Here is a 144,179-nt window from a genome sequence, read left to right as displayed (position 1 = left end):
CTAAACACGGGAAACACGTGGCACTTCACAGGCATACTACAGACACCCCGCAGGCACCATATTTAAAGGAATATTTCACTTTTTTTTTTTCACTTTAATCGTCATTAAAATCAGTGCTCCCGCCAAAACGGTAGTTTTTAAAACTTTTTTTTGCAGTGACCCATGTCCCCTGAGGCAGGAGGCAGGTCGCCAAACCCTTTTTAGGACACTATCTTGCATATTAGCCGTTAAAATGAGCACTTTCCAATTCGAACGTTCGAGTCCCATAGACTTCAATGGGGTTCTAACGTTCGTACCGAACGCGGGGGTCGTTCGCAAGTTCTGGTGCGAACCGAACCGGGGGGTGTTCGGCTCATCCCTAATCAGCACTTTAGATTTTGAACGTTTGAGTCCCATAGACTTTAATAGGGTTCTAAAGTCACAGGAAGTATGCTATACACTAGCTCAGTCGAATCTTCTTTATACATTCGACAGACACCATAAGCCTTCAAAGACAGATTCGACCGTAATTCATGTGGATTTTCGAACGAATGCAATTTTTGAACGAAATAAATAAAAACGAATTTCGGGAGTAACTAAATAAATTAATTTTTCGGACAAAAACGAAATTCCGAAACGAAATATTTTACTCTGCACATGTCTAGTAAATTAGCCAAATATTTTTACAGAAGGGAAAACTTTAGAAGACTATTCTAGTAGCTACCAACCCCTCCTCCATCCTCTTTTCTGGATCAATCTTCTATTCAAAAGTCCCTATCCTTGTCATATCCATCTAAATACCAAGAAAGAAAGGACTTCCTCTGTAGCAGAGATACATTGGCTAAACAGGAAATTAGAATTCCTGGCACCTTATCAACAATTATGCGCCTGATAACGATATCTTCCTTTCTAGCAAACCTAACTTGGTGTTTCTAGAGAAGTTTTCCTGTTTATTGAAAGCGTTATTTAAGGTTTTTCCACAATATCTGCCACTCTCCAACTCATGCCAAAGTAGTCTTTCCAAGTAGGCCATTTAAATATGTTTACTAATCCAACTGCTTTCCCAGTGGCAAGAGATCCATAAAAAGAAATCTGTATTTTATACCCGTGTCTAATGACAAATATATAGTATATGTAAATAAAGTTTACATTGTGCTTCTCAATAGGTCCATATTGGACCTCAACAACATTTTGTTGTGAAGATATTTAGGACAGCAAGTAACAGAATCTGAAGGGGCAGGAGCATTTGACTCAAGAATACCTGACGCCAATAAACTTGTTTTGGAAAATGTTACTGCTTAGAGCAGTTATCATTAAATGGTGGACCGCGGTCAGGATACGGACTGAGTCACCGTCCAGTCCGAAACGCTGGAGCTGTAAGAGTTAGCTCTTCCTATTAACAAGTTGGTGATTGGTTGCCCTGCATTCTAGCAGCCAATCACCTGCTGGCTAATTTAGTACACTTGGAAGTACACTGTATGTAGCGCACTACTCCCTTGGGAGCTGCAAAGTGAGTTCATTACATTTGTGTTCCGTTCCTTCCATGCAAAGATCCACAAGCAGCAGACAGTCTTTATCTTTGAAAAGGCTTTATTTCTTGAGCTTGAATGGACGTTACATTAAAGTAGAGGATACGAGTTGCCTCTAATAATCTGGTTCCTGATTCTGTACTTTCCTTTGATGAACCGACCAGCATTACTCTGAATAATGCTGTGGGTTATGGATGTTAAAAGTCCCAGGCCTCACCGCCTACCCTGACTCCTGCAATCCGCCCAGTATCAGTTCTGGAAAGTGTCCCTCACTAGGTCCTTGGACACAAGCGAATTTGATGGATAAGCACCGCTGGGTTGCGCTCCCTTTGCTCTCTCCCATCGACAGTCCATGATTGCCACAGAAGGTCGATCCCAGTTTCCTCCATCCGTTTTTCACCTACTTCCTCCTCCTCATGGTCCGGTACATCCCAGGCTGGGACGCCCGGTTTTCACCTCCAGATTACATAGTGACTGTGTGGGTTCTCCAGCACTGAGGTCTCTGAACCATGAGGCCTTCAAACTCGCTCCTGCTATCCAGCATTGGGGTCTCTGAAGCCTCAGGCCTTCAAGCCTGCTCCACGCTCTCTACCTCTCTCCTGCTTGTCCTCCTCTCGAAACTCTCAGGAAGCATGTGACCCCCCAGCTTATATGTAACTCCTGCCTCTGCCAACACAAATTAATGATTGGTCCAGAGCTCTCCATACAAGCTGCCTACCACTCCAGTCCCAAGTCCTGCCTCCCTTCCAGAATATTTCCACTGAAAGGTAAAGGGGGTCTCTCTGAGCCAAGGTGTAGGTGGCCACACCCCCCCCCCCCCTCTATTCTATCACTCCCACCTCCCAAAATAAACAACCAGGCCTAAAAAGTGTAAAGCCCTGGTCAAATTTACCTATCACTACCTATAAAACCCTATCTAGCACCCACCTAAATGGGGTGGGCGCTACATGTAGATGTTAGGGGATGATCTGAAATGATGGGGAAGCTCTGCTGATTTCTATCATCCAATCATATGCAAGAATATCCCCCTCAGATCTACAGCAACTGTACTTCCAAGTAGTGCACAGTGGATTTGCCTTTAGTAAATAAACCCCTTAGTGTTCTGCATTTAATACATGGTGAGATGTTGTATGCGTTGTGGCAATACCAAAAATGACAGGGGTCAGAGGACATAGCTGTGAAGGGGGAAGGGTAATTTAAAAGGGGGCAAAGGATATGGGTGGGGGAAGGTAATGTAAAGGGGTAGAGGTCATGGCTGTGGGGGAGGATTTGAATGGGGAGAATAGGAGGTGACTGTGGGGGGGGGGGGGGGTTGTGAAGTTGTGAAGGGAGATTAGAAGAGATAGCTGTTGGGGTTGTGAAGAGTGATATAGGAAATGGCAATGGGGGCAATGGTGTAAAGAGGGATAGAGGACATAGCTGTGGAGGGGGGGTGTAAAGGGGGGTAGAGAACATGACTGGGAGGATGTAAAGGGAGATAGGGGACATAGCTTTGGGGGGGTTGTAAAGGGGGGGTAGAGAACATGGCTGTGGAGGGATGTAAAGTGGGATAGAAAATATAGTTTTGGGGGGTTGTAAAGGGGGGTAGAGGACATAGTTGTGAGATGCGTTGTAAACGGGGGTAGAGAATATGACTGGGAGGATGTAAAGGGGGATAGAGGACATAGCTGTGGGGTGGGTTGTAAAGGGGGGGTAGAGAACATGGCTGTGGGGGGGTGTAAAGTGGGATAGAGAACATAGCTTTGGGGGGGTTGTAAAGGGGGGTAGAGAACATGACTGGGGGGATGTAAAGGGGGATAGAGGACATAGCTGTGGGTTGGGTTGTAAAGGGGGGTAGAGAACATGACTGGGAGGATGTAAAGAGGGATAGAGTACATAGCTTTGGGGGGGTTGTAAAGGGGGGTAGAGAACATGGCTGCTGGGATGTAAAGGGGGATAGATGACATAGCTGTGGGGGGGGGTTGTAAAGGGTTGTAGAGTACATGGCTGCGGGGATGTAAAGGGGGATATAGGACATAACTGTGGTGGGGGGTGTGAAGGGGTAGAGGAAATGCCTGTGGGGGTGTTGAGGGGGATGTAAAGGGGGGTGGAGGACATGTCTGTGGTGGGGGGTGTGTGAATGAAGGGGGGTAGATGACATGGCTGTATGGGTGGGGTGTAAAGGGGGGCAGAGAATATGGCTGTGAATGTAGGGGGGGGTGTGATGTGAAGGGGGGTTCAGAACACTCTGGGCTTCGGCAAAATGGCAGGAACAATGCTGGAGGCACAGAATATTTTTGGTAGCATAATGCAGGTGTCCCAATACATTTGACAATATAGTGTATGTGGACATCTGTCTGGTTATCTATCTTACTGAAAGATTAACTGTATTGTAATCTAAAGGGAAGCCAAGTGCCTGGTGGTGGCTGTCCAATACTCTTTAAACACTGTTGGTGATATATTGGGATTATCTTTACTGGCCTATAGAAACTGGAAGAATTGGCTTGGGAGGAGGAAGGTTGCCATTTACTCCATGGGCTGGTACCAATAAGTCATATTGAGCTGCTGGGATCTACAATTATCAACCTCAAATATCCACCTGCTCGCCATTCAGACCGGCAATCGCAGTATTTGGCAAAGAAAACTCTTCCAGCAACGACCTCCTTCGTGGCTCTGATATGCCATGTGACCGGGTGGAAAGAGTCGCAAAGGAAGCTGAGGGTAGAAGCTGTCAAGAGGTGTCACAATAAACCATGTATATAAGAAACACCAACCCTTCACCGTGACCACCAATCAGTGCAATACCATAGCAAACTTTGGTGGTGCGGCTTCTTGAATAGGTTGCTCATGAATGCCCCCTTATGGGCTCTGGCATCTGTTTGAAAGTCTATTTATGTAATAAATTATGGACACACATAGTTTCTTTAGTATGTGTTCTATATGTACTCAAGGTAGTAGTTACTACTACGGTATAACCGTGGCTCAGCCACCTATTTCTTACTACCCCCCCCAGTCGTCCATGCTAATGAGCCCTAAAAACCTTGTGGGCTTGCAGGTTTCTTTGCACTCTGCAGTGTTATCAGCTTTGCCCCGGTTACCTCTGGTGAACTACAAAACACCCCCACTATGTTACCAGCAATAGGATGGGGTAAGATAAGTTGTAATCCTCCCCCAGTTCACTGTCTAATTCCGCTTACACAAGCTCGGACTTTCTGACAGGAAATGTTCGATGTGAGCTTGTTGTCGGAAAGTCCGACCATGTGTACGCTGCATCGAACATTTGCTGTCAGAATTTCTGCACACAAATGTCCGAGAGCAGGTTCTCAAATTTTCCAACAACTAAACTTGTTGTTGGAAAGTCAGATCGCATGTACACAAGTCCGTCGCACAAAAATTCACGCATGCTCTGAATCAAGCAGAAGGAGCCGCACTGACTATTGAACTTCCTTTTTCTCGGCTCGTCGTACGTCTTGTAGGCGTTCTTGACGTTCTGAATTTTTGCCCAACATTTGTGTGACCGCGTGTATGCAAGACACGTTTGAGCCAACATCCTTCGGAAAAAAAAACACGGTTTTGTTGTCGGAAAATCCGATCGTGTGTAGGGGGCATTAGGGTGGCAACACTACCCCTCCAAAGATACAGAACAAGGAGGTAGAGTTGTCAGCCTAGGACAGTGGGTGGGTTTCTAGCAGGAACCCCTACTGAAAAGAAAGTGAAAAATCAGCCACTTCTAAGGACTGGTAAGCTGCAATATATTACATGCGTGTTCTTGGGTTTAGAATTTAATCCATCCCTAATTCCAAGTTACTTATCTACAGTTTGGACACTGGGGGGGGAACAGGAAACACAAAGTTCAGGAGAGGTCAGGAAGAACGCCCCTCACAATTGTTGGCCATTGGGAGGAATGCCCTTTACATTGGTGGTCAGTGGGAAGAATTATCCTTACATTGAGGGTCAGAGTGAAGAACGTCCCTTAAATTGGTGGCCAGTAGGAAAAATGGTCCCTACATTAGTGGTAAGTGGGAGGAATGCCCCTTACATTGGTGATCAGTGGGACGAATGTCCCTTATATTGGTGGTCTGTGAAAAGAATGCTCTTTACATTGGTGATTAGTGGGAAGAATGTTCCTTACGTTGAGGGTCAATGGGAATAATGTCCCTTAAATTGGTGGTCAGTAGGAAAAATGGTCCTTACATTGGTGGTCAGTGGGAAGAATGCTCCTTACGTTCCTTACATTGAGGGTCAGAGGGAAGAATGTCCCTTAAATTGGTGGTTAGTAGGAAAAATGGTCCCTACATTGGTGATAAGTGGAAGGAATGCCCCTTACATTGGTGGTAAGTGGGATGAATGTTCCTTACGTTGAGGGCCAGAGGAAAGAATACCCCTTAAATTGGTAGTCAGTGGAAAAAATGCCCCTTACATTGGTCCTATCAATAAAAGCCTATGTGGCTAAAGCAGCTGGTCAGGAGAACGGAACTAAGGAGCGCAGCTTGAAAACAACAGAAAACATTACAGACAACAAATACAGTGCCTTGAAAAAGTATTTGTACCTGTTTTCCACATTTTGTCATGTTACAACCAAAAAAAGTAAATTTATTTTATTGGGATTTTATGTGATAGACCAGTGATGGTGAACCTTGGCACCCCAGATGTTTTGGAACTCCATTTCCCATGAGGCTTATGCACTCTGCAGTGTAGTTGAGCATCATGGGAAATGTAGTTCCAAAACATCTGGGGTGCCAAGGTTCGCCATCACTGTGATAGACCAACACAAAGTGGCACATAATTGTGAAGTGGAAGGAAAATTATAAATGTTTTTTGAATTTTTTTACAAATAAATATGTGAAAAGTGTGGGGGGTAAATTTGTATGGCGCCCCCTGGAGTCAATACTTTGTAGAACCGCCTTTCTCTGCAATTACAGCTGCAAGTCTTTTTGGGGATGTCTCTACCAGCTTTGCACATCTAGAGAGGCACATTTTTGCCCATTCTTCTTTGCAAAATATCTCAAGCTCTGTCAGATTGGATGGAAAGTGTCTGAACAGCAATTTTCAAGTCTTGCCACAGATTCTCAATAGGATTTAGGTCTGGACTTTGACTGGGCCATTCTAACACATGAATATGCTTTGAGCTAAACCATTCCATTGTAGCTCTGGCTGTATGTTTAAGGCCGTAGTCCTGCTGGAAGGTGAACCTTCCGCCCCGGTCTCAAGTCTTTCTTCTAAGATTGCCCTGTATTTGGCTCCATCCATCTTCCCATCAACTCTGACCAGCTTCCCTGTTCCTGCTGAAGAAAAGCATCCCCACAACATGATGCTGCCACCGCCATGTTTCACAGTGGGGATGGTGTGTTCAGGGCGATGTGCAGTGTTAGCTTTACACCACACATAGCGTTTTGCTTTTAAGACAAAAAGTAAAATTTTGGTCACGCCATAATTTTTGACCAGAGCACCTTCTTCCACATGTTTGCTGTGTCCCCCACATGGCTTCTCGCAAACTGCAAACAGGACTTCTTATGGTTTTCTTTCAACAATGTCTTTCTTCTTGCCACTCTTCCATAAAGGCCAGATTTATGGAGAGCACGACTAATATGTGACCATACTCTTTCCATTTTTGGATGATGAATTGAACAGAGCTCCGTGAGATGTGTCCGTGGTGGACATGTGTCCGCTGATGTCCGACGTTCCATAGAGGAGACTGCAAGGTCTGATCCCGTCCGTCTGCAAAAATGACAGGCAGACCTGATCGGAAAGCCTGTGTGAAAGGACCCTAATGCCGTGTACACACGACCGAATTGTCCAGCGGACTTAGTCCGCCGGACTGCATTACCCCGGATGGTGTGTGGGCTCCAGCGCACTTTTTCATCGTAAAGTCCGGCGGACTTAGAAAGTAGTTTTGACTCAAAATTTGTCTGCCGGACTTGGCTTTCAGCGGACAATCCGTTTGTCAGTGTGCTAGTCCGGCGGACTAAGAATGACACATGCTCAGAAGCAAGCACGAGAAGGAAGCTATTGGCTACTGGCTATTGAACTTCCTTTTTCTAGTCCCGTCCTACGTGCTGTACGTCATCGCATTAGAAATTGCCAGACTTTCGGAGTGTCCATGTGTGGCCAAGTCCGTTCGTTAGAAAGTCTGGCAGATTGTTTGCCGGATTGTTTGTCGGACAATTTAGTCGTGTGTACGCGGCATTAGGTTCTCTAATTCCGCGTACTCACGACCAGACTTTTTGACAGCAAAGGTCCGATGGAACGAGTCCTTCGGACAATTCGATCGTGTGTGGGCTCCATCGGACCTTTGCTTGCTGTTAGAAACAGAACATGTTTTAAATTTTTCCACCGGACCGAGAAATCAGTTCGTGTGTATGCTAGTCTGATGGACAAAAACTGATGCTAGGGCAGCTATTGGCTATGAACTTCCTGATTCTAGTCTGGTTGTATGTCATCACATTTGAATCCGTCAGACTTTTGTGTGATTCATAGTCATAGTTAGTTAGGTTGAATAAAGACACCAGTCCATCCAGTTCAACCTGAGTGAGTGTCTACAATTGTCCCTATCCCTGTACATTGCACACTCACATCTGTCCCTACCCTCAAGGAGCCCACAATCCAAGGTCCCCATTCATATACTAGGGGCCAATTTTTGACAGAAGCCAATTAACCTACCTGCATGTCTTTGGATTGTGGGGGGAAACTGAAGTACCCGGAGGAAACTCATGCAGGCACAGAGAGAACATGCAAACTCCAGGCAGGTGGTGTCGTAGTTGGGATTCGAACCAGCAACCCTTCTTACTGCTAGGTGAGAGTGCTAACTACTACACCACTGTGCTGATTGTGTGTGGCCAAGTCCGTTCATTCGGAAACTTAGTCGGAACTCCGCCGAAAGTCCGTCGGAAAGACCGTCGGACCTAGTCCCTCGAAAAGTCTGGTCGTGTATACGAGGCATAACAAACCTCTGAGGGCTTCACAGAACAGCTGTATTTATACTGAAATTAAATTACACACAAGTGGACTTTATGTATTAATCAGGTGACTTCTGAAGGCGATTGGTTCCACTAGATTTTAGTTAGGGGTATCAGAGTGAAGGGGGCTCAATACAAATACATGCCACACTTTTCAGATATTTATTTGTAAAAAAAAAAAAAATTAAGACCATTTATGATTTCCCTTCCATTTCACAATGATGTGCCACTTTGTGTTGGTCTATCACATAAAATCCCAATAAAATACATTTACATTTTTGGTTGTAACATGACATAATGTGGATAATTTCAAGGGGTATGAATACTTTTGCAAGGCACTGTATAGCTAGGGAATGACTAGGCTGGGGGTTAGGTGGGTATTTTGCTTCCAAGACAGTAAAAAGCTGCATGTTGGGCTGGTGATCCTCTCCCATTCAGACATCACTCTGGAACCTGCAGTCAGGGGCAGCCTCATGGGTGGTGTATTGCTTTCTGCTCCCCGTTCAGACCCCATCAAAGGGCCATTTGGTTGTGTTGGCCTCCCTGGTCAAATGTTTCCAGGTCTCTATTGATTATATCTGCTTAAAAATATTTTACTGCAATGTCGTCTTGATAAATGACGACATTCAGATTACATAGTGACTGTGTGGGTTCTCCAGCACTGAGGTCTCTGAACCATGAGGCCTTCAAACTCGCTCCTGCTATCCAGCATTGGGGTCTCTGAAGCCCCAGGCCTTCAAGCCTGCTCCACGCTCTCTACCTCTCTCCTGCTTGTCCTCCTCTCGAAACTCTCAGGAAGCATGTGACCCCCCAGCTTATATGTAACTCCTGCCTCTGCCAACACAAATTAATGATTGGTCCAGAGCTCTCCATACAAGCTGCCTACCACTCCAGTCCCAAGTCCTGCCTCCCTTCCAGAATATTTCCACTGAAAGGTAAAGGGGGTCTCTCTGAGCCAAGGTGTAGGTGGCCACACCCCCCCCCCCCCTCTATTCTATCACTCCCACCTCCCAAAATAAACAACCAGGCCTAAAAAGTGTAAAGCCCTGGTCAAATTTACCTATCACTACCTATAAAACCCTATCTAGCACCCACCTAAATGGGGTGGGCGCTACATGTAGATGTTAGGGGATGATCTGAAATGATGGGGAAGCTCTGCTGATTTCTATCATCCAATCATATGCAAGAATATCCCCCTCAGATCTACAGCAACTGTACTTCCAAGTAGTGCACAGTGGATTTGCCTTTAGTAAATAAACCCCTTAGTGTTCTGCATTTAATACATGGTGAGATGTTGTATGCGTTGTGGCAATACCAAAAATGACAGGGGTCAGAGGACATAGCTGTGAAGGGGGAAGGGTAATTTAAAAGGGGGCAAAGGATATGGGTGGGGGAAGGTAATGTAAAGGGGTAGAGGTCATGGCTGTGGGGGAGGATTTGAATGGGGAGAATAGGAGGTGACTGTGGGGGGGGGGGGGGGGTTGTGAAGTTGTGAAGGGAGATTAGAAGAGATAGCTGTTGGGGTTGTGAAGAGTGATATAGGAAATGGCAATGGGGGCAATGGTGTAAAGAGGGATAGAGGACATAGCTGTGGAGGGGGGGTGTAAAGGGGGGTAGAGAACATGACTGGGAGGATGCAAAGGGAGATAGGGGACATAGCTTTGGGGGGGTTGTAAAGGGGGGGTAGAGAACATGGCTGTGGAGGGATGTAAAGTGGGATAGAAAATATAGTTTTGGGGGGTTGTAAAGGGGGGTAGAGGACATAGTTGTGAGATGCGTTGTAAACGGGGGTAGAGAATATGACTGGGAGGATGTAAAGGGGGATAGAGGACATAGCTGTGGGGTGGGTTGTAAAGGGGGGGTAGAGAACATGGCTGTGGGGGGGTGTAAAGTGGGATAGAGAACATAGCTTTGGGGGGGTTGTAAAGGGGGGTAGAGAACATGACTGGGGGGATGTAAAGGGGGATAGAGGACATAGCTGTGGGTTGGGTTGTAAAGGGGGGTAGAGAACATGACTGGGAGGATGTAAAGAGGGATAGAGTACATAGCTTTGGGGGGGTTGTAAAGGGGGGTAGAGAACATGGCTGCTGGGATGTAAAGGGGGATAGATGACATAGCTGTGGGGGGGGGTTGTAAAGGGTTGTAGAGTACATGGCTGCGGGGATGTAAAGGGGGATATAGGACATAACTGTGGTGGGGGGTGTGAAGGGGTAGAGGAAATGCCTGTGGGGGTGTTGAGGGGGATGTAAAGGGGGGTGGAGGACATGTCTGTGGTGGGGGGTGTGTGAATGAAGGGGGGTAGATGACATGGCTGTATGGGTGGGGTGTAAAGGGGGGCAGAGAATATGGCTGTGAATGTAGGGGGGGGTGTGATGTGAAGGGGGGTTCAGAACACTCTGGGCTTCGGCAAAATGGCAGGAACAATGCTGGAGGCACAGAATATTTTTGGTAGCATAATGCAGGTGTCCCAATACATTTGACAATATAGTGTATGTGGACATCTGTCTGGTTATCTATCTTACTGAAAGATTAACTGTATTGTAATCTAAAGGGAAGCCAAGTGCCTGGTGGTGGCTGTCCAATACTCTTTAAACACTGTTGGTGATATATTGGGATTATCTTTACTGGCCTATAGAAACTGGAAGAATTGGCTTGGGAGGAGGAAGGTTGCCATTTACTCCATGGGCTGGTACCAATAAGTCATATTGAGCTGCTGGGATCTACAATTATCAACCTCAAATATCCACCTGCTCGCCATTCAGACCGGCAATCGCAGTATTTGGCAAAGAAAACTCTTCCAGCAACGACCTCCTTCGTGGCTCTGATATGCCATGTGACCGGGTGGAAAGAGTCGCAAAGGAAGCTGAGGGTAGAAGCTGTCAAGAGGTGTCACAATAAACCATGTATATAAGAAACACCAACCCTTCACCGTGACCACCAATCAGTGCAATACCATAGCAAACTTTGGTGGTGCGGCTTCTTGAATAGGTTGCTCATGAATGCCCCCTTATGGGCTCTGGCATCTGTTTGAAAGTCTATTTATGTAATAAATTATGGACACACATAGTTTCTTTAGTATGTGTTCTATATGTACTCAAGGTAGTAGTTACTACTACGGTATAACCGTGGCTCAGCCACCTATTTCTTACTACCCCCCCCAGTCGTCCATGCTAATGAGCCCTAAAAACCTTGTGGGCTTGCAGGTTTCTTTGCACTCTGCAGTGTTATCAGCTTTGCCCCGGTTACCTCTGGTGAACTACAAAACACCCCCACTATGTTACCAGCAATAGGATGGGGTAAGATAAGTTGTAATCCTCCCCCAGTTCACTGTCTAATTCCGCTTACACAAGCTCGGACTTTCCGACAGGAAATGTTCGATGTGAGCTTGTTGTCGGAAAGTCCGACCATGTGTACGCTGCATCGAACATTTGCTGTCAGAATTTCTGCACACAAATGTCCGAGAGCAGGTTCTCAAATTTTCCAACAACTAAACTTGTTGTTGGAAAGTCAGATCGCATGTACACAAGTCCGTCGCACAAAAATTCACGCATGCTCTGAATCAAGCAGAAGGAGCCGCACTGACTATTGAACTTCCTTTTTCTCGGCTCGTCGTACGTCTTGTAGGCGTTCTTGACGTTCTGAATTTTTGCCCAACATTTGTGTGACCGCGTGTATGCAAGACACGTTTGAGCCAACATCCTTCGGAAAAAAAAACACGGTTTTGTTGTCGGAAAATCCGATCGTGTGTAGGGGGCATTAGGGTGGCAACACTACCCCTCCAAAGATACAGAACAAGGAGGTAGAGTTGTCAGCCTAGGACAGTGGGTGGGTTTCTAGCAGGAACCCCTACTGAAAAGAAAGTGAAAAATCAGCCACTTCTAAGGACTGGTAAGCTGCAATATATTACATGCGTGTTCTTGGGTTTAGAATTTAATCCATCCCTAATTCCAAGTTACTTATCTACAGTTTGGACACTGGGGGGGGAACAGGAAACACAAAGTTCAGGAGAGGTCAGGAAGAACGCCCCTCACAATTGTTGGCCATTGGGAGGAATGCCCTTTACATTGGTGGTCAGTGGGAAGAATTATCCTTACATTGAGGGTCAGAGTGAAGAACGTCCCTTAAATTGGTGGCCAGTAGGAAAAATGGTCCCTACATTAGTGGTAAGTGGGAGGAATGCCCCTTACATTGGTGATCAGTGGGACGAATGTCCCTTATATTGGTGGTCTGTGAAAAGAATGCTCTTTACATTGGTGATTAGTGGGAAGAATGTTCCTTACGTTGAGGGTCAATGGGAATAATGTCCCTTAAATTGGTGGTCAGTAGGAAAAATGGTCCTTACATTGGTGGTCAGTGGGAAGAATGCTCCTTACGTTCCTTACATTGAGGGTCAGAGGGAAGAATGTCCCTTAAATTGGTGGTTAGTAGGAAAAATGGTCCCTACATTGGTGATAAGTGGAAGGAATGCCCCTTACATTGGTGGTAAGTGGGATGAATGTTCCTTACGTTGAGGGCCAGAGGAAAGAATACCCCTTAAATTGGTAGTCAGTGGAAAAAATGCCCCTTACATTGGTCCTATCAATAAAAGCCTATGTGGCTAAAGCAGCTGGTCAGGAGAACGGAACTAAGGAGCGCAGCTTGAAAACAACAGAAAACATTACAGACAACAAATACAGTGCCTTGAAAAAGTATTTGTACCTGTTTTCCACATTTTGTCATGTTACAACCAAAAAAAGTAAATTTATTTTATTGGGATTTTATGTGATAGACCAGTGATGGTGAACCTTGGCACCTCAGATGTTTTGGAACTCCATTTCCCATGAGGCTTATGCACTCTGCAGTGTAGTTGAGCATCATGGGAAATGTAGTTCCAAAACATCTGGGGTGCCAAGGTTCGCCATCACTGTGATAGACCAACACAAAGTGGCACATAATTGTGAAGTGGAAGGAAAATTATAAATGTTTTTTGAATTTTTTTACAAATAAATATGTGAAAAGTGTGGGGGGTAAATTTGTATGGCGCCCCCTGGAGTCAATACTTTGTAGAACCGCCTTTCTCTGCAATTACAGCTGCAAGTCTTTTTGGGGATGTCTCTACCAGCTTTGCACATCTAGAGAGGCACATTTTTGCCCATTCTTCTTTGCAAAATATCTCAAGCTCTGTCAGATTGGATGGAAAGTGTCTGAACAGCAATTTTCAAGTCTTGCCACAGATTCTCAATAGGATTTAGGTCTGGACTTTGACTGGGCCATTCTAACACATGAATATGCTTTGAGCTAAACCATTCCATTGTAGCTCTGGCTGTATGTTTAAGGCCGTAGTCCTGCTGGAAGGTGAACCTTCCGCCCCGGTCTCAAGTCTTTCTTCTAAGATTGCCCTGTATTTGGCTCCATCCATCTTCCCATCAACTCTGACCAGCTTCCCTGTTCCTGCTGAAGAAAAGCATCCCCACAACATGATGCTGCCACCGCCATGTTTCACAGTGGGGATGGTGTGTTCAGGGCGATGTGCAGTGTTAGCTTTACACCACACATAGCGTTTTGCTTTTAAGACAAAAAGTAAAATTTTGGTCACGCCATAATTTTTGACCAGAGCACCTTCTTCCACATGTTTGCTGTGTCCCCCACATGGCTTCTCGCAAACTGCAAACAGGACTTCTTATGGTTTTCTTTCAACAATGTCTTTCTTCTTGCCACTCTTCCATAAAGGCCAGATTTATGGAGAGCACGACTAATATGTGACCATACTCTTTCCATTTTTGGATGATGAATTGAACAGAGCTCCGTGAGATGTGTCCGTGGTGGACATGTGTCCGCTGATGTCCGACGTTCCATAGAGGAGACTGCAAGGTCTGATCCCGTCCGTCTGCAAAAATGACAGGCAGACCTGATCGGAAAGCCTGTGTGAAAGGACCCTAATGCCGTGTACACACGACCGAATTGTCCAGCGGACTTAGTCCGCCGGACTGCATTACCCCGGATGGTGTGTGGGCTCCAGCGCACTTTTTCATCGTAAAGTCCGGCGGACTTAGAAAGTAGTTTTGACTCAAAATTTGTCTGCCGGACTTGGCTTTCAGCGGACAATCCGTTTGTCAGTGTGCTAGTCCGGCGGACTAAGAATGACACATGCTCAGAAGCAAGCACGAGAAGGAAGCTATTGGCTACTGGCTATTGAACTTCCTTTTTCTAGTCCCGTCCTACGTGCTGTACGTCATCGCATTAGAAATTGCCAGACTTTCGGAGTGTCCATGTGTGGCCAAGTCCGTTCGTTAGAAAGTCTGGCAGATTGTTTGCCGGATTGTTTGTCGGACAATTTAGTCGTGTGTACGCGGCATTAGGTTCTCTAATTCCGCGTACTCACGACCAGACTTTTTGACAGCAAAGGTCCGATGGAACGAGTCCTTCGGACAATTCGATCGTGTGTGGGCTCCATCGGACCTTTGCTTGCTGTTAGAAACAGAACATGTTTTAAATTTTTCCACCGGACCGAGAAATCAGTTCGTGTGTATGCTAGTCTGATGGACAAAAACTGATGCTAGGGCAGCTATTGGCTATGAACTTCCTGATTCTAGTCTGGTTGTATGTCATCACATTTGAATCCGTCAGACTTTTGTGTGATTCATAGTCATAGTTAGTTAGGTTGAATAAAGACACCAGTCCATCCAGTTCAACCTGAGTGAGTGTCTACAATTGTCCCTATCCCTGTACATTGCACACTCACATCTGTCCCTACCCTCAAGGAGCCCACAATCCAAGGTCCCCATTCATATACTAGGGGCCAATTTTTGACAGAAGCCAATTAACCTACCTGCATGTCTTTGGATTGTGGGGGGAAACTGAAGTACCCGGAGGAAACTCATGCAGGCACAGAGAGAACATGCAAACTCCAGGCAGGTGGTGTCGTAGTTGGGATTCGAACCAGCAACCCTTCTTACTGCTAGGTGAGAGTGCTAACTACTACACCACTGTGCTGATTGTGTGTGGCCAAGTCCGTTCATTCGGAAACTTAGTCGGAACTCCGCCGAAAGTCCGTCGGAAAGACCGTCGGACCTAGTCCCTCGAAAAGTCTGGTCGTGTATACGAGGCATAACAAACCTCTGAGGGCTTCACAGAACAGCTGTATTTATACTGAAATTAAATTACACACAAGTGGACTTTATGTATTAATCAGGTGACTTCTGAAGGCGATTGGTTCCACTAGATTTTAGTTAGGGGTATCAGAGTGAAGGGGGCTCAATACAAATACATGCCACACTTTTCAGATATTTATTTGTAAAAAAAAAAAAAATTAAGACCATTTATGATTTCCCTTCCATTTCACAATGATGTGCCACTTTGTGTTGGTCTATCACATAAAATCCCAATAAAATACATTTACATTTTTGGTTGTAACATGACATAATGTGGATAATTTCAAGGGGTATGAATACTTTTGCAAGGCACTGTATAGCTAGGGAATGACTAGGCTGGGGGTTAGGTGGGTATTTTGCTTCCAAGACAGTAAAAAGCTGCATGTTGGGCTGGTGATCCTCTCCCATTCAGACATCACTCTGGAACCTGCAGTCAGGGGCAGCCTCATGGGTGGTGTATTGCTTTCTGCTCCCCGTTCAGACCCCATCAAAGGGCCATTTGGTTGTGTTGGCCTCCCTGGTCAAATGTTTCCAGGTCTCTATTGATTATATCTGCTTAAAAATATTTTACTGCAATGTCGTCTTGATAAATGACCCATCTGATGTGCTGTTTTGTAGGATCTGCAGCAAGGCCTGTGTTGAAATTCACCCCAAACTATGGTACGATCTTCAAAGGAGAGAAAATTAAAATGACCTGTGATTCCCAGCCTAAGGAGACGGAATACGCCTGGTTCTTTAACAATGAGAAGATTGGAGGGAATAAAGGGAATATATACGAAATTCTAAGTGCTAACGTCATGCAGAGCGGAAATTACCAATGTCAGACCCCAGATGGTAGTAAAAGTGAGATGGTCACACTGAATGTGACTGAAGGTGAGCTAATCCAACAAGCCAATGACTTACTGTACTAGTTGTCACTAACATACTGCTATGTCGCAAGGAAAAAATACAGGGGCGGAGGAAACCCTGAGCTCCGCCTGAGCAGAGGGTAACAAGGTGTACCCCCGTTTCTTGTCTCAGGGACAGTTGTGCAAGGCCAACCTTAGCCAAAAGCCATAAAAGCTGGTGAGTTCAGGCAGTGGCAGGAAGCGAGAGAGCACAGTCTGCACCGCTTCTCTCCTCACTGCTCCCTGTACTGGGCTGACAGGAGTAGTGCTGCTGCTGTCACTACTCTTGTCAGCCTTGAAACAGAAGGAAGGCGCCTCCATCCCTACAGTAAACCACTGCACCCAGGACAGCCGCCCCTCCCGTCCACCCCTTGTCCCTTGGCCCTAAGTTTAGGCCATACTGGCTACACCACTCATGATGAAAGTCTGGAGCCACCTGAAAAGTTACTATTTCATATTGCCGGCCAGTACTACAGAAGTGCTACTTGGTGGTTATATATTGTCGCTGATAACTTTAATCTGTCGTTGAGCGATAGAATATGCTGCTGTATGATATTACTTTTTTTTTTTATCAGGTAATTGTTATTACCCAGATATTTAAAAGACAATAGGCAATCAAACAATAAAAAAAAAGTATAAAAGAAAAAATACCTAATAACAAAAAACAAAAAACACTCAAATGAAGCACCTGAAGTACATGTATTAAGAACATATTAAAATAAGTGTGTAGAGGATTTGTACATTACTCAGAGATCGTGCAGTACGCTAAAGAAATTCAATATGCAATGAACAACATAGCTTCACCGCTAACAATACCATAGACAATCCTTTTTTATTAGATGAAGTCACCATTGTGACTTTTACCAACCATTCACCCGGCCACAACACATACCCCAGGCTTCCCTGTGTCTCCTCTCCTCGTGTCTCCACCACCCAGTGGCCAACGTTGCTTTTCCTCTGGCTTTCCTCAGGGCAAGCGGCTTCCCCTGAATCTCCTCGCCTCGCATCCCCTCCCTCCTTCTTCCCAGTGGCCAGCGTAGCCTCTCCTCTGGCCGGCTTCCCCTGAGTCTCCTCTCCTCGTGTCTTCTCCCAGCGGCCAGAGTAGCTTCTCCTCTGGCTTCCCTCCGGGCGACCGGCTTCCCCTGCATCTCCTCCCTCCTCCTCCCAGTGTCCAGCGTAGCTTCTCCTCTGGCTTCCCTCCAGGAGACCTGTTTCCCCTGAGTCTCCTCTCCTCGTGTCTCCTTCCAGTGTCCAGCGTAGCTTCTCCTCTGGCTTCCCTCCAGGAGACCTGTTTCCCCTGAGTCTCCTCTCCTCGTGTCTCCTTCCAGCGGCCAGAGTAGCTTCTCCTCTGGCTTCCCTCCGGGCGACCGGCTTCCCCTCCATCTCCTCCCTCCTCCTCCCAGTGTCCAGCGTAGCTTCTCCTCTGGCTTCCCTCCAGGAGACCTGTTTCCCCTGAGTCTCCTCTCCTCGTGTCTCCTCCCAGCGGCCAGAGTAGCTTCTCCTCTGGCTTCCCTCCAGGCGACCAGCTTCCCCTGCGTCACCCCCCTCAGATAGGCCATCAGTACATCAGGAATGATCATTTTTCAGATACAGTATCTATACCAAATATATGCCGTAGTTTGTGGACTCTATAACTTTTCGACAGACTAAGTATTCAATATTCATTCGCTATTGTTGCACAACTGGGTGGGCTTCGGGCGGAGTGCTCTGTGCCCCAAGCCCACCCTATTTTGAAGCCTATTAAAGCCTGGCTCTAATCACGTGCTGCAAAAAAAAAAAACACCGCCCCCTATTGGAATCCATGCATCCAACACCCTGCATGTAGATTAGGGGCAGGGATGAGGGGGGCGGCGCCTGTTACGCCCCTTATGGACGGGCCACCACTGTTTGAATTCAACCACCAGGATCACATTTTTTAGAAATTTCTCGGGCACCTCCTATGTTTGTAAGTTAACTCTTCTCTCCATAATGTGATGGATGTGATTGGTTATCATATAAAAGTCGACGTATGCATAACACTATGTGTTATGCATACATTGACTTTTTAATGATAATATTCAATAAATCATTTTACCATAAAATAGTTTTTTTGTTCCTATATCTAGTTGCCTTCAAAGTCCCAATCCTCTTCGGGGGACCTCTTTTTACTTTGCAAAAAGGGGTCATTTAGGGGGAATTTGTACTGTTATGGCATTTTCAGGCCTCAAGAAATGAGATAGGCCATCGGTACATCAGGAATGATCCATTTTCAGATACAGTATCTATACCAAATATATACCGTAGTTTGTGGACTCTTTAACTTTTCGAAAAAGACTAAGTAATAAACTGATTTGGGTTATTTTCACCAAAGAAATGTAGCAGAATTCAGTTTGGCTTAAACTTATGAAGATTATTTATTCGCAAAATTTTATAATTATATAATTTTTTTATAGTTTATTTATCAAAAAATAAAACACACAGTGGTGATTAAATACCCCCAAATGAAAGCTCTATTGTGTTAAAAAACCTCATAAGGGTACAATGTTGGATGACCGTGCAATTGTCATTCAAAGTGCGGCGGCGCTGAAAGCAGAATATTGACCTGGGCAGGAAGGGGGGCAGGAAGGGGGTGTAAAAGTTCCCGGTATTGAAGCGGTTAAAATAGCAACTTTTGGTGGATTGATCCTAAGTCACCACATCCTATAATGGCCGATGAGAGAGGAGCGGAACAGTATGGTGAAGATAACCAGCGCTGGGCTTGGGCCGAGTGGGCCTGTCTATCAGGCACTGGTCACTCTTGAGTTACTCTTGCTCTAATACACATCTTATATGATTCTGTATTTCAGGCCCGTTGATCCTGCAGACAGCACCCTATATTCACGAAGGTGATCGCTTGATTCTGAAATGTCACCACAATCCCGGAATTACTGGAAATCGGAGTAAATTTTACAAAAATGAAGCTGAATTAAGAGGTTGGGATAATGATCCTCTGTTTATGGTGTCAGACATTACCATGAATGCATCTGGTGTGTACAGCTGTATAAAAGAGTTATGGGATTCCAGGAGCTTTCAGTCCACAGCGTATGCCACCATAAAAGTCAAAGGTAAGGTCTGAATGCTGAATTTGGGATGAGCGGGTCTTTATCTCTTGCAGTTCTCCTATTTATGTCCAGAGCTCTAATGATTTGGTCTGTATTAAGCTTCGTGTTGGGATAGCGCCACTCACTCAGAAGCTCCGCAGTGATTGGAGAAGCCATCAAGCAGTGGGTGACAGCGTTAGGGATGTGAAAAAAAAAAAAAAAAAAACTGGGAACAATGGAAATTCCAACATCTACATTGTGAGATATACAAACAGTTAAAAGATAAATAGGAGAAAGAAAAAAGAAAACATCCAATAAACATATACATCGAGTGATTGAATAACAGTAATAATCAACATCCAAGGTAGTCTCTTACGATAGTGTCCTATGGTCCTAAAAATCATGTGCTCCACCATCTATGATGCTCTCCATCACCAGGGGAGGGCTGGCAGCCTTAGGCCTGGGGGGGGGGGCAAGTCCAGTCAAGTGGCCCATTGAGCCACCGAATCAGCACACCGTCCATGCCCACCTGTTTTTTCAATGCAGCCTCACTAGTGCCCATTAGCTCAGCCTCATCAGTGCCCATCAATGCTGCCTGATCAGTGCCCATCAATGCAGCCTCACCATTGTCCATAAATGCAGCCTAACTAGTGTCCACCCAATGCAGCCTGATCACTTGGGCAGGGCAAACGCAGCGTATAGGGGGGGAGATGGGATGTGGGGGTCAGCTGGGGGTGTCAGGGTCTCAAACCTGGCATCTCAGCTCAGCAGGTCCTTGCATGCCATGTCCTCCTGGGGGTTGATTCTCCTAGTCCTGGGGTAAAGTTGCTGCCAGCACTGAGCCAGCCACGAGTCTCGACTCCATGGCGGTCCCCACATCCAAGACTACAGCTGTAGTCTCCTCTGTGTTTGGGCGCAGACTACAACTCCCAGAAAGCAAAAGCAGCCGGCCGTGGCAGCCGTACCCCCAGCCCGGCTTCCTAGAGAAGGAAAAAAATGTCAGTGGGCAGCAGCCGCCTTCAACATAAGTTAGGGCGGTCTGGGGGGAAATTGCCCCCCGGCCCAGCCTGCCCCTGTCCATCACTATAGGAAGGACCATCAAATTTAAAGTAATAGTAAAGCCTTGTGTCAACTTTCTGGTTTTCTTGAAGGCACTGATGATGTAGCTCCGACCAAATGAATGCCCCCTGAGAAGGCAACATCACCAGTGCCTTTAGGGAGATCTCCTACCTAATTGGTAAAACCTTGCAGTACTGTTGTATTGAGCGTTACGTGAGCGCATAACCGCATACTGCTCATCTTGTGCCTGTGCCTTATGATGTTACATTCATTTATTTAAAAAAAAAACCCTTCCCACGTGATCTTGCTTTATTTTTTTTTAATACGGACAAATGTAGCATCGTTTTGGACATGTGCGAGATGAGCCGCAGGATGCCATGCGCTCCATACGACCATAACTGTTAACATGGAGGTGTGGAAGCATGGCACGGGCAGTTACAGAGGCACAATAATAAGGATGAAAGGAGGAGAGGTAGACTTTTGGACAATTTCATGCTCCCAACTTTGTGGGAACAGTTTGGGGATGGCCCCTTCCTGTTCCAACATGACTGCGCTCCAATGAACAAAGCAAAGTCCACAAAGACATGGATGAGCGAGTTTGGGGGTGGAGGAACTTCACTGGCCTACACAGAGTCCTGACTTCAACCCGATAGAACACCTTTAAGATGAATTAGAGCGGAAACTATGAGCCAGGCTTTCTTGTCTAACATCAGTGCCGGACCTCACAAATGTTCTTCTGGAAGAATGGTCAAACATTCCCATAGACACACTCCTAAATCTTGTGGACGGCCTTCCCAGAAGAGTTGAAGCTGTTATAGCTGCAAGGGGTGGGTCAATATTGATACCCTACAGACTAAAACGGGGATGCCATTAAAGGTCATGTGTGTAAAGGCAGGTGTCCGAATACTTTGACAATATAGCGTAGATAGATGGATAGATGGATAGATGGATAGATGGATAGATAGATAGATAGATAGATAGATAGATAGATAGATAGATAGATAGACAGACAGATAGATAGATAGATAGATAGATAGATAGATAGATAGATAGATAGATAGATAGATAGATAGATAGATAGATAGATAGACAGGCTGCAGCATTATGAAGAAAGCCTCTGGGTCTATGTTAGCCCCTGTACACACGGTCGGACATTCTGTCAACCAAATCCGTTGGATTTTGTCCGATGGATTTTGTCCGAAACTGTTGCATACACACGGTCGGACGAAGTTGTCGGAAAATCCGATTGTACATAACGTGATGACGTTATTTCGTTACGACGGGACTACGTTCAGGCTAGTAGCCAATAGCTTTGGTCTAGGAATTTGATCTGAGCATGCGTGGCACTTTGTCCGTCGGAGTAGGCTACACATGATCGGAGTATGTCCGATCGGAGCATTTTGTCGGAAAATTTTACAGACAAGTTGGAAAACTTGGTCCGTCGGATACTCCAACGGAAACAGTCCGATGGAGACCACACACAGTCGGAATATCCGACATTGTCCTATGGTCCGATAGGACACATTCCGTCTGAATCTCCGACCGTGTGTACAAGGGCTAACAGTAGAAGGGGTCCCAGAACCCGCCAACACACACATCTAGTGTAAATGGGTCCCCAAGTCCCGAAATGCCCTTGTGAAGCTGCACAGTCTACAAAAAATGTTCCATCTACCCCTTCCTTATAATTAATTGTAATGTTCAATTCTTTCTCTATTCTTGTCTTTGGACATAGTAGGGTAACATATTGCTTGTTCTTTCAAACCTTGACAAGTCATCTGTTGCTTCCATAAAGCTTGAAATTTGCAGCCCTTTTGGGATTCCAGTCCCGTTCCCTGAAATGAGTAGGAAATTGGCCATTAAGGATGAATGACTCACATGATAATTCCTGCAATTTGAGAGCTCCTTGTTTCATAGTTTCATAGTTAGTAAGGTTGAATAAAGACACCAGTCCATCCAGTTCAACCTGAGTGAGTGTCTTCAATTCTCCCTATCCCTGTACATTGCACACTCACATTGGTCCCTACCCTCAAGGAGCCCACAGTTTGTTTCCATGCAAACCATTTTTCCTTCAGCCGCTCCATGACTGATGCCAAAAGTCTTTCTTATGTTTCTGCAATAGGGTGTTAGCAGCTGGCACACAGTGTGGGACACACTCCGACACTTGGCCAATTGAATAGTGGTCATGGTAATACTTGGGAACAGGATAGAACTAATATACAGTAGATGGGAAACATTGGGAGGGTTTGTACATACAAGCTTCACTAAGTGAAAAAGAAATGTGTAACGGAATATTTGCAAAGCTGTCATCAAGCTTCATGTTGGGAAGTTGAACACAGCTCTTAATGGTAGAGCTGACTGTCCTTCAAACAAACTGCTAGCAGACTTCATTAGGCTTTTAACAGGCTTCGAGTGATGCTGAAGTTTACTGATGCATACTGAAGCCTGCTAGCAGTTTGTTGAAAGCAGTGGCAGTTACCACTACCAATGACAGAGCACTATTCCTCCCATTGACACCAGGGCAACACGGGCGGCACAGTGGTGTGGTGGGTAGCGCTCTCGCCTAGCTAGTACGAAGGGTCGCTGGTTCGAATTCCAACCAAAACTCCACCTCTGGTTTCCTCCCACGCTCCAAAGATATGCTGGTAGGTTACTTGGCTTCTGTCCAAAATTATCCCTAGTATAGGAATGGGGACCACCTTGGATTGTGGGCTCCTTGAGGGTAGGGACCGATGTGAGTGTGCATTGTACAGGGATAGGGACAATTGAGACACTCACTCTGGATGGACTGGTGTCTTTGTTCAAACTTACTAACTATCTACCAGCAATGGGGCTCCATTTTAATACCAATGATGGGGCATTATTCCTCCCACTAATACCAATAATGGAACGCTATCCCTCCCACTGACACCAATGATGAGACACTATTTCTCCCATTGACACCACTGATGGGGCACTATTCCTCCCACTGATACCAATAATGGGGCACTATTCCTCACACTGATACTAATGATGGGGCGCTATTTATTCCACTGATACCAATGGTGGGGCACTATTCCTACCATTGACACCAATGATGGAATATTATTCCTCCCACTGACATCAGTAATGGGGAATTATTCCTCGCACTTACACCAATGATGGGGCACTATTCCCTCCTTTTATGCCAACAATGGGGCATTATTTCCCCCATTGACACCAACAGCGGAACACTATCCTTCCCACTGATGCCAATGATGGGGCATGATTCCTCCCACTGATACTAATGATGTAGCTCTATTCATCCCACTGATACCAATAATGGGACACTATTCCCACTACCGATACTAATGACAGGTCACTGGGCACTGATTGGTAGCACTGGTGGGCACTGTTGAGACTGCACTGATAATCCCTGATCACTGATGTCCCTTCAACACAAGGCGGTTGTTGGCTCTTTTTTTCTCTCTCCTCAGCATGAGGAAAGAAAAGCTGACAAACGGCTTGTGTTTGCTTCTGTGATCAGCTGTCATTGGACACGGCTGATTGCGTGGTAAAGGGCTGCTGTGATTGGCCCTTTACCCCGATCTGTGATCAGCTAAGTCCAAAGGATTTAGTGATCACAGAGCACACCGCAGGGTTCAGCGCGATCGACCACAATATACGCCCTACTGGCAAATTAACCCCACACTATAGCTTTCTTTCGGCTAAGGGAAGGGGAGGGGTTACAGGCTACGTTCACCTTTTTCCACAGAACAACCTTATGCAGATATTAAAAATCATTGCAGCTGTGTAAAATATTCATTATTTTATGGTCACAGCTGTAGGCCATTTTATTCTAGTAAAATGCACATATGTGAAAAACAAAAAAAATATCAAAATAGTCCCAACAAAGTATAAGCAATCTTGAACATCCAGTGACAGAAATTTCTTGCTGTGTGATATTGATAAGGTTTATTCCTTCACCAAGACACGCACCTCCGTGGATGGCGTGCGTTCCACTGGCCGTGTACCAGAGGGACCAGAAGCGGCATGAGATAATGTGACCAGGTACTGCCGCAGACGTACGTTTCGTCGGTTACGCCTTCGGGAGAAGACGTAACCGACGAAACGTACATCGGCGGCGGTACCTGGTCACGTTACCCCACGCCACTTCCGGTCCCTCTGGTTGCTGTACACGGCCAGTGGAATGCACGCCATCCACGGAGGTGGAAGCAAAGTGATTCAGACAAGCCAGCAGCCCCAGTGCCGATCGTGTGTGGGCCAATCTGATCGTGTGTGAGATAATCCGATCCTTTTTTGTTAAAAAAATCAGACGGTCCTAGAAATAGAACATGTTTCAAATCTGTCCGACGGACTCAATTCCCATCGGGAAAACTCTCTGTGTGCTGGTCCGACGGACCAATACGATGCAAGGGCAGCTATTGGCTACTGGCTATTGAACTTCCTTTTTTAGTCCCATCTTACTCCATCACATTCAAAACTAATGGACTTTCGAACGGACTTAGTCTGTTCGTGTGTGACCAAGTCCGTGCATTCGCAAAGTCCATCGGAACTCCGCCGAACGTCCGTCGGGAAGACCGTTGAACCTAGTCTGCCGGAAAGTCCGGACGTGTGTACGCGGCATAACAGGTTTTCTTATAAGATTGCCCTGTATTTGGCCCCATCCATCTTTCCATCAACTCTGACCAGCTTCCCTGTCCCTGCTAAAGAAAAGCATCCCCACAACATGATCCTGCCACCACCATGTTTCACAGTAGGGACGGTGTGTTCAGGGTGATGTGTATTTTAGTTTTCCGCCACACATATCGTATTGCTTTTAGGCCAAAAAATTTAATTTTTGTCTCAATTGACCATAGCACCTTCTTCCACATGTTTGCTGAGTCCCCCACATGGCTTCTCGCAAACTGCAAACAGGACTTCTTATGGCTTTCCTCTAACAATGTCTTTTTTTTGTTGAGTACACGACTAATAGTTGTCCTGTGGACAGATTCTCCCACCTGAGCTGTGGATCTCTGCAGCTCCTCCAGAGTTACCATGGGCCTCTTGGCTGCTTCTCCGATGAATGCTCTCCTTGCCCGGCCGGTCAGTTTAGGTGGACGGCCATGTCTTGGTAGGTTTGTAGTTGTGCCATACTCTTTCCATGATGGATTGAACAGTGCTCCGTGAGATGTTCAAAGCTTGGGATACTTTGTTATAACCTAACCCTGCTTTAAACTTCTCCACAACTTTTTTCCCTGACCTGTCTGGTGTGTTCCTTGACCTTCATCATGCTGTTTGTTCACTAAGGTTCTCTAACACACCTCTGACGGCTTCACAGAACAGCTGTATTTATACTGAGATTACATTACACACAGGTGGACTCTATTTACTTTTTAGGTGACTTCTGTAGGCAATTAGTTTCACTAGATTGTAGTTAGGGGTATAAGAGTAAAGGGGGGGTTGAATACAAATGAATGCCACACTTTTCAAATATTTATTTGTAATAAAAATTGAAAGCAATTTATAATTTTCCTTCCACTTCACAATTATGTGGCACTTTGTGTTGGTCTATCACATAAAATCCAAAGAAAATACATGGATGTTTTTGATTGTAACATGAAAAAATTTGGGAAATTACAAGGGGTATGAATACTATTTCAAGGCACTGCATATATATTGTACATGTATAATGGAGATGCTAAAAGTGGTTGTAAACCTCAGGCATGTAATAGGAACAAAGCATATCCCTCTACAGTATAGTGTTTACTTGCCTCAGAGCACTATGTGCCATTTCTATATGCAGCCCCGTTCCTCTGCTAGCAGCTCGAGTCACTTCTGACAAGTTTTCATGACACCAAGAGAAAAAAAGGTGACGGGGAGGGATTTCCAGCACACAGAATACGATTGACAGCCTCAGCACTGTGTGTTGTGTGTAAGGGGGTGTGTGTCCAGGGGTGGACTGACAACTAATGGGGCCCCCGGGCAATAGGAGATTATGGGGCCCCCAGGCAATCTGGGCTTATGGGTCCACACAGTATACAATCACACAGTATACATAGACATGTTTCTATTGGCTGAGAAGGTACTGGAGAGGTGGGGCAGCTATAATCTTGGGATTTTTAGACCAAAAGGATGTCGGTAAGGGACATTTAAAAAAAATTGTAAAAAAACATTGTAAAAAAAAAAACGCAGATTTTTACATACTGTCCCTGGTTTTACTGAGGCTGGCAACCCAGATGGAGACCCTAGTGGCATGGGGCCCTCGGGCAATGCCCGAGTGGCCCAATGGTCAGTCCGCCCCTGGGTGTGTCCCTTCCCTCCAATCAGCTCCCCTCACTGAGCTCTGCAGAGTGTAACTTCACCTCTCCACACCCTTTTTCCTGACAGCTCAAATAAGCTTTATAAATCCTGCAGCTAAACAGGTACAACTTATGTAGGGGGATTTGTTTCATCTCCGTGTGTCACCGTGTGTCCGTGTATGTGGAAGGTTTTACAACCACTTTAATGTAAATAACTGTATCAGTCTGTGTTTCAAAACCCTGTTTCTATATATATATATATATATATATATATATATATATATATATATATAGTAGGTAATTAAATATGTACATGGCGGGCAGCCATTCCTGCTCATGGCTCTGTTTTTTTCCTTCATAGAAGAACGACCATTTACCTTGTGACATTTGTGTTTTTACAGAACTGTTCACAGTCCCTGTAATCAGCGTGACCCCAAATCCAGCAAAAGCAGGTTATAACGTGACTCTAAAATGTCAGGCAACTGCCTCGAAATACAAACTGAAAACAGAACTGTTGTATGGGTTCTACAAAGATGGACAGATCATTCAGAGATTCAGCTTGGCTAATCAAAGCACAATTCCCGCCGGAAAACGTTTTGGGAAATATTACTGTGCTGCGACACCTAAAACGAGCACTGTGACAAAGAAAAGCCAAGAAATAAATCTAAAAAGTAAGTATATATCAAGAGCTGGGAGATAGTATAAAGCAGGGGTGTCAAACTCCAATTTTATCGAGTGCTGCATTAGCAGTATAGTTGCCTACAAAGAGCCGTTCATGCAGAATTCGGGATTATGCTACATGCAAGGTTCAGGAGTGCGTTACGTACAGAGTGTAGAGCTCAGGATTGCACTACGTACAGGGTGTGCGGTTCAGGGGTGCGCTATGTACAGAGCACAGTTCCAGCAGAGTGTAGGGTTCAGAGGTACACTATTTAGAGAATGCAGTTCCAGTGGTGCCCTATACAGATTGTAGGGTTTAGGAGCGCATTACATACACAGTGCAGGGATCAGGATTACACTACATATAGGGTGTAGGGTTCAGGGGTGTGCTATGTACAGAGCACAGTTCCAGCAGTGCCTTATGCACAGAGTGCAGGGTTCAGGATTTTGAGTGTAGGGTCCAGGGGTGCATTATGTTCAGAGTGTAGGGTTCAGGATTACACTATGTATAGAGTGTAGGGTTGAGGGGTACACTTTCTAGGGAGTGCAGTTCCATTGGTGCCCTATACAGAGTGCAGGGTTCAGGAGTGTTTTACGTACAGAGTGTGGTGTTCAGGATTGTGCTATGTACAGAGTGTAGGGTTCAGGATTACACTATGTACAGAGTGTAGGGTTCAGGGGTACACTTTCTAGGGAGTGCAGTTCCAGTGGTGCCCTATACAGAGTGCAGGGTTCAGGAGTGTGTTACGTACATAGTGCAGAGTTCAGGATTACACTACGTACAGAGTGTAGGGTTCAGGATTACACTATGTACAGAGTGTAGGGTTGAGGGGTGTGCTATGTACAGAGTGCAGTTTCAGTGGTGCCCTATGCACAGAGTGCAGGGATCAGGAGTATGTTACGTACACAGTGCAGACTTCAGGATTACACTATGTACAGAGTGTAGGGTTCAGGAGTGCATTACGTACAGAGTGCAGGGTTAAGGATTATGCTATGTACAGAGTGTAGGGTTCAGAGGTGCTCTATGTACAGAGTGCAGTTCCAGTGGTGCCCTATGCACAGAGTGCAGAGTTCAGGAGTACATTACGTACACAGTGCAGAGTTCAGGATTACACTATGTACAGAGTGTAGGGTTCAGTGGTGTGCTATGTATAGAGTTCAGTTCCATTGGTGTCCTATGCACAGAGTGCAGAGTTCAGGAGTACATTACGTACACAGTGCAGAGTTCAGGATTACACTATGTACAGAGTGTAGGGTTCAGTGGTGTGCTATGTATAGAGTTCAGTTCCATTGGTGTCCTATGCACAGAGTGCAGGGTTCAGGAGTGCCTTACATACACAGTGCAGGGTTCAGGGATGTGCTGTGTACAGACTTCAGGAGTGTGCTGTGTAGAGAGTGCAGGGTTTAGGGGTGCACTATACACCTCAACCCCTGTGTTTACAAGTGACAGCACGGAGTGAGAGCTGGAGGTCTTGGAATGGAGTTCTTCCATGCTTAGGGGGCAAGACTGTGTGCAAGGGCCACAAGACAAGGCCTGGCGGGCCTGTCCTGTAACCCAGAGCCAGCTTATTGCAGGCTATAGTCCACTATCATTTGACGGCACAGAGCTGCTCCAGGGTCTGGAAGGATTTGTGGGAAAAAAGAATGCCAATTTTGTTCGGGTACACCGTCGCACGGCCGCGCATTTGCCAGTTAAAGTGACGAATTGCAAAAAAAAATGGCCTGGTCATTAAGGGGGCAAATCCTTCCGGGGCTGAAGTGGTTAAAGTAAACTAGTCATCCACTCGTTTCCAAATCGAACAGGACCCGATGCCATTTGGATGTAGGAGGGGGACTATGATGGCTTCTTCGGGATGTAAGGTGGGCCTTTTTTCGTTGCCCATAAAATATTTGTGAAATTCACCAAATGGCTCTCATACTTGAAAAGTTTGGAGACCCCTGCTCTAGGGTGAAAAGGTTATGAACGAGTGGTCTGTACACTCAGCACATGTAAAAAAAAAAATAGTTACTGCATAGTGATACAAGACATTACTCTAGCACAGTGATTCTCAACCAGGGTTCCGTGGAACCTTAGGGTTCCTCCAGAGATTGCTAGGGGTTCCTTCAGCATTGGGCAATTTCTGCCTCTCAGATACCGTATATACTCGAGTATAGGCCGACCCGAATATAAGCCGAGGCCCCCAATTTACCCCCAAAAAAACTGGCAAACTTATTGACTCGTGTATAAGCCGAGGGTGAGACATGCCTGTCCATCCCTGTGTGTGTGTCCGTCCATCCCTGTGTGTCCGTCCATCCCTGTGTGTCCGTCCATCCCTGTGTGTCCGTCCATCCCTGTGTGTCCGTCCATCCATCCCTGTGTGTGTGTGTCTCCATCCATCCATCCATCCATCCCTGTGTGTGTGTGTCTCCATCCATCCATCCATCCATCCCTGTGTGTGTGTGTGTCTCCATCCATCCATCCATCCATCCCTGTGTGTGTCTCCATCTGTGTGTGTGTGTGTGTGTGTGTGTGTGTGTGTGTGTGTGTGTGTGTGTCCAGCCTACCTTTGTCCCGAGCCTCCGTCCCGTGCCTTGCCTCCTTGCCTCCGTCCCGTGCCGTGACTTGCCTCCTTGCATCCGTCCCGTGTCGTGCCGTGCCTTGCCGCCGCCGTCCCGTCCCGTCCCGTGCCGTGCCTTCCCTTGCCTCCGTCCCGTGCCCTCTTCGTCGGCGGCCATTGTAAAGTTCAAAAGCTGCGCCGCCGCCTTCGCCTGTGATAGGCGGAACACTGAATTTCCCAGCAGCCTGTGTTCCGCCTATCACAGACGTCGTATCATCCTCGTCCGTAGTACGAGGATGATACGATGTCCGTGATAGGCGGAACACAGGCTGCTGGGAAATTCAGTGTTCCGCCTATCACAGGCGAAGGCGGAGCCGGAGGCGCGGCTTTTGAATAGAATGGCCGCTGTCTGTCTGCTCGACACGCTGATCGAGCGGGCAGACAGCGATGACTCGAGTATAAGCCGAGGGGGGCACTTTCAGCCTCAAAAAAGAGGCTGAAAATCTCGGCTTATACTCGAGTATATACGGTAAGTTCCCACCGACACCATTGATCTTTTTAGCTACCTGTAAGGGGGGTAATTCTTCCCAATGACCACAAGTGTAAGGACCATTCTTCCCACTGACCATCACACTAGTGTATCATGAGTTGTAGAGTTCTAATTTTTAGCAAGGGTTCCCCCGAGACCTGAGAACTATTCCAAGGGTTCCTCGGTGTTGAAAGGCTGCTCTAGCAGATCTATACATACTGAAACAAGTCATCATGGGGGACAACAAAGTAGCGAGAAGCACTGAGTTAAAAAGTCATTTACTCACACCTCCCAACTTTTTGAGATAGGAATGAGGGACACCTATCAGCAAAAGTATGCAGGCATAGGACTCACCCCTTTGCCACGCCCCCTTAACCAGTTTCCGACCGGCGCACGCCGATGTACGTCGGCAGAATGACACGGGCAGGCATATTGGCGTACAGGTACGTCCATTTCTATATGCCGCCCGGCACGCTCGCATGCCGTTCAGGACCCCCATGAGCCATTTACACAGGAATCAGTGCATTTGTATAGCACTGATCGCTGTATAAATGACAATGGTCCCAAAAATGTGTCAAAAATGCCGCCATAATGTCGCACTCACAATACAAATCGCTGATCGCCGCCATTACTACAAAAAAAAAAATTATTAATAAAAATGCCGTAAAACTATCCCCTATATTGTAAACGCTATACTTTTGCACAAACCAATCAATGATCGTGATTTTTTTTTTTTACCAAAAATATGTAGAAGAATACGTATCGGCCTAAACTGAGGGAGTTCTATTTTTTTATATATTTTTGGGGGATATTTATTATAACAAAAAGTAAAAAATAATGCGTTTTTTTTTTCAAAATTGTCGCTCTATTTTTCGTTATAGCGCAAAAAAAAATTAAAACCGCAGAGGTGATCAAATACCACCAAAAGAAAGCTCTATTTGTGGGGAAAAAAGGACGTCAATTTTGTTTGGGAGCCACGTCGCACGACCGCGCAATTGTCGGTTAAAGCGACGCAGTGCCGAATCGCAAAAAGTGGTCTGGTCTTTGACCAGCAAAATGGTCCGGAGCTGAAAATGGTTAAAGGAGAATTGTACAAAAAAACAAGATTGGTTGAACCCACAAGTGCTTTTTTTTTACCACTACTATTCCTTTATATTTGGCTTATGGAATTTACAAATGTAGCAATTTAGGAATCAGATGAAAGATTTAGCGCTGGGAAACACTTTTTGATAGATAAAAACTGCATTTTATATACATCTATATAGATCAGACTAAATTGAGGGACAAATGAGGAGGAATGAGGGACAAGAGGGATATTGCTCCAAACCAGGGACAGTCCCTTGAAATCAGGGATAGTGGGGAGCTACTGTATGATTTATTTGTCTTGGATAATTAAAACGGAACTTCTCTCCCTCAACATTCCTCTCTTGTAGAACAACTAATAATCTCCTGAAGAAGCTTTCAATTGCGAAACACGTAGAGTGCTTTTTTCTTGCATACTACATCGTGTTTGCAGGATTGCAATGATGTATAATGTCATGCATTTTTTGTCTTAGGCTGGGTTCACACCGCTGCGGGGGGAGAACCGGATGTGATTCGCACAGCAAATCACATCCGATCTCCGTAGCGCTGCGAGTTCAGCCATACAGATAGTATGGCTGAACTCGCAGCGGTCCCGCAGCAAACTCGCACGGGACCCTTTTTTGGGTCCGCAACGGAATCGGATCGCATGGGGGTTCACACCATGCGATCCGATTCCTGTGCGAGTCGGCAGATCGCACTGCGATATGCCGACGGATCTGGGGGTGTCATTAACATAACATTGACACCCCCAGCCGTCCGCATAGGGCAGTGTGAACTGCCGGCGGGAGGTATGCGATGCGGGAAAACGCCGCGGATTCGCGGCGTTCCCGCATCGCAGCAATGTGAACCTAGCCTTAGAGAGATGTCAGTCTTGCATATTTTATTGCAAAAAAGTTTTTAAATTTGATTGTTTGTACTATTATGTGTTTAATAAACTGTTATGTAGTTTTATTTTATAATTGGTGCCTACAAAGTCCATTTTTTCAGCACTTTATATTGATTTAAAAAAAAAAAAAAAACCCTCAACATTGACTATTTTTAATTGTTTTGCTGCTGGCATCATTAAATAGATAGAAAGTTTTAAACAAGTAAATATGATATACTTTCCTTTTGTACATTTCTTCAGTTACTTCCTGGTTTGCAGGACTAGGCAAATGGTTGTCATACATCCCAGGAGTCTTCAGGAAGGGCTTTCTCAGTGGAAGGGAAAACTCCACTTGTTTGGACCCTCCCGTGTCGCGACTCGTGCGATCACAGTAGGAAACAGGATGTGAAGCCTTGCAGCTTCACTTCCTGTTTCCCTTACTACGGATGCTGTTGTTCCGTCAGAATCGGCGACCCTGTCAGATTAGGTAACTGAATTGATGTTCCATCATCCTCGCTCGCGTCCACCACTACCAGGCTTGCTCATCTGAAAGAGCACCTGCAGTCAGGAGAAGGCAGTCGACATCTTACTACACCCAGCTATGTTTTGAATTTAACAGTAATTTTAGCAATAAAGGGAGCGTATATAGATAAATATAGTATGTTGAAATGTGTGATGCTGTTTTGATGCTACATTTACATGAATAAAAGCTGGACGCCAGCAGTAGGAAGGTGGAGGCCATGTTGGTACACCCTGCACTGCTCAGCGCTAAGCCTTTAGGCTTTACAAATGAAACATGCAAACAGCATCACAGCTGTCAGTATCTCCCAACATTTTGAGATGGGAATGAGGGACACCTACCAACAAACGTATGTAGGCATAGGACACGCCCCCTGCCACACCCCCTTAAAGGAGAATTAACAAAAAAAAGGTTAATTAAATCCACAAGGACTTTTCTTTACCACTACTATTCCTTTATATTGGCTTTTAAAATGTACAAATGCAGCAATTTAGAAATCAGATGAAAGGTTTAGCTCTGGGAAACACATTTAGAAAGAAAAAAAAAAGTGAATTTTATATAACAACTATATAGATCAGGCCAAAATGAGGGGGAAGAGGGAAAGAGGGGCATTGCTCCAAATCAGGGATAGTTGGGAGCTATGAATATACTATATTTATTTATATACACTCACTTCATTGCTAAAATTATTGTTAAAGCGAAGTTCCACCCAAAAGTGGAACTTTCGCTTAAAGCACTCCTCGCCCCCTCACATGCCACATTTGGCAAGTCATTTTTTTTGGGGGGGGTGGGGTGCCTAGTTTTGAGTGGTACTTCCTGTTCCAGCAACGACTCACGCATGCGCAGTGCCCCCCCGGCTGTGAAGCCGTAAGCTGTCACAGACCGGGTGCCAACAGTTTCTATGGTGGCGGCGGCACGGAGAGGAGGGGGGAGAGAAGCGAGACTTCGGGCGGCAGCATCGCTGTGTTTATTAAAAGTCACCAGCTACACTTTTTGCAGCTGCTGACTTTTAATAAACTAAAAAAAGCCTGGAACTCCGCTTTAAATTCAAGACGTAGCTGGGTGTAGTAAGATGTCCGCTGATTTCTTTTTTTTTATCATTTAGATTTTTATTAAATTTTATCAACAGTAAAGAAAATAGGACAAGGAAGTAAAAAACAAAAAAATATATAAAGTAACAGTAAGCACACATGCTTCGTACACACCATTTTCATTTGGATTTATCAAAGTACACTTCTCAGGTATTTATGAACTCTTATGCCGCGTACACACGATCAAACAAGCGAGTGGAAAAGTCCGGCAAACTGAAGTCCGCCGGACAATCCCCCCGTGTGTAGCCTCCGGCATACTTTTTTGACCCGAAAGTACGGCGGACTTAGAAAGTAGTTTTGCACTCCAATCTTCCCGCCGGACTCGCATTTCGGCGGACAATCCGGCCGTGTGTATGCCAGTCCGCCGTACTTTTGAAATGAACGGACTTTTCCCAGAGAAAAGTCCGCTCATTTCAAGCGGGTCTCCAGGTAGGCGGGGCCCGCGAAGGACACGTCGCTGGCCCCACCACCTGGTATGGACTTAAAGGGGAACCCCAACGCTGAAAAAAATCGGCGTGGGGGTCCCCCCTAAGTCCACAACAGACCCTTGTCCGAGCACGCTACCCGGCCGGCCAGGAAAGGAGGGGCAAGCGAGCACCCCCCCTTGAGCCGGACCAGGCCGCGTGCCCTCAACATGGGGGGTGCCTTGGGGAAGGGGGGGCCGCATGGCCCCCCTCACCCCAAAGCACCTTGTCCCCATGTTGATGAGGACAAGGGCCTCTTCCCGACAACCCTGGCCGTTGGTTGTCGGGGTCTGCGGGCGAGGGGCTTATTGGAACCCGGGAGCCCCCTTTAATAAGGGGGCCCCCGGATACCGGCCCCCCACCCTATGTGAATGAGTATGGGGTACGCGGCCTGGTACGGCTCGCTCGCCCCTCCTTTCCTGGCCGGCCGGGTAGCGTGCTCGGACAAGGGTCTGTTGTGGACTTGGGGGGACCCCACGCCGATTTTTTTCGGCGTTGGGGTTCCCCTTTAAGTCCATACCAGGTGGCGGGGCCATCGGCGTCTCCTTCGCGGGCCCTGCCTACCTGGAGACGCGCTCGAAATGACTTTCCTCCGCGTGCGTGGGCGAGTCCGTTCAGTAGGGCGGATAGTACGGCGGACTTAGTACGCCGTATTAGTCCGCTGAAAAAGTGCCGTGTGTGGGCAAGTAGCCCGTTCGGAAAGTACGGCGCACAGTCTGGCGGGAAGTCCGCCAGACTAAGTCCGTTGGATAGACGGCTACGTGTGTACGCGGCTTTATATTTGGCTGTCCATATACACCAGATTTTATCGAATTTGTCACATTTTAGCCCAGTCCACCAACAAAATCCATCGGAATTTGTCCGACGGATTTTGTCCGAAACTGGTGTTGCATACACACAGTCGGACAAAGTTGTCGGAAAATCCGATCGTACGTAACGTGATGACGTTATTTAGCTACGATGGGACTACGTTCAGGCTAGTAGCCAATAGCTTTGGTCTAGGAATTTGATCTGAGCATGCGTGGCACTTTGTCCGATCGGAATTCTCTACAAACGATCAGACAAAGTCCGATCGGATCATGTTGTCGGAAAATTTTTATATCCAGCTCTCAAACTTTGTTGGTCGGACATTCCGACGGAAAAAGTCAGATGGAGCCCACACGGTCGGATTATCCGACAACACGGTCCAATCGGACATTTTCCGTTGAAATTTCCGACCATGTGTACAAGGGCTTAGAGAGTTAATGGCTAGTATGCGTTCAAAGGAGTAGCATTGCTGGACTAATCTGGTTACATCAGTAATGTTTGCAGTTGGGGCATTTTTCCAGGTGCGAAGTACTAGAGAGCGTGCAACTAATGCCGCCTACACACGACTGGACTTTTCGACGGACTTGGTCCGGCGGACAATCCGACGGACTTTGCAGCTGAGGTCCACCAGACTTTCAAACGAATGGACTTGGCCACACACGATCACTCCAAAAGTCCGGCGGATTTGAACGTGATGATGTAGAATAAGGAAGTTCATAGCCAGTAGCCAATAGCTTCCCTAGCGCCGGTTTTAGTCTGTCGGACTAGCACACAGATGAGCGGATTTCTCCGACCGGACTCAAGTCCGTCGGAAACATTTGAAACATGTTTTATTTCTAGGTCTGCCGGACTTTTGGGAAGAAAAGGTCTGCTGGAGCCCACACACGATCGAATTGTCTGACGGATTCCAGTCCGCCGGACCAAGTCCATTGAAAAGTTTGGTCGTGTGTACGTGGCATAAGAGGATATGTGATACAACTGACCTCATCTCATATGGAATGATTTCTATTCCTATGTGGAGTATTGCTAGTGCGGGATTACAGGTTGTAATTATGCCAGTGATTGAGGATATCAACTGGAATACTTGGTTCCAGAAGCTAGTTAAGCATGGGCATTCCCAGAACATATGTAGGTGGTGGCCCCGGTGGGCACAATTCCGCCAATATAAGTGTTTCGGAAGAATTTTGCCATCTGTTTGACACCCTAATGCCCCGTACACATGAGCGGAATTTCTATCCGAAAAATCTTGGATGTTTTTTTCCGACGGAATTCCACTCAAGCTTGGCTTACTTACACACGGTCACACAACAGTTCTCTGAACTTTCGACCCCCAAGAACTCGGTGACGTACAACACTACGACGAGCCGAGAAAACGAAGTTCAAAGCTTCCGAGCATGCATCGAATTGTTTCCGAGCATGCGTAGGAATTTTGCGCGTCGGAATTGCTACAGACAATCTGAACTTTTTTCCAACCGAAAAATAGAGAACCTGCTCTCAATCTTTTGTTGGCAAGAATTCCGCCAGCAAAAGTCCGGTGGAGCATTACACACGGTCGCATTTTCCGACCAAAAGCTCTCATTGGTCTTTTAATGGTGGAATTTCCGATCGTGTGTACGGGGCATAAGCAGTCATTTCCCAATGGCTTACACAATGGGATGATTTCTGGATTGTATGAAACGCTTTCTGCCACTGGTCGTCTGTGATTGTGATATCTAAATCTGTTTCCCATCTCCTCGTGTTCATAGTTTTCCTGAAGGCTGTTTTGTCCTGTAGGACAGTGATCATCAACCCTGTCCTCAGGGCCCACTAACAGGCCAGATTTTATTTATTACCTTGGGGAAGATGCAGACTAGAATACTGCAATCACTGAGCAGCAAATGATATCAACTGTGATGTATTTCAGTTATCTTGCAAACCTGGCCTGTTAGTGGGCCTTGAGGACAGGGTTGATGACCACTTCTGTAGGAGGTCGTAAAATACTGATATATCCTTACATTTTGGCTTTTCTAGTGTGAGGTATTTCCAGGCTGTGGGTGGTATCTTAATTGTCGGAATGGCATTGGCTTTTAGGAAGTGTGTAATCCTGATGCATGTGAAGAGCATGTGGTTTGGTAGTTTATATTGTAGACATGTCACTGGAGAAGTGGTTGAGGGGGTGTACATCTCACTTAGGTTGCTACACAGTGTGAGATGGTAAGTCCAGGATGGATCAGTTTCTCAGCAGCAATATGCTGCTGAGTTGTTATTTAATCTTGCCGGGCCTGGGTTTATATGGAATGGCAGGTAGGTTTGGTAGAGGGACCTGTCATTCCACACCCCCCATCCCTCGTTCCAGTTCTGGGTTTTGGATCAGGTGAGCTTTGATCCTAATTAGCCTGGGAAGGTAAAGGCTCTGCGGGCCTGCAGGTGTTTGCTCTCAGCCAGGGAAACGAACAGTCTGTGTGTTTGAGGAAGCTGCAAGCACAGCCACTGCTGGAGCTAAAATCCACCCTGCGATATCCAGGCGAAAGACGCTGTGTTTATAAGTGTCAGATAGGTGAGCAGAACCTGTTAGTAAGCGCCCAGCCGGGCTAGGTTGTTTGTTTCTGTTATTATTTTGTTCCTGTTATACACAAGAAGCACGGTGTTGCTGTATATTTTGTTTGTTGGACTGTTTGTGCCACGAATAAACGCCAAGGTCTGCTTTATAAGTCCAAGTCTGCTGTGAACTGTGTCCAAACACACCCTACCCCGGGAAGATCCCTTACAATTGGTGGAGGTAGCGGGCAACACGGTTGCTAGGGGCAACGGTGTGGACAGACTTGGCTACAGCTGCTGATGTCCTGGGTGAAAGCTGCAACTACACTCCAAGAACAGTCCAGCAACATGGAGGAGATGCTGAAGCAGATTATGCAAGTGAGTTTGCAACAACAGCAGGCTCAGACAGAGGCCAATAGACGACATGAACAGTCCATGGCTGCACAACAACAACTTATCGAGCACCTGATAGCAAATCGAGAGGCGCCTGTGGTTGCTAATCCACCCACAGTGATGGGAGCCGCTCCAGAGATTTTTTTTGGGAGAAGGACTGTGCAGAAAGCGCTGCAAAAGATGACTGCTGAGGACGATGTTGAAGCCTATCTAACAGTATTTGAGCGCGTGGCTGAGCGAGAGAAGTTACCAGCCGCTGAGTGGGCAGAGGTAATTGCACCCTATTTAACAGGTGAACCTCAAAAGGCCTACTATGACCTCAGTGAGCAAGAGGTTAAGGACTATACTCGGCTAAAAGAGGAGATACTTGCCCGACTAGGAGTTACTACTGCAGTCCGTGCCCGGAGGGTACGCAACTGGAGCTACAGTCTGGACAAATCAGCGAGGTCCCAGATGTATGACCTAATCCATTTGGCAAGAAAGTGGTTGGAGCCAGACACTTCTACTCCTGCACAAATCCTAGAGAAGGTCGTGATGGATCGCTACCTCCGAGCGCTTCCTACTGACCTGCAACGCTGGGTGGGACAAGGTGATCCTAAGAATGCAAACGAACTTGTCAACCTTGTGGAGAGGTTCCAGGCGACTGAGGACTACCTCCGTGATGTTCCTGCAGCATCTTCACCTCCCCGGAGCGCCAGATCTGTGCCGTCAGCTGGTAAGAGACTTCCATCTATTGGGGGAGTGTGGAGGGGTGCTGATGGCGGGAAAAGGGCTCAAGTGGTGTCTCAGGGAAAAAAGACTGGTGATGGTCCCGGGTGGCTAAGGGGCTCTGAAAAGGACTCCTTGCCAAAGAGACCAGGCCCTATCCAGTGTTGGAGATGCCATGAGGCGGGACACGTGTCGGCCCATTGCCCTCTTACCACTGAACCCATGGAGTGTGACGCTAGCCGGCGTCAGTCGCTGTTTGCGGAACCATCTTGTGCTGCAGTTCCTGGACTAGAGACTGAACCGCAAATCTGCAATATTACCATCAATGACCTTCCCGTTGATGCGTTAATGGACTCGGGAAGCCTCGTAACCTTGGTGCATGCTAGCCTGGTGGCTGGGGACTTAGAGTCTAAAAAGCATATGAGTGTTGTGTGCATACATGGTGATACAAAAGTGTACCCTATAGTGCTGGCTAAAGTCGGGACTGAACAAGGCACCGTACAATATGAAGTGGGTGTGGTAAAAAACCTCATGCATAATGTAATATTGGGGCGTGATTTTCCATTATTCTGGGCTCTCTGGGAAAAAAGAAAAATCCCCAAAAGGAGTGGCGATACCTCTAAGGGGGTTGCTTTGTCCCCTGTGAATGATAGAAGTGTGCAGGATGGAAATGATTGTTCTCCTTTGCAGGTCCTGGCTGGGGAGGAGGAGGCTCCTCCCACTGAGCAAAATATACTAGACTTAGAGGTATCTAGGGATAATTTTGGCGCTGCACAATTACAGGACCCCACTCTCAAAAATGCGAGAGAGCAGGTTGCTGTTATGAATGGGGTACCTCAGGAACCAGATGCTGAAAAAAGATTTCCACATTTTTCGGTGACTAATGATCTTTTCTATAGAGTCAATAAGATTAAGGATGAGATTGTGGAACAGCTTCTGGTACCTAAGCCGTACCGGCGTCAGGTGCTTGACATGGCACATAACCATGTTCTTGGGGGACACTTGGGGACTGACAAAACGCGAGAGAGGGTTCTCCAGAGGTTTTTTTGGCCGGCGATATATGATGACATTAAAAAATACTGCGAGTCGTGCCCCACATGTCAGGTTAGTGCCCCAGTGTCACATTTTCGCAGTCCTTTGGTTTCGCTCCCTATTATAGAGGTGCCTTTTGAGCGTATTGCCATGGATTTAGTGGGTCCCGTGGTAAAGTCAGCTAGAGGACACCAGTATATTTTGGTAGTCATAGATTATGCGACCCGCTATCCTGAGGCTATACCCTTAAGAAACACTGCATCTAAAACAATTGCACGTGAGTTGTTTTATATGTTCTCTAGGACTGGGATCCCCAAAGAAATCCTAACTGACCAAGGTACGCCATTTATGTCAAAACTGATGAAGGAATTATGCAAACTATTTAAAGTCTCACACATCCGTACCTCTGTATACCACCCCCAGACGGACGGATTGGTGGAGAGATTTAATAAAACTTTGAAACATATGTTGAAGAAAGTGGTGGGAAAAGATGGTCGTGACTGGGATCATTTATTACCCTACCTCATGTTTGCTATTAGGGAGGTGCCCCAAGCATCCACAGGGTTCTCACCATTCGAGTTGGTCTATGGTCGTCACCCTAGGGGTCTACTGGACATTGCAAAAGAGACATGGGAGAGTGAGTCCACCCCATACAAGAGTGTTATTGAGCATGTAGCACAAATGCAGGACCGTATAGCCACTGTAATGCCCCTGGTAAGGGAGCACCTCCAGAGAGCTCAAGAGGCCCAAAGTAGAATTTACAACCGGTCCGCAAGAATCAGGACATTCAACCCAGGCGATAGGGTCCTTATACTAGTCCCCACTGTTGAGAGTAAATTCTTAGCGAAGTGGCAAGGTCCTTATGAAATTGTTGAAAAGATCAGTGAGGTGAACTACAAGGTGCACCAACCAGGTAGAAGGAAGCCTTTCCAAGTTTATCACATAAACTTAATCAAGCCCTGGAAAGACAGGGAATCCTTGGTGGCGACAAATACTGTTAATAATTTGTCACCACCAATCCCTCCAGTCAAAGTAGGTGATGCTCTATCAGTGTCACAGAAACAGGAGGCTCTGGAATTTTTACAGAAAAACAAAAACAAGTTCTCTGACCTCCCAGGGCGTACCCACCTCATCCATCATCACATTGAAACTGAGCCTAGAAGCAGAGTAAACCTAAAGCCCTATAGGATACCGGAGGCACGTAGAAAAGCCGTATCTGACGAGGTAAAACGTATGCTTGATCTGGGGGTAATTGAGGTGTCACAGAGTGAATGGTCCAGCCCGATTGTGCTAATCCCAAAGCCCAATGGAACTTGGAGGTTCTGTAACGATTTCAGAAAGTTGAATGAGATCTCCAAGTTCGATGCGTATCCTATGCCCAGGGTAGATGAGTTGATTGAGAAGTTAGGTAACGCCAGGTACATAACCACCCTCGATCTCACAAAGGGCTACTGGCAGATTCCACTTTCTGACGAGGCTAAAAAGAAAACTGCATTCTCCACCCCTGATGGGCTATTCCAGTATGTAGTGATGCCATTCGGGTTACATGGAGCGCCTGCAACTTTCCAGAGGTTGATGGACTTGATTCTGCGACCACATCGGGATTACTCAGCCGCCTACCTCGATGATGTGGTCATTTTTAGCCCTGATTGGGAAAGTCACCTCTGTAAGGTACAGGCCGTGTTGGATACCGTAAGTGATGCAGGGTTGACCATAAATGCCGAGAAGTGTGCTCTAGCCCTAGAAGAGGCCAAATATCTGGGCTACATTGTTGGGAGAGGATTGATTAAGCCACAGCTAAATAAAATTGAGGCAATACAGAATTGGCCTAGACCCCTGACAAGGAAACAGGTTAGAGCTTTCCTGGGTATTACCGGTTATTACCGTAGATTTGTGCCGAACTTTGCCTCAGTTGCTGCTCCACTAACTGACTTGACAAAGGGCGGAAAGACAGCAATGGTCACGTGGACCCCAGAGGCCGAGAAGTCTTTCCAAAGCCTTAAGTCTGCCTTGTGCCAACCACCTGTGTTAGTTACCCCCAATTTCAAGCGAGAATTTCTGGTCCAGACAGATGCCTCTAACACAGGCTTAGGTGCAGTACTCTCACAAGTAGTGAATGGTGAGGAGCATCCGGTGACGTACTTGAGTAGAAAACTAACCCCGGCCGAGAAAAATTATGCCATTGTGGAGCGAGAATGTTTGGCAGTGAAGTGGGCCCTAGAATCTTTAAAGTATTACTTGCTAGGCAGGAAATTCAAGTTGGTGACAGACCATGCCCCCCTAACATGGATGAAGTTAAACAAGGAGAGAAATGCAAGAGTGACTAGATGGTTTCTGTCCTTACAAAACTTTAATTTCACTGTGGAACACAGGCCAGGGAAATTACAGGCAAATGCTGACGCATTGTCGAGGGTGAGTTGTCTGTGGGGACAAAAGGCTCAGCCCTCCGGTCTGAAAAAGAGGGGGGGGATATGTAGACATGTCACTGGAGAAGTGGTTGAGGGGGTGTACATCTCACCTAGGTTGCTACACAGTGTGAGATGGTAAGTCCAGGATGGATCAGTTTCTCAGCAGCAATATGCTGCTGAGTTGTTATTTAATCTTGCCGGGCCTGGGTTTATATGGAATGGCAGGTAGGTTTGGTAGAGGGACCTGTCATTCCACACCCCCCATCCCTCGTTCCAGTTCTGGGTTTTGGATCAGGTGAGCTTTGATCCTAATTAGCCTGGGAAGGTAAAGGCTCTGCGGGCCTGCAGGTGTTTGCTCTCAGCCAGGGAAACGAACAGTCTGTGTGTTTGAGGAAGCTGCAAGCACAGCCACTGCTGGAGCTAAAATCCACCCTGCGATATCCAGGCGAAAGACGCTGTGTTTATAAGTGTCAGATAGGTGAGAAGAACCTGTTTAGTAAGCGCCCAGCCGGGCTAGGTTGTTTGTTTCTGTTATTATTTTGTTCCTGTTATACACAAGAAGCACGGTGTTGCTGTATATTTTGTTTGTTGGACTGTTTGTGCCACGAATAAACGCCAAGGTCTGCTTTATAAGTCCAAGTCTGCTGTGAACTGTGTCCAAACACACCCTACCCCGGGAAGATCCCTTACAATATGTGGTTAGGGTTGCCACCTTTTCTTCAAGCCAAACCCGAACACTTTCACGGCGCACGGCAATTTTTTTGTACTACACTCTAATATGATTCGATTAATAAAAGAAATGTCAGTTAAAATATGAAACTAGCCTACCTTAAAATTGGACACTGTCAGCCAGTAGGGCAGTGGATGGTATCAGTAGGGCAGTGGATGGTATCAGTAGGGCAGTGGGCGGTGTCATTAGGGCAGTGGACTGTGTCAGTAGGGCAGTGGACTGTGTCAGTAGGGCAGTGTCAGTAGAGCAGTGGGCGGTGTCAGTAGGGCAGAGAACGGTGTCAGGAGGACAGTGGACGGTGTCAAAAAGGCAGTGGACGGTGTCAGTAAGGCAGTGGACGGTGTCAGCAGGGCAGTGGATGGTGTCAGTAGGGCAGTGGGCAATGTCAGTAGGGCAGTGGACTGTGTCAGTAGGGCAGTGGACTGGGTCAGTAGGGCAGTGTCAGTAGAGCAGTGGGCGGTGTCAGTAGGGCAGAGAACGGTGTCAGGAGGACAGTGGACAGTGTCAAAAAGGCAGAGGATGGTGTCAGTAGGGCAGTGGACGGTGTCAGTAGGGCAGTGGACGGTGTCAGTAGGGCAGAGGATGGTGTCAGTAGGGCAGTGGACGGTGTCAGTAGAGTAGTGGACGGTGTCAGTAGAGCAGTGGATGGTTTCAGTAGAGCAGAGGACGGTGTCAGTAGAGCAGAGGACGGTGTCAGTAGAGCAGAGGACGGTGTCAGTAGGGCAGTGGACGGTGTCAGTAGGGCAGTGGACGGTGTCAGTAGGGCAGTGGACAGTGTCAGTAGGGCAGTGGACGGTGTCAGAAGGGCAGTGGATGGTGTCAGTAGGGCTGTGGAAAGTAACAGATTATATATCAGACAGTACCTGTGCCCCCCCCCCCAATAGAGACCTCCATTACAGCGAGACAAAAAAAAAACCTTACCTTCCAGGAGCCGCTGCAAAGATGTGTGTGTGTGAACCTGTTAGGGGGCGGAGTCTTTAATACCATGCCTTCTCCTGCAAAAGCGTCCCTGGTTGCTAGGACACCAGTCTAGTGGCCCTCCATTCACTGTCTCTGGCGGCATCGGTGCTGCCGGCTGGGTGGGAGAAAGAGAATGCACAGACAGTGCAGTGTGACCTGGCTGCAGGACATTAGCCCTGCTGGAGCAGGGGAAGAAGGGAGGAGGTGCGTGCTGTTTGGGGGTAGCTGACAGAGGAGCAGGGGGTAGCTGACAGAGGGGGGTAGGTGACAGAGGAGAGGGGACTGACAGAGGAGAGGGGACTGACAGAGGAGGGGGAGCTGACAGAGGAGGGGGACTGACAGAGGAGAGGGGACTGACAGAGGAGGGGGAGCTGACAGAGGAGGGGGACTGACAGAAGAGGGGAGCAAACAGAGAGGAGGGGGCAAACAGAGAGGAGGGCTGACAGAGGAGGGGGTCGACAGAGAGAAGGGGGGCTTAAAGAGAGGAGGGGGGCCGACAGAGAGGAGGGGGGCTGACAGAGGAGGAGGGCTGACAGAGGAGGAGGGCTGACAGAGGAGGAGGGCTGACAGAGGAGGAGGGCTGACAGAGGAGGGGATCTGACAGAGGAGGGGAGCTGACAGAGGAGAGGAGCTGACAGAGAGGAGGGGAGCTGACAGAGAGGAGGGGGGCTGACAGAGAAGGAGGAGGGGGGCTGACAGAGGAGGGGAGCTGACAGAGAGGAGGGGAGCTCACAGGAGGGGGGTTGACAGAGGAGGGTGGCTGACAGAGAGGAGGGGGCCTGACAGAGGGGAGCTGACAGAGGAGGGGGGCTGACAGAGAGGAGGGAAGCTGACAGAGAGGAGGGCTGGCAGAGGAGGGGAGCTGACAGAGGAGAGGGGAGCTGACAGAGGAGAGGGGACTGACAGAGGAGGGGGGGGGCTGACAGAGGAGGGGGACTAACAGAGGAGGGGGGACTGACAGAGGAGGGGGGACTGACAGAGGAGAGGGGACTGACAGAGGGGGGGCGTCGACAGAGAGAAGGGGGGCTGAAAGAGAGGAGGGGGGTCGACAGAGAGGAGGGGGGCCGACAGAGGAGGGGAGCTGACAGAGGAGGGGAGCTGACAGAGAAGAGGAGGGCTGACAGAGGAGGAGGGGGGCTGACAGAGGAAAGGGGGGCTGACAGAGAGGAGGGGGCTGACAGAGAGGAGGGGAGCTGACAGAGAGGAGGGGAGCTGACAGAGAGGAGGGGGCTGACAGAGAGGAGGGGAGCTCACAGGAGGGGGGCTGACAGAGGAGGGGGGCTGACAGAGTGGAAGGGGGCTGACAGAGGAGAGGGGGGCTGACAGAGGAGGGGGGCTGACAGGGAGGAGGGGAGCTGACAGAAGAGGGGGGTTGACAGAGGAGAGGGAATTGACAGAAGGGGGCTGACAGGGGGAGCTGACAAAGGGGGGACTGATGGAGGAGGGGGCTGACAAGGGGGCTGACAGAGGAGAGGGGACTGACAGAGGGGGGTTTACAGAGGGGGGGCTGACAGAGGAGGGAGGCTGACAGAGGAGAGGGGACTGATGGGGGGGGTTTACAGAGGAGAGGGGACTGACAGAGGGGGGCTGACAGAGGGGGGGCTGACAGAGGAGAGAGGACTGACAGAAGAGGGGGGTTGACAGAGAAGGGGGCTGACAGAGGGTGGGGGCTGACAGAGGGTGGGGGCTGACAGGGGGGACTAACAGAGGAGGGGCTGACAGAGGAAAGGGGGCTGACAGAGGAGGGGGCTGACAGAGGGGGGGACTGACAGAGGGTGGGGGCTGACAGGGGGGGGACTGACAGAGGTTGGGCTGACAGAGGAGAGGGGACTGACAGAGGAGGGGGCTGACAGAGGGGGGGGGGGTTGACAGAGGAGAGGGGACTGACAGGGGGGGTTTACAGAGGAGAGGAGACTGACAGAGGGGGGCTGACAGAGGAGAGGGGACTGACAGAGGAGGAACTGACAGAGGAGAGGGGACTGACAGAGGGGGGCTGACAGAGGGGGGGGTTGACAGAGGAGAGGGGACTGACAGAGGAGGAACTGACAGAGGAGAGGGGACTGACAGAGGGGGGCTGACAGAGGAGGGGGCTGACAGAGGGGGGGTTTACAGAGGAGAGGGGACTGACAGAAGAGGGGGGTTTACAGAGGAGAGGGGACTGACAGAAGAGGGGGGTTTACAGAGGAGAGGGGACTGACAGAAGAGGGGGGTTTACAGAGGAGAGGAGACTGACAAAAGGGGGACTGACAGAGGAGTGGGGCTAGCATGGTGCTGGGAGAAGAGAGCCACTGTGAGTTGCAGCGTTTAGGATTCATTAGCCTAGCGCTGCATTGACAGGGGCGAATGGACCGGGGGACTGACTCACCACTGTCGCCATTCACCATTGGCAGTGAGACTGCCAAAAATCATTAGCCTTGCTGGAGCAGGGGAAGGAGGGGGGCCCGGGGGGAGCGCGCTGCTTGCAGGAGAGAGAGCGCATTCAGAGCAGGCTGCATTTGCCGATCGGCACAGCCACACTTTTGCTGGGGGAGAGGTGCCTGAGGTGGGTGGAGGAGAACACTCACCACTGAAGCCACACAGGACAGGAGCCGTCAGGGGGGCAGGTGCTATTGTAGAGTGTACATCCAGTGACGGAGGTCGCGCTGCTGGAGGGACACAGGGTGATAAGTGATAAACTCTCACCTCCCACACTGGCTGGAGCCTATGCTGCTGTGTCCGGGTTTCAAGAGCAGAGAAACCCGGGCACAGCTGTCAAAACCCGGACTGTCCGGGTCATTCCCGTACAGGTGGCAACCCTATATGTGGTCATTAGGTCTTCAAATGGTAGGGGTTTGGCATTTGTGATTAGGTCCTGTACAAACCGGATCCCGTGTTTTGGGAATAGTTTCAAAGATAACATTGGTATTTTTGCCTCTAGTAGGCTTAAGGGAAATTGGTAATTGTTTATAGGGCACTTTTTGTGGTTTTGGTTGAGGAGAAATCTCCATGCTTGTAGAGATGCCTGAATAGTAGGAGGGATAGTTCTAGAGTCCCATGGAATCCAGATGTCACCCATTAGGAGAGCTGTGAGGTCGGATGTCGGAGCAATGGCCCTTTCAATTTTAACCCAGAGTGGGGTATTAGTGTCTGTAAGCCAACATTTGACTTGGTCTAGTCTAGTTGCCTACATGTAATCGGGGATGTCTACTAGCCCCGCTCCTCCAACTTGTTTTTGTGGAATCAGGTTATTTGGTGAGCATCTTGCCTTCTTTGCACCCCATATGAATTTACACATTAGAGTGGACATGGATTTGAGAAAGTGTGGTGGGAAGGGGATTGGAAGTGCTCTAAATATGTATACGATTTGCAGTAAGATCGACATCTTAACCACTTAAAGACCGCCTCCTGCACATATATGTCGGCAGAATGGCATGGCTGGGCACAAGCACATACCTGAACGTTGCTCTTTAAGTGCCTAGCCATGGGTCGCGAGCCAGTCCTAAGCTCCATGACCGTGGCCGCGGGACCAGTGGACCCGGTCACCGCTGGTGTCCCGCGATCAGGTCACAGAGCTGAAGAACGAAGAGAGGTCTGTGTAAACAAACCTCTCCTCGTGCTTCCTACTGAGCCTGTCACTGATCGTCTGTTCCCTGTTATAGGGAATGATGATCAGTGACGTCAGACGCCAGGCCACGCCCCCCTACAGTTAAAAAAAAAAAAACCACACACACACACACACACACACTTAACCTCTCCCGCCCCCTAGTGGTTAACTCCTTCACTGCCAGTGTCATTTACACAGGAATCAGTGCATTTAAATAGCAGTGATTACTGTATAAATGACAATGGTCCCAAAAATGTGTCAAAAATGTCTGATGTGTCCGCCATAATGTCGCAGTCACAATAAAAATCGCTGATCGCCGCCATTTCTAGTAAAAAAAAAAATATTAATAAAAATGCTATAAAACTATCCCATATTTTGTAAACGCTATAACTTTTGCGCAAACCAATCAATAATCGATTTTTTTACCAACAATATGTAGAAGAATACGTATCGGCCTAAACTGAGGAGAAAAAAAACATTTTTATATATTTTTGGGAGATATATATTATAGCAAAAAGTAAAAAATATTGAATTTTTTTCAAAATTGTCGCTCTATTTTTGTTTATAGCGCAAAAAATAAAAACCGCAGAGGTGATCAAATACCACCAAAAGAAAGCTCTATTTGTGGGAAAAAAAGAACGCCAATTTTGTTTGGGAGCCATGTTGCACGACCGCGCAATTGCTAGTTATAGCGACACAGTGCCGAATCGCAAAAAGGGGCCTGGTCCTTTTGGCTGCAAATTGGTCCGGGGCTTAAGTGGTTAAATGATGCTAGTCTGCCCATCCAGGTTGTCCACTGCCTTCTTCTGACTGCAGGTGCTCTGTCAGAGGAGCAAATCTGGTATCGGTGGAACGCATGCGCAGTTGACAGCACGTCCCTTCCGTTACCTAATCTGATGGGTCGCCGATTCTGATGGAACACCGGTGTTTGCACCCGAAGCCGATTGAAGAATCGGCTTGGGCGAGGACATCGTGGGATCCCTGGACAGGTAAGTGTCCTCATATTAAAAGTATTTGTAGCTGCTGACTTTGAAAAAAAAAAAATTTCTGAAGGAGCCTGGAGCTTCTCTTTAAGCACACCCTCCAGATTGAGCTAAGGGCAGATGGATTCCAGGATGTAAAGGCTACATAAATCATATGCCCTTACTCAAGATGGGCAAAAATGCTAGGGGGATATTTTTTAATAATAATAATAAGGGGGGGGGGGGTTGCATTGATTAATAAAAATGAATTAAGCAACATTTTTGGTTTAAGTTCCTTCTAAATGTGTGAATATTCTTTTTCCTTTTTTTTTTCAGATTCCAAGGCAGCGCTAACACAGAACATTGTTGGGCTGGCACTATATGAGTGTATATTGATAATGTCTTTCATGTTCATTTTTATCACATAACTCTATTAACAAAAAAAACATTAAAAAAGACATTTATAAAACACCTAATTATATATAGGCCTAAACCATTGTTTTAATGATTTTTTTTTGTGATAGTTTTCCTTTATATTTCTATATACTATATATAGTTTTCCTTTATATTTCTGTAAGTGAAGATTCCACCTCTCCATAAATGCCGATGCCTTATTACCTACTGGATCGCCTTGACTGTTGGATCTGCTGAGTATAGGTCGATGACATCATCATAGATCGCTCATCCTCCAATTTTCCTCCCATACTGCTGCTGCCTTTCCTTATTGTGTATTCTGTAAATTTTACATTTGTACTACAATTAAAGACCTCCGGGCAAATATAAAAACCAGACTGGAATGTGCATATTATTATTTTTATTACTATTACACAGCACCAACAGTTTACACAGCGCTTTACAAAAGATACAGTTACAATACAATAAAATACAAGAGGGTTAAGAGGGCCCTGCTCAGAAGAGCTTACAATCTAATAGGGCGGGGCAGGTCATACAAAAGGTTGTAACTGTTGGGAATGAGCTTATGGAAGCAGTAAAAGAATAGTTGGAGGTGTGATAGGCTTCCCTGAAGACATGAGTTTTCAGGGATCGTCTGAAGGCAGCCAAGGTAGGAGACTATTATTATACAGGATAGCCGGACAGATTGAGGTACAGAGTTCCAAAGGATGAGAGAGGCTCTGGAGAAGTCCTGGAGATGCACATGGGAGGAGGAGACAAGGGAGCTTGGAAGTAGGAGGTCTTGAGAGAAGCGGAGAGGATGCTTTGGGTGATATCTGCAGACCAGATTGGTGATAGGCTTCCCTGAAGAGATGAGTTTTCAGGGATCGTCTGAAGGCAGCCAAGGTAGGAGATTATTATTATACAGGACAGCCGGACAGATTGAGGTAGAGAGTTCCAAAGGATGGGAGAGGCTCTGGATTAGTCCCGGAGACGAGCATGGGAGGAGGAAACAAGGGAGCTTGAGAGTAGGAGGTCTTGAGAAGAGCGGAGAGGACGGTTTGGGTGATATCTGGAGACCAGATTGGTGATGGAGCTCGGGGCAGAGTTGTGAATGGCTTTGTATGTTGTGGTTAGTATTTTGAACTTAATTCGCTGGGCAATAGGGATTGGAGGAGAGGGTTGGCAAACACTGAGTGGTTGGTAAGGTGGAGAAGTCTGGCAGAAGTATTCATGATAGACTGAAAAGGGAATAGCCTATGAAGAGGTAGGACAATGAGAAGGAAGTTGCAATAGTCAAGGTGAGAGATAACGAGGGAGTGGATGAGGAGCTTGGTGGTTTCATTTGTTAAAAAGGGGCACATTTTTGAGATGTTACGGAGGTGAGGTCTACAAGCTTTTGACGATTGGATTTGGGGCTGAAAGGACAGGTCAGAGTCTAGGGTTACACCCAGTACCCTGGCACGAGGGAAGGGATTGATGGTTGCATTATTGATTTTAAAGGAAAAGTCATGGAGGGGGGGGGGGGGGGGGGGCATGGGTGGGGGAAAAATTACCAGCTCGGTTTTAGAGAGATTCCGTTTAAGGAAGTGGTGCGACATCTATGCTGATATGTCAGTTAGTAATGCGAGAGGAGACTGAAAGAGGGAGGTGAGGAGTAGACAGATACATTTGGGTGTCATCGGCGTATAGATGGTATTGGAAGACGTTGGCGGTAATCAAGTGACCAAGGGAGGAGGTGTAGATAGAGAAGAGACGGGGTCCAAGAACAGAGCCTTGGGGAACCCCCACAGAAAGGGGCAATGGAGAAGAGGAGACAGAGGTAGGTAACGCTGAAGGAGCGCTGTGATAGGTAGGAGGAGAACCAGAATAGAGTCGAATCTTGGCGCATATTCATTAGACCAGTGATTCTCAACCAGGGTTCCTCCAAAGGTTGCTAGGGGTTCCTTCAGCATTGGGCAATTTCTGCCTCTCAGATAAGTTCCCACTGACACCATTGATCTTTTTAGCTATCTGTAAGGAGGTAATTCTTCCCAATGACCACAAGTGTAAGGACCATTCTTCCCACTGACCATCACACTAATGTATTATGAGTTGTAGATTTCTAATTTTTAGCAGGGGTTCCCCCGAGACCAGAGAACTATTTCAAGGGTTCCTCTGTGTTGAAAAGGTTGAGAAAGGCTGCATTAGACACTGCTCTGCGTTACAGTAATGATCCTTCACTTCCTACATAAAAGGTAAAATTGTGTATAAAGTTGGCAGTGGGTTATACATATGGCTGGCGAACTGAGCACAGAAAGCTGATTCTTCCCTAAGCATGTATTAGGGCTGGTTCATACCAAAACCCGGTGTGGGAAAAGCATGTACGTGCACCGCACCGCACCGCAGGTGAATGTGCTCCCCTTGCGGGAGCATGCAGGTGCCCATGAATTGTTAAAGGACACTTGCCTGTCCAGGAATCCCGCAGTGTCCTTACCCGAGCTAATCCTTCAATCGGCTTTGGGTCTAGGCACTGGCATCTTAACAGAGTTAAACCAGCAGTGAAGCTTTGCGGAATCACAGCTGGTTGCCTGCTGCTCATGCGTGAACTGCGCTGTGCTTTGTGAATGGTCCTGCAGTCTTCTGGGACCTGTGATGTGTCCCAGAAGGCTGTCGGGGGAAGGAGAAGGGGACCAAACTTCCACACAGATTGCCGTCACGATCTGACCAGAAGTGGGAGCAGGTACCTGTCAAAACCAGGTACCCACTACCTCCTCCTCCACAAAAAGTACCAAATGTGGCAGTGGGAGGGGGGGGGGTGCAGAAAAGCAAAATTTTCCTTTTGGTACTGGGGGCTGGTGGATTTGTAACATGTTACACCCTGAACTCAGCGGACTGAAGAAAAAACTGAGGAGCTCCCTGTACTAACTACGTAATATTAGTATGGCGATCTCCCCTGGTGTGCTATCGTGCTCTGACGATGGGGCCACCCCCAGAACACAGCGGCCAAAGCTTGCAGTCATTGGCTGCCAGCACTGATCGGATGCAGATCGGCTGTACAGGCTGATTTCAGCCCTGGTGTACAGGGTTTTACTCCTCGCTCTCCATTCCTTTTCTCCACCCTTTGACTTTTGGGAGGTAGACAGGTCCTTGCTGTCCTTGCCTACATGATGACATTGGAAAGCAGGAACCAGTTGTGTTGCTGGGGAAAAGCCTGCAAGAGACCAAAATAGGGCAGGAGAGGAGAGACAGATTGTGTGTTCCTACAAAGTAGGAACAATATGTATCCTCCCCCAGTCAGTCCCATCCCTCCACAGTTAGAAACACACCTAGGGAGCACAGTTAACCCCTTGATCCCTCCCTAGTGTTAACCCCTTCCCTGCCAGTAACATTTATACAGTAATCAGTGGCTATTTTTAGCTCTGATCGCTGTATAAATGTCAATGATCCCAAAAAATTGTCAAGTGTCAATCATCTGTCTGCCGCAATGTCGCAGTCTCGATAAAAATCACAGATCGCCACTATTACTATTAAAAAAAAAAAATTATAAAAATGACAAATCTATCCGCTATTTTGTAGATGCTCTAACTTTTGCCCAAAACAATCAATATATGTTTATTGCGATTTTTTTTACCAAAAATATGTAGAAGACTACATACTGATGAAGATTTTTTTGTTTTGTTTTTTACATTTGGGATATTTATTATAGCAAAAAGTACAAAATATTTAAATTTTTTTTCAAAATTGTCTGTCTCTTTTTTTTTTTAATAGTGCAAAAAATAAAAACTGCAGAGGTGATCAAATACCACCAAAAGAAAGTTCTATTTATGGGGAAAAAAGGGCATCAATTTTGTTTGGGTACAACGTTGCAGGACCGCGCAATTGTCAGTTAATGCGACGCAGTGCCGTATCGCAGAAAATGGCCTGGTCAGGAAGGGGGCAAATCCTTCTGGGGCTGAAGTGGTTAAAGGATACGTTCGCCTTTTAAAAAAAAAATGCACATCTTTTTGCAGGTAAAAAATGTGCATTTTTTTAAAAATTTTTTACTAGGAGTCGGGAAAGCATTTCACCCGTAATCAGCAGAACGTGGGTGTCATGCAGGACTCCTGCAGACTGTCAGTGTATTGCTCTGTACACATGGTCGGAAATTCCGATGGAAAAAGATCAGGTTATGTTGTCGGAAAATACGATCGTGTGTGGGCTCTATCAGACTTTTTCAATCGGAATTTCCGACGTCCAACGTTTGAGAGCAGGATCTAAAATTTTACGACAACAAAATCTGATCGCATAAAATCTGATCGCATAAATTCCGATTGTGTGTACACAATTCCAACGGACAAAGTGCCACGCATGCTCAGTATAAACTAAGAGTCAAAAGCTATTGGCTGCTGGCCCGTTTATAGTCCCGATGTACGTGTGACGTCACCTCGTTCCGAACGATCGGATTTTCCAACAAATTTGTGCGACTGTCTGTATGCAACACAAGTTTCGGACAAAATCCGTCTGAAAAATTCTGCCGGATTTTGTGGTCAGAATGTCCGACCGTGTATACGGGGCATATCTGTCTGCCCATACCTCTTACGGGCAGGCAGATACACAGCGACAGGAAGAGACGATGGACTACCACAGTAGTTGTACAGTAGTCAACAGCGCCATTGTAGTTCATCAAACACTACTAGCCTGTCGGCTAGCCGCAAAGGATGTGTACTTGTAGTTTCCCATTCACAGAGCTCTGTGAATGAATGAATGACATGGCCGGGCAGAGAGTTTATTTTAAAATAGTAACAGCGAGTGGGGGAGAAGATCCCGCGCTTGCTGTCACCAGATGCAGCGGATTGGGGAGACCAGTGATTGCAGTATTCCAGTCTGAATCTCCCCCAAGGTAATACATAAAACCTGGCTTGTTAGTGGGCCCTGAGGACAGGAGTTGAGAACCACTGCCCTAGAGCAGTGTTTCTCAACTCCAGTCCTCAAGGCGCCCCAACAGGTCATGTTTTCAGGCTTCCCATTATTTTGTACAGGTGATTTGATCGGTTTCACTGTCTCAGTAATTACCACAGCTGTTTCATCTGAGGGAAATCCTGAAAACATGACCTGTTGGGGCGCCTTGAGGACTAGGGTTGAGAAACACTGCTCTAGAGAATACATTTGTTCTGTTCTGTGAGGAGTGACAGATTGTGTGTTCCTAATAGCTAGGAACCATGATCTGTCATCCCCTCTAGTCAGTCCCCTCCCCCCACAGTTAGAAACACACACGAGGGAACACAGTTAACCCCTTGATCGCCCCTCTAGTGTTAACCCCTTCCCTGCCAGCGACATTTACACAGTAATCAGTGCATTTTTATAGCACTGATTGCCCAAAAATGTGTCAAAGGTTTCCGATGCGTCCGCCCATAATGCATACCTGTTCCCCAGATGATGTCATTGTATTGACGAAATGTACGTCGGGAGGAGTTTGGCGTGCTGACGTCTCCACGTACCTGGTCTCTTGGATGGGCGTTCGTATACAGCCGGCTGACTTTTTTGCTTTTGGTTTATTTCTCATTGTAAGTGCAATTCTTTTTAATTTAATAAATGTTTTTTACAATATTATGCCATGGTTTCCTGTGACTGTCCTTGGGGTCTACATGTGTGCTCCGGTGAGCTGGCTGAATTTTTCCCATTGCTGGAGAGGGGTGTTGAGTTGATTCCTCGTGTCGTGTCCCAGGGAGAGGAGGTCCGAATTAAAGGCACCCAATACATCTTTGAAATTCAAAGGCTCCGACCGGGTTTAGGTCGCAAGCCCTAAAGACTTGCTAGCCGGTAAGCCTCCATTTTTTTACGGTGGTCACCTCAGTGGTTGATTCACATGGACATTTATTTCTTCTTTTTTTTCTTTTCACGATTAAAGTTTTTGGCGTTATTACATTTACTTAGAAGTCACTTTAACTGGATATTTTCACTTGAATTGGACTGTTTTTGATTGAATTGGACTTTTTCATGAATATATTCATTTATTTATTTTTTATGTGATATATATATTGGATATTTTTATTTTCACTTAATTCTAATTGTAATATTCACTTATCAATTATTTGGGATATTCACGTAATCTACTTTTGTTGGTAATATATTCATAGGGATTAACACTTTCCCACACTAAATTATTTTAAATTAAATCTACAAGAGCTTTTTTTTTTTTTACCACCACTATTCCTTTATATTGACTTTTAAAATTTACAAATGCACCTGTAGCGACGGGCTCCCCGAAGAGCACGCGCTATGCGTTTTTTCAAAATTTAACTCTACCTAAACTGCAGTTAGGTTTGGGATTATTTGTCTAAATTTGACTTCTGTATCAGTCTGACTGGACTGTGAAATTATTCAGCCTGGCCACAGGGGGCACTGTCTCTGGTGGCAGGCGTGGAACTATGGTCTGGTCAGGCGCTTAAATTACTCTCTCTTTCGGAGTCAGGTCAGTGGGAGTGGCCCTCTCGCTGTGCCCTCTGGGAGAGGGTATTTAAGATGCGGACGTCACATGGTTCGGGGTTCCCGGTCCAGTATGATGTGCTGATTACATGGTCCTGGTCCTCCTGGCCAGCCCCCAGGAAGGCTATGGCCTGGGGTGCGGATCCACCCGACTTTAATGCCTTGGGGCTGGTTAGCCCAGGGCACAGAAACTAAAGGAGGATGCTGAGGTGGTTGGGTGCCGTCTCCAGTTCGGGAGAGACCCAGTGTACTTCGAGCATTCCAGGGGAGGACTCTTTAGAACAGCCTTTCTCAACCTTTTCAACACAGAGGAACCCTTGAAATAACTTTCCAGTCTCAAGGAACCCCTGTTAAAAATGACTAAGTCTACAACTCATGATACATAAGTGTGATGGTCAGTGGTAAGCATGCCCCTTACACTTGTGGTCATTTGGAAGAATTACCCCCTTACAGATAGATAAAAAGATCAATGGTGTCAGTGGGAACTTATCTGAGAGGCAGAAATTCTTATTTCTCAAAGAACCCCTAGCAACCTCTGGAACCCTGGTTGAGAAACCCTGCTTTAGAAGAACACCATGGACGGGTTGGTTTTCTTAACAAGAGCCTGGAAGGGCTGAAGTTACAGAGAGAATCCAGTCTTGTGAATATCGGCAAGTAGGCTGAGAGATCCAGGTATCCTACAAGTGTTCTACAGCTTAGTTTCCTAAATGTTCTACAACAACGTCTGTGACAAAGACTTTGTTCCTGAGTAAGCACCTTGTTGGCTGCTAGGCCTTGTGAGAGAGGGACTGTCCAACCTGTGTGGTCGTCCATCTGTGAATGGCTATTCTCTGGATGCCGTCAAAGTAAGCAAGTTCCTTAACGTTTTTTGGACTTTAACATTGAGAGTCCCTGAACTTTCCTTCCCAACCCTCTGATCCCAAGTTAAAGATTGTTCAATGGTTTGAGTTTTGCAAATAAAATCCATTCAAGTGGATCTATTGTCAGTCTCAAGTTACTGGTTCATCTACCACGGGACATTCCCTAGACGTACAACAAGGAGAACGAAAGGTAACGGTAAGCCCAAAAATAACCAGCAGCTCCTTCGGGGGTTAGTGCTACCCACCAATTTAGAATATGGATGAAAGGTTTAGCACTGGAGAACACATTTTGAAAGATAAAAAGGACATTTTATATACAACTATATGGATCTGAGCAAAATGAGGGACAAATGAGGGGGAACGAGGGACATTGCTCCAATTTAGGGACAGTCCCTCGAAATCAGGGACAGTTGGGAGCTATGCCTTCCCCAACATTCTTCCATCTGAAAGTCAATGGAGCCAGGTGGAAAATAGTCAACCGAACAGCATCTGGATCAAAACAGATGCAGGCATTGTTTGATTATTTGGGTATTCTGATAACCAGGGGCGGACTGACAACTCATAGGGCCCCCGTGCAATAAGAGATTATGGGGCCACACAGTATACACACACACAGTATACAATTACACAGTATACATAGACATGTTTCTATTGACTTAGAAGGTACTGGAGAGTTGGGGCAGCTATAATCTCAGGATTTTTAGACCAAAATGATGTCGATAAGGAACCTTTCAGAGACAGATTTTTACACACTGTCCCTGGTTTTACTGAGGCTGGCAACCCTGATGGGGCCCCCTAGTGGCCCGGGGCCCTCGGGCAGTGCCCGAGTGGCCGAATGGTCAGCCCGCCCCTGCTGATGATAACTGTGGGTGTCGGCTGTCAGATCACAATAACCAGAAGGGGAGAGACCTTCACTTATGCTGTGGAATGGGAGACTCAACAGATTTCTCTTCTTCAACCCACAGTGTTGAACGAGAGAAAACTTACAGTGTACGGCCAGCTTTAGACAGCTGTCACCATAGAGCAATAAAAGAGGGTGCTCAACCTGTGGCCCTCCAGCTGTTGCAAAACTACAAGTCCCATGAGGCGTTGTAAGGCTGACAGTTAAAACTCTCGAAGGGAAAGGCATGATGGGACTTGTAGTTCTCCAACAGCTGGAAGGCCACAGGTTGAGCACCCATGGTCAAACCTATCTGGCAGTGGCCAGCAGTGCTGTGCCACTGCCAGATAGGTACTCGCCTCTCCACCGGCTTCCGGGTCTTCAGGGAGTTCAGTCGGAGATCCGGTGATGTCACGGACATCGACGTCACTGGACTCCTCCCCCCTTCCCCAAGTGCCTCCGTCTGCTAACAAAGGGAAGGGGGAGGAGTCCGGTGACGTCGAAGTTCTGATTGAACGTAGCGCGCACGGGGGGAGGAGCTACGCATGACGTCACCCGCTGCTGTCCTACGGCACTAACGCGATTGTCGGCTTTACATGCTGTGTTTTTATCATCCTTTACGTGAGTAGTTTGTGTTTGAACACAAAAATTAAATCTTATACTTAAGCGGTGAGCACTTAGATCTTTTCTTTCTACCCATGACCTGGCGTCCTTGCTGAGATCTAAGGAGACGTGAGAGAAGTTTATGGTCCGTGTTAACCCTTTTGATACCCGCTTGCATGAGCACCTGTTTGCACAGGGGTCCATGCCATAAGGTGAGAGTGATTAGTTAGACTGGAGGTGGAGGGATTGTCATGCTACTGTGGGAAAAAAATAACTTACGTCAGTGCTACAGTTTGAATTTAAAACGTATTTGTGTGAACTGTGTTGGCAGGTTATTGCAGAGTATTGACAGGGTATTGCTGTGTATTGCAGAGTATTGGCTGGGTATTGCTGGATATCGCAGTTTATGGAGGAGTATTGGCAGGATATTGCAGAGTATTGACAAGGTATTGCTAGGTATGGCAGAGTACTGGCAGGGTATGGCAGTTTATAGCAGAGTATTGGCAGGGTATTGCTGAGTATTGGCAGGGTATTGCTGGGTATGGCAGAGTATTGGCAGGGTATTGCAGAGTATTGGCAGGGTATGGCAGTTTATAGCAGAGTATCGGCAGGGTATTGCAGAGTATTGGCAGGGTATTGCTGGGTATTGCAGAGTATTGGCAGGGTATTGCTGGGTATTGCAGAGTATTGGCAGGGTATGGCAGTTTATAGCAGAGTATTGGCAGGGTATTGGCAGAGTATTGCTGGGTATTGCAGAGTATTGGCAGGGTATTGCAGAGTATTGGCAGGGTATTGCTGGGTCATGCAGAGTATTGGCAGGGTATTGCTAGGTATGGCATGGTATTGCTGGGTATGGCAGAGTATTGGCAGGGTATTGCTGGGTATTGCAGAGTATTGGCAGGGTATCGCAGAGTATTGGCAGGGTATTGCAGAGTATTGGCAGGGTATTGCTAGGTATGGCAGGGTATTGCTGGGTATGGCAGAGTATTGGCAGGGTATTGCTGGGTATTGCAGAGTATTGGCAGGGTATGGCAGTTTATAGCAGAGTATTGGCAGGGTATTAGCAGAGTATTGCTGGGTTTTGCAGAGTATTGGCAGGGTATTGCAGAGTATTGGCAGGGTATTGCTGGGTATTGCAGAGTATTGGCAGGGTATTGCTAGGTATGGCAGGGTATTGCTGGGTATTGCAGAGTATTGGCAGGGTATTGCAGAGTGTTGGCAGGGTATTGCAGAGTATTGGCAGAGTATTGGCAGGGTATTGCTGAGTATTGGCAGGGTATTGCTGGGTATTGCAGAGTATTGGCAGGGTATTGCAGAGTATTGGCAGGGTATCGCAGAGTATTGGCAGGGTATTGCAGAGTATTGGCAGGGTATCGCAGAGTATTGGCAGGGTATCGCAGAGTATTGGCAGGATATTGCAGAGTATTGGCAGGGTATTGCTAGGTATGGCAGGGTATTGCTGGGTATGGCAGAGTATTGGCAGGGTATTGCTGGGTATTGCAGAGTATTGGCAGGGTATGGAAGTTTATAGCAGAGTATTGGCAGGGTATTAGCAGAGTATTGCTGGGTATTGCAGAGTATTGGCAGGGTATTGCAGAGTATTGGCAGGGTATTGCTGGGTATTGCAGAGTATTGGCAGGGTATTGCTAGGTATGGCAGGGTATTGCTGGGTATGGCAGAGTATTGGCAGGGTATTGCTGGGTATTGCAGAGTATTGGCAGGGTATTGCAGAGTGTTGGCAGGGTATTGCAGAGTGTTGGCAGGGTATTGCAGAGTATTGGCAGGGTATTGCTGAGTATTGGCAGGGTATTGCTGGGTATTGCAGAGTATTGGCAGGGTATTGCAGAGTATTGGCAGGGTATTGCAGAGTATTGGCAGGGTATCGCAGAGTATTGGCAGGGTATTGCAGAGTATTGGCAGGGTATTGCTAGGTATGGCAGGGTATTGCTGGGTATGGCAGAGTATTGGCAGGGTATTGCTGGGTATTGGCAGGGTATGGCAGTTTATAGCAGAGTATTGGCAGGGTATTAGCAGAGTATTGCTGGGTATTGCAGGGTATTGCAGAGTATTGGCAGGGTATTGCTGGGTATTACAGAGTATTGGCAGGGTATTGGCAGGGTATTGCTGGGTATTGCAGAGTGTTGGCAGGGTATTGCAGAGTATTGGCAGAGTATTGGCAGGGTATTGCTGAGTATTGGCAGGGTATTGCAGAGTATTGGCAGGGTGTGGCAGTTTATAGCAGAGTATTGGAAGAGTATTGCTGGGTAATGCAGAGTATTGGCAGGGTATTGCAGAGTATTGGCAGGGTATTGCTGGGTATTGCAGAGTATTGACAGGGTATTGCTAGGTATGGCAGGGTATTGCTGGGTATGGCAGAGTATTGGTAGGGTATTGCTGGGTATCGCAGAGTATTGGCAGGGTATTGCAGAGTATTGGCAGGGTATTGCAGAGTATTGGCAGGGTATTGCTAGGTATGGCAGGGTATTGCTGGGTATGGCAGAGTATTGGCAGGGTATTGCAGAGTATTGGCAGGGTATTGCTGGGTATTGCAGAGTATTGGCAGGTTATTGCTAGGTATGGCAGGGTATTGCTGGGTATGGCAGAGTATTGGCAGGGTATTGCTGGGTATGGCAGAGTATTGGCAGGGTATTGCTGGGTATTGCAGAGTATTTGCAGGGTATCGCAGAGTATTGGCAGGGTATGGCAGAGTATTGGCAGGGTATTGCTAGGTATGGCAGAGTATTGGCAGGGTATGGCAGTTTATAGCAGGGTATTGCAGAGTATTGGCAGGGTATTGCAGAGTATTGGCAGGGTATGGCAGTTTATAGCAGGGTATTGGCTGGGTATTGCAGAGTATTGGCAGGGTATTGCTGGATATGGCAGTTTATGGCAGAGTATTGGCAGGGTATTGCAGAGTATTGCTAATACCCTCCCTGATCTCCCCCACCCTGTGATCACCCTTCAGGTGTGTCCTTTGTCACTACCTCCTAGGAATACACATAGATGTGATGTACACAGGGGGTTGTGAGGATCGGGACAGCCACTAGAGGGAGCAGTGAGCTGTGTGGATGCTGAAGAGGAAGATTCCAACATGGAAATTTGGGGGGGGGCAGAATCTCCGATTTTTTAGCCGCCATCTGCCTATCTTCTCCCGCTCTTCCCGAGTTTAAAAACGAAGGCGTTTACTGAGAGACGCATACAGAACACACAGCGTGCTGATCAGAGAGGTGACAGAAACAGACGGCAGAAAAGTTGCACTGTCCATTCGCATTCGCGATAGAAGGCAATTTTTTCGGGACTCCACTGCGCATGCGCACGAATAGGTAGTTTTGCCGGACTCTACTGCGCATGCGTCGCCCGGAAACCCGACGCATGCGCACTAGGAAGCCAGTTTCTTCAGGGCTCTACTACGCATGCGTCGCCCGAGAATCTGACGCATGCGTAGTAGGAGGAGACCATTTTGGGGAACTATCACATTGGCCAGGATTTGAATGGACATTTCCGGGAAAGTCTCCATAATGACTTCGCCCAGGTACAGAGGAGGAGGGGTCTATGTCTCTATATTATAGTGTGGTAAGGAGAAGATGAGAAGGCGCTCAGTCACCACAAATACGTCATTTATAATCCACATTCAGCAGGCCTTTGCTAGTGCCTCTGGGTAGATGTGCTGCAGTATGTTCCCAGCACTATAAGGGGCGGTGTGGAGATTTCTGCCATAGAAAATCAGTGACTGGCAGAGAGTCCTCTATACCCCAATCCTACACCAACCCTAAGGGATCACGGGGAAATTCGGTTTGTCCCGGGAAATTCAAATTTCCCATTTTTCACCACCGGCCGCTAGAGGTCCGCGGTGGCCGCCATTTTTAAGACCAGAAGTTGGTCTTCAATAGAGAAAGCCGCCCACCCCCACTGCCAGTGTGTGTGTGTGTGTGTGGAGTGCAGTGGGCGGCGCCACAGTTCAAAGTCTCCGCGCAGCAACGACGGCATGTCGGGGGCCAGTCTGTGGATGTCGGGGGCCAGTGGTATTTTGGGGGCCAGTCTGTGGATGTGAGGGGCAGTCTGGAGATGTGGGGGCCAGTGTATGTTGGGGGCCAGTCTGTGGATGTGGGGGAAGTCTGGAGATGAGGGGGCCAGTCTGGGGATGTGGGGGAAGTCTGGAGATGAGGGGGCCAGTCTGGGGATGTGGGGGAAGTCTGGAGATGAGGGGGCCAGTCTGGGGATGTGGGGGAAGTCTGGAGATGAGGGGGCCAGTCTGGGGATGTGGGGGAAGTCTGGAGATGAGGGGGCTAGTCTGTGGATGTGGGGGAAGTCTGGAGATGAGGGGGCCAGTCTGGGGATGTGGGGGAAGTCTGGAGATGAGGGGGCCAGTCTGGGGATGTGGGGGAAGTCTGGAGATGAGGGGGCCAGTCTGGGGATGTGGGGGAAGTCTGGAGATGAGGGGGCCAGTCTGGGGATGTGGGGGAAGTCTGGAGATGAGGGGGCCAGTCTGGGGATGTGGGGGAAGTCTGGAGATGAGGGGGCTAGTCTGTGGATGTGGGGGAAGTCTGGAGATGAGGGGGCTAGTCTGTGGATGTGGGGGAAGTCTGGAGATGAGGGGGCCAGTCTGGGGATGTAGGGGAAGTCTGGAGATGAGGGGGCCAGTCTGGGGATGTGGGGGAAGTCTGGAGATGAGGGGGCCAGTCTGGGGATGTGGGGGAAGTCTGGAGATGAGGGGGCCAGTCTGGGGATGTTAGGGGCCAGTGGTATGTTGGGGGCCAGTCTGTGGATGTGGGGGCCAGTCTGTGGATGTGGGGGCCAGACTGTGGATGTGGGGGCCAGTCTGTGGATGTGGGAGGCAGTCTGTGCAGGATGTGGGGGCCAGTCTGTGCAGGATGTGGGGGCCAGTCTGTGCAGGATGTGGGGGCCAGTCTGTGCAGTATGTGGGGGCCAGTCTGGAGATGTGGGGGCCAGTCTGTGAAGTATGTGGGGGCCAGTCTGGAGATGTGGGGGCCAGTCTGTGGATGTGGGGGGGTCTGTGGATGTGGGGGGGCGGTCTGTGGATGTGGGGGGGGGCGGTCTGTGGATGTCAGAGGGGCACCAGATGTAAGGAGGGGCTCCGCTGATGGACACAGATGTGAGGAAGGTACCTCTGATGGGGCACCTGATGTAAGGACAGACTCCGCTTGGGACACCTGATGGACGGCAACGTGGCTAGTGACGCGCTCATGGCTCCCACTGATTCGGCATTATGGTGAGTTGAATGATTTCATTTTATATTACAATGTAATAATAGAAATAATGCGCTTCAATCATCCTGACACCATAACAATCATGGCGCCGGGATGATTGAAGCGCCAACACCAGGTATTTGGAGTATCTTTATCTGCTGATTGTCAAACTCTGGAAAACACATATTGCTATTGTGGTGTAGGACCGGGGGGCTGCCCCCCCTTTACCTCTCCATCCCGCATTCATCTCAGACTCTAACCACGCCCCATGTAAGCCACGCCCACTATTTTGCGTAAACCACGCCCATATTTTGCAGCGAAGCCGAATTTTTACCTTTTTCTATGCCACACCTATAACCGCATGCCCCGCCCCCTAATTATAACACTACTTATAACACTACTCCGGAACCAATTTTCTGGGGAACCCTTGCCAGGACTGAACCAATCCCACTTGAGGCAGGAATTACACATACACAGACATACATACAGACACATGCACACACATACATGCAGACACATGCACACACATACATGCAGACATACATACAGACACATGCACACACATACATGCAGACACATGCACACACATACATGCAGACATACATGCAGACATACATACAGACACATGCACACATATACATGCAGACATACATACAGACACATGCACACACATACATGCAGACATACATACAGACACATGCACACACATACATGCAGACACATGCACACATATACATGCAGACATACATACAGACACATGCACACACATACATTCAGACATACTTACAGACACATGAACACACATACATACAGACATACTTACAGACACATGCACACACACACATGCACACACATACATACAGACATACATACAGACATACATGCAGACACATGCACACACATACATACAGACATACTTACAGACACATGCACACACATACATGCAGACACATGCATACACATACATACATGCACACACAGACACATGCATACAGACACATGTGCGCACACACATGCATACAGACACATGCATACACGTACATACAGACATGCATGCACAGACAGACATACATGCACACACATACATTCAGGCATACATACGTACACACACATACATACATGCACACACATACATACAGACATACATGCACACACATACATACAGACATACATGCACACACATACATACAGACATACATACAGACATACAGACATACATGCGCACACACATACAGAGATACATACATGCACACACATACAGACATACATGCACACACATACAGACATACATGCACACACATACAGACATACAGACATACATATATACAGACATACATATATACAGACATACATATATACAGACATACATAGAGACATACACGCACATACATACAGACATAAATGCATACAGACATACCTACATACAGACAGACATGCACACACACACACATACATACATACATAGAGACATACATGCACACACACATACATACAGACATACATACACACACATGAATAAAGCCCTTTTAAAACGAATGTAGCTTGTAGCACAGTACTCTTCCTTCTGGCTTCCTCATTCAGCCGGTACTGCACTGTAGGGGGAAGCAGAGAGCACAGCGCACTCCTCTTAACTGCACTTTCACTTTTAAAGCGGTCGGCGCTCCTCTCAGTGCCGGGATCTCTCATCTGACAGCCTAGAAACTGACTCACTCTATTCTAATGTAGGGATTGTTGTGACGGGTTGCCATGGAGATCACAAAATCTTGTGTTTACCACTCTGTGGGGCTTTTTCCCCCTTTATCATCCTAATAAATTATTATTATTATGATTATACAGGTTTTATATAGCGCCAACAGTTTGCACAGCACTTCACAACATGAAATTAAAGGCCTGGTTGCCATGGAGAGTGAAAACCTGTGTGTTTACACCTCTGTTGTGTTTTTTTTTTTTTTGTTGCCATAGCAACTGTCTCCCTCTAAGATCCTAATACAGTGATGGCGAACCTTGGCCCCCCAGATGATTTGGAACTACATTTCCCAAGATGCTCAACTACACTGCAGAATGCATGAGCATCATGGGAAATGTAGTTCCAAAACATCTGGGGTGCCAAGGTTCAGCATCACTGCCCTAATGAAAGGAATGTTATGCCTAGTTGCCATGGAGAGCAAAAACGTGGGTTTACTTCTCTGTTGTACTTTTTTTTTTTTTTTTTAAGTTGCCATAGCAATGGATTCCCGCTATTATATTAATAAATGAAAGGCCGGTTTGCCATGGAGAGGGAGTGCCCTTGTGTTTACCCCTCTGTAGTGCCTTTTTTCAGTTGCCATAGTGACTTGACTACCTCTATTATCCTAAGAAATGAAAGGCTTGGTTGTCATGGAGACTGAAAACTTGTGTTTACCCCTCTGTGGTGCTTTTTTTTTTTTTTAATTACCATAACAGCAAACTCCCGCTTTTCTAATAAATGAAAGCAATATTGTCATTGGTTGCCATGGAGATCAAAAACGTGTGTTTACTCCTCTGTTGTGCTTTTTCTTTTAACTTCCATAGCAACTGACTCTCTCCATTATCTTAAAGCGGAGTTCCGCGAATTTTTTTTTTTCTTATTTTTTTTAAAGTCAGCAGTTACAAATACTACAGCTGCTGACTTTTAAGATATGGACACCTACCTGTCCAGGGCACATGCGATGTCGGCAGCTGAAGCCGATCTGTCTCTCGGGTGGAGGCACCGCCATCTTTGGTAAGGGAATCAGGAAGTGAAGCCTTGTGGCTTTACAGTCTGGTTTACTACTGCGCATTCGCAAGTCGTACTGCGCGATCCCACTGGTCCCTGCTGCAGAAGACAGCACCGGGGGGGCGGGGGGCTGTAGAGGCGCTGGACATTGCATAGATATCCACGGATACTGCGGCGATCTATGCCCGGAAGTGGAAGCAAATACCTGGATTATACAGGTATCTGCTCCCCCATGAAAGGTGCCAAATGTGACACCGGAGGAGGGGGAGGATTCCAAAAAAGCATAAGTTCCTTTTTTGGGTGGAACTCCGCTTTAATAAATGAAAGGCCTGGTTGCCCTAGAGAGCAAAAACCTGTGTGTGTTACTCCTCTGTTGTGCTTTTTCTTTGTTTCCATAGCAACTGACTTCCGCTATTATCTTAATAAATTAAAGGCTGGGTTGCCATGGAGAGGGAGTGCCCTTGTGTTTTCCCCTCTGTGGTGCCTTTTTTCAGTCGCCATAGTGACTGACTACCTCTATTATCCTAATAAATGATAGGCCTGGTTGCCATGGAGGATAAAAACTCTTGTGTTTACCCCTATGTGGTGTGTGTTTTTTTTTTTTTTTTTGCGCACACAGTTTTGCACGCATTCTTGCACTGCACATAGTGAAACTCCCTTTAGCGTGGAATTCCATTTCAATTTTTTATTATTAAGGTTTTGAATAGAGCATGAAAGCAAAGATCTTTGTCAGCTTTTTTTTTTTTTTTTTGCAATCTGTGTCCCCATTGTATAGATCTCCTTTCACTTCCTGTCCTGTGACACAAGAGGAAATGAGTGAAGTTGTCTAAAGAAAAGCCGTTTTACTGCAAAATGTAACGCCATCTCTTGTTTTTCATTTTCCTTTTTGTCCTGGAGGTCTTACAAGCGCATTTTTTTTGGGGGGGGGGGGGGGGAACAATATTTGAATTAAAAAATAAGACAACAGTAGAGTTAGCCCAATTTCTTTTTTTATATTGTGAAAGATAATGTTACGCCGAGTAAATTGATGCCCAACATGTCATGCTTCAAAATTGCGCCCGCTCGTGGAATGGCGACAACCTTTTACCCTTAAAAATCTCCATAGGTGACGATTAAAAAAATTCTACATGTTGCATCTTTTGAGTGACAGAGGAGGTCTAGAGCTAGAATTATTGCTCTCGCTCTACCGATCGCGGCGACACCTCACATGTGTGGTTTGAACACCGTTTTGATATGTGGGCGCTACTCACGTATGCATTCACTTCTGCACACGAGTTTGGCGGGACGGGGCACGTTTAAAAAAAAAAATAAAATTTTTTTCCTCATTTATTTTACCTTTTATTTTTTATTTTTACACTGTTTTAGAAAAAAAAAAATGGTGTCACTTTTATTTCTATTACAAGGTATGTAAATATCCCTTGTAATAGAAAAAAAAAAGCACGACAGGACCTTTTTAATATGAGATCTGGGGGTCAAAAAGACCCCAAATCTCATATTTACACTAAAATGCAAAATACCTCACATGTGTGGTTTGAACACCATTCTCATATGCAGGTGCTAGTCACGTATGCGTTCGCTTCTGCTCGCGAGCTCGGCGGGACGGGGCGTGTTTAACAATTTATTTTTTTTCTTATTTATTTTACCTTTTATTTTTACACTGTTTTAAAAAAAAAAAAAATGGTGTCACTTTTATTTCTATTAACATGTAAACATTACTTGTAATAGAAAAAAAAAGAATGACAGGACCTTTTTAAATATGAGATCTGAGGGTCAAAAAGACCTCACATCTCATATTTACACTACAATGCAAAAAAATCAATAAATAAAAAATAAAAAAATGGCATTTAAAAAAAAAAAAAAAAAAAATGGCCCTTTAAGAGCTATGGGCAGAAGTGACATTTTGACGTCGCTTCTGCCCTGCATTGCATTGTCCCCTCACTCTTCTCCATGCTTAAGGAAGGCACAGCTTCCGATTGCCTCCGCCGCTGCCGATGGCTCCGGTAAGTGGCAGAGGGCACCAGAGACTCTCCCGCTACCAATAAAAGTGATCTCACGGCGAATCCGCAGCAGAGACTACTTTTATCTTGAAGCGGACTGCCGGTTGAACATGAGGATACCGGGGTTGTGGCAGCTAGCTTCTGCCATAACAACGATATCCCCCAGTCAATGTCACACCGGCATGCGGCGGTCCGGAAGTGGTTAAAGAGACCCTGCCTCCAACTTAAAAACTTGTAGGTAAGGCTGGGTTCACACCATAGCGATGCAGTTCACACTGCCCTATGCGGACTGCTGGGAGTGTCAGTGAAATGTTAATGACACCCCCAGATCCGTCCGCATATCGCAGTGCGATCTGCCGACTCGCACAGGAATCGGATCGCATGGTGTGAACACCCATGCGATCCGATTCTGCTGCGGACCAAAAAAAGGGTCCCGTGCGAGTTTGCGGCGGGAGCGATGCGAATTCAGCCATACTATCTGTATGGCTGAACTCGCATCGCTACAGAGGTCGGATGTGATTTGCACTGCAGTGCGGTGCGAATCACATCCGGATCTCTCACCTGCAGCGGTGTGAACCGTACCTAAAACACAGAATTAAATATCTGCCTGTAGTGTTTTTTTTTTTTTTTCCATCCATTTTTTTTTTTTTCATGTGCTAGGAATTTTTACTGCCCCCCCCCTCGGGAGTGTCTTCTGCCTGTGCAGGCCCAGCTCCTCACATTACCTTTTTATATAGCAGCCAGTGAAGGGGCAGAGAGAAATACTATGGATGGGCAATTGGGTGACCCCTCTGCGGGGGGGGGGGGGGTTTCCGATATCACATCCGGGTGACAGCACCCAGCAGCAGTCTTGGGGCATCATTTGGATGTTTGCTTTTGCAGGTACATACCAATAATAAAATACAGTAGATGCACATCTAATCTAATCTAATCTGGATGGTCTGGTGACAGGGCCTCTTTAAATGGGATATTTTAACCCTTCCGAAGCTGCTTCTTCGTTAACAGTCATGTTTTCCTTCTGTAAAGCCTGAGAACATTATGCTGCTAGAGAAGGACGTGCCGCACCCCAGGATCAAGATCATTGACTTTGGCCTGGCCCAGAAATTTGAAGATGGGACGGTTTATAAGATCCTGTGTGGGACGCCGCAGTATATCGGTAAGGTGGATTTTTACTAAACCCATCATTTGAAAAGGATAGTAAAGCCAGCCATAGATGGATCGAATCTCATCAGGGACCGGCCACATTTTGATCCGTCTAAGGCAGGCTTTTTCAACCTTTTAACCTTAGAGGAACCCCACAAATTATTTTCATGTCTCGAGGAACCCTTACTAAAATCAGGGCTCAATAGGAACAATGTTCCCTACCTTGGTGGTCAATAGGAAGAATGTCCCCCTTAAAGTTGCCACCCTAAAAGGCAGCTAAAAAGATATTTGGTGTCACGCTGCTGGCTTTGCAAAGTGGTGCTGAACCTTGAACTCTGTAGGCATCATCAAATAGGTGGTTCATCAACCACAGCTCAAGGAACCCCTAGCAACCTCTGGAGGAACCTCAGGGTTCCACAGAACCCTGGTTGAGAATGGCTGGTCTAAGGGCAAGCTTGTCGTATTGAATTTGATCCATCAATTGACTTCAGTACAACCAGCCTGTTGGATATTTTTTATGTGATCCGGCCAGTGGCTATAGCCGCTAACAGTAATCATCGTGTTCTGCCTGCCAGGAAGGCTCTCTGCACCCCCTTCCTGTGGCAGATTGTAATTTGCACTGCAAGAGGCATTCTCTTGTCAACACTGACAGTTGATGGGGGAGTCCAGCAATTTTCTTTCCTTCCAAACGTGGTGCTGGGACCTTAGTTTCCGTGGGAGGAGCTGGGACCTTAGTTTCCGTGGGAGGAGCTCGGACCTCTGTTGAGGTGGGAGGAGCTGGGACCTCTGTTGAGGTGGGAGGAGCTGGGACCTCTGTTGAGGTGGGAGGAGCTGGGACCTCTGTTGAGGTGGGAGGAGCTGGGACCTCTGTTGAGGTGGGAGGAGCTGGGACCTCTGTTGAGGTGGGAGGAGCTGGGACCTCTGTTGAGGTTGGAGAAGTTGAGACTTCTGTGGAAGTGGGAGGAGCTGAGACCTCTGCCGAGGTCGGAGGAGCTGAGACCTCTGCCGAGGTCGGAGGAGCTGAGACCTCTGCCGAGGTCGGAGAAGCTGGGACCTCTGTTGAGGTGGGAGGAGCTGGGACCTCTGTTGAGGTTGGAGAAGTTGAGACTTCTGCCGGGGTCGGATGAGCTGAGACCTCTGCCGAGGTCGGAGGAGCTGAGACCCCCTGCCGAGGTCGGAGGAGCTGAGACCCCCTGCCGAGGTCGGAGGAGCTGAGACCCCCTGCCGAGGTCGGAGGAGCTGAGACCCCCTGCCGAGGTCGGAGGAGCTGAGACCCCCTGCCGAGGTCGGAGGAGCTGAGACCCCCTGCCGAGGTCGGAGGAGCTGAGACCCCCTGCCGAGGTCGGAGGAGCTGAGACCCCCTGCCGAGGTCGGAGGAGCTGAGACCCCCTGCCGAGGTCGGAGGAGCTGAGACTTCTGTCAAAGTGGGAATTGCTGTGACCTCTGTCAAAGTGGGAAGAGGTGAGACCTCTGTTGCGGTGGGAGGAATTTGGAACTCTGTTGAGGATGGAGAAGCTAAGACTTCTGTCGTGGTGGGAGGAGCTGAGACCTCTGCCGAGGTTGGGGGAGCTGAGACCTCTGCCGAGGTTGGGGGAGCTGAGACCTCTGCCGAGGTTGGGGGAGCTGAGACCTCTGCCGAGGTTGGGGGAGCTGAGACCTCTGCCGAGGTTGGGGGAGCTGAGACCTCTGCCGAGGTTGGGGGAGCTGAGACCTCTGCCGAAGTTGGGGGTGGTGAGACATTTGTTGGGGTGGGAGGAGTTGTGACCTCTTTCGAGTTGGGAGGAGCTGTTGAAGTGGGAGGAGCTGAAACTTCTGGCAAGGAGATCTCACGGTTGAAGGGTCAGATCTTAGAAGCTGCCGAGTAGCCTAATATACTCTGTCGAGTTGGGAGGAACTTGGACCTCTGTTGAGGTGGGACCACTGTTGAGTTGGGAGGAGCTGAGACCTTTGGCAAAGAGGTCTCACTGCTGAAGGGTCAGAGATCTTAGAAGCTGCTGGGTAACCTAACATATTCAGTGAAGTTGGGAGGAACTGGGATCTTTGTTGAGTTTGGAGGTGCTGAGACCTTGTCGAGGTGGCAGGAGCTGAAACCTCTGCCAAGAAAATCTCAATGCTGAAGGGTCAGATCTTGGGAAGCTGTTAGGTAACCCAACATATTCCTTTTAGGTACAATGACATATTAAAATGAATCGATGAAGATATAGGTACAGAAGCTGCAGTCGCTTACTTGATTTCTATAGATGCAGGCCCCAGAACTGGCATCCTGATATCTGGCTTTACTACTCAGGGACCTGTCTGGAGCAAGCATCAGAATTCATTGGCTGCATGTTTGTTCCAATCAGTGACTCATTAGTTAGTGAAAGTGAAGTAAAGATGATAGTGCCTTCAAGAGCAAGTTCACATGGACTCCAAGGGGGAGATTTACTAAAAACTGGAGAGTTCAAAATCTTGTGCAGCTGTGCATAATAGCCAATCAGCTTCCAGATTTTTTGTCAAAGCTTAATTGAACAACTTGAAATTAGAAGCCGACTGGCTACCATGCACAGATGCACCACATTCTGAGTGCTCTAGTTTTAGTTATCTCCCCCGTGCATATTTCTGGCCCCAGTTGCTGAGCTCTGAATATGCTAGCTGTCATGCTGACCCTCTGACTCCAATGCCCCGAGTCACTCTATGGCCATCAGGACATATAGAGTGTAAAAGTGAATTGCCCCAGTGAGGACAATAAAACCTGGCAGGAGGTCCTAACTCTTCCCTACTCCTTCCAAAATTCAAGAAAATTGGCTAGAGGTCCACTATGAAGAGGGAATGTTCTGTACTCTGGGGTAGTTATGCACCAACAATGGACTATCCCTATAACTGAATTCATAAGTAATGACAGAAGCAGACAACTGTATTTTCATGCAATTAAAATCTATTAATTGGGTGACTTTATTACACAGCACCAGAAGTTATAAACTACGAACCCCTGGGGCCACCTACAGACATGTGGTAAGTGTGTGAATTGAATTTTTCTAATGTTCCATCAGGAAGGACCTCTTCAATAAGACAAAGTGAATATCCAGTCAAGATGTATTTTTCTTTTCTTTTTTTTTTTTGCAGGAAGAGATCTAATTGGTTGATGCAAGCAACTGACCTTTTCTTTAACCTCTGCCCAGGTCTGGTGTCCCTTTAACTGGATCTGTACGCCCAGAGGTCAGGAAAGATTGGCCAATCATGTGACCAATGTGACAGTCACAGTGGTCACGTGAGCAGGAGATGGTTTCGCCAGCTTCCAATCTGTAGAACGTACCGAAAGCTGTTTTTGTCAGCTAGGTCACTGTGCTGGGAAGTCCTGAATAAACCCTTTGCACACTGCCATATACCCTTTCTAGCAAACTTTGCATGAAAACAGGGATTTTTGATTCACATACATTGCAATACATGTTTAAACTGACCAACTGCGTCAAAGTAATCCCTCTCTGGCCAGTCCCTACACTACTCTACCCTACTATGCTCTGCTCTACTGTACACTACTCTATTCTACTCTACTCTACGCTGCTCTTCTCTACTCTATTCTACACTACTCTACTCTGCGCTGCTCTACTCTATGCTGCTCTTCTCTACTCTACACTACTCTACTCTGCGCTGCTCTTCTCTACACTACTATGTTCTACTCTACTCTGCGCTGCTCTTCTCTACACTACTATGTTCTTCTCTACTCTGCGCTGCTCTTCTCTACACTACTATGTTCTACTCTACTCTGCGCTGCTCTTCTCTACACTACTATGTTCTACTCTACTCTGCGCTGCTCTTCTCTACTTTACTATGTTCTACTCTACTCTGCGCTGCTCTTCTCTACACTACTATGTTCTTCTCTACTCTGCGCTGCTCTTCTCTACACTACTATGTTCTACTCTACTCTGCTCTTCTCTACTCTACTGTACTCTGCTCTACTTTACTCATAGACTTTTTGCAAACTTTGCAATTAAAACAGAGATTTTTTTTTGTTCTCATACATTGCAATACATGTTTAAGCTGGCCAAGTGCATCAAAGTAATCCCTTTTTGGCGAGTCCCTACACTACTCTACCCTACTATGCACTGCTCTACTGTACACTTCTCTGCTCTTTGCTGCTCTTCTCTACTCTACTCTACTGCGTTCTTCTCTTCTCTACCCTACTCTGTTCTACTCTGCTCCTTGCTGCTCTTCTCTACTGTACTGTACTCTACTCTACTCATATACTCTTTGCAAACTTTGTGCACTGCCGAAAAATTTGTTTGTTTTCGTTTCATTTGTTATTGATTTTTTTTATTTATTTTTTTCATTTTTTGGATCATTTGTTCTGATCGAAATTCGTTATTTCGAATAAATTCCTAAAAATCCAAAATGTTAAAATCCGAAAATTCGAAATCTGAAAATAAGAACGAAAATCTGAAAATACAAAAATTCGAAAGAACGAAAATTCGAAAATCCAAAATATCTAACTGATAATAACTAACTATTAAATTATAGATATTGGAAATTTCTTTGAAACTTGGCTGTTAGTGAACGTAACGAATACAAATTTATCCGAAGTTAGGAATTATCCGAAATAACAAATTCTGCATCTAAATGAATGCAACGTAACAAAATAATAATAATAAATAATAATAATAAAAAAAGTATTATTATTATTATTTATTATTATTATTATTATTAATAATTTGTTACGTTACATTCCTTTGGATTCGGCTTTTGTTATTTTGGACAATTTGTAACCTCGGATAAATTCCGTTACGTTCACGAACAGCCAAATTTGAAAGGAAATTCTAATAACTATAATTTAATAGGCAGTAATAGTTATTTAATAGTTCGTTCTTATTTTTTGATTTTCGTTTTTATGTTGAATTTCCAAATTTTTTGTTCTTTCTGAATTTTCTGATTTTTTAATTTTCGGATTAAATTTTTTTTCAAATTTTCAGAAAGATTTGGTAAACAGGTTTTCACTAATTTAAATATTTCCAAGTTTCGTTGAAAAACAAAGTCAGAAAGAAACATATTGCACATGTCTCCTGGACACTTTTACCCCCAAGACAGTTGCATAATGTGCTAGTATGCATCCCTATGACATGCAGCACGTCATACAATAGGCAAGTTACTGCAACCCCCCCCCCAAGAAGATCAGTGCAGTCCTCCATTATTCTGTGCTGTTGGGAATGCTTAGCTGATCTGCTTTGCGCCCGGCTGGCAAAACTGAGAGCAAATGAGCAAAGTTCAGGGACCAATACCGACCAATCAAAAGTTGTTTTTTTTTTTAACTGATTTCCCTGAATCGATTTATTTTAGGGTTTGTAACAATTCTGCTTTTTGTTTTCTCCACAGCGAAAGGATGACAGCGGTGGAGTGTCTGATTCACCCATGGATAAAGGTAAGTGACAATCGGCAACAAGGGATCACTCGCATGGAGGATCCAAAATTCACCAAAAAACAGTAAATCACTGAATTCTTAAAAATATATAATTTTATTCAGATAAATTAAATCATATTAAATTTCCATGAAATATATCAAAACATGATAAATATTTGTACAAATATATATATGTGTGTGTGTGTGTATATGTATGTAGAAATAGGCAGTTGACATCCTAGTACTGGACGCGTTTCGTGAAACAATGTTCACTTCTTCAGGACATTGAAGCATTTTATAGGATATCCACCAACCATACAACATAAGTGAGAATCAAAACTCCTTCTCTGCCAAAAAACAATGGAGTGCAGTGGAGAAGCAACATGGGAGGCGCTCTGTCCGGGGAAAACCCAATTCCTGTAGAAAGGGCCATCAAACAGGGACCACACAGTGGGGATAATCAACCAAGATGTCCAATATATATATATATAGCAGGTAACTAGAAGTTGCCATTAACTCTTAAGACCAGGCCACAGACATCAGCAGTATGGACAACCATCACCAGTATGGACAACCATCACCACAGCCAGAAGAAGAGTGAGAAGATCTTCTAACGCTGACTGTCATTGGTCATCAGTGGCCTCCATATCCCTCTGTGGTGAACACAAGTTATTGGTGATTGGTTGATAGCACAGTTCTGCTCTTTGGTGGTCAAGACATGCAAACTGTTCAACCTTGTATGTAAAACAGTGGAGAACCAAAATGGGAGGCACTCTGTCTGGGAAAAAAATATTCCTGGAGAAAGGGCCACCAAACAGGGACCACACAGTGGGAATAAGCAGCCAAGATGTCCAACATATATAGTAGGTAACTAGAAGTTGTCATTAACTCCAGGGACCAGGCCACAGACATCAGCAGTATGGACAACCATCACCACAGCCAGAAGAAGAGTGAGAAGATCCTCCAACGCTGACCGTCATTGGCCATCAGTGGCCTCCATATCCCTCTGTGGTGAATACAAGTTATTGATGATTGGTTGATAGCACAGGTCTGCTCTTTGGTGGTCAAGGCATGAAAATTGTTGAACCTTGCGTTTTGTATGTAAAGCAGTGGAGAAGCAACATGGGAGGCGCTCTGTTCGGGGAAAAAGCAATTCCTGTAGAAGGGGCCACACTGGGAATAATCAGCCAAGATGTCCAACATATATAGTAGGTAACTAGAAGTTGTCATTAACTCCAGGGACCAGGCCACAGACATCAGCAGTATGGACAACCATCACCACAGCCAGAAGAGTGAGAAGATCCTCTAACGCTGACCGTCATTGGCCATCAGTGGCCTCCATATCCCTCTGTGGTGAATAAAAGTTATTGGTGATTGGTTGATATCACAGGTCTGCTTTTTGGTGGTCAAGGCATGCAAACTGTTGATCTGTTTGCATGTAAGCCATGTTAATAGTCATAGGGACTGCCTCTGATGACCTCTTCTTGTCCAGTTTGTATGCCGAATCTCTGGTTTCAATGCCTTTAAAATCACCAACTCAAAACGTGGACTAAAGTACTAAAGCTAGGGAGAGCCAGGCAGCAAGCATTTTCAGGAGGTGGTCAGCACTGGAAGCCCTTGTGTCTCAGTTTTCTTTTACAGGGAACCTAAACAAGCTCAGGGTACACAAGCTCAGTTTATTTCTAAGTTTTAAAAAGTATGTTTCTATTCCCGCAGCCTCTGAACAGAAAACAAGCCGTAAAACAGAAGTCGATCGTCGATCAACATGAAGAACTTCAAGAAATTTAATGCTCGCCGGAAATGGAAGGTGAGTCCTGAAGAAAGGATTTACATGGAATTATCCATCTATAGGATGCGAAGAAAAAAAAACACTGGTGGAAGACTTCACGGGTCTCATATGCAAAAGCTGCATCTCTGTTAGGCTTTGTTTACAGGTGCAGCTAGGGGGCAGGAAAAAAACAGGCGGTTGAGCTGCGGTTTTACCGCCGCCGGAAGCAGGGCATGCAGCTGCTGAGGGCTGGACACATGCCATGGCCACGAAGCAGACCTGAAGCAAAAGGAAATTAAAATAGCATGTCACATCGTGACCATAAACCTTAGACTCTGGGCGCCGGTCCAAGCTATGGTCCTAGAGAGAGCCCATCCCAGCTCTGTATGCACATGTAGGGAAGGAAAAGGATGAAGCACTGCCCTCCAAGAAATAAAGAAAAGTAAAATTAACCTCAGGCCGACTCCTCCCAGGCTTCGCCTACTGATGCGTTTCGTCTTGTTCACAGTGCTTATACATTTCTTTGAATGTGGTGCGTCATCCTTTTTCCTTCCCTACGTGAGCACGTCAAGTTGGCAGGTTTTGCCGCTGCTGAATGCTACCCTAAAACCACGTGAAACGCACACAAATGCACTCTGGTGGTTTGGCATTTTCAGGGTTAACCAGGTGGTTAAGAGGTGGCATATCCCCTCCTCGCCGCCTGTCAAGCATGCTTTGAAAATAAATCCACCGTAGATCATTTTGCAGAGGGGAGGCAAGGGCTGTCGCAACGTTTGAATGATCTCTTGCCCTAAGCAACCAATCACATTTCAGTTTTTATTTTTCAATGAAGTTTAGGGAATGCAAGCAGCTACCTAATTAGCTGCTGTCAGCAATCAAACATTTGGTGTCCATCCACACTTAGGGCTCATTTACACGGGTCCAGAGAGACCTACAATGTGAGAAACAAACTCTATTCTGTGCCTGCGGGTGACCGGTAATGACAGGCTGGGGCTGCATGCAGGTAAGTGCACATCTAAGCATTTACTTGCTTACAGAGACAGATGGGCAGCCCTGGATGCCGACGGATTGCTTCTAGGGCTGCCTATCCATCAGACGTGCAGCTACCAGTTATACATCTGCAGCCTGTCATTGGTTTGTATAGGTAGATTTGCAGAAGCTCTGAACCAGTAAGGAAGAGAATTGGGTTTTGTGTAAATCCAGCTAGAAGGGCGGGGGCGTTGTGTTCCTTGGAGGAGGTAAACCCTTGATAGGACCTGGTTGAAGTTCCTCAGCTGCTGCATCTCTGGTCACGATAAGATTGCTCATTAGATGTTATAATCCTTGATATGTGGTTAGGAGCACCTAATAAACAATGGTTATCTTGCTTGGAAGTACATTAGAATTATTGGAACAGAAATGTCAGGTACAGCCAACGTGTTTTGTCTAGTTACAGTTTGTTGGAGGTATCTGACCTGACTTTCACTAGGTGCTCCTAACCACTTCTCTAGGACTGACATGTACAGAGGGCTGTATATAAACACTGAACTTCTATGCACAGAGAATTCCTTGTTTTTCATAGTGTGAATGAGCTCTTAGCTACTACCGACACTGTTGGTAATCTCTGAGTATCCAACCTAGAAGTGTGTGGGATTCTAATGCTACCAATTATTATTCATTTATATAGCACTGGCATCTTCTGCAGTGTAAAAGGAGTTCCTTGAGACACAGGTGCAGGCTCTGCAATGGATCAAAGGGCAAGAAAAAATCCTGGACGGCCGCACACTGATACAACACCTTTATTCGTGAATTAAAGTAGCTTACGCGTTTCACACCATAAGTTGGTGCTTAATCATAGCTATGATAGTATAAGCACCAACTCATGGTGCGAAACGCGCAAGCTATTTGCCTCTACCTCTGCATAGCATGGACTGACTTTTTTTCTAGTTTAATTCACAAATAAAAGGTGTTGTATCAGTGTGCGGCCATCCAGGATTTTTTCTTGCTCTTTGATCTTCTGAAGTGTACATGTATGTTGTAATTGTATGTGATCATATCTCTCCCTCAGCTGTCATACAACATGGTGTCTGCGTGTAATCGACTCTGCCGCATGAAGCTGCTGTGTCATCCCGCGAAAAGTGATGAGGATCTGGTAAGTATTGGGGGCAGCCCCCCCAAAATAAAGAACAGTCACTTAGATCTACCACATACTGTCAGGATTATTCAAAAACACAGAGATGTTGATATATGTGACCAATAGCCACCCTCAAGAATTCACATTCCTGTATGCATGTAGTGTATCTAAACCCGATAATATATTTAGTATATATGTTATATATTGCAGCTTATTGGTCCTTAGATGTGGTGGCTGCATTAATTTTCTAGTTTGAATAGTAGCACACTCTCTGTCCTAGGATGACAACTCTCAATAACTTGTAGCTGGCTAGCCCTAAGGTAAAAAAGCACCAGCTTTCATAAACTACAGTTTTACTTTATAACTAAAAATACTTTATAGTTTTCCCCACCCCTCTGCCAATCTCAAACCTCAGATGGTCCTTAGATGTGGTGGCTACACCGCCAATCCCAGACCTCAGATGGTCCGCCAATCCCACACCTCAGATGGTCCTTAGATGTGGTGGCTACACCCCCAGTCCCAGACCTCAGATGGTCCACCAGTCCCAGACCTCAGATGGTCCACCAATCCTAGACCTCAGATGGTCCTTAGATGTGGTGGCTACACCCCCAGTCTCAGACCTCAGATGGTCCGCCAATCCCAGACCTCAGATGGTCCTTAGATGTGGTGGCTACACCCCCAATCCCAGACCTCAGATGGTCCACCAGTCCCAGACCTCAGATGGTCCACCAATCCTAGACCTCAGATGGTCCTTAGATGTGGTGGCTACACCCCCAGTCCCAGACCTCAGATGGTCCGCCAATCCCAGACCTCAGATGGTCCTTGGATGTGGTGGCTACACCCCCAGTCCCAGACCTCAGATGGTCCACCAGTCCCAGACCTCAGATGGTCCACCAGTCCCAGACCTCAGATGGTCCACCAGTCCCAGACCTCAGATGGTCCACCAATCCTAGACCTCAGATGGTCCTTAGATGTGGTGGCTACACCCCCAGTCCCAGACCTCAGATGATCCACCAATCCCAGATCTCAGATGGTCCTTATATGTGGTGGCTACAACATCAATCCCAGACCTCAGATGGTCTGCCAGTCCCAGACCTCAGATGGTCTGCCAGTCCCAGACCTCAGATGGTCTGCCAGTCCCAGACCTCAGATGGTCCACCAATCCCCGTTGTAACAGCTGTGTACTACAGCATAGGTACAAGGAGAAAAAATAGATGCAAGTGCTGCCCAACGTGGTGGAGGGACAGGCAGTGGGCCCATAGAAAGAATAGATGTAGCTCATGCCCAAGTTGGTGGAAAGGCGGGCAATGTGCCCACACTTTATATGAGGTCTGAAGGGGGTCTATAAACCTATTGGGGAGGTTTAGCTAAAAAGTAAACTATTAATTAAACAGACCTTCGTGCAACAATCATGCAGATAGTTCTGGGTTTTCTTTTAGAAAAGTTTGCTCTATGGTTTAGGTATCTTGGAGGCCACCTGTGCTTCACTAAAGGGGTTGCAAAGCTTAATTTAAAATAAATAAATAAAATAAATAACAAACATGTTATACTTACCTGCTCTGTGCAAGGGTTTTGCACAGAGCAGCCTTCACTTCTGGGGTTCCCCTGCTGGCGCTTCTGGCCCCTTCACTTCATTGACTGCCCCCGCGGAGAGCCAATTTCCCTGGGGCCACATGTACGGGAATTGACACAGACAGCGGGACTCAGGGCCCAAGCCAATGGCTCCTTAATCTGTCCTATGAGATGAGAGCCAGCAGCGGGAGCCTCTGGGCTCATGCACAGTGCTGGAATGAAGGGGGGGGGGGGGGGGGGGGCTGCAGCAAAGAAGCATTGAATGCATTAAGGTGAAAAACATTGAGACTTTACAATCTCTTTAAAGGCAGGGTTCCCCAACCAGGGTTCCTGCAGAGGTTATTAGGGGTTCCTTGAGCAGTTTCTGCCTCTCGGATAAGTTCCCACTGGCACCATTGATCTTTTTAGCAATCTGTAATGCCGCGTACACACGAGCGGACTTTTCAACATCCAAAGTCCGACGGACTGAGTCCGTCAGACTATTCGATCGTGTGTGGGCTGCAACGGACTTTTGATTCGCAAAAGTCTGACGGACTTTAGAAATGGAACATGCTTCAAATTTTTCAGACGGAACTCCGCCGGACCCGGTCCCTTCGAAAAATTTGCTCGTGTGTATGCTATTCCGACGGACTAAAACCGACGCTAGGGCAGCTATTGGCTACTGGCTATGAACTTCCTTATTCGAGTCCAGTCGTACGTCATCACGTTCGAATCCGTCGGAGTTTGGTGTGATTGTGTGTGGCCAAGTCCGCTCAGTCGAAAAGTCCGTCAGAACTCTGTCGGAACTCCGGCAGAACTCCGGCAGGACTCCTTCGGAAGTCTGTCGGACATAAATCCTCTCGTGTGTACAGGGCTTAAGGAGGTAATTCTTCCCAATGACCACAATGTAAGGACCATTCTTCCCACTGACCATCACACTAATGTACCATGAGTTGTGGATCTAGTAATTTTATCAGGTGTTCCCTGAGCCTGGAATGTTATTTCAATGGTTCCTCTTTGTTGAAAAGGTTGTGAAAGGCTACATAAAAGGATAGTATAGTGATTCTAAAGTAACTCTACTCTACCCAAACCTTTAGGGCCAAAGCACCAGTTTGAGATGCTTCTGAGGTCCTTCAGACTTCATTAACCACTTGCCGACCGCCGCACGACGATATACGTCGGCAGAATGGCACGGGCAGGCATATGGGCGTATATATAAGTCCCTGCCTGCCCGCGGGTGGGGGCCCCAATCGGGCCCCCCCCCCGGTGCCTGCGGCGGTCGGCATTCCTTCGAGAGCGATCCGGGATGAGGGGGCGGCCATTCATTCATGGCCACCCCCTCGCGATCGCTCTCGACGAATGGAAATCCCCCGTGACATCACTTCCTCTCCTGTAATGTAAACACAGGAGAGGAAGTGATGTATTCTCTCCTCCGTGTCGGTATTTTTCGTTCCGACACGGAGGAGAGCGGATCGGTGAGTTGCACCAACACTCTACACACACAGTAGAACATGCCAGGCACACTCACACCCCCCCTTTACCCCCCGATCACCCCCCCAATTACCCCTGCCCCCCAGTCACAGTGACACCAATGTCATTTTTTTTTTTTTTTTTTGCATTGGTGTCATTTGTGACTGTAATAACTGTTAGGGCAGTTAGGGTTAGCCCCCTTTAGTTCTAATGTACCCCCCTAACCCCCCCAATAAAGGTTTAACCCCGTGATCACCCCCCGTCGCCAGTGTCACTAAGGCTGGGTTCACATTGCAGCGGTTTATGAGAACGAATGTGATTCGCACCGCACTGCAGTGCAAATCACATCCGATCTCTGTGCGATTCGAGTTCAGCCATTCGCCACACCCGCCGCACCCGCCGCAAATTCGCACGGGACCCTTTTTTTGGCCCGCAGCAGAATCGGATCGCATGGGTGTTCACACCATGCGATCCGAGTTTGCAGATCGCACTGCGATATGCGAACTGATCTGGGGGTGTCAGTAACATTTCACTGACACTCCCAGCAGTTCGCATAGGGCAGTGTGAACTGCCGCCGGGAGGCATGCGATGCGGGAACCCGCCGCGGATTCGCAGCGTTTCCGCATCGCTCCAGTGTGAACCCAGCCTAATAAGCGATCGTTTTTCTGATCGCCGTATTAGTGTCACAGGTGACGCTAGTTAGGCAGGTAGGTATTTAGGTTCGCCGCAGCTTTTTATAGCGCCAGGGACCCCCATATACTACCGCATAAAGCCCCCTGATTGCCCCCTAGTTAACCCTTTCACCAGTGATCACCATATAACTGTTACAGGTGACGCTGGTTGGTTAGTTATTTTTTTATAGTTTCAGGGCACCCGCCATTTATTACCTAATAAAGGTTTAACCCCCTGATCACCCGGCGGGTGTCATTTGTGACTAATAACTGTTAGGGCAGTTAGGGTTAGCCCCCTTTAGTTCTAAGGTACCCCCCTAACCCCCCCAATAAAGGTTTAACCCCGTGATCACCCCCCGTCGCCAGTGTCACTAAGGCTGGGTTCACATTGCAGCGGTTTGAGAACGGATGTGATTCGCACCGCACTGCAGTGCAAATCACATCCGATCTCTGTGCGATTCGAGTTCAGCCATTCGCCGCACGCGACGCACCCGCCGCACCCGCCGCAAATTCGCACGGGACCCTTTTTTTGGCCCGCAGCAGAATCGGATCGCATGGGTGTTCACACCATGCGATCCGAGTTTGCAGATCGCACTGCGATATGCGAACTGATCTGGGGGTGTCATTAACATTTCACTGACACTCCCAGCAGTTCGCATAGGGCAGTGTGAACTGCCGCCGGGAGGCATGCGATGCGGGAACCCGCCGCGCATTCGTGGCGTTCCCGCATCGCTCCAGTGTGAACCCAGCCTAATAAGCGATCGTTTTTCTGATCGCTGTATTAGTGTCACAGGTGACGCTAGTTAGGCAGGTAGGTATTTAGGTTCGCCGCAGCTTTTTATAGCGCCAGGGACCCCCATATACTACCGCATAAAGCCCCCTGATTGCCCCCTAGTTAACCCTTTCACCAGTGATCACCATATAACTGTTACAGGTGACGCTGGTTGGTTAGTTATTTTTTTATAGTTTCAGGGCACCCGCCATTTATTACCTAGTCTCACTAGTGTACCCCTAAATTTAGGGGTGTCTACTTTCCAAAATGGGGTCATTTGGGGGGGGGTTTGTGCCATCTTGGCATTTTATGGCCTTCAAAACTGTAACGCCCTTAGAAAGCCTGAAGGCGGTGCTTGGTTTTCGGGGCCCCGTACGCGGCTAGGCTCCCAAAAAGTCCCACATATGTGGTATCCCCGTACTCAGGAGAAGCAGCAGAATTTATTTTGGGGTGTCATTTCACATATGCCCATGGCATGCGTGAGCAATATATCATTTAGTGACAACTTTGTGAAAAAAAAAAAAAAAGTTTGTAATTTTCCCGCAACTTGTGGCAAAATATAAAATATTCCATGGACTCAACATGCCTCTCAGCAAATAGCTTGGGGTGTCTACTTTCTAAAATGGGGTCATTTGTGGGGGTTTTGTGCCATCTTGGCATTTTATGGCCTTCAAAACTGTAATAGGTAGTGAGAAGTGAACTCAAAAATTTACGCCCTTAGAAAGCCTGAAGGCGGTGCTTGGTTTTCGGGGCCCCGTACGCGGCTAGGCTCCCAAAAAGTCCCACATATGTGGTATCCCCGTACTCAGGAGAAGCAGCAGAATTTATTCTGGGGTGTCATTTCACATACGCCCATAGCATGTGTGAGCAATATATCATTTAGTGACAACTTTGTGTAAAAAAAAAAAAAAAATTTTTTTTTTGTCATTATTCAATCGCTTGAGGCAAAAAAATAAAATATTCAATGGGCTCAACATGCCTCTTATCAATTTCCTTAGGGGGTCTACTTTCCAAAATGGGGTCATTTGGGGGGGTTTTGTACTGCCCTGCCATTTTAGCACCTCAAGAAATGAGATAGGCAGTCGTAAACTAAAAGCTGCGTAAATTCCAGAAAACGTACCTTAGTTTGTAGATGTGACAACTTTTGCGCAAACCAATAAATATACAATTATTGACTTTTTTTTTACCAAAGAAAGACATGTGGCTGAATACATTTTGGCCTAAATGTATGACTAAAATTGAGTTTATTGGATTTTTCTAATAACAAAAAGTAGAAAATATCATTTTTTTTCAAAATTTGCGGTCTTTTTACGTTTATATCGCAAAAAATAAAAATCGCAGAGGCAATCAAATACCATCAAAAGAAAGCTCTATTTGTGGGAAGAAAAGGACGCAAATTTTGTTTGGGTACAACATTGCATGACCGCGCAATTACCAGTTAAAGCAGCGCAGTGCCAAAGTGTAAAAAGACCTCTGGTCATTTACCAGCAAAATGGTCCGGTCTGAAAGTGGTTAACAGGTGCGTCTGACCTGCAGTTGACCTCTTTCTGACTTGCGTTTGATCTGCTTGAGGCAGGACTTATGGAAATTCAAAACCTGCCTGATACTAACAAAACTCCCTGAATACAGACCCTGTAACCCAACTCTCCATATTCCTGAAAGATCCATCAATGAGGACCCAAGAAGCCACTGCCAACTCCCCAACTGGTCTCTATTCATTACTATGGAGATGCCGCTAGGTATGCTTAATACACATGCTCTCCATAGGAATGAATGGGTTCAGTTCAAGCCCTAATCAGTCAATAAGCGGGAAACAAATCTCAAAGGGCTTACAATCCTATTTAATCTTTCAGAGACAATGTGAGAGCGATCAAGAGGACGAGAAGACCAAACCCATCACACTCCTACGTAGGCGTTTGAGCAGCTGCTCCTGAGCTGATGAGACATCCCTCCGAATCTCGAGCATGCGCTGTCCTCTTTCACCTGTTTGCAGTACTGACCACGATGGGAACCTCGTGCCTACAGGAGCCCAGGAGACACGTAGGAACCTGGAGAAGCATGGCTGCTAGTGTACCAAGAGGAGGTGGGCTTTTTCCAACATCGCCCAATACAGACAATGATCTCAGATTTGTTTGCATGTGACTGTTTACGGGAACTTTTATTTAAAGAAAAAACAAGCATGTCGCATGTTTTAACTTTTTATGCCGCTAAGAGTCGGCACATACCATCATTTAACCATAGTGGCCTACCAACCTTGCCATGGAATGGAATTGTTACATTGGTGAGTGCTTATACTTTATCGCAACTTATATCCTAGTGATTTCCAGCTGCATGTTTTTAAGAAAACGTTTGGGAGCGTAATCACCTTATGGTAGGTGGAACTTACCGTACATTTCTTCACACTGCCATCTTAACACAATAACGCAAACCTGTTGGCCGTTTTAAAATTAAGGTCCTTCCTAAGAGCGTATACCGCAAGGTGCTGCTGGAATACCCTATTCCGTGTACATCTCTGTTTTAGTTTCACTATGTTATAAGAAGTACAACTTCTGGATCTTGTGACACCAACCTTCACCTTTTCCGTTAAGAATCTTAGTGGCCATTGGATGGTTGGGTGTCAGTTAGGCAGGGCTTACGCCAGAATTTAGGATAGTTATAGGGTTTGCTTTAACTTTTATGGCCCTTTTCCAAAAAATTCCCCGGTGTTCCCATCATCTTACATACCACTCCTCCACTGTTTAAATAGTTGCTCCTGCCCCCATGCTTGTGTCATGCTCAGCCTGTCCCAAAAGTGTCCACTTGAAGACCGCCTAACGTACGTTGGGGATTTCAAGTGGATGACGCCTGCAGCTATTGTTTATTTTTTCCGGCTTTTTTTGTTGTAAAAAAGCGAATTAGCCGCTGGATTGCTTTTACAGGCCATGAGAGGGATGCCCCTCCTGGATCTGGAGAGCTGGAACTGAAGCTGGCGGTTTCACTGCCTTACCACAGAGTCCATGGAGGACTGGAAGGTCTCCAATGGGCTCTATGGTAGAGGAAATGGCAAGCGACAAGGACCGGAAGGTCTCCAATGGGCTCTATGGTACAGGAAATGGCAAGCGACAAGGACCGGAAGGTCTCCAATGGGCTCTATGGTACAGGAAATGGGAAGCGACGAGGACCAGAAGGTCTCCAATGGGCTCTATGGTACAGGAAATGGGAAGCGACGAGGACCAGAAGGTCTCCAATGGGCTCTATGGTATAGGAAACTGGAAGCAACAAGGACCAGAAGGTCTCCAATGGGCTCTATGGTATAGGAAATGGGAAGCGACAAGGACCAGAAGGTCTCCAATGGGCTCTATGGTATAGGAAAGTGGAAGCGACGGGGACCAGAAGGTCTCCAATGGGTTCTATGGTATAGGAAACGGGAAGCCCTTTTTAAAATCTTGAAAGTAGTGGTCCTCCAGAATGAAAATTCCGGTTCCGAAACCGAAGATTCTGGATGCATTTGGCCGAAATTGATGGTTTTTAAAAAAAATCTATATTTTTATAAATAATTGTATTATACTCAACTTTTTAAATGAATATAAATTGTCGGCTTTTTGAAGCAGTGTTAAAAAAAATCCTGCTTGCTGCATTTTTGGTGCATATGTGGTCAGCACCTCCTCATTGAAATGCACCAAAAACACAGCAAGAACGCATCAAAAATGAACCCGTGTTGTGTTTTTAGTGCTTTTTTTTTGAGTCACATGACCTACACACCATAAGTACGGTAAAATCGCAGGCGTTTTCGGCAGCCATTACCTGCGCTTTTTTTTTGCTTTTTAGCACAACGCTAAAAACCCTATTTTTGGGGCGATAATTTTCGGTGGCCGAACATTCAGGGCATCGCTACTTGAAAGCATTTTGATCACACCGATCTTTCTGTGATCTGATGCTTTTAGGGCAGAGGAGACATCTGGGGCCTAATAGACCCCAGATCTCTCCATCAAGAGTACCTGTCACTGTATATTTCTATCACAAGTGATGTTTATATTCCTTGAGACAGCAATAAAAGTGATCATAAAAAAAAAAAAAAATGTTTTAAAGCACCCCTGCCCCCCCTGTGCAAACACGAATGCACGTGTTCGTGAATGATCTGCTGGGGGCGCACCTTTAACATCCGGTCCATCTTGCTGCAAAGGGGGGTTAGCTACTAAGGGGTTTTTTTTTTCAGAAGGGTTGCACTTGTCCTATGTCTATTGAGAGAGACATGAGCACCTACTTGAACAGCAGAGTAGTGGTATGCAATGTGATAAGGATGCTGGAATCCACGGAGGATTTTTTTTAAACGTTCCTTAAAAGTGGTCTAACCCTTTAAGCTTCCAATAACACAAAGAAACGAAACCAGAAAGGCCCGCTGGTTTTCTAGCTACAAAGTTTAATAAGCGATTATCTTGTGCCTTTTAAGTTTTTAAATGGCTGACAGGTTCATTTTAAAAGATCATATATATATATATATATATATATATATATATATATATATATATATATATATATATATATATGTAGATGCTGTGAAGGGGGAGCATAAGGAAAGGAGGGTCAATGCCATAATGAAGGTTCACATATATGCGAATTGGATTTGGATTTTCTTTGCATCCAATTTGCATTACAGGAGACTGGGAGTGGCTCTCAATGGAGCCGATTCACACATCTCGGGGGCGGCCCGCAGTCTGCATTTCAAAAGGGGTCAGGTGCGTCTTTGGTTCCAATTCAGGTGCAAATTCTGGCAAAAATTCAGACCTGATTCCCACCTGAATCGGTGAACAGGGAGGCACTGGACCCCATGTTGTGAACCGAGCCTGAGCGAATTTTGAGAGTGTCATGTTTAAACCCTATTGAGTACTATGCCCGTATTTAGTAGGAATCTTGGGTGTGACCGGTAATCATTTAGAGTTCACCCATACATGAGAGTCCCCATCAGAGTCATCCCTTACATCAGAGTTCCCTTTAGAGTTGACCCAACATGAAAGTCCCCATTAGAGTCCCCCTTACACCCGAGTTCCTTTTAGCATCCCCCTGTACATGAAAGTCCATATCAGATTCCTCTTTACAGCAGAGTTCCCTTTGAAGTCCACCCATACATGATAGTCCCCATCAGAGTCCCCTTAGAGCCCACCCATACATTGAAGTCCCCATCAGAGTTCCCTTTGGAGCCCACCCATCAGAGTTCCCTTTGGAGCCCACCCATCAGAGTTCCCTTTGGAGCCCACCCATCAGAGTTCCCTTGGAATCCACCCATACATTGAAGTCCCCATCAGAGTTCCACTTACATCAGAGTTCCCTTTGGAGCCCACCCATACATGATAGTCCCCTTGGAGTCCACTCATACATGATGGTCCCCTTGGAGTCCACTCATACATGATGGTCCCCTTGGAGTCCACTCATACATGATGGTCCCCTTGGAGTCCACTCATACATGATGGTCCCCTTGGAGTCCACTCATACATGATGGTCCCCTTGGAGTCCACTCATACATGATGGTCCCCTTGGAGTCCACTCATACATGATGGTCCCCTTGGAGTCCACTCATACATGATGGTCCCCTTGGAGTCCACTCATACATGATGGTCCCCTTGGAGTCCACTCATACATGATGGTCCCCTTGGAGTCCACTCATACATGATGGTCCCCTTGGAGTCCACTCATACATGATGGTCCCCTTGGAGTCCACTCATACATGATGGTCCCCTTGGAGTCCACTCATCTCCCATACATGATGGTCCCCTTGGAGTCCACCCATACATTGAAGTCCCCATCAGAGCACCCCTTACATCAAAGTTCCCTTTGCAGCCCACCCATACATGATAGTCCCCATCAGAGTCCACTTGGAATCCACCCATACATTGAAGTCCCCATCAGAGCACCTCTTACATCAGCGTTCCCTTTGGAGTCCACCCATACAGAATAATCCTCATCAATATCCCCTTGGAGTCCACCCATATACTGAAGTCTCCATCAGGGTCCCCCTTAGATCAGAGTTCCCTTTGGAGCCCCCCTTTACATGAGAGTCCCCATTATAGTCCACTCATACATGAATCCCCATCAGAGTCCCCTTTAGAGTACATCCATATATGAAAGTCCCCATCAGAGGTCCTTTTAGAGTCCCCTTGTACCTGAGTGCCCCCTCTTACATCTAAATCCCCATCAAAGTTTGCAGTTATATCAGAATCCCCCCGACATCTGCATTCCCTTTAGAGTCCCCATCAGAGCCTTACCTTACATCAAGATCCCCATTTCTTTACCTCACACTTTTCCAGTGTGGCTTGGAGCATAGAGAGACCCTGGTAGTGTAGCTGTATCAGCAGGTGGAGGCAAAGCAGGTCTGGGTAGAGACTGGTTGTCAGGGCGCTGGGAGTCCTAGCAACCAACAATCCAACAATGGTACAATGACAGCATAGCTGTGGGGAAACTGCACTCAAGACCAAGTGGAGGGGATTGTGAATGCTTCAGAGAAATGGAGACCATAGGCTGACCTAAAGACCTGTTTGAGAGGCCACCGATTCTAGCTGCCCACGGTCTATTCTTTGGCCCACGGTTCATAGTTGTGTAGACCATCACTGTGCAACGAAGCTCTTCCACAGTTCGATCTCTTACAGTTGGGGCTTAAGGCAGAATTCCAGGTATGGTTTCTGTTCAGTTTTATTGGTCCAGTGCCCAGGTCCTGTGCCAGGTTGCTGCCCTGCTGCCAATGTCTCCCCCTACCTTGTCTCCCTCTTTCACAGCATACTGTTCTCCTCTAAGACTGCATATACAGTGTCTCACAAAAGTTGCGGTTGCTGGTGGGCCTTCTGTACGGCAGGATCATCACACACCTGAACAGTGTATAACACAGTTGTCACTGCCCCGCCCCATTGGAATGGATGAAGAAATTAAAGGGTAGGACAGTGGAAGCATACTTAAGCTGGCCATAGACAGTTCGAATCTCAGCCAGTTCAGGCATGTATAGGCAGGCTGCTTGTACCCAATTTGATAGATCAGCTTGGGTACTACCAGCCTGTCAAATTTTGCTAGTGGCTATTATAGCCGCTAGCAGTAATCATTGTGTTCTCCCGGCAGAGACAGCTTCCCTCTCCCCCCGCCGGGAGAACACAATGGCAATGACAACCCATGGTTGCAGGAAAGAAAATCGCTCCATCTATGGCCATTTTTAATTTTCCCACATGCCTATTCTCACTCAACGTAGAATTTTCCTTATTCGGTTGAGAACTTTAAAATTTGTGATCTAAAGCAAACACTGAAGACAGTCAAAAAAAACTAAAACTTTGGTGACATCCCTTAACTCTACAATGTCTGCATCCCCTCCCCCCAATGTGCCCCTACATCTCCTAAAAACCCACAACTTCCAGATATGGATCCCTCCCCAATCCCACAATGCAGTGATTGGAGCCCGAGCCATTGTTTGCCAAGCCTTGGCAGTATCACACGGGTAGTGGGAGGGGAGAAGGCGTTCCTAGTCCTATGCAAATAACGACTAACAGGAAGTCAGATTCAGAATACTTTATTGATCCCAAAGGGAAATTATTGGGAAAGTCAGTATTTGCATAGAATTTAGGCAAGTCATAGATCAGTGATGGTGAACCTTGGCACCCCAGATGTTTTGGAACTACATTTCCCATGATGCTCAACTACACTGCAGAGTGCATGAGCATCATGGGAAATGTAGTTCCAAAACATCTGGGGTGCCAAGGTTCACCATCACTGTCATAGATGATGTGGTCTTAATTCCACTGACTGTGCTGATGGGGGAATCCCTCCTGCGGAGCCATTGATGGACTGACCTGGGTGCAATCAGCCTGCCCATGCATGGATCGAATCTCGGCTGGTCCCTGCTGAACCGGCCGAGATTCGAACCATCTATGGCTGGCTTTAGGGATGCAGCAGAACATGAAGGGGCAGACATTATAGAGGTAAGCTGTGGCACCAGAATATTCCTGCTATCTGCAATGGTAGTTTGTTCATCATGACCTTCTTACTTTATTTTCTAATCTGCCAACCAGTGAAAGCTCCGCCCATTACACGGGGCGGCTTGGATTTTATGTTACCTGTTTTAATGATCTTTGAATGGTTAGTTTGCAGACATATTTTTGTATCTTTCTGGTGTGTGTGTGTGTGTGTTTTCCATTACTCATGGTTACAAGGTATGCTGTGTTTCAAAGAAATATCTTTATCAGAGTGTTTTTATTTTGACGGCTTTTATATAAAAAAATACAATAAATATGATTTTAATATTTTTATATGATTTGTGTATTATTGGTGAAGGAAAATTGAATGAGGGTAGAGTAATGTACCTAAAGGGTGTCCACAGATGGTTAGTTTTCTTTCATTAAGCTGATTCCTCCATCCAGGCAAACAAGGTGGATCAGAAGATCACCTTCTGTCAAGCAGGGGTGGCTACAGTGCAATTATATATTTTTTTTTCTTGCAGGGATCAAGGGTTCAATGTCAGGCTTCTGCAGACAAGCCCTGCAGCTTTCAGGCTGTACCTCCAGTCTGGCTAAAAGTTGCAGGGCCCGTGGGCTGAAAAAAAAAAAAAAAAAAAAGCTAACAGATTCCTTCATTCACATCGACTGATGTGGAGGAAGACATCTCTGGCAAAAAAAAAAAAAAAGTGAAAAAAAACATATGCTGAAGCATAGGGGCGATCCACCCACTGACCACCCCAGGCCCCCATGCTTTGGCATATACGTTATTTATTTATTTATTTTAAATACAGATGAGAAATCTACAGCGCTGCAATCACCGACGTATATATACTGAAAGCACACCCTGCTGCTGTCAGAATAAACAGATCAGTGCTGCAGCTGAATGGCGTTCCTGGCAAGGCAAACAACAGTTAACAATAAAACACAGTAAGAACCGAACATCAACAAATAAAACGACAACAGTGTTTTTTTTTAATTTTTTTATTAATTTTTTTTTACTTTACAAGGGGTCGAATTGTTTGGAACCTTCAAAATCGATCAATACAGATCTTCCGTGAAAAACCTAGGTTTATTATTGTCCAGTAAATTATTTTTCTTTTTTTTTGAACAGCCTCAAAATCAAATAATCTACCTCTAACGATACGTACCTACCCGTTGCTGTCATCCCCGATACTACAGGTTGTTACTGGTTCTTATACAATAAAGGATGTAGTAGTTCAACAACCCCTTCCCTCCCCGTGTCCATTCACAAAAAACTCATGTATCCTTTTAAAAGAATGCATGGTGTTCTGTGAATGGACAAGGGGAGATCCTGTCATTTGCCCGCCCCTTTCCCCTCCTCTCCCCTTTACCTTTCACACCTTGCATTCTGCGAAAAAGAATGCAAGACTTTTTTTTTTTTTTTTTTGTGAAGGACGAGGGGAGAGGATATGGCTGGTGAACCACAGGGATCTTTTCTGTATGAGAAATTGAACTATCTGTTGGAGCACCCATAGAAGAGCACTGTGTGCAGCACAGGGTTGCCAACCCCCTGCGATTCTTCTACACAAAACATGGAAAATTTACTGGCATGCCCCAGTGGCTAGGAGCACTGCATCTTGGCTGCACCATGGCGCTGCCTGAGCCTCCGGAGAGCAGTGAGTGAGCACTGTACACGGAACTCCTCCATCTACCTCACTCTCCCCCCTATCTCTCTTACCTCCTCTTCTTCCCCCTATTTCCCTCTACCCCCTCTCCTTCCCGCTACCCCCCCCCCTCTTCTACCCCATATTTCCCTCTACCCTCTCCTTCCCTCTACCCCCCCCACCCTCTCCTACCCCCTCTACCCTTCCCTCTTCTACCCCCTATTTCCCTCTACCCCCCTCTTCTACCCCCTATTTCCCTCTACCCCCTCTACCCTCCCCCTTCTACCTTCTCCTTCCCTCTAGCCCCCCTCTTCTACCCTCTCCTTTCCTCTACCCCCCCTCCCTTCTACCCTCTACCCCCCCCCCCCACCCTCTACTTCGTCCCTCTCTCCTCTACCCTGTCTATACCTCCCCTAATGCATCCCTCCCTATTAAACATTCTACTAAGATGCAAACACACAAATCTAACCACCCTACTGAGGTGCAAACACACAAATCTAACCACCCTACTGAGGTGCAAACACACAAATCTAACCACCCTACTGAGGTGCAAACACACAAATCTAACCACCCTACTGAGGTGCAAAACACACAAATCTAATCACCCTACTGAGGTGCAAACACACAAATCTAACCACCGTACTGAGGTGTTCTAAAAGGTGAAATTAGCCTTCACGGTGCCTCCTCCCACGGCCTTCTTCATCACGCTGGCCCATATCCAATCTCTGAGTCTCAAATCCTACTTCTGTAGCCAGGGAAAAAGATGTGCCGTGGACGGAGATCTGGAGGATCTGGGTCTTCTTCAGGAGCTGGCCCATGTCCCGTCACCCGGGTCTCCAATCTTACCCCTGTTGCCAGGGAATAAGCTGCTTCGGGGAATGAGATCTGGAGGCTCTCTGTATTCTTCAGGAGCTGGCCAGCTTTCCGCCTCTGAATCGCTGGTGTCTGATCTGTACTGGTACTCGTAGTCGTAGTCTGTGAGTCTGTAGTAAGAAAAGTGAAATGTGATATTAGTAATTGCCCCCCAAATAATTCTTAGCAGGTTTTCTCAACCAGGGGTTCCTTCAGATGGAAGACCCCCGCGCAGTGAGCAATGGCAGATTGATCTTTCACCCGCCCATCAAAATTATTTCAAGGGTTCCTCTGGGGTAAAAAGATTGAGAAATTCTACTAAGGACTATAGGACTCATTTTTAATAGTTAAAGACTGCTCTATTAGATATACATATTATGTGCCAAGCTTTGTCAACCAGGGTTCCTCAAGAGGTTGTTAGAAGACCCCTGGGCAGTGAGCATTGGCAAATTAAACTTTCACCCGCTTATCAAAATTATTTCAAAGGTTCCTCTGGGGTAAAACGTTGAAAATGGGTAACATATATGATGTCACAAATTTTTTTTTTTCCAAAGCTGCTCTATAAGATATTTCTCAACCAGGGTTCCTCCAGAGGTTGTTAGAAGATCCCCCATAAGCAATGAGCAGTGGCACATTGATCTCCAGCCCCACCCAAAAAAATTATTTAAATGATTCCCTTGGGCTTAAAAGATTGAGAAAGGCTACTATATACTATATGATGATAATTTTTTTTCCAAGGTTGCTCTATAAGATATACATACTCAGACTCCGAGCTATCCGATCCGTGTTCACTGAAGCCGGAGCTTTCCCCATCGCTGTCCTGCTGCCTGGCCCCAATGTATTTCTGGACAATGTCTGTCTCCTTTCCTCGGCTTCTAACGATGTACTTCAGTCGCTTCTTCAGGGCTTCCTTCATCTTCCTCTTCTCTGTCCTCTTTCCCTTCAAGTTCTTCATCGCCTCGATCCAGAGTTCAAGCCGCTCATCACGTCTGAGGAGCAAAAAAAATAGAGAGAAAATGTAAGTATTAAAAAAAAAAAAAAAAAAAAACAAAGACTTCCATTCATGCTTTAAGAATGTTAGATGTGTGAAGAAATAGAATGACAAAACTTACAGTTCCTCGTCGAGGTCCACTTTGTAGGCTAATGGACCCATACAGATGACGCAGATGTTGTGTAGGATTTCAAAGCAGTCCTTGCAGTACAGACCTATGCAACTGTTGGTCGTGCATTCCACAAAGTCCTCAATGGTGGCCGGCGTGGTCATTTTGGCGCACGCCAAGCAGTACCGTTCCGTCGATCCGAAAAGCTTCGTCAGGAGGCCAAATCCAGGAATCCTATAGACAGAAGAACATGTTAGTCGCATTCACTAACTGGCACGGCAATATAGTAAAGTTCCATAGCGGTACCAAAAAAAAAAATTTGACTTACTGTGCTGCAAGGATCATCAGAGCGTTTGAGTGGCCCACGTTTTCTATATTCAACCGTACGCTCTTCTGCAAAGATCTTTCCAGATTCATCCTTTTCGTCAGCAGCTTGTTGAACAGAAAGCATATCCGTTCCTAAAAGAATACAAATCTTAGTTAATAAAAGTGAACTCTAGACAAGACTAAATATAAAGACTGAAGCTGTTGCAAAGTTTCTCACTTGGAGACCTTACAGGTAACGTCACCTCCTGAAGCAGGATGACAACGCAAAGCTGCTTACCCCCCCGCAATTAGCAGAAGTGTTGTCAGCCTGCCAAATGGGCCACTTGGCTGCATATGGATCCTATCAGATAGGAAGCCCAACAGCCTAAGCCCTTGTACACACGGTCGGACATTCCGACGGAAAATGTCCGATCGGACTGTGTTGTCGGATAATCCGACTGTGTGGGGCTCCATCGGACTGTTTCCGTCGGACAAAGTTTTAGAGCTGGGCTATAAAACTTTCCAACAACATGATCCGATCGGACTTTGTCCGATTGTGTGTAGAGAATTCCAATCGAACAAAGTGCCACGCATGCTCAGATCAAATTCCTAGACCAAAGCTATTGGCTACTAGCCTGAACGTACTCCCGTCGTAACTAAATAACGTCACCACATTACCTACGATCGGATTTTCCAACAACTTTGTCTGACCGTGTGTATGCAACACCAGTTTCGGACAAAATCTGACGGATTTTGTTGTCGGAATGTCCGGCCGTGTGTACAAGGGCTAACTGGAAGAGCTTGCACGGCCGGCTAACAACGCTGCCGCTAATTGATAGGCAGCTTGCAGCTGAAAGCGTTGTTGCTGGCAGGATCTCCAGGTAGGAAACTTTGCAAAAGGTTCACATTAGAAAAAAATAAATAAATAAATAGCGGAACTGCTTTTTAGTCCTCTGCCTGCTGAAGTCATAGACAGAACGTGGTCAACTTACCTGCTCCCTTTCTGGAAAGTAACTCGCGCAAATGGTCCGTTTCAGCCTGTGGATGTAGACTCCAAAGAAGGACGCGAAGAAGGCGAAAATGAACAAACCAGCTGTGAACAGAGAAAAGAAGAGGGTTAGTCATACTTATGTTTTCTGAGGAAAACTCTGGTGATTGGTTTATATTAGAGGAAGAACAACTTATCCCCCCAGGACCAGTAATTCTCAACCAGGGTTCCTCCAGTGATTGCTTGGGATTACTTGATCTGTGGCTAATAGACCCCCCCCCCCCCCCCACGATTTTTCATGGTTACTGCATAGTTCAGGGCCAACATCACATGGCACAATCAAGACACTAGTGTTTTTTTTTTGTTAGGGGGCATTTAGACCACTACTGGTAAAGGTATTCTTCCAACTGGCCATTGCTGTAAAGGGCATTTTTCCCATTGACTCCCAGTAAATTGGTTTTAGTAGGGGTTTCCCCCTAAGACCTAATAAACTATTTCAAGGGTTCCTCGGGAATAGAAAAGCTGCTCTGGATTATACAACTCCAGTGTAGCAATTAAAGGTGTCTCCTCCAGAAATAAAATTCTCTAGGAGCTTGTCGGAAAACAGTAACTTACCAATTATAATATATCCAAAGTAATTTGGCTCCGAAGGTACAGGGATGCATTGCTTGGAGATCACGGTGTAGTCTTTTTGCCCGATGTCATCCAGCGCGTCTGCCAGCTGGGCAAGGATGTCGTTGATAAAGCCGCTTCCTGTTACATTGACTTTAATAAAATATGTTGCTGGCGAAGAAAGAAGAATTAGAGGTCGTTATTGTCATATCAGCATTTATACTACTATTATTATTATTATGTGTTCAGCCTCAGGATATGTTGGGGATACTTACCTTTCACAACAATGTCCCCATTCAGGACAGAAGAAATCGCTGCTATGGCCCAGTACACACCATAGTCGGCAGCGATAATAAAAGAGACGATCAACAGGCTCCGGAATATATTCATGATCTCAAACGTACATCCCTTTTTCTCCTTTTTGGTCAATGTCCAGGCCACTGTAAAGTGGAACAGAAAAATTAAAATGATGAGTGACGTTACATCATGATCATCTTATATCGACATCTAATTATTTTTTTTCCATTTCAAATGAAGTAGGGAAAGGGTTTTATTCTCTGTCAGATTATTTTTGCCATCTTTGTCCTGTTTGAGAGGGTTTTTCTTCACTTCCTGTTTTCTAGACGTGACAGGAAGTGAGAGGAAATGTCTCCAAAGTGGCACATTGCCATGGTGTTACCTGAGTGCCCCCATTAGTGGATTTCCCCTCCTGTTACTGTTTTCAAGACAACTTAAAGGGGTTGTAAATGTTTTTTCACCTTAATGCATTAAGGTGAAAAACATCTGACAGTGTCTGCGCCCCCAGAGCCCCCCCCCCCCCCCGTTTTACTTACCTCATCCCTCGAAAATCCCGCGCTCGCCCCCTTCGTCCTTTCCACCATTCAGCCTGGCCACTGATTGGCTGGAGTGGATGGATGGAAAGCAGCGCAGCCATTGGCTCGCGCTGCTGTCAATCACATCCACTGACGCGGAGCGCCGGGCCATGTGATACAGCGAGCGGCTATAGCCGCCGGCTGTATCATGGGAGCGGGCCCACAGATGCTTCTCACCATGGGAGGGAGCTCGCATGAACGTGAGAAGTACCTGCGGGAGGAAGCAGAGACAGCCGCCGAGGGACCCCAGAAGAGCAGGTTCGGGGCCACTTTGTGCAAAACGAGCTGCACAGTGGAGCTAAGTATAACATGTTTGTTATTTAAAAAAAATAAATAAAAAAAAAATCACTTTACAATCAATCCCTTTAAGCCATGTACACACGATCAGACTTTCCGGCGGACCAGAGTCCGTCGGACAATTCAATCGTGTGTGGGCTCCAGCGGACTTTTTCTTCCCAAAAGTCCGGCGGACCTAGAAATAAGACTGGCTTAAAATTTTCGGCCGGACTCAGCTTTTAGCGGACAATCCTTTTGTCTGTGTGCTAGTCTGACAGACTAAAACTGACGCTAGGGCAGCTATTGGCTACTGGCTATGAACTTCCTTATTCTACGTCATCACGTTCGAATCCGTCAGACTTTTGGCATGATCGTGTGAAATTCGTCTGAAAGTCCGGAGGACCTCAGCTGCAAAGTCCGTCGGATTGTCCGCCAGAAAGTCCGATCATGTGTACGAGGCATTAGAGTAGTGATGGCGAACCTTGGTACCCCAGATGTTTTGGAACTACATTTCCAACGATGCTCAATTACACTGCAGAGCGCATGAGCATCATGGGAAATGTAGTTCCAAAACATCTGGGGTGCCAAGGTTTGCCATCACTGACTTTTAGAGTTTTAGATCTTCTCTTACTTTCAGTCCAGGTGACAATGGTCAGTAGGACGGGTAGAGAGTGTAAAACTCCATAGAAGGGAAACAGAAAGCAAAAATAACATGGCAGGGGATCCAACCTTGAATCTGAAGCCCTGACTTCATTTAAAGATGGGTAAAAAAAAGTTAAGACAACTCATGCTTACTTGGTCGGATCAGCTTGTAAGATTCCTTCTTGGAGAGAGGCAGTAGGGTTGTCAAGCCTTGCTTGAGCCTCCTTGCATCTATACCAATGAATTTCCGTGTAATATAAACGTTGTCAAAGTTGTCATCGTTGGTATAATTTCGAAGATAACTGAAAGCCCTGGAAAAAAAAAGAAAGAAAGAAGGCAAGGGTTACAAATGGTATACACGGGACATGGTCTATCTCTAGCTCCAAGGTGGGTTACAAATGGTATACACGGGACATGGTCTATCTCTAGCTCCAAGGTGGATTACAAATGGTATACACGGGACATGGTCTATCTCTAGCTCCAAGGTGGGTTACAAATGGTATACACGGGACATGGTCTATCTCTAGCTCCAAGGGGGTTACAAATGGTATACACAGGACATGGTCTATCTCTGCTGGTCAGACGGAGAGGGAACACAGAGGCATGCATATGATAGGCACACATGCTGCATATGATTAGCAAACAGGTATGATGGGCACAGTGGCTGCATGTGATGGGGCACAGTGGCTGCATGTGATGGGGCATAGTGAGGCTGCATTTGATAGGCACAGTGAGGCTGCAATTGATTTTTTTCCCCAGAATTTTTTTGTTAGTTTGCTCCCAAACCCCCCACCCCCCAAAAAAAAATTTGAGCACCAACCACCCCTGGCTGAGGTGTACATGGGGCCTAAAGCTGTTGAGGAGCTAAAAGTCCCAGCTGGTAGCTTGTAGGCCCTGTAGGCCCTGTAGATGAAGTGATAGGAAAAAGATAGCCCATTACTTAAAAAAAAAAAAAGGAAAATAAATGGTACTTACCAATAGTAGGTGACGATGGCGATAAGGAAGACAGAGTAGGTGAATATGTGAAAGATCTCCCGGTAAGGATCGAGATCCTGTTTTACTTCCTCCATGATGTCACTAGCAATGGTGAATACACTCTTGCTAGAGTTGACTATTCCACCAAGATCGTAGTTGATGGTCATATTGTAGTCAAATTTATTCTTCAGATCTTGTAAAATAACTATGACAGCTGCAAGAAGAGAAACAAGGTTAGAGATTTATTGCTGATTCTTTTTACGGGTTTACAAAAATTTTGAAGGCTAAGTCCACCTTTTACAAACCAGGGAGAAGAACCACCACACTCCTTTACGGGGTGGATGGTTTGGGTGTGGAAGGGTCCATTTGTAGTACCGTATATACTCGAGTATAAGCCGAGATTTTCAGCCTCTTTTTTGAGGCTGAAAGTGCCCCCCTCGGCTTATACTCGAGTCATCGCTGTCTGCCCGCTCGATCAGCGTGTCGAGCAGACAGACAGCGGCCATTCTATAATTCAAAAGCCGCGCCTCCGGCTCCGCCTTCGCCTGTGATAGGCGGAACACTGAATTTCCCAGCAGCCTGTGTTCCGCCTATCACGGACATCGTATCATCCTCGTACTACGGACGAGGATGATACGATGTCCGTGATAGGCGGAACACAGGCTGCTGGGAAATTCAGTGTTCCGCCTATCACAGGCGAAGGCGGCGGCGCAGCTTTTGAATTTTACAATGGCCGCCGAGGCGCCGACGAAGAGGGCACGGGACGGGACGGGACGGAGGCAAGGCACGGCGGCAAGGCACGGCACGGGACGGAGGCAAGGAGGCAAGGCACGGGACGGAGGCTCGGGACAAAGGCTCGGGACACAGGTAGGCTGGACACACACACACACACACACACACACACACACACACACACACACACACACACACACACACACACACACACACATACACATGGATACACACACACACACAGGGATGGATGGATGGATGGATACACACACACACACAGGGATGGATGGATGGAGACACACACAGGGATGGATGGATGGATGGATGGAGACACACACACACAGGGATGGATGGATGGATGGACACACACACACACAGGGATGGATGGACGGACACACAGGGATGGACGGACACACAGGGATGGACGGACACACACACAGGGATGGACAGGCATGTCTCACCCTCGGCTTATACACGAGTCAATAAGTTTGCCAGTTTTTTTGGGGGTAAATTGGGGGCCTCGGCTTATATTCGGGTCGGCCTATACTCGAGTATATACGGTATGTTACATCCTAAATATGGGGGTAACATGGTCCAAAAGATGGAGTTAGCCTTTAATTTTGAGAAATGTTGTTATACTTACGAGCTTTAATGTTCTTCTGTATATATTCTCCTACGTAGGATGGTATGACACAGATGACGGTGGCAACTGCAAAAGAAAAACAGAAAGCATAAAGATTAGAGTCAAGTCGTAATAAGGTCAATGTAACTCTTCATCAACACCTAAGAATTTGGTTATCAGGGGATGTGGTGTGTTTTCCAAATACCAACCAACCAACCAAGGCATGTTTGATGCGTCAAAAAAATTAGCCTTGTTTCTCCAAGAGTTCAGTTATCAGGGTACTTTGGTATGTTTTCCCCATAGCGGGCAACCAACCAACCAACTAATGAAGGCAAGTTTGATGGGTCAGATAAATTAGCCTTGTTTCTCCAAGACTTCAGTTCAGGGGTCAATGTAACTCTTCATGAACACCTAAGAATTTGGTTATCAGGGAATATGGTGTGTTTTCCCCATACCAACCAACTAACCAACCAACCAAGGAAAGTTTGCTGAGTCGGATGAATTAGCCTTCTTTCTCCTGGAGACAAGTTTCAAGTGGAATTTCTTAAAAGACCTTATGAGTCGTAAAATGTGCCAGTTCATGAAGGATTACATATCCCCTTTCATCCATTGCTACATTCGATTTTCAATCAGAAGCAAAATGGTGGTCATGAAAATAAACTTGACCACACTGACAGCCGAGTCCTAATTTTTTTGACAATAAAAAAACAAAACAAAAAAAAGCAAACATACCTTTGGCCACTTCGCATAGCCATGTGAAGCCGTCTACGATGTTACAAAGAACGCCGGCTCCTATGTCCAAGCAATTATTCTTGGCATCTACGAAGGCCCTGGTGCACTTCTTATGTGGGTTTAAAAGCTCTTCATTGCAGATGTCCCCGATACTATGAATGAAGGCCCATATGTGACCGAGTGTCTTGCCTACAAGAAAAAATAAAATCAGTCATGTCATCTACAGGAATGGATAGTAGAAGTAAAATAAAAAAATAAAAAAAAGCCCCCCTCCTATCCTCGTCCACCTCTTCCGGTCTAGTAATTGAGGTGAACTAACCCTTTAAGGAAAGGGTAAAAACTATCATTTGTGGTGCTATATTTATAAAGCATTGAATGTGACATTCACCAAACATTCACTGCATGTATTTTTAATGACAGCGAATATGTGAATGTAACATTGAATGCTATATATATATGCCCCCCCCCCCCCCCCCCCCGGTGTCATCTTTACAGATAATAGACACATCTAGCGACGTCTGCTTTTTATTTTCCTTCACTTGAGGAGCCCCATCTCTACCCACCAAACCCCGAACATGAAAATGTTACTTACCAATCACTTTCATCCGTTCTCTGACTTTTTGGAAGAAATTCTTAGCTTTTCCGGCGACAGTTCTTACTTTGCCCGCAATATTCTTCAAGTAGCTCAAAACATCTGCAGGAGAGAAGAAAAATACATCATAAGTTTAAAATGCTCCATTGTCCAATTCCCAAAGATTCAACGCCGAAATAAGATCTTTATATTGGCCTTTGTGTACCTTTCATTTTAATAATAATAATAAATATCTATCTATCTATCGATCCCTCTATCTATCCATCGATGCCTCTATCGATCCCTCTATCTATCTATCTTTCGATCCCTCTATCTATCGATCCCTCTATCTATCTATCTATCTATCTATCTATCTATCTATCTATCTATCTATCGATCCCTCTATCTATCTATCTCTCTATCTATCTATCTATCTATCTATCTATCTATCGATCCCTCTATCTATCTATCTATCTATCTATCGATCCCTCTATCTATCTATCTCTCTATCAATCGATCCTTCTATCGATCCCTCTATCTATCTATCGATCCCTCTATCTATCGATCCCTCTATCTATCTATCTATCGATCCCTCTATCTATCGATCCCTCTATCTATCTATCTATCTATCAATCGATCCTTCTATCGATCCCTCTATCTATCCATCAATCCCTCTATCTATCTATTGATCCCTCTATCTATCCATCGATCCCTCTATCTATCCATCCCTCTATCTATCCATCCCTCTATCTATCCATCCCTCTATCTATCCATCCCTCTATCTATCCATCGATGCCTCTATCGATCCCTCTATTTATCTTTCGATCCCTCTATCTATCTATCGATCCCTCTATCAATCGATCCTTCTATCGATCCCTCTATCTATCCATCAATCCCTCTATCTATCTATCTTTCGATCCCTCTATCTATCTATCTATCTATCTATCTATCTATCTATCTATCTATCAATCCCTCTATCTATCTATCTCTCTATCAATCGATCCTTCTATCGATCCCTCTATCTTTCTATCTATCGATCCCTCTATCTATCTATCTATCTATCTATCTATCTATCTATCTATCTATCTATCAATCAATCGATCCTTCTATCGATCCCTCTATCTATCCATCAATCCCTCTATCTATTGATCCCTCTATCTATTGATCCCTCTATCTATTGATCCCTCTATCTATCCATCGATCCCTCTATCTATCCATCCCTCTATCTATCTATCTATCTATCTATCTATCTATCTATCTATCTATCTATCTATCTATCTATCTATCTATCTATCTATCTCTCTATCAATCGATCCTTCTATCGATCCCTCTATCTATCTATCTATCGATCCCTCTATCTATCTATCTATCTATCAATCGATCCTTCTATCGATCCCTCTATCTATCCATCAATCCCTCTATCTATTGATCCCTCTATCTATCGATCCCTCTATCTATCCATCGATCCCTCTATCTATCGATCCCTCTATCTATTGATCCCTCTATCTATTGATCCCTCTATCTATCGATCCCTCTATCTATCCATCCCTCTATCTATCCATCCCTCTATCTATCCATCCCTCTATCTATCCATCCCTCTATCTATCCATCGATGCCTCTATCTATCTATCGATCCCTCTATCTATCTATCGATCCCTCTATCTATCGATCCCTCTATCAATCGATCCTTCTATCGATCGATCCTTCTATCAATCCCTCTATCTATCCATCAATCCCTCTATCTATGTATCTATCTATTGATCCCTCTATCTATCCATCGATCCCTCTATCTATTGCTCTATCAATCGATCCTTCTATCTATCCATCGATCCCTCTATCTATCCATCAATCCCTCTATCTATCTATCTATCTATCTATCTATCTATCTATCTATCTATCTATCTATCCCTCACATATCTATCTATTCATATACAGAATTGCTTTGTTATGAACCATTTGAAGCCCACCCTATAGCCGAAAGACAGCTACAGCGCAGGCTTAACCGCTTCAGCCCCTGACCAGAGCATTATTTTTGCGATTTGGCACTGTGTCGCTTTAACTGACAATTGCGCGGTCGTGTGACGTTGCACCCAAACAAAATTTACGTCCTTTTTTTCCCCCCACAAAAAACAGAGCTTTCTTTTGGTGGTATTTTATCACCTCTGCGGTGTTTATTTTTTGCGCTATAAACAAAAAAAGAGCGCCAATTTTGAAAAACAAAAACACACAATATTTTGCACTTTTTGCTATAATAAATATCCCCATTTTTTTTTTTTTAAAAAGCTAAATTTTTCTCAGTTTAAGCCGATATGTATTTTTCTACATATTTTTGGTAAAAGAAAAAACCAACAAAAAATATCGCCATAAGCGTATATTGATTGGTTTGCGCAAAAGTTATAGCGTCTACAAAATAGGGGATAGATTTATAGTATTTTTATTTATTTATTTTTTTTTTACTAGTAATGGCGGCGATCTGCGATCCTTGACTGCGACATTATGGTGGACGCATCGGACAATTATGACATGTTTTTGGGACCACTGGCATTGATACAGCGATCAGTGGTATAAAAGTGCACCGACTTCTGTATAAATGTCACTGGCAGTGAAGGGGTTAACCACTAGGGGGCGATCAAGGGGTTAACTGTGTTCCCTGGGAGGTGATTCTAACTAAAGGGGGGAGGGGACTGACTAGAGGAAGTGACGGATCGTGGTTCCTAGCTCATAGGAACACACGATCTGTCACTCCTGTCAGAACAGAGATTTGTGTGTTTACGCACACTTGTCCCTGTTCTGTGTCTCCTGCTCACAATCGCTCGTGGCCGGCGGTCATCTCGACCGTCGTGCCACGAGCATCGGCACCCCCAGCTGTGCAGCGGGCGCACGTGCGCGCCTGCTATCCTGCCCCCGCGGGCCGACATATAGCTGCGACGGTTCACACAGGGGAGCCAACCTGCCGTAGTGTAACTGCGGCGGTTTGGTCAGGAAGCGGTTAATTTGCCGGGAGGGCGTCCATAGACGTGCTGCCCGCGTGCCCCACTCTGTGATCACTGGTCCCGGCCCTTTACCATGTGATCAGCTATCAGGCAATGATGGCCCCTGATGTTAACCCCTTCCCTACCAGTGTCATTAGTACAGTAACAGTACGTATTTTTAGCACCGATCAATGTAATGTGACTGGTTACCAAAACAAGTTCGAAAAGTGTCAGTCAGGTGTCCGATCTGTCGCAGTCATGCTAAAAAAAAAAAAAACGCGGATTGCTGCCATTACTAGTAAAAAAAAAAAAAAATTGCCATAAAAATATCATAGTTTGTAGGCGCGATAACTTCTGCACAAACGAATCAATATACGCTTATTGCGATTTTTTTTTATACCAAAAATATGTAGAATACATATCGGCTTAAACTGAGGAAAAATTTGCATTTTTTTTTTCTTTAAACATTTATTATAGCAAAAACGACAAAATATTGTTTTTTTTTTTTTCAAAATTGTTGCTCTTTTTTGTTTATAGCGCAAAAAGAAAAAAAACGCAGCAAATACCACCAAAAGAAAGCTCTATTTGTGGGAAAAAAAGGACGTCAATTTTGTTTGGGTGTGACGCTTATTGGGATTTTTTTTTTTTTTTTTTTACCAAAAATATGTAGAAGAATACATATCGGCCTAAACTGAGGAAACGTTAGCTTTAAAAATAAAAATAAAAATTGGGATATTTATTATAGCAAAAAGTACAAAATATTGTTTTTTTTTTTTTTCAAAATTGTTGCTCTTTTTTTGTTTATAGCGCAAAAAGAAAAAAAAATGCAGCAAATACCACCAAAAGAAAGCTCTATTTGTGGGAAAAAAAGGACGTCAATTTTGTTTGGGTGCAACACTTATTGGGATTTTTTTTTTTTTTTCACCAAAAATATGTAGCAGAATACATATCGGCCTAAACTGATGAATACATTTGCTTTTTCATTTTTTTATTTTTTTATTGGATGAGTAAAGTAAAAAATATATATATTTTTTTCAAAATCGTCAGTTTTGTTTGTTTATAGTGCAAAAAACAAAACAAAAAAAAACGCAGGTGATCAAATACCAAGAAAGCTCGTGGGAAAAAAGAAAAAGGAGATCAATTTTATTTGGGTGCAACATCACACGACCGCGCAATTGCCAGTTAAAGTAACGCAGTGCTGCATCAAAAAATAAATAAAAAAATGGCCTGGTCATTGAAGGGAGGTAAACCTTCCGGGGGCTGAAAGAATCGGCCGCAATGCAACTCAACACCCAAAAAATATGTAGGCTGGTGTTTGTTGCAGCTCAGTGCGCTGCAATTGAGGTGCATGGAGGAGGGTGGTGCATTGCAGTGCAGATTTGTTGTTGCGATGCACTGAGCGCACCAATGCAATACATCAATCAGGGCTCTGTTATGCAGAGCTGGTACAAGAGGTGGGCGGGAGGGATGGGTGCCCTGAGCGGCAGAGCTGGTACAAGGGGTGGGCGGGAGGGAGGGGCAGGTGCCCTGGGCGGCAGAGCTGGTACAAGGGGTAGGCGGGAGGGACGGGTGCCCTGGGCGGCAGAGCCGGTACAAGAGGTGGGCGGGAGGGACGGGTGCCCTGGGCGGCAGGGCCGGTACAAGGGGTGGGTGGGAGGGATGGGTGCCCTGGGCGGAAGAGCTGGTACAAGGGGTAGGTGGGAGGGACGGGTGCCCTGGGCAGCAGAGCTGGTACAAGGGGTGGGCGGGAGGGACGGGTGCCCTGGGCGGCAGAGCTGGTACAAGGGGTAGGCAGGAGGGACGGGTGCCCTGGGCGGCAGAGCCGGTACAAGAGGTGGGTGGGAGGGACGGGTGCCCTGGGCGGCAGGGCCGGTACAAGGGGTGGGTGGGAGGGACGGGTGCCCTGGGCGGCAGGGCCGGTACAAGGGGTGGGTGGGAGGGACGGGTGCCCTGGGCGGCAGAGCTGGTATAAGGGGTGGTTGTCATCTTCGCCCTGGGCACCAAATTGTCCCAGCACTGCCGTTATGAAGGGGCCCTAAGGGCCACAATAATTCTACTTACTCCTTAGCGGTTCCTTGACGCGCTCCGCGATCTCGATGGTCTGATTCATGACTACTTGCACACCACAGGCGCTGGAATTCGTGACCCGCTGAACGTTCTCCAACACGTTGGCAGCTGGTCCATTCATGGCCATGGAAAGGATGATGAGCAGGATGATGGTCCTCACGTATCCTAAGAGAGAGAGAGAGAATTTTTTTTTTTTTTAATTAATACAACAAGACATTTTTTAGAACATGAACTGGATTGCATGAAACGTCTGCACCATGCGACTGGGCATGCGACCTGCATTGGAGGCGTCATTAACTTAACATTGACCCTGTTGCCTTCTGGGACACACATGTCCCAAAAGGCAACGGGGACGCTCAACGAAGAGGAGGAAGCGCCGCGGAATAGGAAGAGGCAGATTAGGAAGACTGCCTAGCAACAGAGTTTCAGGTAAGTACATTTTTTTTCTTTTATTATTATTTTTTTATTTTTTATTTTATTAATGCATATTTTTTTTTGGGTGGCCCTCCACTTTAAGGTGTCAAAATAAAAAAAGAGGAAGAAACGCACAAGAATGCATTGAAAACGTATAAAAATGAGCGTGAAAGTGCATGGAAAAAATGCGTCGGTAATGCAGAAACTGCAGCGTGAAACAGCCCCGAGTGTGGTAACGTACTGTCTTTGGGTTCATCTACACCAGGTGCTTTCCAGTGCGTTTCTGAAACCACTTCTGGAACGCATGTGCGGTGTTCGCTGTGTATTCATATGGCCCTGAAGGATAACGACGCCCAAAACAGACAGTGATCACCATGTATTGCAATGGCCCTTTGTACTAGAGTTGCCACCTCATCCCTTTAAACTCGAACACATATGAATTACACGGGTTCCGAGGCTAATTTAATGCAGATAAGGCACCAAGCAGGGGCGGACTGACCATTCGGGCTCTAGGCCACTGCCCGAGGGCCCCATGCCACCAAGGGACCCCATCAGGGTTGCCAGCCTCAATAAAACCAGGGACAGTATGTAAAAATCTGTGTTTTTTTTTTTTAAATCCCAAGATTATAGCTGCCCCGCTTCTCCAGTGCCTATTCAGTGTGTTTATGTGTATTCTGTGTGTGTATATTGTGTGTGTGTGTGTATAATGTGTGGCCATAATCTATTGCCTGGGGGCCCCATAATCTCCTATTGCCCGGGAGGCCCCTTAATCTCCTATTGCCCAGAGGCCCCATAATCTTCTCCTATTGCCGAGGGCCCCATAATCTTCTCCTATTGCCTGGGGGCCCCATAATCTCCTATTGCCCGGGGGCCCCATGAGTTTTCAGTCTGCCCCTGGCACCAAGTGAGTTTAATTACCACCTTAATCAGCCCCAGAACCCGTGTAATTAATATGTGTTCGGAGGGATAAGGTGGCAACCCTACCCTGGTTCAGACCACTGCTTCTAACAGAAGTGCAACCTGCACCAGAATGCTTCAAAACACATGAAAATGCACCAAAGTGCACATTGTCCTAATGAAAATAAAGTATTTTTAAGTCTCAAAACCCCAAAAAATAAAAAGAGGAAAAAAAATGCCACTGGAACTCTTAAAAACGCATCACGAAAACCCAAAACCTGTTGAAGACTTCTAGAAACTCACCGGAAAAGAGATGGGGTATCATCAAGAAGACGGTGACCCGGATGTTGATGGAGAAGGCCATGCCGATGCAGAGGAAGAAGCCCATGGCGATGGTGGAGTAGATGCAGAAGTAGATGTTGTAGCTCTCGTAGAAGATCACCAGATAGCCGTAGATGCTGATGAGGACCAATCCCATCAGGAACGCAAAGAAGCTGGATAGGAATTTGGCCCACCGGCCCCTCTCCTTCAGCCCTCCGGCTCTTTTGTCGTCGGCGGCGAAATGGTCAAGCCCTGTGATCTGAGTGGGGTCCTTCAGATCGGCGGCCCTGGGGCACCAATCCGGGCAGCAGTCCCGGTCGCAGACCTCGGAACACTGGCAACATTGTGAACACGCGCCGCAGCAGGCCCGGAACGCAGTGCACGCGTAGGAGCAACACCCGCACACATACTTAAGAGGGCTCTGATAGGTGCGGCTCATTTTTTTGGTCAGCTGTGCCTGCTCTGTGATGTCACCAGTGGGAGGAGCCAATCACTGCACAGGGAGACAGAGAGACAAGGTTGCCATAGCAACAGTGGCAATCGGGAGCTCCGAATATGAATCTGGCGAGAAACAAAAAAAAAAAACATTAATCCCCTTCCTGTCCACAACAAATCTTTTCACTTTTCAAACACTTGTTCAATTCTGCAATTTTTTAAATAGAAAATAATATATTATGAAGTGTTCACCACTCACTGTTATCTCACATGTATATTATTATTTATTATTATTATTAAGTGTTCTTATAAAGCAGGCATGTCCAAAGTCCGGCCCCGCGGTCCGGTTTTGAACGGCCCGACCGGTGTGCTGGGATGAGGCTGTCAGATGAGAGATCCCGGCACTGAGTGGAGTGCGGAGGAGTGCGCTGTGCTCTCTGCTTCCCCCTACAGTGCAGTACCAGCTGAATGAGGAAGCCGGAAGGTAGAGTACTGTGCTACAAGCTACATTTGTTTTAAAAGGGCTTTATTCATGTGTGTGTATGTATGTCTGTATGTATGTGTGTGTGCATGTATGTCTGTATGTATGTCTGTATGTAGGTATGTCTGTATGCATGTATGTATTTCTGTATGTATGTCTGTATGCCTGTATGTATGTGTGTGCACGTATGTCTGTATGTATGTGTGTGCACGTATGTCTGTATGTATGTGTGTGTACGTATGTATGCCTGTACATGTATGTCTGTCTGTGCATGCATGTCTGTATGTACGTGTATGCATGTGTCTGTATGTATGTGTGTGCGCACATGTGTCTGTGTGTGCATGTATGTATGTGTGTACATGTGTCTGCATGTATGTGTGTGCATGTGTCTGCATGTATGTGTGTGCATGTGTCTGTATGTATGTGTGTATATGTGTCTGTATGTATGTCTGTATGTATGTGTGTGCATGTGTCTGTATGTATGTCTGTATGTATGTGTGTGCATGTGTCTGTATGTATGTCTGTGTATGTGTAATTCCTGTCTCAAGTGGGATTGGTTCAGTCCTGGCAAGGGTTCCCCAGAAAATTGGTTCCGGAGTAGTGTTATAAGTAGTGTTATAATTAGGGGGCGGGGCATGCAGTTATAGGTGTGGCATAGAAAAAGGTAAAAATGTGTGGCATAGAAAAAGGTAAAAATGTGGCTTTGCGTGCAGCGGCAAAATATGGGCGTGGTCTACGTGAAATAGTGGGCGTGGCTTACATGGGACGTGGCTCAAAGGGGTGTGGTTAGAGTCTGAGATGAATGCGGGATGGAGAGGTAAAGGGGGGGGGGGTGGAGAGACAGCAGCCCCCCGGTCCTACACCACAATAGCAATGTGTTTTCCAGAGTTTGACAATCAGCAGATAAAGATACTCCAAATACCTGGTGTTGGCGCTTCAATCATCCCGGCACCATGACTGTTATGGTGTCAGGATGACTGAAGCGCATTATTTCTATTATTACATTGTAATATAAAATGAAATCATTCAACTCACCATAATGCAGAATCAGTGGGAGCCATGAGCGTGTCACTAGCCATGTTGCCTGCCACCAGATGCCATCAGGTTTCCCAATCGGAGTCTGTCCTTACATCAGGTGCCCCATCAGAGGTACAGTGCCTTGCGAAAGTATTCGCCCCCCTTGAACTTTTCAACCTTTTGCCACATTTCAGGCTTCAAACATAAAGATATAACATTTTTATTTTTTGTGAAGAATCACCAACAAGTGGGACACAATTGTGAAGTGGAATGAAATCTATTGGATTTTTGAAACTTTTTTAACTAATAAAAAATGAAAAGTGGGGCGTGCAAAATTATTCGGCCCCCTTGCGTTAATACTTTGTAGAGCCACCTTTTGCTGTGATTACAGCTGCAAGTCGCTTGGGGTATGTCTCTATCAGTTTTGCACATCGAGAGACTGAAATTCTTGCCCATTCTTCCTTGCAAAACAGCTGGAGCTCAGTGAGGTTGGATGGAGAGCGTTTGTGAACAGCAGTTTTCAGCTCTTTCCACAGATTCTCGATTGGATTCAGGTCTGGACTTTGACTTGGCCATTCTAACACCTGGATACGTTTATTTGTGAACCATTCCTTTGTAGATTTTGCTGTATGTTTGGGATCATTGTCTTGTTGGAAGATAAATCTCCGTCCCAGTTTCAGGTCTTTTGCAGACTCCAACAGGTTTTCATCCAGAATGGTCCTGTATTTGGCTGCATCCATCTTCCCCTCAATTTTAACCATCTTCCCTGTCCCCGCTGAAGAAAAGCAGGCCCAAACCATGATGCTGCTACCACCATGTTTGACAGTGGGGATGGTGTGTTGAGGGTGATGAGCTGTGTTGCTTTTACGCCAAACATATCGTTTTGCATTGTGGACAAAAAGTTCGATTTTGGTTTCATCTGACCAGAGCACCTTCTTCCACATGTTTGGTGTGTCTCCCAGGTGGCTTGTGGCAAACTTTAGACGAGACTTTTTATGGATATCTTTGAGAAATGGCTTTCTTCTTGCCACTCTTCCATAAAGGCCAGATTTGTGCATAGGGTTGCCACCTTTTCATCAAGCCAAACCCAAACACATTAGCGAAAATGTTTTTTACAAACTACACTACACTATAGGATTGTAAAAGACAAGAAGAGTAGTATTGCAGTGCATGTAGCGTCCCGTGACGTAAATTTGAATATACATGTATTAAAGTTGTACCATAAATAAAACATATAGCTACATTTTATCTACGGACCGGTCCATCTTATTTACAACATCCCTAGGGGTTATCGGCTGTGCTGTCAGCACTAGGCCTATTTTAGACCTATGACATATTTTTTTGATTTAGCGTCCTGTGACGAACAGTGGGTGTGGCCAAATTGTGTTAATAATGGGAGAAGCTTAAGGAGTGTAGTTAAATCAAACAAGATCAGTCTATCCCCCGGTACAGTCCCCCCTCCCAGGTCAGTCTGTACCCCAGTACATGCCCCCCCCAGGTCAGTCTGCCCTACAATATAATCCCCCTCAGCTCAGTCTGTCCCCCAGTATATTCCCCCCTAGGTGAGTCTGTCCCCTAGTATAATCCCCCCTACGTCAGTCTGTTCCCCAGTATAATCCCCCCTAGGTGAGTCTGTCCCCCGGTATAATCCCTCCTAGGTCAGTCTTTCCCCCAGTAAAATCCCCCCCTGGTCAGTCTGTCCCCCAGTATAATCCCTCCCAGGTCAGTCTGTCCCCCCGGTATAATCCCCCAGGTCAGTCTGTCCCACAGTATAATCCCCCCTAGGTCAGTCTGTCCCCCATTAAAATTCCCCCTAGGTCAGTCTGTCCCCCAGTACAATCCCCATAGGTCAGTCTGTTCCCCAGTATAATCCCCATAGGTCAGTCTTTCCCCCAGTATAATCCCCTAGGTCAGTCTGCCCCCCAGTATAATTCCCCCCTAGGTCAGTCTGTCCCCCAGTATAATCCCCCCAGGGTCAGTATGTCCCCCAGTATAATCCCCTCTAGGTCAGTCTGTCCCCCAGTTAAAGTGCCCCCTCCCGCCAATATAATTAAAAGCACTGGAAGCCAACAGGAGGGGAGAGAGGGATAGGAGGAATGGTGCTGCAGGGCTGCCACTGATGTGTCTGGGTTTCAGGTGGACTGAAACCTGGACACAGGCTCTAAAACCTGGACTGTCCGGGTGAATTCTGGACAGGTGGCAACCCTATTTGTGCAGCGTACGACTGATTGTTGTCCTATGGACAGACTCTCCCACCTCAGTTGTAGTTCTCTGCAGTTCATCCAGAGTGATCATGGGCCTCTTGGCTGCATCTCTGATCAGTCTTCTCCTTGTCTGAGCTGAAATTTTAGAGGGACGGCCAGGTCTTGGTAGATTTGCAGTGGTCTGATACTCCTTCCATTTCAAAATGATCGCTTGCACAGTGCTCCTTGGGATGTTTAAAGCTTGGGAAATCTTTTTGTATCCAAATCCGGCTTTAAACTTCTCCCCAACAGTATTACGGACCTGCCTGGTGTGTTCCTTGGTCTTCATGATGCTCTCTGCGCTTTCAACAGAACCCTGAGACTATCACAGAGTAGGTGCATTTATACAGAGACTTCATTACACACAGGTGGATTCTATTTATCACCATCAGTCATTTAGGACAACATTGGATCATTCAGAGATCCTCGCTGAACTTCTGGAGTGAGTTTGCTGCACTGAAAGTAAAGGGGCTGAATAATTTTGCACGCACCACTTTTCAGTTTTTTATTTGCTAAAAAAGTTTAAAATATCCAATAGATTTCGTTCCACTTCACAATTGTGTCCCACTTGTTGGTGATTCTTCACAAAAAAATTAAATTTTATATCTTTATGTTTGAAGCCTGAAATGTGGCAAAGGGTTGAAAAGTTCAAGGGGGCCGAATACTTTCGCAAGGCACTGTACCTTCCTCTCATCTGTGTCCATCAGCGGAGCCCCTCCTTACATCTGGTGCCCCTCTGACATCCACAGACCGCCCCCCCCCCCACATCCACAGACTGGCCCCCACATACTCCAGACTGGCCCCCACATCTCCAGACCGCCCCCCCCACATCCACAGACTGGCCCCCACATCCACAGACTGGCCCCCGCATACTGCACAGACTGGCCCCCACATACTGCACAGACTGGCCCCCACATACTGCACAAACTGCCCCCCACATCCACAGACTGGCCCCCACATACGGCCCCCACATCTCCAGACTGGCCCCCACATACTGCACAGACTGGCCACCACATCTCCAGACTGACCCCCACATACTGCACAGACTGGCCCCCAACATTCAGACTGGCCCCCGACATCCAAAGACTGGCCCCCACATACTGCACAGACTGGCCCCCGACATACCACTGGCCCCCGACATACCACTGGCCCTCGACATACCACTGGCCCCTAACATCCACGGACTGGCCCCCGACATCCCCAGACTGGCCCCCACATCCACAGACTGGCCCCCACATACTGCACAGACTGGCCCCCAACATTCCGACTGGCCCCCGACATCCACAGACTGGCCCTCGACATCCCCAGAGTGGCCCCCACATCTCCAGACTGGCCCCCACATCCACAGACTGGCCCCCACATACTGCACAGCCTGGCCCCCAACATTCAGACTGGCCCCCGACATCCACAGACTGACCCCTACATACTGCACAGACTGGCCCCCGACATACCACTGGCCCCCGACATCCACGGACTGCCCCCCGACATCCCCAGACTGGCCCCCACATCTCCAGACTGCCCCCCACATCCACAGACTGGCCCCCAACATACCACTGGCCCCCGACATCCCCAGACTGGCCCCCACATCCACAGACTGGCCCCCGACATCCCCAGACTGGCCCCCAACATACCACTGGCCCCCCACATCCACAGACTGGCCCCCAACATACCGCTGGCCCCCGACATCAACAGACTGGCCCCCGACATGCCATCGTTGCCGCGCGGAGACTTTGAACTGTGGCGCCGCCCACTGCACTTCACACACACACACACACACACTGGCAGCGGGGGTGGGCGGCTTTCTCTATTGAAGACCAACTTCTGGTCTTCTTAAAAATGGCAGCCGCCGCGGACCTCTAGCGGCCAGTGGTGAAAAATGGGAAATTTGAATTTCCCGGGACAAGCCGAATTTCCCGGGACAAAATTAATTTGGGACAAATGTCCTAATCCCGGGAATGTCCTGGGAAATTCGGGACCATTGGCAACTATGTTCCTACCTCAAGTGGGATTGGTTCAGTCCTGGCAAGGGTTCCCCAGAAAATTGGTTCCTGCCTCAAGTGGGATTGGTCCCTACCTCATCCATTTGTGGTAGGAACCAATTTTCTGGGGAACCCTTGCCAGGACTGGGGGGGGTGCATTTGTATATAATTTTTCTATGTGTGGCGGAAAACGAACCCTACACATCACCCTGAACACACCATCCCCACCGTGAAACATGGTGGTGGCAGCATCATGTGGTGGGGATTCCTTTCTTCAGCAGGGACAGGGAAGCTGGAAGTTGATGGGAAGATGGATGGCGCCAAATACAGGGCAATCTTAGAAGAAAATCTGTTAAAATATGCAAAAGACTTGAGACCGGGGTGGAGGTTCATTTTATGCCACCTCTCAGTGCCCACCAGTGCCACCTCATCAGTTGTTACTTGTCCTGGGGGGAGGGGGGATTTTCATGAACTTACAACATGGGGATTACAGACACTATAATATTTATTATAATGAGATCTCCCCGGATTTCTCCCCCACAACTCTCCTCCCTCCGCTTCCTCTGAGCCTGATCCGTGTCAAATATAACGCAATACATACAGAAATCCATAAAGCAGTGGTCTACTTTTACTGACCCCCCCCCCCCGATCCCTTAGGGTTGGTGTAGGATTGGGGTATAGAGGACTCTCTGCCAGTCACTGATTTTCTATGGCAGAAATCCCCACACTGCCCCCTATAGTGCTGGGAACATACTGCAGCTAGGGTTGCCACCTTTTCTTCAAGCCAAACCCGAATATTTTCACGGCGCATGGCAATTTTTTTTGTAGTACACGCTATAGGATTGTAAAAAACCTTGGGTTACCCAAAAAGAGTAGTAATGAAGTGTGCTACAGTGAACAGTTGCTATAGGGGTGTCCAAACTTTTTTCAAAGAGGGCCAGATTTGATGAAGAGAACATGCGCGAGGGCCGACCATTTTGCCTGACATTCTTTGAACCATTAAAATTCGGTCTAAGTGTGTTCGTTCGAACACTAATACACGGCCCAACAAGAATTCTCTTGCCTTTTTGGCTGTGTGTGTTGAAGAGATGAGCTCAGGCGTGTTATTTGGGTATACCGTATTTATTGCCGAATAAGAGGGAAGTTTCAGGAAAAAACCTTAAAATTTTAAATAAAAAACTGTGAAGCAAAATAAGGGTCAGTGCCCATCTGCGTGCCCACCATTGCTGGGAATGCAGCCCCCACCATTGCCAGCAATGCACCCACCATTGCCAGGAATGCACCCACCATTAGCCAGGAATCAGTGGCGTAACTAGAACCTTCAGGGCCCTGATGCAAGAAACCATGAAGGGCCCCCCTGAACTCCAGTCAGGGCCCTTCCCTCCGAGTCCGGCGGTGTAACTCCTGGGCGTGGTCACAGGTATGACCTTTGTGAGCCCTGTAGTTCCACCACTGGTATCAGTAGTTTTTTTTAAAGCGGAGGTCCACCCTTTAAAAAAGTCCCGGTGGACTCCCGCTTTAATTATTTTTCTTTACATTTTTAGGTGCCCCATTGGGGGACTGTCCCTAGGCAGGATGGGGTCCCCATCCCCAGAAGAGATGAGGTCCTTTTCTCCAGGGCAGATGAAGTTACTGCCCCCAGGTGAGAAGGGGTCCCTGTCCCCAGGGGAGATGGGGGTCCCTGTCCCCACGTGAGAAGGGGGTCCCTGTCCCCAGGGGGAGATGAAGGGGGTATGTAATGGTATGTGGGGGATGGGGTCCTCTCACTCACCATGACCAAGCTGTAGGCCGCGCACTCATCCATGTTGGCCTGGGCTCCAACCAGTGTGCTGGACAGGTGATCAGCATATCTCCCAGAAAGACCTTTCATCATCTTTGTATGACGGGGGAGGAGGGGGGCTGGGCGACAAGCCTGCAGTGTCCTCCGGGGGGCTTTCATAGGGCTGCACTGCATCTGTGTGCTTAAAGATTGTTTACCCGGGAGAAGTATGCAGTGCAGTGTGGGCCGGACTCGGGGGGGGGGGGGGGGGGAGAAAAGACATCGGACTGAGCGGCAATGCATGGAGCAGGAGAGGGGTACTCTGAGGAGCCGGCCGAGGACACAGGTCATGCGGGGAATGCACAACTAAAGAGCAGCCAGTGCGATAGTCGAGCATGGAGCTCTGATAGTCACCCTCCTCCTCCAGCCACCTGTGTGCATGGTGCACTGGTACCCCTAGCTGCCTATACGGCTTCCGGCCATATGTAGAGGAGGCTGCATGGGCCCCCTGCATCACAGGGCCCAGTTGCAGTCGCGACTGCTGCACCCCCTATAGTTGCGCCCCTGCCAGGAATGCAGCCAACATTAGCCAGGAATGCAGCCACCATTAGCCAGGAATGTACTTACCACTGCCATCAGTGCAGCCTTGGAGAGGACATGGAGGGGGCTGGACGAGCGCCAAAGAACAGGAGAATCTCCTGTTTACACAGTGGCCTCTTTAAGAGAAAGTCCCACCTCCTTTGATGGACAGAACAGTCGTCCAATGGCGGAGATGGGACTTCCTATTACAGAGGCTGCCGTGTAAACAGGAAATACTCCTGTGTGCACGGCACTCGTACAGCCTCCTATCTCCAATGCAGCCAGACTATATATCTTTTGTGCCCCCCGGCGCTGGGAGATCATTGGGGGCCACAAAAGATATATATGTTTAGATTACCAGGCGGGCCATTCAGAACCGGACTGCGGTCGGCAATTGGCCCGCGGGCCGGACTTTGGACATGCCTGCTATAGCCAAATTGCATTAAAAGTGGGGGGACTTAAAGGGGCATGATTAAATAAAACAAAAGCATTTAGTGTACCCATGAAATATGATTCGATTAATAAAAGAAATGTCAGTGAAAATAGCCTACCTTAAAAGTGGACACTGTCAGCCAGTAGAGCAGTGGACGGTGTCAGTAGGGCAGTAAATGGTGTCAGTAGGGCAGTGGACAGTGTCAGTAGAGCAGTGGACAGTGTCAGTAGAACAGTAAATGGTGTCAGTAGGGCAGTGGACAGTGTCAGTAAGGCAGTAAATGGTGTCAGTAGAGCAGTGGACAGTGTCAGTAGAGCAGTAAATGGTGTCAGTAGGGCAGTGGACAGTAAAAAAAATAAAAAATAAAAGTGCACACTTAACCTCTGAATATAAATGTGACTTATTAAGAAAATTTATAAATTTTAGTAAAAAACCTAAATCATGGGGATCTAAATATTGTGAATCTAAATAATGTGAAAATCATTTAGTGAAAAATGCTTTCAAAAATCAATCATCAAATAAAAAACAATAAATTTGAAAAACAAAAACCAAAAATGAAAAAATGTATAATGGTGCAACACAGTGTAGAAGATATCCCATGTGAATGTACAACAAAAGTGTAGTCGATCTTGTTTGTTCAAACAAAAATAGTGCTTGACCACGTGGACCCTTCACCTCTGTAAATCAATAGTGAATGGAGGCTTACCAGATCACCGGTCGGTATGCGCAGATACGGACACATAGACATTTCTATGCGGAAAGCCGGAAAACGACCCACTACTTCGGATATCTCGTAATCACCCAATCAGCTCGGATCCTCTCGTAAGCCGGTCTGCGCGGATGCGAACACGTAGGAGTTTCGATACAGGAAGCCGGAAGACAACCCACTCCTTCGAATGCCTCGTAGTCACCAAATCAGCTCAGGTGATCAAATCAGGTGATTACGAGATATCCGAAGTAGTGGGACGTTTTCCGGCTTTCCGCATCGAAACGTCTATGTGTCCGTATCTGCGCATACCGACCGGTGATCTGGTAAGCCTCCATTCACTATTGATTTACAGAGGTGAAGGGTTCACGTGGTCAAGCACTATTTTTGTTTGAACAAACAAGATCGACTACATTTTTGTTGTACATTCACATGGGATATCTTCTACACTGTGTTGCACCATTATACATCTTTTGACTTTTTGATTTTTGTTTTTCAAATTTATTGGACATCTGAGTCACAGACAAATGTTTTTTATTTGATGATTGATTTTTGAAAGCATTTTTCACTAAATGATTTTCACATTATTTAGATTCACAATATTTAGATCCCCATGATTTAGTTTTTTTACTAAAATTTATAAATTTTCTTAATAAGTCACATTTATATTCAGAGGTTAAGCGCTGCACTTTTATTTTTTCTGTTTCGTTGTGCCCAGTATCCTGGTTATAGTGTTCAGCTGCTGATTTTTAATTTAATTTTCTTACTAAGCGCAGATTTTCTACTTCTTTCTAGAGTAGTGGACAGTGTCAGTAGAGCAGAGGACGGTGTCAGTAGAGCAGTGGACGGTGTCAGTAGGGCAGAGGACGGTGTCAGTAGGGCAGAGGACGGTGTCAGTAGGGCAGTGGACGGTGTCAGTAGGTAAGAGGACGGTGTCAGTAAGTAAGAGGACGGTGTCAGTAGAGCAGTGGACGGTGTCAGTAGAGCAGTGGACGATGTCAGTAGGTAAGAGGACGGTGTCAGTAGGTAAGAGGACGATGTCAGTAGGTAAGAGGACGGTGTAATTAGGGCAGAGGACGGTGTCAGTAGGGCAGAGGACGGTGTCAGTAGGGCAGTAAATGGTGTCAGTAGGGCAGAGGACGGTGTCAGTAGGGCAGAGGACGGTGTCAGTAGGGCAGTGGACGGTGTCAGTAGGGCAGTGGACGGTGTCAGTAGGTAAGAGGACGGTGTCAGTAGGTAAGAGGACGGTGTCAGTAGAGCAGTGGACGGTGTCAGTAGAGCAGTGGACGGTGTCAGTAGATAAGAGGACGGTGTCAGTAGGTAAGAGGACGATGTCAGTAGGTAAGAGGACGGTGTCATTAGGGCAGAGGACGGTGTCAGTAGGGCAGAGGACGGTGTCAGTAGGGCAGTGGACGGTGTCAGTAGGTAAGAGGACGGTGTCAGTAGAGCAGTGGACGGTGTCAGTAGGTAAGAGGACGGTGTCAGTAGGTAAGAGGACGATGTCAGTAGGTAAGAGGACGGTGTCAGTAGGGCAGAGGACGGTGTCAGTAGGGCAGTAAATGGTGTCAGAAGGGCAGTGGACAGTGCCAGTAGAGCAGTAAATGTTGTCAGTAGGGCAGTGGACAGTGTCAGTAGAACAGTGGACAGTGTCAGTAGAACAGTAAATGGTGTCAGTAGGGCAGTGGACAGTGTCAGTAAGACAGTAAATGGTGTCAGTAGGGCAGTAAATGGTGTCAGTAGAGCAGTGGACAGTGCCAGTAGAGCAGTAAATGGTGTCAGTAGGGCAGTGGACGGTGTCAGTAGAGCAGAGGACGGTGTCAGTAGGGCAGAGGACGGTGTCAGTAGGGCACAGGATGGTGTCAGTAGAGCAGTAAACGGTGTCAGTAGGGCAGTAAACGGTGTCAGTAGACCAGAGGATGGTGTCAGTAGGACAGTGGACGGTGTCAGTACGGCAGAGGACGGTGTCAGTAGGGCAGAGGACGGTGTCAGCAGGGCAGTGGACGGTGTCAGCAGGGCAGTGGACGGTGTCAGCAGGGCAGAGGACGGTGTTAGCAGGGCAGAGGACGTTGTCACCTGGTGAGAACTGTATATATGGATGCTGTCTGGGGAGTGGAGAACAGTATATATGGGGGGACTGTATATATGGATAGTGTATGGAGGAGGGTGTATGTATAGTGTATGGTGGGGGGAGGGGTGTGTGTAAATGGTGTCAGTAGAGCAGTAAACAGTGTCAGTAGGGCAGTAAATGGTGTCAGTAGGGCAGTAAATGGTGTCAGTAGAGCAGTAAATGGTATCAGTAGGGCAGTGGACGGTGTCAGTAGGGCAGTGGACAGTGTCAGTAGGGCAGAGGATGGTGTCAGTAGGGCATAGGACGGTGTCAGTAGGGCAGTGGACGGTGTCAGTAGGGCAGTGGACGGTGTCAGTAGGGCAGAGGACGCTGTCAGTAGGGCAGAGGACGGTGTCAGTAGGGCAGTGGACGGTGTCAGTAGGGCAGTGGACGGTGTCAGTAGGGCAGTGGACGGTGTCAGTAAGGCAGTGGACGGTGTCAGTAGAGCAGTGGACGGTGTCAGTAGGGCAGTGGACGGTGTCAGTAGAGCAGTGGACGGTGTCAGTAGGGCAGAGGACGGTGCTAGTAGAGCAGTGGACGCTGTCAGTAGGGCAGAGGACGCTGTCAGTAGGGCAGAGGACGCTGTCAGTAGGGCAGAGGACGCTGTCAGTAGGGCAGAGGACGGTGTCAGTAAGGCAGTGGACGGTGTCAGTAGGACAGAGGACGGTGTCAGTAGGGCAGTGGACGGTGTCAGTAGGGCAGTGGACGGTGTCAGTAGAGCAGTGGACGGTGTCAGTAGGGCAGAGGACGGTGCTAGTAGAGCAGAGGACGGTGTCAGTAGGGCAGAGGACGGTGTCAGTAGGGCAGAGGACGGTGTCAGTAGAGCAGAGGACGGTGTCAGTAGGGCAGAGGACGGTGTCAGCAGGGCAGTGGATGGTGTCAGTAGAGCAGTGGACGGTGTCAGTAGAGCAGTGGACGGTATCAGTAGGGCAGTGGACGGTGTCAGTAGGGCAGAGGACGGTGTCAGTAGAGCAGAAAATGGTGTCAGTAGGGCAGAAAAGGTTGTCAGTAGGGCAGAGGACGGTGTCAGTAGGGCAGAGGACGGTGTCAGTAGAGCAGAGGACGGTGTCAGTAGAGCAGTAAACGGTGTCAGTAGGGTAGAAAATGGTGTCAGTAGGGCAGAAAATGGTGTCAGTAGACCAGAGGACAGTGTCAGTAGGGCAGAGGACGGTGTCAGTAGGGCAAAGGACGGTGTCAGTAGGGCAGAGGACGGTGTCAGTAGGGCAGAGGACGGTGTCAGTAGAGCAGAGGACGGTGGCAGTAGGGCAGTGGACGGTGTCAGTAGAGCAGAGGACGGTGTCAGTAGGGCAGTAAATGGTGTCAGTAGAGCAGAGGACGGTGTCCGTAGGGCAGAGGACGTGTCAGTAGGGCAGAGGACGGTGTCAGTAGGGCAGAGGACGGTGTCAGTAGAGCAGTAAACGGTGTCAGTAGGGCAGTAAACGGTGTCAGTAGGGCAGAAAGCGGTGTCAGTAGGGCAGAAAACTGTGTCAGTAGACCAGAGGATGGTGTCAGTATGACAGTGGACGGTGTCAGTAGGGCAGAGGACGGTGTCAGCAGGGCAGTGGACGGTGTCAGCAGGGCAGAGGACGGTGTCAGCAGGGCAGAGGACGTTGTCACCTGGTGAAAACTGTATATATGGATGCTGTCTGGGGAGTGGAGAACAGTATATATGGGGGGACTGTATATATGGATAGTGTATGGAGGAGGGTGTATGTATAGTGTATGGTGGGGGGAGGGGTGTTTGTAAATGGTGTCAGTAGAGCAGTGGACGGTGTCAGTAGAGCAGTAAACAGTGTCAGTAGGGCAGTAAATTGTGTCAGTAGGGCAGTAAATGGTGTCAGTAGAGCAGTAAATGGTATCAGTAGGGCAGTGGACGGTGTCAGTAGGGCAGTGGACGGTGTCAGTAGGGCAGAGGACGCTGTCAGTAGGGCAGAGGACGGTGTCAGTAGGGCAGAGGACGGTGTCAGTAGGGCAGTGGACGGTGTCAGTAGGGCAGTGGACGGTGTCAGTAGGGCAGAGGACGGTGTCAGTAGGGCAGAGGACGGTGTCAGTAGGGCAGAGGATGGTGTCATTAGGGCAGAGGAGGGTGTCAGTAGGGTAGAGGAGGGTGTCAGTAGGGCAGAGGACGGTGTCAGTAGGGCAGTGGACGGTGTCAGTAGGGCAGTGGACGGTGTCAGTAGGGCAGTGGACGCTGTCAGTAGGGCAGAGGACGCTGTCAGTAGGGCAGTGGACGGTGTCAGTAGGGCAGTGGACGGTGTCAGTAGGGCAGAGGACGGTGTCAGTGGAGCAGAGGACGGTGTCAGTAGGGCAGAGGACGGTGTCAGTAGAGCAGTGGACGGTGTCAGTAGGGCAGTGGACGGTGTCAGTAGGGCAGTGGACGGTGTCGGTAGAGCAGTGGACGGTGTCGGTAGGGCAGTGGACGGTGTCAGTAGGGCAGTGGACGGTGTCAGTAGGGCAGTGGACGGTGTCAGTAGGGCAGACGACGGTGTCAGTAGGGCAGAAAATGGTGTCAGTAGGGCAGAAAATGTTGTCAGTAGACCAGAGGACGGTGTCAGTAGGGCAGAGGACGGTGTCAGTAGAGCAGTAAACGGTGTCAGTAGGGCAGAAAATGGTGTCAGTAGGGCAGAAAATGGTGTCAGTAGACCAGAGGACCGTGTCAGTAGGGCAGAGGATGGTGTCAGTAGAGCAGAGGACGGTGGCAGTAGGGCAGTGGACGGTGTCAGTAGAGCAGAGGACGGTGTCAGTAGGGCAGTAAATGGTGTCAGTAGAGCAGAGGACGGTGTCCGTAGGGCAGAGGACGTGTCAGTAGAGCAGAGGACGGTGTCAGTAGGGCAGAGGACGGTGTCAGTAGGGCAGAGGACGGTGTCAGTAGGGTAGTGGACGGTGTCAGTAGGGTAGTGGACGGTGTCAGTAGGGCAGAGGACGGTGTCAGTAGGGCAGAGGACGGTGTCAGTAGGGCAGCAAATGGTGTCAGTAGGGCAGAGGACGGTGTCAGTAGGGCAGTAAATGGTGTCAGTAGAGCAGAGGATGGTGTCAGTAGGGCAGTGGACGGTGTCAGTAGGGCAGAGGACGGTGTCAGTAGAGCAGAGGACGGTGTCAGTAGGGCAGAGGACGGTGTCAGTAGGGCAGTGGAAGGTGTCAGTAGAGCAGTGGACGGTGTCAGTAGAGCAGTGGACGGTGTCAGTAGGGCAGTGGACGGTGTCAGTAGGGCAGTGGACGGTGTCAGTAGGGCAGAGGACGGTGTCAGTAGAGCAGAAAATGGTGTCAGTAGGGCAGAAAATGTTGTCAGTAGGGCAGAGGACGGTGTCAGTAGGGCAGAGGACGGTGTCAGTAGAGCAGAGGACGGTGTCAGTAGAGCAGTAAACGGTGTCAGTAGGGTAGAAAATGGTGTCAGTAGGGCAGAAAATTGTGTCAGTAGACCAGAGGACAGTGTCAGTAGGGCAGAGGACGGTGTCAGTAGAGCAGTGGACGGTGGCAGTAGGGCAGTGGACGGTGTCAGTAGGGCAGAGGACGGTGTCAGTAGGGCAGAGGACGGTGTCAGTGGAGCAGAGGACGGTGTCAGTAGGGCAGAGGACGGTGTCAGTAGAGCAGTGGACGGTGTCAGCAGGGCAGTGGACGGTGTCAGTAGGGCAGTGGACGGTGTCAGTAGAGCAGTGGACGGTGTCAGTAGGGCAGTGGACGGTGTCAGTAGGGCAGTGGACGGTGTCAGTAGGGCAGACGACGGTGTCAGTAGGGCAGAAAATGGTGTCAGTAGGGCAGAAAATGTTGTCAGTAGACCAGAGGACGGTGTCAGTAGGGCAGAGGGCGGTGTCAGTAGAGCAGTAAACGGTGTCAGTAGGGCAGAAAATGGTGTCAGTAGGGCAGAAAATGGTGTCAGTAGACCAGAGGACCGTGTCAGTAGGGCAGAGGATGGTGTCAGTAGAGCAGAGGACGGTGGCAGTAGGGCAGTGTACGGTGTCAGTAGAGCAGAGGACGGTGTCAGTAGGGCAGTAAATGGTGTCAGTAGAGCAGAGGACGGTGTCCGTAGGGCAGAGGACGTGTCAGTAGAGCAGAGGACGGTGTCAGTAGGGCAGAGGACGGTGTCAGTAGGGCAGAGGACGGTGTCAGTAGGGCAGAGGACGGTGTCAGTAGGGTAGTGGACGGTGTCAGTAGGGCAGAGGACGGTGTCAGTAGGGCAGAGGACGGTGTCAGTAGGGCAGTAAATGGTGTCAGTAGAGCAGAGGATGGTGTCAGTAGGGCAGTGGACGGTGTCAGTAGGGCAGAGGAAGGTGTCAGTAGGGCAGAGGAAGGTGTCAGTAGGGCAATGGACGGTGTCAGTAGGGCAGTGCACGGTGTCAGTAGGGCAGAGGATGGTGTCAGTAGGGCAGAGGACGGTGTCAGTAGGGCAGTAAATGGTGTCAGTAGGGCAGTCAATGGTGTCAGTAGGGCAGAGGACGGTGTCAGTAGAGCAGTAAATGGTGTCAGTGGGGCAGAGGATGGTATCAGTAGAGCAGTAAATGGTGTCAGTAGGGCAGAGGACAGTGTCAGTAGAGCAGAGGACGGTGTCAGTAGGGCAGTAAATGGTGTCAGTAGGGCAGAGGACGGTGTCAGTTGGGCAGTGGAAGGTGTCAGTAGAGCAGAGGACTGTGTCAGTAGGGCAGTGGACGGTGTCAGTAGGGCAGAGGACGGTGTCAGTAGGGCAGAGGACGGTGTCAGTAGGGCAGTGGACGGTGTCAGTAGGGCAGAGGACGGTGTCAGTAGGGCAGAGGAGGGTGTCAGTAGAGCAGTGGACGGTGTCAATAGGACAGAGGACGGTGTCAGTAGGGCAGTGGACGGTGTCAGTAGGGCAGTGGACGGTGTCAGTAGGGCAGTGGACGGTGTCAGTAGAGCAGTGGACGGTGTCAGTAGGGCAGAGGGCGGTGTCAGTAGAGCAGTAAACGGTGTCAGTAGGGCAGAAAATGGTGTCAGTAGACCAGAGGACCGTGTCAGTACGGCAGAGGATGGTGTCAGTAGAGCAGAGGACGGTGGCAGTAGGGCAGTGTACGGTGTCAGTAGAGCAGAGGACGGTGTCAGTAGGGCAGTAAATGGTGTCAGTAGAGCAGAGGACGGTGTCCGTAGGGCAGAGGACGTGTCAGTAGAGCAGAGGACGGTGTCAGTAGGGCAGAGGACAATGTCAGTAGGGCAGAGGACGGTGTCAGTAGGGTAGTGGACGGTGTCAGTAGGGCAGAGGACGGTGTCAGTAGGGCAGAGGACGGTGTCAGTAGGGCAGAGGACGGTGTCAGTAGGGCAGTAAATGGTGTCAGTAGAGCAGAGGATGGTGTCAGTAGGGCAGTGGACGGTGTCAGTAGGGCAGAGGAAGGTGTCAGTAGGGCAGAGGAAGGTGTCAGTAGGGCAGTGGACGGTGTCAGTAGGGCAGTGCACGGTGTCAGTAGGGCAGAGGATGGTGTCAGTAGGGCAGAGGACGGTGTCAGTAGGGCAGTAAATGGTGTCAGTAGGGCAGTCAATGGTGTCAGTAGGGCAGAGGACGGTGTCAGTAGAGCAGTAAATGTTGTCAGTGGGGCAGAGGATGGTATCAGTAGAGCAGTAAATGGTGTCAGTAGGGCAGAGGACAGTGTCAGTAGAGCAGAGGACGGTGTCAGTAGGGCAGTAAATGGTGTCAGTAGGGCAGAGGACGGTGTCAGTTGGGCAGTGGAAGGTGTCAGTAGAGCAGAGGACTGTGTCAGTAGGGCAGTGGACGGTGTCAGTAGGGCAGAGGACGGTGTCAGTAGGGCAGAGGACGGTGTCAGTAGGGCAGTGGACGGTGTCAGTAGGGCAGAGGACGGTGTCAGTAGGGCAGAGGAGGGTGTCAGTAGAGCAGTGGACGGTGTCAGTAGGGCAGTCGACGGTGTCAGTAGGGCAGTGGACGGTGTCAGTAGAGCAGTGGACGGTGTCAGTAGAGCAGTGGACGGTGTCAGTAGGGCAGAGGACGGTGCTAGTAGAGCAGAGGATGGTGTCAGTAGGGCAGAGGACGGTGTCAGTAGGGCAGAGGACGGTGTCAGTAGGGCAGAGGACGGTGTCAGTAGGGCAGGGGACGGTGTCAGTAGGGCAGTGGACGGTGTCAGTAGGGCAGAGGACGGTGTCAGTAGGGCAGAGGACGGTGTCAGTAGGGCAGTGGATGGTGTCAGTAGGGCAGAGGACGGTGTCAGTAGGGCAGAGGACGGTGTCAGTAGAGCAGTGGACGGTGTCAGTAGGGCAGTGGACGGTGTCAGTAGGGCAGTGGACGGTGTCAGTAGGGCAGAGGACGGTGTCAGTAGGGCAGTGGACGGTGTCAGTAGGGCAGAGGACGGTGTCAGTAGGGCAGTGGACGGTGTCAGTAGAGCAGTGGACGGTGTCAGTAGGGCAGTGGACGGTGTCAGTAGGGCAGTGGACGGTGTCAGTAGGGCAGACGACGGTGTCAGTAGGGCAGAAAATGGTGTCAGTAGGGCAGAAAATGTTGTCAGTAGACCAGAGGACGGTGTCAGTAGGGCAGAGGACGGTGTCAATAGAGCAGTAAACGGTGTCAGTAGGGCAGAAAATGGTGTCAGTAGGGCAGAAAATGGTGTCAGTAGACCAAAGGACCGTGCCAGTAGGGCAGAGGATGGTGTCAGTAGAGCAGAGGACGGTGGCAGTAGGGCAGTGGACGGTGTCAGTAGAGCAGAGGACGGTGTCCAGAAAATGGTGTCAGTAGGGCAGAAAATGGTGTCAGTAGACCAGAGGACCGTGTCAGTAGGGCAGAGGATGGTGTCAGTAGAGCAGAGGACGGTGGCAGTAGGGCAGTGGACGGTGTCAGTAGAGCAGAGGACGGTGTCAGTAGGGCAGTGGACGGTGTCAGTAGGGCAGTGGACGGTGTCAGTAGGGCAGTGGACGGTGTCAGTAGGGCAGTGGACGGTGTCAGTAGAGCAGAGGACGGTGCTATTAGAGCAGAGGATGGTGTCAGTAGGGCAGAGGACGGTGTCAGTAGGGCAGAGGGCGGTGTCAGTAGGGCAGGGGACGGTATCAGTAGGGCAGTGGACGGTGTCAGTAGGGCAGAGGACGGTGTCAGTAGGGCAGAGGACGGTGTCAGTAGGGCAGTGGACGGTGTCAGTAGGGCAGAGGACGGTGTCAGTAGGGCAGAGGACGGTGTCAGTAGAGCAGTGGACGGTGTCAGTAGGGCAGTGGACGGTGTCAGTAGGGCAGACGACGGTGTCAGTAGGGCAGAAAATGGTGTCAGTAGGGCAGAAAATGTTGTCAGTAGACCAGAGGACGGTGTCAGTAGGGCAGAGGACGGTGTCAGTAGAGCAGTAAACGGTGTCAGTAGGGCAGAAAATGGTGTCAGTAGGGCAGAAAATGATGTCAGTAGACCAGAGGACCGTGTCAGTAGGGCAGAGGATGGTGTCAGTAGAGCAGAGGACGGTGGCAGTAGGGCAGTGGACGGTGTCAGTAGGGCAGAGGACGGTGTCAGTAGGGCAGTGGACGGTGTCAGTAGAGCAGTGGACGGTGTCAGTAGGGCAGTGGACGGTGTCAGTAGGGCAGTGGACGGTGTCAGTAGGGCAGTGGACGGTGTCAGTAGGGCAGTGGACGGTGTCAGTAGGGCAGACGACGGTGTCAGTAGGGCAGAAAATGTTGTCAGTAGGGCAGAAAATGTTGTCAGTAGACCAGAGGACGGTGTCAGTAGGGCAGAGGACGGTGTCAGTAGAGCAGTAAACGGTGTCAGTAGGGCAGAAAATGGTGTCAGTAGGGCAGAAAATGGTGTCAGTAGACCAGAGGACCGTGTCAGTAGGGCAGAAGATGGTGTCAGTAGAGCAGAGGACGGTGGCAGTAGGGCAGTGGACGGTGTCAGTAGAGCAGAGGACGGTGTCAGTAGGGCAGTAAATGGTGTCAGTAGAGCAGAGGACGGTGTCCGTAGGGCAGAGGACGTGTCAGTAGAGCAGAGGAGGTGTCAGTAGGGCAGAGGACGGTGTCAGTAGGGCAGAGGACGGTGTCAGTAGGGCAGAGGATGGTGTCAGTAGGGTAGTGGACGGTGTCAGTAGGGCAGAGGACGGTGTCAGTAGGGCAGAGGACGGTGTCAGTAGGGCAGTAAATGGTGTCAGTAGGGCAGAGGACGGTGTCAGTAGGGCAGTAAATGGTGTCAGTAGAGCAGAGGATGGTGTCAGTAGGGCAGTGGACGGTGTCAGTAGGGCAGAGGACGGTGTCAGTAGAGCAGAGGACGGTGTCAGTAGGGCAGTGGAAGGTGTCAGTAGAGCAGTGGACGGTGTCAGTAGAGCAGTGGACGGTGTCAGTAGGGCAGTGGACGGTGTCAGTAGGGCAGTGGACGGTGTCAGTAGGGCAGTGGAAGGTGTCAGTAGAGCAGTGGACGGTGTCAGTAGAGCAGTGGACGGTGTCAGTAGGGCAGAAAATGGTGTCAGTAGGGCAGAAAATGGTGTCAGTAGACCAGAGGACCGTGTCAGTAGGGCAGAGGATGGTGTCAGTAGAGCAGAGGACGGTGGCAGTAGGGCAGTGGACGGTGTCAGTAGGGCAGAGGACGGTGTCAGTAGGGCAGTGGACGGTGTCAGTAGAGCAGTGGACGGTGTCAGTAGGGCAGTGGACGGTGTCAGTAGAGCAGTGGACGGTGTCAGTAGGGCAGTGGACGGTGTCAGTAGGGCAGTGGACGGTGTCAGTAGGGCAGTGGACGGTGTCAGTAGGGCAGACGACGGTGTCAGTAGGGCAGAAAATGTTGTCAGTAGGGCAGAAAATGTTGTCAGTAGACCAGAGGACGGTGTCAGTAGGGCAGAGGACGGTGTCAGTAGAGCAGTAAACGGTGTCAGTAGGGCAGAAAATGGTGTCAGTAGGGCAGAAAATGGTGTCAGTAGACCAGAGGACCGTGTCAGTAGGGCAGAAGATGGTGTCAGTAGAGCAGAGGACGGTGGCAGTAGGGCAGTGGACGGTGTCAGTAGAGCAGAGGACGGTGTCAGTAGGGCAGTAAATGGTGTCAGTAGAGCAGAGGACGGTGTCCGTAGGGCAGAGGACGTGTCAGTAGAGCAGAGGAGGTGTCAGTAGGGCAGAGGACGGTGTCAGTAGGGCAGAGGACGGTGTCAGTAGGGCAGAGGATGGTGTCAGTAGGGTAGTGGACGGTGTCAGTAGGGCAGAGGACGGTGTCAGTAGGGCAGAGGACGGTGTCAGTAGGGCAGTAAATGGTGTCAGTAGGGCAGAGGACGGTGTCAGTAGGGCAGTAAATGGTGTCAGTAGAGCAGAGGATGGTGTCAGTAGGGCAGTGGACGGTGTCAGTAGGGCAGAGGACGGTGTCAGTAGAGCAGAGGACGGTGTCAGTAGGGCAGTGGAAGGTGTCAGTAGAGCAGTGGACGGTGTCAGTAGAGCAGTGGACGGTGTCAGTAGGGCAGTGGACGGTGTCAGTAGGGCAGTGGACGGTGTCAGTAGGGCAGAGGACGGTGTCAGTAGAGCAGAAAATGGTGTCAGTAGGGCAGAAAATGTTGTCAGTAGGGCAGAGGACGGTGTCAGTAGGGCAGAGGACGGTGTCAGTAGAGCAGAGGACGGTGTCAGTAGAGCAGTAAACGGTGTCAGTAGGGTAGAAAATTGTGTCAGTAGACCAGAGGACAGTGTCAGTAGGGCAGAGGACGGTGTCAGTAGAGCAGTGGACGGTGGCAGTAGGGCAGTGGACGGTGTCAGTAGGGCAGAGGACGGTGTCAGTAGGGCAGAGGACGGTGTCAGTGGAGCAGAGGACGGTGTCAGTAGGGCAGAGGACGGTGTCAGTAGAGCAGTGGACGGTGTCAGTAGGGCAGTGGACGGTGTCAGTAGGGCAGTGGACGGTGTCAGTAGAGCAGTGGACGGTGTCAGTAGGGCAGTGGACGGTGTCAGTAGGGCAGTGGACGGTGTCAGTAGGGCAGACGACGGTGTCAGTAGGGCAGAAAATGGTGTCAGTAGGGCAGAAAATGTTGTCAGTAGACCAGAGGACGGTGTCAGTAGGGCAGAGGACGGTGTCAGTAGAGCAGTAAACGGTGTCAGTAGGGCAGAAAATGGTGTCAGTAGGGCAGAAAATGGTGTCAGTAGACCAGAGGACCGTGTCAGTAGGGCAGAGGATGGTGTCAGTAGAGCAGAGGACGGTGGAAGTAGGGCAGTGTACGGTGTCAGTAGAGCAGAGGACGGTGTCAGTAGGGCAGTAAATGGTGTCAGTAGAGCAGAGGACGGTGTCAGTAGGGCAGAGGACGGTGTCAGTAGGGCAGAGGACGGTGTCAGTAGGGTAGTGGACGGTGTCAGTAGGGCAGAGGACGGTGTCAGTAGGGAAGAGCACGGTGTCAGTAGGGCAGAGGACGGTGTCAGTAGGGCAGTAAATGGTGTCAGTAGGGCAGAGGACGGTGTCAGTAGGGCAGAGGATGGTGTCAGTAGGGCAGTAAATGGTGTCAGTAGAGCAGAGGATGGTGTCAGTAGGGCAGTGGACGGTGTCAGTAGGGCAGGGGAAGGTGTCAGTAAGGCAGAGGAAGGTGTCAGTAGGGCAGTGGACGGTGTCAGTAGGGCAGTGGACGGTGTCAGTAGGGCAGAGGATGGTGTCAGTAGGGCAGAGGACGGTGTCAGTAGGGCAGTAAATGGTGTCAGTAGGGCAGTCAATGGTGTCAGTAGGGCAGAGGACGGTGTCAGTAGAGCAGTAAATGGTGTCAGTGGGGCAGAGGATGGTGTCAGTAGAGCAGTAAATGGTGTCAGTAGGGCAGAGGACAGTGTCAGTAGAGCAGAGGACGGTGTCAATAGGGCAGTAAATGGTGTCAGTAGGGCAGAGGAAGGTGTCAGTTGGGCAGTGGAAGGTGTCAGTAGAGCAGAGGACTGTGTCAGTAGAGCAGTGGACGGTGTCAGTAGGGCAGAGGACGGTGTCAGTAGGGCAGAGGACGGTGTCAGTAGGGCAGTGGACGGTGTCAGTAGGGCAGAGGACGGTATCAGTAGGGCAGAGGAGGGTGTCAGTAGAGCAGTGGACGGTGTCAATAGGACAGAGGACGTTGTCAGTAGGGCAGTGGACGGTGTCAGTAGGGCAGTGGACGGTGTCAGTAGAGCAGTGGAAGGTGTCAGTAGAGCAGAGGACTGTGTCAGTAGGGCAGTGGACGGTGTCAGTAGGGCAGAGGACGGTGTCAGTAGGGCAGAGGACGGTGTCAGTAGGGCAGTGGACGGTGTCAGTAGGGCAGTGGACGGTGTCAGTAGGGCAGTGGACGGTGTCAGTAGGGCAGTGGACGGTGTCAGTAGGGCAGAGGACGGTATCAGTAGGGCAGAGGAGGGTGTCAGTAGGGCAGTGGACGGTGTCAGTAGGGCAGTGGACGGTGTCAGTAGAGCAGTGGACGGTGTCAGTAGGGCAGAGGACGGTGCTAGTAGAGCAGAGGATGGTGTCAGTAGGGCAGAGGACGGTGTCAGTAGGGCAGAGGACGGTGTCAGTAGGGCAGGGGACGGTGTCAGTAGGGCAGTGGACGGTGTCAGTAGGGCAGAGGACGGTGTCAGTAGGGCAGAGGACGGTGTCAGTAGGGCAGTGGATGGTGTCAGTAGGGCAGAGGACGGTGTCAGTAGGGCAGAGGACGGTGTCAGTAGAGCAGTGGACGGTGTCAGTAGGGCAGTGGACGGTGTCAGTAGGGCAGTGGACGGTGTCAGTAGGGCAGAGGACGGTGTCAGTAGGGCAGTGGACGGTGTCAGTAGGGCAGAGGACGGTGTCAGTAGGGCAGTGGACGGTGTCAGTAGAGCAGTGGACGGTGTCAGTAGGGCAGTGGACGGTGTCAGTAGGGCAGTGGACGGTGTCAGTAGGGCAGACGACGGTGTCAGTAGGGCAGAAAATGGTGTCAGTAGGGCAGAAAATGTTGTCAGTAGACCAGAGGACGGTGTCAGTAGGGCAGAGGACGGTGTCAGTAGAGCAGTAAACGGTGTCAGTAGGGCAGAAAATGGTGTCAGTAGGGCAGAAAATGGTGTCAGTAGACCAGAGGACCGTGTCAGTAGGGCAGAGGATGGTGTCAGTAGAGCAGAGGACGGTGGCAGTAGGGCAGTGGACGGTGTCAGTAGAGCAGAGGACGGTGTCAGTAGGGCAGTGGACGGTGTCAGTAGGGCAGTGGACGGTGTCAGTAGAGCAGTGGGCGGTGTCAGTAGGGCAGAGGACGGTGCTAGTAGAGCAGAGGATGGTGTCAGTAGGGCAGAGGACGGTGTCAGTAGGGCAGAGGACGGTGTCAGTAGGGCAGGGGACGGTGTCAGTAGGGCAGTGGACGGTGTCAGTAGGGCAGAGGACGGTGTCAGTAGGGCAGAGGACGGTGTCAGTAGGGCAGTGGACTGTGTCAGTAGGGCAGAGGACGGTGTCAGTAGGGCAGAGGACGGTGTCAGTAGAGCAGTGGACGGTGTCAGTAGGGCAGTGGACGGTGTCAGTAGGGCAGAGGACAGTGTCAGTAGAGCAGTGGACGGTGTCAGTAGGGCAGTGGACGGTGTCAGTAGGGCAGTGGACGGTGTCAGTAGGGCAGACGACGGTGTCAGTAGGGCAGAAAATGGTGTCAGTAGGGCAGAAAATGTTGTCAGTAGACCAGAGGACGGTGTCAGTAGGGCAGAGGGCGGTGTCAGTAGAGCAGTAAACGGTGTCAGTAGGGCAGAAAATGGTGTCAGTAGGGCAGAAAATGGTGTCAGTAGACCAGAGGACCGTGTCAGTAGGGCAGAGGATGGTGTCAGTAGAGCAGAGGACGGTGGCAGTAGGGCAGTGTACGGTGTCAGTAGAGCAGAGGACGGTGTCAGTAGGGCAGTAAATGGTGTCAGTAGAGCAGAGGACGGTGTCCGTAGGGCAGAGGACGTGTCAGTAGAGCAGAGGACGGTGTCAGTAGGGCAGAGGACGGTGTCAGTAGGGCAGAGGACGGTGTCAGTAGGGCAGAGGACGGTGTCAGTAGGGCAGAGGACGGTGTCAGTAGGGTAGTGGACGGTGTCAGTAGGGCAGAGGACGGTGTCAGTAGGGCAGAGGACGGTGTCAGTAGGGCAGTAAATGGTGTCAGTAGGGCAGAGGACGGTGTCAGTAGGGCAGAGGACGGTGTCAGTAGGGCAGAGGACGGTGTCAGTAGGGCAGTAAATGGTGTCAGTAGAGCAGAGGATGGTGTCAGTAGGGCAGTGGACGGTGTCAGTAGGGCAGAGGAAGGTGTCAGTAGGGCAGAGGAAGGTGTCAGTAGGGCAGTGGACGGTGTCAGTAGGGCAGTGGACGGTGTCAGTAGGGCAGAGGATGGTGTCAGTAGGGCAGAGGACGGTGTCAGTAGGGCAGTCAATGGTGTCAGTAGGGCAGAGGACGGTGTCAGTAGAGCAGTAAATGGTGTCAGTGGGGCAGAGGATGGTGTCAGTAGAGCAGTAAATGGTGTCAGTAGGGCAGAGGACAGTGTCAGTAGAGCAGAGGACGGTGTCAGTAGGGCAGTAAATGGTGTCAGTAGGGCAGAGGACGGTGTCAGTTGGGCAGTGGAAGGTGTCAGTAGAGCAGAGGACTGTGTCAGTAGGGCAGTGGACGGTGTCAGTAGGGCAGAGGACGGTGTCAGTAGGGCAGAGGACGGTGTCAGTAGGGCAGAGGACGGTGTCAGTAGGGCAGTGGACGGTGTCAGTAGGGCAGAGGACGGTATCAGTAGGGCAGAGGAGGGTGTCAGTAGAGCAGTGGACGGTGTCAATAGGACAGAGGACGGCGTAAGTAGGGCAGTGGACGGTGTCAGTAGGGCAGTGGACGGTGTCAGTAGAGCAGTGGACGGTGTCAGTAGGGCAGAGGACGGTGCTAGTAGAGCAGAGGATGGTGTCAGTAGGGCAGAGGACGGTGTCAGTAGGGCAGAGGACGGTGTCAGTAGGGCAGGGGACGGTGTCAGTAGGGCAGTGGACGGTGTCAGTAGGGCAGAGGACGGTGTCAGTAGGGCAGAGGACGGTGTCAGTAGGGCAGAGGACGGTGTCAGTAGGGCAGAGGACGGTGTCAGTAGGGCAGGGGACGGTGTCAGTAGGGCAGTGGACGGTGTCAGTAGGGCAGAGGACGGTGTCAGTAGGGCAGTGGATGGTGTCAGTAGAGCAGAGGGCGGTGTCAGTAGGGCAGTGGACAGTGTCCGTAGAGCAGTGGACCGTGTCAGTAGGGCAGTGGACGGTGTCAGTAGGGCAGAGGACGGTGTCAGTAGGGCAGTGGACGGTGTCAGTAGGGCAGAGGAAGGTGTCAGTAGGGCAGTGGACGGTGTCAGTAGGGCAGTGGACGGTGTCAGTAGGGCAGAGGATGGTGTCAGTAGGGCAGAGGACGGTGTCAGTAGGGCAGTCAATGGTGTCAGTAGGGCAGAGGACGGTGTCAGTAGAGCAGTAAATGGTGTCAGTGGGGCAGAGGATGGTGTCAGTAGAGCAGTAAATGGTGTCAGTAGGGCAGAGGACAGTGTCAGTAGAGCAGAGGACGGTGTCAGTAGGGCAGTAAATGGTGTCAGTAGGGCAGAGGACGGTGTCAGTTGGGCAGTGGAAGGTGTCAGTAGAGCAGAGGACTGTGTCAGTAGGGCAGTGGACGGTGTCAGTAGGGCAGAGGACGGTGTCAGTAGGGCAGAGGACGGTGTCAGTAGGGCAGAGGACGGTGTCAGTAGGGCAGTGGACGGTGTCAGTAGGGCAGAGGACGGTATCAGTAGGGCAGAGGAGGGTGTCAGTAGAGCAGTGGACGGTGTCAATAGGACAGAGGACGGCGTCAGTAGGGCAGTGGACGGTGTCAGTAGGGCAGTGGACGGTGTCAGTAGAGCAGTGGACGGTGTCAGTAGGGCAGAGGACGGTGCTAGTAGAGCAGAGGATGGTGTCAGTAGGGCAGAGGACGGTGTCAGTAGGGCAGAGGACGGTGTCAGTAGGGCAGGGGACGGTGTCAGTAGGGCAGTGGACGGTGTCAGTAGGGCAGAGGACGGTGTCAGTAGGGCAGAGGACGGTGTCAGTAGGGCAGAGGACGGTGTCAGTAGGGCAGAGGACGGTGTCAGTAGGGCAGGGGACGGTGTCAGTAGGGCAGGGGACGGTGTCAGTAGGGCAGTGGACGGTGTCAGTAGGGCAGTGGACGGTGTCAGTAGGGCAGTGGATGGTGTCAGTAGGGCAGAGGACGGTGTCAGTAGGGCAGTGGACGGTGTCAGTAGAGCAGTGGACCGTGTCAGTAGGGCAGTGGACGGTGTCAGTAGGGCAGTGGACGGTGCCAGTACGGCAGAGGACGGTGTCAGTAGGGCAGTGGACGGTGTCAGTAGGGCAGAGGGGTGTGTGTATAGTGCAGGCATCACTAAATGGCGGACCGCGGTTCGGTTCCGGCCCCAGCAGCCATATTTCCCGGACCGCAGCCTCACCAAATAGTGTGTCCTCTCCCCGCCGCTGACTCGCCTGCCTGCCTTGTACTCCTATGTTCACAGCATGGCAGGTGCAGCGTGCACGGGTCTGTCCCTTCAGTATCGGATCGCTGCCCTGCCCCCTCCTCACACTGCCTGTCTTATACATAAAAGATGAGAAGCGCAGCGGCTCTGCAAAGTGTTTGGCACTTTTTAAGTTAAGAAGCAGGTGATTGGTTGCTACGCAGCGGGGAGGTCTCAGCAATCAATCACTCACCTATAATGTGAAAAGTCCCACCCATTGTCCATGGCTGCAGTGCTTTCTGTCTTGTGTTATTAAGGTAGGGCTCTGTGGGGAGGGGAGAGTGCTGTGCAGGACAGGAGTCTGCTATTGATCGGATGGGGGTCTGTGATGGGGTGTCAGTCTCTAATGGGGTGTCAGTATTTGATATGGGGGCCAGTCTGTGATGGGGGTCAGTCGGTTACGGGGGCCAGTCTGTGATGGGGGTCAGTCGGTGATGGGGGTCAGTCGGTGATGGGGCCAGTCTGTGATGGGGGGCCAGTCTGTAATGAGGTCAGTCTGTTACGGGGGCCAGTCTGTGATGGGGGTCAGTCTGTAATGAGGTCAGTCTGTGATGGGGGTCAGTCTGTAATGAGGTCAGTCTGTGATGGAGGTCAGTCTGTAATGAGGTCAGTCTGTAATGAGGTCAGTCTGTGATGGGGGACCAGTCTGTGATGGGGGTCAGTCTGTAATGAGGTCAGTCTGTAATGAGGTCAGTCTGTGATGGGGGGCCAGTCTGTGATGGGGGCCAGTCTGTGATGGGGGTCAGTCTGTAATGGGGGTCAGTCTGTAATGGGGTCAGTCTGTAATGAGGTCAGTCTGTGATGGGGGGCCAGTCTGTGATGGGGGGTCAGTCTGTGATGGGGGGCCAGTCTGTGATGGGGGGCCAGTCTGTGATGGGGGGCCAGTCTGTGATGGGGGGCCAGTCTGTGATGGGGGGCAGTCTGTGACGGGGGTCAGTCTGTGATATGGGGGTCAGTCTGTGACGGGGGTCAGTCTGTTACGGGGGTCAGTCTGTGATGGGGGGGCCAGTCTGTGATGGGGGGCCAGTCTGTGATGGGGGCCAGTCTGTAATGAGGTCAGTCTGTGATGGGGGGCCAGTCTGTGATGGGGGACCAGTCTGTGATGGGGGCCAGTCTGTGATGGGGGTCAGTCTGTGATGGGGGTCAGTCTGTGATGGGGGGCCAGTCTGTGATGGGGGGCCAGTCTGTTACGGGGGCCAGTCTGTTACGGGGGGCCAGTCTGTTACGGGGGGCCAGTCTGTGATGGGGGTCAGTCTGTAATGAGGTCAGTCTGTGATGGGGGTCAGTCTGTGATGGGGGTCAGTCTGTGATGGGGGTCAGTCTGTGATATGGGGGCCAGTCTGTGATGGGGGGTCAGTCTGTGATATGGGGGCCAGTCTGTGATGGGGGGCCAGTCTGTGATGGGGGTCAGTCTGTGATATGGGGGTCAGTCTGTGATATGGGGGTCAGTCTGTGATATGGGGGCCAGTCTGTGATATGGGGGCCAGTCTGTGATGGGGGGCCAGTCTGTGATGGGGGGCCAGTCTGTGATATGGGGGCCAGTCTGTGATATGGGGGGCCAGTCTGTGATTGGGGCCAGTCTGTGATGGGGGTCAGTCTGTGATATGGGGGCCAGTCTGTGATGGGGGGCCAGTCTGTGATATGGGGGCCAGTCTGTGATGGGGGGCCAGTCTGTGATGGGGGCCAGTCTGTGATGGGGGTCAGTCTGTAATGAGGTCAGTCTGTGATATGGGGGTTAGTCTGTGATATGAGGGTCAGTCTGTGATGGGGGGCCATTCTGTTACGGGGGGGCCAGTCTGTGATGGGGGGCCTGTCTGTGATGGGGGGCCATTCTGTTACGGGGGGGCCAGTATGTGATGGGGGCCAGTCTGTGATAGGGGGGCCAGTCTGTGATAGGGGGGCCAGTCTGTAATGAGGTCAGTCTGTGATGGGGGGCCAGTCTGTAATGAGGTCAGTCTGTGATGGGGGTCAGTCTGTGATGGAGGTCAGTCTGTAATGAGGTCAGTCTGTGATGGGGGTCAGTCTGTGATATGGGGGTCAGTCTGTGATATGGGGGGCCATTCTGTTACGGGGGGCCAGTCTGTTACGGGGGGGCCAGTCTGTTACGGGGGGCCAGTCTGTTACGGGGGGCCAGTCTGTTACGGGGGGCCAGTCTGTTACGGGGGGCCAGTCTGTTACGGGGGGCCAGTCTGTTACGGGGGGCCAGTCTGTTACAGGGGTCAGTCTGTGATGGGGGTCAGTCTGTAATGAGGTCAGTCTGTGATGGGGGTCAGTCTGTGATATGGGGGTCAGTCTGTGATATGGGGGGCCATTCTGTTACGGGGGGCCAGTCTGTGATGGGGGGGCCTGTCTGTAAAGGCGGGTCAGCCGATGAATGATGGGATAAGTCTGTGATGAGGGTCAGTCTTTGATGGGGGGTTTGTGAATAAGGGGCCTGTGATGTGGAGGATATCATGTGGATTCATAGCACCAATATGACACTCGGACCCCCGCTAGAAGAAAATTTTTCTGACCAGACCCCCGTGAAGTTTAATTCACTACCCCTGGTATAGTGTATGGTGGGGGGAGTCTGCAGCACATCTACCCAGAGGCACTAGGAAAGGCCTGCTGAATGTGGATTATAAATGACGTATTTTTGGTGACTGAGCACCTTCTCCTCATCTTCTCACCACACATCACACTATAATATAGAGACACAGACCCCTCCTCCTCTGTACCTGGGCGAAGTCATTATGGAGAATTTCCTGTCACATTTCCCGGAAATTTCCATTCAAATCCTGGCCAATGCGATAGTTCCCCAAAATGGTCTCCTCCTACTACGCATTTGTCAGATTCTCGGGCGACGCATGCGTAGTAGAGCCCTGAAAAACTGGCCTCCTCGTACGCAGTAGCGTTGCGAAAAACGGCTAATGCGCATGCGTCGGATTTCCGGGCGACGCATGCGCAGTAGAGTCCCATCACATAGCGTCCGTTCTCAACTGCGCATGCGCAGTACGCATTACAACCCATCACATACCACTCTCCGGAAATTGCCGAAAATAAACAGCGGATCATTCACGCATGCGCACTTCTCATTAAATCGCCTCACAACCACCCGCACGTTCACGAGGCTCGTACAATCTACAAAAGGGGCGTGGTTTTGGGCGGTTATGCACGCTCCATTATGTAATGCACAGTGTGTAGGGCGGTGAAGAGGGCGGATACTACATGCTTTTTAACACTTCTAAGGGCCAGTGTGTGGGGCAGTGAGAAACAAACGTGACGCATGCGCACTTCGCAACGGACACTTTCTGATAGCCATGCAGTGTGGGCGGTGATAAGGGCACATGACGCATGCGCAGTTCCAAATGGACACTTTATGATAGTCATGCAGTGTGGGCGGTGATAAGGGCACATGACGCATGCGCAGTTCCAAATGGACACTTTCTGATAGTCATACAGTGTGGGCGGTGATAAGGGCACATGACGCATGCGCAGTTCCAAATGGACACTTTCTGATAGTCATGCAGTGTGGGCGGTGATAAGGGCACATGACGCATGCGCAGTTCAAACGGACACTTTCTGATAGTCATGCAGTGTGGGCGGTGATAAGGGCACATGACGCATGCGCAGTTCCAAATGGACACTTTATGATAGTCATGCAGTGTGGGCGGTGATAAGGGCACATGACGCATGCGCAGTTCCAAATGGACACTTTCTGATAGTCATGCAGTGTGGGCGGTGATAAGGGCACATGACGCATGCGCAGTTCCAAATGGACACTTTATGATAGTCATGCAGTGTGGGCGGTGATAAGGGCACATGACGCATGCGCAGTTCCAAATGGACACTTTATGATAGTCATGCAGTGTGGGCGGTGATAAGGGCACATGACGCATGCGCAGTTCCAAATGGACACTTTCTGATAGCCATGCAGTGTGGGCGGTGATAAGGGCACATGACGCATGCGCAGTTCAAACTGACACTTTCTGATAGCCATGCAGTGTGGGCGGTGATGAGGATGGGACCTCCTATTGTCTGTCTTTCTGTGGTGCGGTGAGAATCAAGAAAAAAACTAACGAATGCGGCGCATGCGTAATTTGCACCGGACACTTTTCGATAGCCATCGTTTTTGACCAAAAAAAATAATAACGGAAGGGCCAGTGTGTGGGGCGGTTATAAAGGGGGATGCTTCTATGTTCTTATAACAACCTGTCACTACACAACAATGCCTCCTGCTATTGAGTCATAATCCTATATTTTATGTTTTTAACATATTTCAAATTTGTTCTGAATTATTATTGATTTTGTTATATATTCCCCTATGTGTGCCTATATAACAATGCGTCCTGCTATTTAATCCTAATCTTTCTTTTTTTCTTTTTAATATTTGTTATTTACGGTATTCCCAATATTTATTTATTTATATATTACCCTACCTGTGCTCATACAACAATGCGTCCTGCTTTTTATTACTAATCTTTATTTATTTATGTTTTATATTTAATATTAATTCCCAAAATGTATTTATTTCTATATTAACCTATGTGTGGCAAAATAACAATGCGTCCTGCTATTTATTCCTAATCTTTAATTTTTTATATATTACCCTATATGTGCCTACCGTATTTATCGGCGTATAACACATACTTTTTTCCCCTTAAAATAGGGGGAAAATCATGGGTGCGTGTTATACGCCGATCCCCCCCCCACCGACTGTGTAGCGCCGCCGACATTTACCGAGCTGAGCCGAGTGTACTGTGTACTCGGCTCCGCTCTCAGTCATGCCCAGTCCCGCCTCCTAGCCTTTACGTCCCGCCATTGGCCCGGTGTTGTGTCCATCACAGGAGCCAGGACAAAGGGACGGGGGCGTTACTGCGAGCAGAGCCGAGTAGACGAGTACCCTCGGCTCGGCTCGGTCTATGTCGGCGGCGGGAGGAGCCGAAGATCTCGACGGCGGCGGCGGGAGGAGCTGAAGATCTTGACGGCAGCGGCGGGAGGAGCCGAAGATGGCGGCAGCGGTAAATTTAAAACTAACCATACTGCAATTTTGTGGAAGGCTGCAGGGGGACAGTGTAGGGCTGCAGGGGGACAGTGTAGGGCTGCAGGAGAACAGTGTAGCGCTGCAGGAGAACAGTGTAGGGCTGCAGGGGGACAGTGTAGGGCTGCAGGGGGACAGTGTAGGGCTGCAGGGGGACAGTGTAGGGCTGCAGGAGAACAGTGTAGGGCTGCAGGAGAACAGTGTAGGGTTGCAGGGGGACAGTGTAGGGCTGCAGGAGAACAGTGTAGGGTTGCAGGGGGACAGTGTAGGGCTGCAGGAGAACAGTGTAGGGCTGCAGGAGAACAGTGTAGGGCTGCAGGAGAGCAGTGTAGGGCTGCAGGAGAACAGTGTAGGGCTGCAGGAGAACAGTGTAGGGTTGCAGGGGGACAGTGTAGAGCTGCAGGAGAACAGTGTAGGGTTGCAGGGGGACAGTGTAGGGCTGCAGGAGAACAGTATAGGGCTGCAGGAGAACAGTGTAGGGCTGCAGGAGAACAGTGTAGGGCTGCAGGAGAACAGTGTAGGGCTGCAGGAGAACAGTGTAGGGCTGCAGGAGAACAGTGTAGGGCTGCAGGAGAACAGTGTAGGGTTGCAGGGGGACAGTGTAGGGCTGCAGGGGGACAGTGTAGGGTTGCAGGGGGACAGTGTAGGGCTGCAGGAGAACAGTGTAGGGTTGCAGGGGGACAGTGTAGGGCTGCAGGAGAACAGTGTAGGGTTGCAGGGGGACAGTGGAAGGCTACATTGAAAGGCATTTAAAATGTAAGTTTTTTTCCTTAAACTTGCCTCCTAAAAGTTTTTTTCCTTAAACTTCCCTCCTAAACTTGGGGTGCGTGTTATACGCCGATAAATAAAATATAGTATAGTATATAAAAACGCGTCCTGCTATTTATTCATTATATTATCTATATACACACACACACACACACACACACACACACACACACACACACACACACACACACACACACTACTGAAAACACATATCATTATCTGTAAACATACGTCATCTCAATACTAGGGGTGCAACGGATCAAAAAACTCATGGATGGGATTGTTCCTCGGATCGGAGTCACGTATCAGATAATTTTTCAGATCAGCAAATAATAATTGAATTTGCAAAAACCTGTGCAAATTCCACCAAAATATAGTCCCCACTGTAATATCCACGTCATCTCCCCCCTCTGTAATATTGGCTGAAAATGGATGGGTATGGCTGTGTATTGCCTAGCATGGCTGGGTATTACCCAGTATTGCAGGGTATGGCAGGGTATTGGCTGAGTATGAAGGGATGTCTGTGAGACTGCAATTCTCACAGAGCAGTGCTGTGGGCACTACAGATGCATCCCACAGCGCTGCTGCCATCCGATTTCTACCCTCCACTGTACAGATCTGTACAGAGAGGGGAGAGAGGAACCAACGTCATCATGACGCTAGTTTTTTCTTTTAACAGGTGTTCGCTCCGTCATTTGATGGAGCAATCACATTCTAAATGCCGACAGGTGCACTAAGATGCCCGGCCCGCTCCAGAACTAGGCCGAAGCTGCAGCCTTTCCTAAGGCCAAGACCGCATAGCACTCCAAAGAATCACGGTGTGTGTGTGTGTGTGTGCCGATCCAAACGTGGTGACCCGTTTGGATCATGGATCAGTGCCGATCCGTTGCACCCTACTCATTACTCAGGTTCGCACATGTAGGCTTGGCCTCAAACTTTTGAACCAGGCTTATTCACCACCAGTGCATCACTCAATCCATAACCTACCATGCCATGCCCCTAAACATGCCCTAAAAAAACACATGAAACATCCCGGAAATGTCTTATGCACAAGCACAAGAAATTTACAATCATATTGTGACGGGAGGGCACACGGAACCCAGAAGTCCTTGTCTAAGTCACCCTGTGCCATCCTGGTACTGATTACCTCCGGAGATGTACTGTCTGGTGGTGAAGGAAGCCTATACTCTATGAAGGATCTAGCTGGAGGAATATCTTCAATCCAATGGACTGTTGCACTTATTTTTCTTTCTTTTGAGAACACTTTATTGGGCACGTTTGCTTATTTTTTATTGATGTTTGCACTTTTCTCTCTTTAAGCACTGTATGAGTTTATTTATTATATGAGTTATATTTATGTTTATATTATGCTTATATTTATTTATTTGACATATCAATGAATTTGTCCATCTATTTTTTATTTGATATTTAATATTTATTCAATAATTTGAGTGAAATTATTTATACACTGTATGCGTATTAATTTTGTATATGTATCACGATTGATTTTTTTATTTGCTTCTTATTATTTTTCTTATTTTAGTAGTCGCATTGGATGGTGGTTGAATTTTGCTAGAGTTTATCCTATGGGAGAGTGCGGTTGTAATTTTTATCTTACCGTGCTCTCTACTCCTGTTCTTATTGCCCCCCCGTGCTCTCAAGTTTCCCCCCCAGCACTCTCTGCTCCCCACCCCTGTGATCTCCACCCCCCCTCGCTCTTTGCCCCCACCCATGTGTTCTCCAACTCCGCCAGTACTCTTTGCTCCCCCTTCTCTCCAACTCCCACCCAGTGCTCTCCACTTCCCCAGGATTAGAGGGCAGGCTGACTGGGGCTGGAAAAAGAGGACAGCTGAAGGTCCAGGTGGCCAGGGACCACTTCATCTCACAGCAAACAGATCCTCTGGAAGGAGCACCGTCCCCATCCAAAACGAGAACAGACCCTGCCTGCTGCTGGCCATCATGGATATCCTGCTGGCATGCAAGTTACCGTACCAAGCATCAATAAAACACCTTCCCACAGACAGGGACTGCAGACTGGCACATGGGGCACAGGAGGGGCTGCAATGATGGACACAGTGAGGCTGCATTCACGGCACAGTAAAGTTGCATTTGATGGACACAGTGAGGCTGTATTTGATGGACATAGTGAGGCTGCATTTGATGGACATAGTGAGGCTGCATTTGATGGACACAGTGAGGCTGCATTGGTGGGCACTGGTGAGGCTGCATTTGATGGGCACTGGTGAGGCTGCATTGAGCTCTTGCATCAAGTTTGCAGTCTCTGACCATCTCCTGTAGCATGTCTGCAGTCTCTGAGGGAGTCTGGAGAGGAGTCAAGAGTGGGAGCACCGCCAGGATGGGGGTCATGGGAGAAGTCAGACTTGTGTGGACTGTGGACAGTAGACTATAGGATAAAACCAGAGCCACCAAGCTGGAGCCGACTGACTGAGCCCTGCACAGTGCACCTGAGAGTGAAAGCACCGCCAGGCCAGTCGGGGGGGGGGGGGGGGTCACTGATGTAAGGGGAGAGTGAATACGATAATGTAAGGGGCACTGATATAAAGGGTTTCCTCTAGGGATGCACCGAAATTTCGGCCGCCGAAACATATCGGCCGAAAATGGTGTTTTCGGCAAAATGCCGAAAGGAAAATCTTGCCGATAATGGGGCCGAAAATGGGGGCGGGGTCTGTGCATGGCTCCGCCCCCTGGTGCCGCCCATTGGTGTTTTCCTTGCCCGTCCCCAGTGCTCTGTCCTCCTTTCCTCCCGCCCGACAGTGCGGTGATCTCCGTGTGTCACGGAGCTGTACATTGAATTGCCTGGGCGGCTGCAGTAACAATGTCCCACCTCCTGTGACAGACGGTACACTGATCCAGGGCCGCTGATAGGGCAGTACAACCAGCCCTGTTGTACCGGGCCCGGCCAGCAGGGGGGGCCCGAGCAGCTTTTAACTTCTAGCTAAAAAAAAAAAAAAAAAAAAAAAAAAAAACGAAATAACTATATTAATCTGCACCCACTTGATTACTAACATATATAAGGAATATATATTCATTTCCTGGGCCCCATCAGGTTACCAGAGGGGCCCAGGAGGTGAAAGCAGAAGAGGGACTTTTTTTCCATTTTCGGGTGCAGGGATACAATTCCATGC

The 144,179-nt window shown here is 48.1% G+C and overlaps 3 protein-coding genes across 5 annotated transcripts in view; 2 read left to right on the top strand and 1 right to left on the bottom strand.

The window, feature by feature from the left end:
* The window catches only part of LOC143958875 (Fc receptor-like protein 4), a 69,717-nt gene extending 20,244 nt beyond the window's left edge, over positions 1-49,473 (top strand). The window contains exons 3-6 of the mRNA XM_077467857.1: positions 16,192-16,446; positions 19,286-19,543; positions 27,237-27,506; positions 49,021-49,473. Coding sequence (XP_077323983.1) covers positions 16,192-16,446; positions 19,286-19,543; positions 27,237-27,506; positions 49,021-49,112 — 875 coding nt within the window. The 3' untranslated portion in view covers positions 49,113-49,473. The remainder of the gene's footprint in view (positions 1-16,191; positions 16,447-19,285; positions 19,544-27,236; positions 27,507-49,020) is intronic.
* Positions 49,474-61,297: 11,824 nt separating this feature from the next.
* Positions 61,298-90,919, top strand: LOC143958868 (death-associated protein kinase 2-like). Of its 3 annotated transcripts, XM_077467850.1 has the most exons (8): positions 62,924-63,097; positions 68,832-68,961; positions 71,891-71,939; positions 72,051-72,106; positions 74,292-74,337; positions 76,033-76,123; positions 78,132-78,215; positions 84,515-90,919. In XM_077467850.1, the coding sequence occupies exons 1-5, from the start codon at positions 63,095-63,097 to the stop codon at positions 74,300-74,302; spliced, it is 249 nt and encodes an 82-aa protein (XP_077323976.1). In that variant the 5' UTR covers positions 62,924-63,094; the 3' UTR covers positions 74,303-74,337; positions 76,033-76,123; positions 78,132-78,215; positions 84,515-90,919. The 3 variants fall into 3 exon arrangements, with proteins under 3 accessions (XP_077323975.1, XP_077323976.1, XP_077323974.1); XM_077467849.1 differs by lacking the exons at positions 62,924-63,097; positions 72,051-72,106 and adding an exon at positions 61,298-61,399; XM_077467848.1 differs by lacking the exon at positions 72,051-72,106.
* Positions 90,920-92,618: 1,699 nt separating this feature from the next.
* On the bottom strand, positions 92,619-138,086 carry LOC143958853 (DC-STAMP domain-containing protein 2-like). The gene is made up of 15 exons (XM_077467834.1): positions 137,963-138,086; positions 108,166-108,744; positions 106,546-106,716; positions 101,534-101,635; positions 100,942-101,130; positions 100,231-100,296; positions 98,856-99,069; positions 98,034-98,191; positions 96,366-96,530; positions 96,094-96,261; positions 95,483-95,583; positions 94,513-94,643; positions 94,197-94,418; positions 93,846-94,073; positions 92,619-93,215 (listed from the first exon to the last, which is right to left on the bottom strand). The coding sequence occupies exons 2-15, from the start codon at positions 108,620-108,622 to the stop codon at positions 93,035-93,037; spliced, it is 2,553 nt and encodes an 850-aa protein (XP_077323960.1). The 5' UTR covers positions 108,623-108,744; positions 137,963-138,086; the 3' UTR covers positions 92,619-93,034.
* Between the last annotated feature and the right edge of the window lie 6,093 nt (positions 138,087-144,179).

Source organism: Lithobates pipiens, unplaced genomic scaffold (genome assembly GCF_037356315.1).
Source record: "Lithobates pipiens isolate NorthernLeopardFrog02 unplaced genomic scaffold, aLitPip1_a1.2 Scaffold_62, whole genome shotgun sequence".
NCBI lineage: Eukaryota > Metazoa > Chordata > Amphibia > Anura > Ranidae > Lithobates > Lithobates pipiens.
This window is presented reverse-complemented; position numbering and strand designations above follow the sequence as displayed.

Coding starts and splice junctions, on each gene's coding strand:
- LOC143958868 (XM_077467848.1), top strand. Junction 68,962..71,890: donor TGGGACGCCGCAGTATATCG/GTAAGGTGGATT, acceptor TTTATTACACAG/CACCAGAAGTTATAAACTAC. Junction 71,940..74,291: donor GGGCCACCTACAGACATGTG/GTAAGTGTGTGA, acceptor TTTTCTCCACAG/CGAAAGGATGACAGCGGTGG.
- LOC143958853 (XM_077467834.1), bottom strand. CDS start 108,622: ATGAGCCGCACCTATCAGAGCCCTCTTAAGTATGTGTGCGGGTGTTGC. Junction 106,717..108,165: donor GATACCCCATCTCTTTTCCG/GTGAGTTTCTAG, acceptor TCTCTCTCTTAG/GATACGTGAGGACCATCATC. Junction 100,297..100,941: donor GCTATGCGAAGTGGCCAAAG/GTATGTTTGCTT, acceptor TTTCTTTTGCAG/TTGCCACCGTCATCTGTGTC.